General features: G+C 34.8%; 1 protein-coding gene across 1 annotated transcript; it reads left to right on the top strand.

Moving 5' to 3' along the window:
- The first annotated feature begins 85403 nt into the window (after positions 1–85403).
- On the top strand, positions 85404–89336 carry LOC149532589 (serine/threonine-protein kinase SRK2A-like). The gene is made up of 9 exons (XM_089807476.1): positions 85404–85680; positions 86018–86092; positions 86191–86292; positions 86568–86621; positions 86713–86805; positions 87198–87290; positions 87392–87496; positions 87591–87689; positions 88945–89336. The coding sequence occupies exons 1-9, from the start codon at positions 85561–85563 to the stop codon at positions 89233–89235; spliced, it is 1032 nt and encodes a 343-aa protein (XP_089663602.1). The 5' UTR covers positions 85404–85560; the 3' UTR covers positions 89236–89336.
- Positions 89337–144179: the final 54843 nt, after the last annotated feature.

The raw sequence follows: 144179 nt of genomic DNA, 5'->3' as shown, positions 1-144179 counted from the left end.
CTCAGTAGACACTATGAAGTTTAGTGACCACTATCTGCTCGGTAAACACTACTAGACTACACACTCACTTGGTAGCTCAAAGAATGCTTGGTATGAATTGTGAAACTTGGTTAACAATGGATTTCTTGGTAAATACTTGAGATTGAATGATGAGCATGGTAACTATATAGAGTTGAATAAGTGTTGTCACTAATGACAAATATAACATAATGTCAACACTTTAAACATGGAATATCTAGGCTGGAATGTTAGGAAAGGGACATTTCTATTTAGATGCTCCAAGGTTGGAGACTTTGATATTGGAAAAAAGGAAATTAAGGAGACTAATGGCTTTTTAAGAGACTATAAATTATCAACTGCCCAAGGAGGATGTGTTTTCTAACTTTTTAGATGATAATGTGTGCAAAGAAAGAATGATGAAATTAAGAGATATAATAAGTTTTGAATAAGAAATGAAAAAGGTTGACCCATCCTTCAAGAGATTCTATCATGAGGTCAATTATCTATCTAGATTTAATAAATATATAGAAAATTTTGATGAGATCTCATCTCAAGTCCCTGAGGAGATTAGAAGGAGAATAGATCTAGAATCTATTGAGTAGGATATTATTATTGAAGTCAGTGATGATGAGGACGAACCAAAGAGCTCAGAGTGGGCTCATAATAGGACAAAGAAACAAAAGATGATGGACATTTCACAAAAGGCAAAGGAAAAAGCCATACAGATTCTACCAAGGAGCAGTAAATACTTTAATAATGCAAGGAGAAGCTACTTGGTAGATCAAGCAACTTAAGATGAACAAAGAGATAAAAAGTTGGATCTTCAATCTCAGATGATTGATGAAAAAATCATTGAGGCTAATGAACTCATAAATGATGAATTTTTTATCAAAATAGAAGAATTAAAAATCCTCCTATTTAAATTGAAGCATAATGAACTATCACTATAGATGAAGCTAGGCGACTTTGATGAGGTAGTAGCTAAGATGGTACAAAAACTAAAAGAGTATGATCTTGCAAGTGAGACCCTCACTGTAGAAGAGGCTAGAAAGCTGATACAGAGGAGTGGCATGATTATATTCCCAAGATAGGATATAAGTTCCTCATTTTTGTTAGTCAAATGAGAAGGTAGGAAAGAACAATCTCATTTGAAGATGAGAATCAACAGGGGAACTTGAGAGGGCTTGGATACAACATTGATGCCCAAACCATGTCCATATGAAGTTTAGCTCTAGAAAACTAGAAGCCAACCCTCATGGAGGTCAAGGAATCCCCTAAAGCAAATGTGATATTTTGGAATATTCATTCCACATCAAGCAACTAGATATATAGGTTGATGACTTCAGTATCACTATAGGGAAGAACATAATTGATGTCCTAGAAGAGAACTTGGAACAAGCCTATGAGAGGTAGATTTAAACCAGGAGGCATTGTGTGGAGGAGATTGTTAGTGTTTTAAAATGTTATAGGTTTTAAATTACCCTGATGAGAACAAGAGACATCTAGGGGTAGCTAACTCCCATTTTTAACATGTCATTTCAGACACCGGGCCAACTATAAGGCCTGACCCTTCTTTTATTTTAGGCTCTACAAAAACTAGGTGGGTGAACCTTAGATTCAATCAATATGGTACTAGTGCAAAAAGAATATTCCTAAATCTATTAAGTAGATAACAACCCTTATGTCTCCTAATAAATCATGTAATGACATAGATCTTACAGTAGAAAATTACAAATCTAGGATATTCATAAGTTGAGTGAGGGTTAGACTTTTCAACTCTTGAACATAAAATGTAGAGATGATTTGAATTTGATTTGATTTTATGTGGATGGGGAAAGTGGATGAAAACTAGGTATGAACAAAAAACTAATGATCCTATAATAGATCAGTGCCTTATCCATTGGGCAATTCACGAATCTCCCTCATGCATTTTGGATATCTAGAACACATATCTTATGCCAAGACTCTAGATCTATACATTTACCTTGTAAATTGGATATCAATGTTCAATCTAAATCTCACTCTTACTTGATATCCTCCTCAATAAACTTGAAACCTTGTTGATTTCCTTGAAGCATTTACATAATTCCTTGAATTACAAGCAACACATAGCCTTAAGGGATTGCAACTATGATCTAGGCTCTTTGTTCAAAGATCATAAAATATCATAGCTCAATAAGAAATGAGAAAAGATTTCAACTAAATCTCAACATTTTTTGTTTCTTGTATTGATATCCTTGAAATAATACATAAAAATGCATGAAATTAACTCATAAAGAACCTAATAAACCAAACCATACAATGAACAAATGTCATCATACAAGAGAGAAAATGGTGGGAATGAGAAACTGATGGGATGGGAAGGGAGTGTCACAGCCAAAGCAAAAGTGTCATGGTCTAGAACTAGCACATCCCAGATCTTCCATTTAGATTTCATCAATTCTAGGGCCAATTCTACTAAATGTCTTCATTCTAGAGAAACTTTCCTATATTTTCCAACCCTTACAATGAATCAAAGAAGGAAACATATAGAAAGAAGTGAATTATTGGATCTATTATGCCACTGACACGTGTCCACTCAGAACTCTTGCCCAAGAAGTTAAAAAACCTTCTCTCTACCTTCTCTCTATAACTATCAATCAAATCCCCATAATTTAGCCTCAAGAAGTAAGAAATATCCGAGATATTTGGTTGAAAAGATAACTGACTTTGATACCCAATTTGAAACTAAAAGCCAAAGTAAAAATCAGTCAAAATGACCTCGACAGGAAAAATAAACTTTTCAAAATCATTTTTCTCCATGTTTAGGCTTCAACAAGTCTTCAAATCTACCCTCTAACCAATTCTAATACTCAATGGTGAAAACTACTCATTCTATTGAGAATGCCTTGGGAATCAAAAATTGGTTTATAGTGTGAACCAGTGAACACCTATACAAAAACTAACTTCATATTTAGAAAATTTATATCTTCTCGATTCTGATAGTATATTGGAGCACCCATTTTGGATAAAAATAGCCCCAGTTATGCCTCTTTGAAGTTTAGGCCTTTGAACTCCATGGTTTACATTAAAAACCAAAAAAAATGAAAAAACTTAAAAATTTTCTATAGTATAAACTATAGAACATTTAATTTTTAAAACAAAATTCAAATTTTGGTTTCAATGAATGCAAAGTGTACTATTTTACATTTAGAAAACTCCTCTTCCTCCTTAGCCATTTGAATAGTGCCACATGTGGCATTTTGACTAGTTTTGACTATTCAATTAAAGCCACATGCCACATTCTGACTAGCTCTATTTTCTGGTAGGACCCACACATCTTTTCCAACTCTTGCTAGATTTTTGGATTTTCTAACAAGTCACTATGTCACTTGCCAAAAAGCCTTCATTTTTTTGGTGGTGAAATGGAAACCACTAGATTTCGGTGAACTTTTCTAACAAACTCATCCTTTGCTACCACATGTCTTTGCCACCTATGTGCGCATTCACCACCACCTTAGTGCTACCTGGCTCCACGTGTCACTACCAAATTGATGGTCATTATGTCACTTTGTTAACCACCTTGCATCTTCCCTTTAGCGATGTAGCGATGATCGTCAAATTTTCTATGTTGCACCATCTCGCAAGTCTGGATCCACATCAACATCTCTTTGGTAGTGTGTTCATTCAAAATTTTAGCTTTGACAATGTCCATCTGGCTGACCAGGACCCACCTATTCATGCCACAACCTTGCCTTTCAAAAGGCCTTTTCTTAATACATTTTACCTTATGGGTGGAAATGTATTTAAAGTGAAAAATATACACCCACTTATCAATGTGGGATAAACACTTTAGACTTCAAACAAATTCTTTAAAATGTGGGGCCCCTTTTCTTATTCGTTGGCTCCTTTCTTTGCCATGATCATGGGCTTGCTTTGATTGCTTGTGTGTGTTCTTTCCTTTGAAATGCCTCCCCCTTGACCAATGGCATTGGACTTGCCTTTTAATGCATGGGTCATCTTCCTTTTCTTAGAAACCTCTTCTATTGGTGGCATGTCCTTTGGATTTCAGCTGGCCCCCCTTTAAATTGGTGTGAGCTTCTATTTCATGCATGAGTTTTCTCCAATACTATCGTGCGTGGATTTCCTTTTCTTTACTAGTCTGCATGGACCACTAGTTTCTTCTTTTTATGTGCTTCTCTATGTCTGTAGTAGCTTTTTCTTTATCTCTATTTCAAATTTCCTTCAAAAGAAATGGCTTTTCCTTTTAATTCTCTGCATATTGTATGAGGCTCTGCCTTTTCTAGCCATGGCTTAAAGCCTAGCGTAGGATCTTCTCTCTTTGACATTTGATTCTTCTCTTACAATGACCTCCCCTATTTTAGCACATGGCTTGTTTGGGATGACTTCATTGTTGAAGAATTTGGCCTCTGAGAAGTTGATGGAGTTCTATTGAAACCGTCATTCCTTGGAATGTCAACATGAAACAATGCAGAGATCACCTTGTTCACATTTGGTGAAGGTCCATTGACAATGGGTAGCTCATGAATGAATGTCCACAAAGATGATGATGTATTAATCATGATGATATTCCTTCCAAGTTTTCATAGCTTCCCAAAGTGGAGTTCCTTGTCTTTGACCTGAAAAATCTGCCTTCAAATTCATTCATAAGTACAAGTGCATCATGTTTATCAATTAAATCAGCTTTCTCTCACAAATATCCTTCAACTTTCCCATATGAGGGAAGGAATAGCAAGTTTTTATTATTATCACCTCTAGTAGGGCATGCAAATTCTAAATCATGTACACTCTCTAATGGCAATTGAGCCCAATCACTATCCATCATGGATTATGGATGCAGGTAGCAATCGTCTTTCACTTCTAGTGTATATGTAATCTAGTATGCCATTTAATCTTGAGGAAATATATATTCACACCAAAACACATAATGATGACAACCATTATAAGCCCTTCATGGAAATTTTAAAACCCCAATGTCTTTATAAGTCTGATACTAGTCGGGCCCCAAAGAGGGTCCAACTAAAAAGAAATTTGTTTTCAAACAATTGGTATTGCAAACTGATCCATCAAACACCTTAAACTGATTAGAACCAAGTTTGACCACTAATTAATCAACTAAAACCCATTTTACCACTGATCTACAAACTGTCACTTTTGCGTCAGGAGGTCTTTTGACTGGCCTTAAAAATTGACCAAATCACCTGATCAAGCTCTGGAATCTGGCACACTGATTCTGTGTTCCACACACTTGCACCCTGTCAAATCTCATCTCATGAAAAATTTGGGGTCAAAAGATATTTGTTGTCAAAGTTACCTTCTCAGAATTACCTGCAAGTAAATATGTCAAAAAATGTAAATTGCATTTGGATTTGGCTTTGAAAACTAGGTAGACGGACACTTGGGAGGACAAAAATTGGGATATTGGTTTACTGTCATGAGGAGAGTATGGATATGTGATTTGAGCTCATGATGAATAACTAGGTGCAAATAGGAAGCAGTCAAAGTGAGCTACTCAAAATTTGTAGACTGGAAACACTGTAAAAAAGGTGATTTTTGCAAATGGAATTGACCTGGAAAAGTGTGCAGATGGATTTGTCAAGACTTGAAAATTGGCACACTTGAAGTATTTTTGGAGTAAAAAATTGTGATACAATCCATTTGATCTCACCTATCATATATTTTAAGTTATAACATCACAAATAGGGGTATTGATCAATCTGCACCTCTTGACACCAATAAAAAGTTAGAAATTGCATTTGGAATCGTGTTCGAAAACTGATCAAATAGATTTGTCATAAACTCAAACTTGAAACATAGCAAGTCTTTGACCTCTAAAATGCAATGCAATAGAAATTTTAGCATTTTGGTCAACCAAGTCAAAGTTATAACATGTCAAACAGAACTTCCCAAAATTTAGAATAAATTGCATCCGCATGACATTGATAAACAACCAACTTTGAGGGATTCAAAACCTAGTCAAATAGACTCAAAATATAAAAAATAGGCTCTTAGATATGGAAATTAAATACTCCCAAAGTGGTGAGTCATGAAGCGTTATTGGGTGCAAGATATTCAGTTGCAAACACAAGCTCTATCGTTGTTTGACACTTAAGAAAAAATGCAGAATTAACAAATGCTCAAAACAAGACTTCACGAAATATCTTAGAATGTCAATTTAACTTTATGAAACATATAGATGCATTGCATGGAAAGTGTTAGAAACATTGAACACCTCTTGGGGCTCAAAAGTATAGCTGGGTACATATGCATTAAAGAGTGCTTATAGGGCTTAATTTCTCAATGGTACTCAAAATCGGGGCTACAATTTTGAGCGCCAACAAAAATGACTTATGTTTTGGAATGAAAAAATCTCCAACTAGAAAATGAGATAGTGGTATTGAATTTTTTTGTCAGATCTAACACTCAGATTGAAGATAGGGGTGTATAAACATAGGGCTATGCACCTGAAACAAAAGCTATGGTTGTTGATGAAGAGGAATTGGAACCCACCAAAGAGATAGAAATTAGAACCATCAAGAATTTTCTAATTTAGAAGATAAGTTCCTTAAAATTTGTCTCACAAAATGTTCATAGTAATTATCTTATTCTACAAGGGGCAGAGAATCAATGTTCTTAGGAAATTGCCTTGTTATCTCTCGTATTCACCACATGGGGCCCTTACACCCGATTCTTTGAGAGCCTTGTGCCCATGCTTACACAAAAGAAAGATCTACCAAAGGGGTTAATAATTTTTGTTAGGAAGTTAATTCTTAGCATGGAGGAATTAAATGGTTTCTTTGTGAGAAAATTACAATTGATATAGAATAAGATGAAGTTAATTGCCACAGGAACACCAAATTTTATACCTAGCATATTGGATAGTGATTGAGGAGTCAAGGAATGATTAGAATGGTCATCCTCTTTTGATGACATTTTGAATCACTTTAGCCTTATGTCATACTGCAATGGTGAGGTAGATATTGTAGTAGTTTATGATTTGATTGATATGCTATATAAACTAGAGTCAGAAATGGGTAAAATAACTACAAAAGTCAATGCTATAACATATGCCAAATGGAGCAAGTACCTTTAAGAGTTAAATGGAATGAGAGATGCCACATGGCCAGATGTGAAAACTAATATAGCCATTTGGGAAGTTATAGCAGGAATAAAGGCTCTACCATTAGGGGATAGTGATTGAGTAGTTAAAATCACAGTTAGAAGGAAAAAAAGAAAAATAGAGATAAAGGGCAATGAAAGTGATAGGTTGTTAAAGTACAAACAAATTCATGCTAAGAACACCTGAAGAAAGTGTCACCTACCAATTTTGCAACTGTTTCCCCAATTTTGTCTGGATACAAAGAATGTTTTGTAAAGCGACATGTAAAAGTATCTTTGTATTTGATTTCAAATCAAGTTTTGACATGTGTCCTCCCATATAAAGCTTGTTTCAATCCTTGTTTATAAAAGGATTTCCAAGATGTGGAGTGAGGGTTTGAGTCCTATACAATTTTAAGTGTTATACTATTGCATTTGGTCCAATTTTTGTGTCAATTGTATGTTGTTTCAAAATTGCACTCTTAGAAGATTATGGATACTAAATGATAGAATTTGTCATATTTTGAGTTGTATTCTAAGTCCTATATCAGTAATGTATGGTTTTCAAGGAAAATTAATACAAAGAGAATTTTTTGGATATTTGTGTCCCTAATTTTTATCTCCATTTTCATGTGTTTGTTACTTTGAGAATGAATGAGCAAAGTTCTTTCAATTTAATGCAGCTAGGATAAGTTGTATATCATTTCATTATTGATTTTAATTCAAGGAATTAAGTACTTTGTTGAATTGATAGGGTTTCTAGGTATATGGGAGGGATATCATAAGAATGGAGTTTAGGGTTAACAACTAGTAAATTTAATTGCAAGCCAATTAAATAGGTGAAGATTTTGCTAGTATGACTCTATATGGCAATGGATAAGGCATTGGTCATAAATTATTATTGTGAATTAATATAGTCACTTGATTGCACAACACACATTTAAATCTAAATCAATTATCTAATTTTTGTAGTAAAGAACTATATTGTTGATCATACCCTTATTATGACAACTTTCTTTGAATTTATGGTAAGCTATTGTAAATCAACAAGTTGATTACATTTCAAGAATATTTCTGAGCATTTTATACTACAATGAGTAAATTTGTGAAAGGATATCAATGAAAAAAGCCAAATAAATCCTTAGGTGCACTTGCCTTGGCCCTATAGAACCTAAAGTGTATAGAGTCCTTGTGCTCTATCATGTTGGTCCAAGTGTGAGATAAATTTTGTTGAATATGGGAACTAGATAATCCTTAGGCATTTATTTATCTTTTGTATCCTAGTACTAGTTGTTGGAATCTACAGTTTTGAAACACCAATAGAACATATGCCTTAACACTAGAAATTGAAGTGGGAACACTTAACACTAAAATAGAATATATAATAGATAAATTGAAAAGAAAGTGGAAACCCTTAATACTAAATTTGAAGTCCTATAATAAAAAAATAGAAAAGAAAGTGGAAATTATTGCTATTCATATTGGAACTAAAATAAAAATAACTTATTAAGCTCTCAACTCCTTATATTAGAAATACAATAAAAAACAATAAATAATCCAATTGAAACCCTATAACAAATATATTTTAATTAAAGAAACCATTTACACCAAAATTGAAACCCATTAAAAGATAAAATGAAAAGAAAGTGGAAACCATTAATAGTCATAATGAGAACATAAAACATATAACTTTTTAAATACTTAATCTCTATAAGAATTGGCTGAAAGAAAAGAATAAAAATGTCAAGATGTAGAAGCTCAATTGATAGCACAAAATAGATAGAAAAAATGATATGATTAATTGATTGATTCGATAATGGCCAAAATAATAACATATGCAATTGATAACTATAGAGTATATGTGCCTGAATATATAGGCAATGCATGATAACTAGAAATGATGAAAGAGATAACCTATCAATCACAGAAAGTGCTATCACATGTCCACTAAAGATGGATCATCCTCCATCGTACAACAAAGTATGTGCAACAATAAGAGAATGATAATGTAATAAGAGATCTAAAGGTGGATCTCACACATAAAGTAGTATGAGATAACAAATAACTCCACACAAAGTGGACTTTTCCTATACTACATGCTAAAACAAAATACAAACTCATATGTGTCTACATGAAAACTAATATTTAAATGTATTATCTTTTATAAACTTAAGTAAATTATAATTATAATTAGTTAGTTACATGATACCCCCTATGTATAACTTAGAGGAATGCACTAAATCTCATAATGTTAGATGATAATGCATAATGGGTCCTAGGTACTAGGCCATGTTAGATACCCATGTACACTATGCAAGTTCAAAAATAACACAATCTCACATAAAGTAGAGAAAGACAGAAAACCTCATGGGAAAAACTCGCCCTCAAAAAGATAGATAAAAAACAAACAATATGCATGGATGGATGGAGTAATCAATAGCCCTCATTGTAAAATACATAATGTGAATACAATCAAGAATCTCCCCATTGGAAGGAAACATGGAGAAATTATCCCCCCTCATAGTGAACAATGTCCTGCAAGAATGGTGAGTGTTTGAAGGAAAAACATAGTCCAATGCTTGCAAAAAATAGTTCTCCCCTAAGAAAGAAGAGACATAAAATACACGTGCAAGAAGGCTTCTCATTGTAGAAATGATAAAGGAAGGGGAATCCAAATTAAGAATAATGTCTCTAAAGTATGCTCATGTGTCATGATGCTCTTAGTTGATAAAGATTCCATAAACTAATCAAGAACATACCCAATTGAAGGCAAAAAACAAGGAACTAATGATAACTAGTCCATGTTGTTGGAAATATAGAAGGAGTAACTAAGAGGGGGGGTGAATTAGTTACCAATAAAATGAATCTCATATCCCTTAGATGTCATCAATAAAACTTAGACTGAGAAAACTGATTGCTATTGTTATTCGGTAAATATATAGAAAATGTTGTAACTTGATAAGTGTAGAGTGTGATTTACTTTTAGCTGATCTTAAAACATTAACAGTGATTAATTTTCAAGCACAAGAGAAATAACATGAACACATGAGACACCAAGGTTTAATGTGGAAACCCAATATGGGAAAAAACACCAATGTAATTAGTTACTATTTTTCACTCTTTTAAAGTGAGCCCTGTTAGGAGCCAACCTGGTTAAAGGTTACAAAATGTGTGACCTTTTTAGAGGATTTAATCACCCTATTAGGAGTGGCCTTGTAAGAGGTCTTAAAAGATTTCAATGGAAGTATCACCTTGTTAAAGGATTTACAACTGGCTATTAAACCAACTCTGTTAAGAGATTTTAGATCACTGCTACAATGGTTAAAGAATAACAATGAAATGACCTGATTGTGATGCAACTAAATTACTAATAACAGATCTCTATTCTACTTCATACTTGATCCTTCCTGATCAAATAACACTTTTCTGCTCCACAAGGATACCTAGTTATCCTTCAAGTTCACTCTCACTCTTTCCTTCGTAATTCAATCAATACACTTGCACACACACTAGAAATCTCAACTTGACCTTTCATTTATACCATCTAGATTGTCAAGTCAGCTCAAATTCAAATTACGATAACCAATAATCATTACCATAGTTGGCTATAAACAATACTTAAAATAATTAAGCTTCTTATGCCAAAACAACAAAATCTTTCATTGGCTAACCCTGCTCAGTAAACACTGATTTTAGATGATTTCCTGTGTTAACCAATAAAAGGTTGGTTAACACTGTGAACTTGAAAAAATCCTTTGGTAACCAAGTGAACTTAGTGAACACTAACTCTATCTAACTTTTCTTCGCTAACCGTGAGAAATCAGTTAACACTGTTTCCTGCCTGAATTCCTTTGACGCCCAAGTGAGCTCAGTAGACACTGACTGACAACTGATATGCCATTTGTGTAACAACAAAGACAACACACAATTAGACAATTTTATCCAACAATCTCCCTCTTTGGCATTGATGGCAACACAACATGTCATAGCATAATAAAATTTGAGAACAAGACTTTCTCTGATAGAAAGTTTCTCCCTCTTAGATTTTCACCAAAAGCTTCATTTCTTTCATGTAGTAATCTCCCTCTATGAAGGAATTACATAACTTCTATGACACTATACTTCTCCCTCAGAAAGATATAAACAAATTTTAGAAAGATATGACAATAATCTTCTCCCTCTTTAACAACACATGCCAAAGACAACACATACCAAATTAGTATCAATGTACCTTGAGTACTAATTCATATGCAATATTCTTTTTGACTATGTTGCATCAACTAATTGATCTTCAACTTGGTTCCTATTGATGCATCACAAAAACTTTATTTAGTGAGCTTCAGATAGGGGAATGACCCCTAACTTACCTCTAAGATATAGGAATGCATCCTTAGGTAATGGCTTGGTGAATATGTCTACAATTTGTTCTTTTGTGTGAACATATTCCAATCTTATTTCTTTGTCCTATACTAATTCTATGACAAAATGATATTTTATAGAAATGTGGTTAGTTTTGGAATGCATCACTGGGTTCTTTGATATGATAATTGTGCTAGTGTTATCACAATACATGACAATTGATTCTTTGATCTCAACCTTCATGTCTTCCAAAAACTTTTTAAACCAAACAATGTTAGAACAATTCACTACCACTACAACATATTATGCTTCTATTGTAGATTGGGATGTGCAGTTTTGCTTCTTGCTTGTCCAAGATACCAACCTTTTACCAAGAAAGAATGCTTCACCACTTGTGTTTTTTCTGTCATCAAGATTTCTTGCCCAATCAGCATGAGTGAATACCTTTAGGTCTAAGTTTCGTCCAAATTTGTACCATAAACCATAGTCTTCAGTACCTTTCAGATATCTCAAAATTCTTTTGATTTCCATCATATGATTTTCTTTGGGTTTAGCTGAGAATATTGCCACTATTCCAACTACTAAAGCAATATCAGGCCTTGTATGAACTACATACTATAATTTTTTAATCATTGATCTATATAAGGTTTGATCTACCTCTTTTGAATCATCATCTTTGGTAAGCTTTGGTCCAATAAACATGGAGGTTCCAACTAGTTTAGAATCTTCCATTTCAAATTTCTTGAGTATCTCTTTGATATACTTAGATTGAGTAATCTAGATAGCATTATTTCTTTGCTATATTTTAATCCAACAAAGAATTTTATCTCACCAAACATGGACATTTCAAACTCTTTGTTCATTTGTTCTAAAACTTCTTTGCGTGGATCATCATTTCCTGTAATTAGAGTGTCATCCACAAATATTTCTACCAATACAATCTTGTTATCTGGTCCTTCCTTGATATACAAACTACTATTATCATTAGTTCTTTGAAAACCAATCTGTATAAGATAGTTGTGCAACCTTTCATACCATGCTCTAGGAGCTTGTTTCAGACCATATAGTGCTTTGTGCAAGTTGCAGACCATGTCCTTTTTGTCTGGATTAACAAAACCTTTTGTTTGTTCAATGTAGACTTCTTCATCAAGTATACCATTGAGAAATGCAGATTTAACATACATCTGATATACTTTGAATCCTCTGTGAGAAGCATATGCAAGAAGAGTCCTAACACCTTCTAATCTTGCAACACAAGCAAAAGTCTTGAGAATAGCGTTTACATACTGATCTTGCTTTATTTCTTGATACTTGTCCAATCACATTTTTATCTTTAGGCCTAGGAACAAGGGTCCAAGTTGTGTTCCTCTCTATTTTTTCTATTTCTTCATTCATAGCCTCAATCCAACTTTCATTTTCCAATGCATCTTTAACACTTCTAGGTTCAAAATCAGCAAGTAAACATGTACCTTTTAGTTTTCTTCTTGTCATAGTACCTTTTGATTTATCTCCAATAATCTAATCAAGTGCATGATGCCTTCTAACATACTTGAACAATATAAGTTCTTTTCCTTTTGAATGAATTGCACTGTCTTCATTTTGAATTTAAACTTTTGGTTTGGGTTGCTCACACTTAGTAGGCATTAGCTTGATAGCTTCAGAATGTGACTTGATTTGAACTTCTTGCAACATAGTAACTAAGGAAGACTTGGGAGGTGAAGTCTCCTTATTGATAGATGTGTCTGGCAATGTATCAATTTCAAAGCAAACAAATCTCTTATAGTCTTTTGGTTCCTTTTTGCTTTCTTCTTCAGTCTTTTCTTCAAACTCATCAATTCTCACATGTACACTATCTATGATTTTATGAGTAGACAAATTCAAACATCTATATGCCTCACTTCTACAAGAATATACCAAGATTATACCTTCTTAAATTGTGCTTGCTTCAAAGTATGAACTACAGTGTTGATGGCTTCCTTCCAATATTTGATAGTAACATTCTTTTCAATCATTAGAGTCCTTGCACAATCCATGATGGATCTATTTCTTCTTTCAGCTATTCCATTCTACTCGAGAGTACCAGGGGCTGATACCTAACTTTTAATTCCTCTTTCAATGCAAAAGTTATTAAATTCATTGGAGATGAATTCATCATCTCTGTCTGATCTTAAACATTTCAATCTTTTCTATGTTTCCTTCTCTATTCTTGCTAAATACCATTTGAATTTCTCAAATGCTTCTGACTTTTCTCTAAGATACATAATAGTCATCAACAAAAAGAATAATTTTTTTTATCCACTATAGCTTTCTATTCCAATGGGTCCACATAGGTTAGTATGCACAATTTCCAAGACATCTTAAGACTAATAAATTTTCCTCTTAAAACTAGTCTTCCCATTTTGCCAATCTGATAGTTTTGCATAAACCAACATTTGGTTTCTTCAAACTAGGGATACCTCTTACTTTTTTGAATTTTCTTATCTTGACCAAGTTTACATGACATAATCTTCTGTGTCATAACCAAATTTCTTCCATTTGAGCAATAAAACATGAACAATCATCAAGATCAAGATAAAATAGGTTACCTCTTGTTTGTTTGCCTAATCCAATTAGATTCCCTTTGTCATCCAGTAGTCTTTCCTTGCCATGCATGAATTCTACCTTGAATCTAATGTTGATTAGTTATGCCACACTCAGAAAATTATGTTTTAGTCCTTCAACCCAATAGGCATTGTCACATACAAGTTCTTTGGTTAATGAGATTTGACCTTTCCCTTTTATGCAACAAGGTTCATTGTTTCCAAACCTTACACTACCTCCATAGTATTCAAAGTGTTCAAATTTTGTTTTATCTCCAGTCATATGATGTGAACATCTATTGTCTTTGATCCATGTGTCATTTTTATTGACATGAGAGATAAGTGTCATCTTATCTTCTTCTTCATCAAATTCATCTTTCACAGCAATGTATACTATTTCATATTTACTATTATCAAAATCTTTAGCCATAAAACAAGTCTTCTTACCTTTTTCCTTGTATGATTTTTGATTTTTGAAATCCTTCTTGCCATTGTACTTGTGATTCTTGTTCTCATCCTTGCTTTCTTTGTTTGGGAACCTGGCAGCAATATGACCAATTTCTTCACATGAAAAATAGATTAGGGAAACTTTACCTTTGTATTTTCCTCTGCTTCTAGAATATTTCTTTGCAAGTAAAGCTTCAACAACTTCAAGATCACTATCAGAACTTTCCTTTGATTCTTCTTCACATTCTAACTAGATGTCCTTTATTTTATTGCCTTTCTCTTTGAGTGAAAGTTTGGCCTCAAATGCAGATTCAATATTTTTGGAAGCTGGAACATAGTTGCCATAGTTTTCTAGCTCAAAAGCTATCAATCTTCCTACTAAGGTATCAAAACTTATCTTGTGATTTGGCTCACACCTCTTTTCTTGAATAGTAGATACTGTAATTACATAGATGGGAAGCAATTTTCTAAGAACTTTACTTACAATAGTTTCATCTCTGATTTCTCCTCTAGAAGCTCTAATTGCATTGACACTAGCTTTGATCCTTTCCACATATTTGGCAACATTTTCATCTTCTCTCATTCCGATCTAATCAAACTGTCCTCTAAGGCTTTCTTCTTTGGCTCTCCTTACATTTTCACCACCACCACGGATGTCCTTTAGCTTGTTCAATATATCAAAAGTAGTTTTGCAATCTTTGATCTCATCAAATTCATTATAGCTAAGAGCAGATGCAATATCAATCATCATGATGTTATGGTTCTTTTTCTCAACAATATCTACAATAGATAATTTACCAATAGGGGTTGTGTATTCTTCATCAAGGTATTTACAAGCCTAAATCACTAATGGTGGCCAGATGAAGTATCATGAGTCCTTGCCATGCTGAGAAGTTGTCTCTGTTTAGCTTTGGAATCTCTCTCTTGTAAGACATCATGATAGGTCCTTGAAACCTTTCCTGCAAGCACTAAAAACTATGATACCAATTGTTGGAAATATAGAAGTAATTGAGAGGGGGGGTGAATTAGTTACCACTAAAATAAATCTAGATCCCTTAGATGTCATCAATAAAATTTAGACTGAGAAAACAAATTGCGGCTATTATTCGATAAACATACATAAAATGTTGTAACTCGATAAATGCAGAGTGTGATTTACTTTTAGCTAATCTTAAAACATTAATAGTGATTAATTTTCAAGCACAAGAGAAATAACATGAACAAATGAGACACCAGGATTTAATGTGAAAACCCAATATGGGAAAAACCACCAATGTAACTATTTACTATTTTTCACTTTTATGAAATGAGCCCTATTACAAGCCAGCCCGGTTAAAGGTTACAAAACACACTATTAGGTGTGACCTTGTTAGAGAATTTAATCACCCTATTAGGAGAATCCTTGCAAGAGGTCTTAAAATAATTCAATGGAACTATCACCTTGTTAGAGGATTTACAACTAGTTGTTAAACCAACTTTGTTAAGAGATTTTAGATCACTGCTACAATGGTTAAAGAATAACAATGAAATGACCTGATTGTGATACAACTAATTTGCTAACTACATATATCTATTTTGCTTCATACTTGATCCTTCCTAATCAAATAACATTTTTTTGCTCCACAAGGATGCCTACTTATCCTTCAAATTTTCTCTCACTCTTTCCTTCTTAATTCAATCAATACACTTTCACACACACTAGAAATCTCAACTTGACGTTTCATTTATACCATCTAGATTGTCAAGTCGACTCAAATTCAAATTACAATAATCAATAATCATTAACATAGTCGGCTAGAAATAATACTTAAAATAATTAAGCTTCTTATGCCAAAATAATAAAATCCTTCATTGGCCGACCTTGCTCAGTAAACACTAATTCTAAGATGATTTCCTGTATTAATTAACAGAAGCTTGGTTAACACTAAAAACTTGAAAAAATCCTTTGGTAACCAAGTGAACTCAATGAACACTAACTATGTCCACCTTTTCTTTGCTAACCATGAGAACTCAGTTAACGCTATTTCCTGCCTAAATTCCTTCAATGCCTGAGTGAGCTTGGTAGACACTAACTGAAAACTAATATGATATTTGTGTAGCATCAAAGAAAATACACAATTAGACAATTGTATCCAACACATGTAAGAATTTGGATCAAGCTCCAAAGACACAGATGTGTCCTTTAAATAGCAAGTAAGAAGATAGAGAAAAGGCCCCCCCCTTAATGTAGAAGGTAAACTAATGGTAGATTCTCCTAGATCCTTGTAGAAATTTCTCTACGAAAACTAAATGATGTTCCTCCCCTTGGGAAGGAATAATTCGATAGATCTATCAATAGATCCTCCCCAATATATAGGAAGAACCCTTGAAATTTCTAATGTCTCAAGAAACTGAATAGGAATCTCTAACACAAGAGTATGAGAAACCATGCAATGTGACATCTCAAGTGAAGTTTGAGACTCATGAAAAATAATCTCTAAAGACCCAAATGTTGTACCAAAGGATCCAAAATAATGTTAAACTCAAACACAAGAGATAGTGGATAATAAAGATGAGAGTCAATGAGTTCTCTTCTAATTAAAAAAAAGGGGGATTATCCTTATCAAAGATGTCTCCCAAATCCTCAATGTAGGACTCTAGAAACAAACTTGAAATGTATGTCAAAAAGTCATCCCATGGATCTATGTATAGAAGACAATAAATACCTTATTAAATGGAATTAAAACCATCCATGGTTGAAGGAACACAAGCATGGTCCTCAAAAGCAATATTAAAAGTGACCTCGATTGAAGAAGTAGGGGGTGAAACACAATGAACCATCAGATCATAATAACTCTTAAGAAAGCTAGATTTGCAATCTTCTTTATGGTAGGATCATCATAAGGAATTTTATATACATCATCAAGTGGAATGAGGCAATCTACAACTGGATCAACTAGAAATGGAGGAGCATGAGGACCTCCAAAGTGTTCCCAAATAATGATCCAAATTGTGCATAGGCATTCAACATATTTAATCTCAATGACTTGACTCTAGGGAAGGAAGATGTACTAATATTGTATGCAATCCTATGATATCCCAAATCTTTTTCTTCCAAGATAATTTTTTTAACTTGGAATTTTGATGACGAACAAGTCAATAAAAATTATACAAGAATTTTACCATCTATAATATATGATGATGCCCTTTGCCCATGATGCATAATTATCCCTAGTAAAACATACAATAATAAGACGAATTCTATATTCCATAATTTTACCCATTATACACTTCACACATGAAACTAAATGAGATCAAAAATCATTGCACACCCCCACAATGCATAAATCAAAGAATGTCCTTGAAGTAGATGATCGTCGCACTTTATTTATAATGCATGCACAATTCCCACCAACAAAATGACTAAGTAGACTTATGATTTTGATGATTACAAAAAAAGAAGAAGAAGCTATAATGAACACAACCAAATAACACACAAGATACCTCAAGGCTACAAGCAATTACAAGTACCTAAATAGACCAAAAAATACCAATTAGTGAAAGTGGTATTTACATCCTTAATATCAATTATAGGAAGTAGATGATAAATCATGCACTTTAAAAATTATAAAACCTAAAAATTTATTTGTACAATCTTGAATGAAGCCTCTAAAGTTTCAACATCAAGGATTGGACACGTATAGTCACTAAAATCTGCAATTTCTACAAAAATTCATGTACCAAAATTAAAAATTAGTTGCACTAATGGAACTTTTTAAGATGTTTGGTAGCTTTAGTTGGATAAACTCATGAGACTAAACTAAAGTTACACATTATATATATATATATATATATATATATATATATATATATATATATATATATATATATATATATATATATATATATATATATATATATATATATATATATATATATATATATATGTATGTATTTATGTATGTATGTATATGTATATGTATATGTATGTATGCATACATACATATATATGTATGTATGTATATATTATACATGGTATATTCACGTATTCATGAGACTTTAATGCAGAGTGCAGATAAAATGACAACGAATTAAACTAAACCCAAGAAATCATTGCCAAAATGTGAACTCTATCAACATCACATATTTCCATAACTACAACTACTAAGAATTCTCTCAGAATAGCATCTTAGTGACAGTTCTAGAATGGGAGTATGCTTAAAATGGAGATCTACAAGAATAAGATCTATGACTAAAATGTAGATTTTATGCATGTAAAAACTCTAGAATGTTATTAGATGAATATGCAAGGAGCTAAACATGTGCTAAAATGATACTAAATAACATGAAAAGAAAAGCTTAAATGCTATCAAAATGACATAAACTTGCTATAATGACAATGCTAAAGAGATGATAACTCAGAATGTGCCTATAGTGCAAATACCTAAAACTTGGGTCCCTTAGCTCTTGAATTCCCCTCCTATTTATAGGATTTCTAAAGGGGTTGGAGTAAGAATTAGGATTTTACCTTTGACTGGAGGGTGGAGGTGAAACTTGAAAATATCTCACAAGGGACAAGGAGGAAGAGTCCAATAGACTTAGTTTTGAGGATAAATGAGGATTTCCCAATTCTTTTAAATGTAAAAGGAGGCTTTTCACTTTTGTGAGGATAAATGACTTTATTGATTTAAAAAATGTTCTATTTATTCAAACTTTTGTCTTTTTCCTTTTCCCTTTTTGAATTCTATTTTATTATTTTGAATTGTTTTTCTCCTCTTTTTAATATTGATTTAGGTCTTATTGATTTGATAGATGATTTGATCAATTAATGACCTAATGTGATCCTTGATTTGAAAGTCTATTGTGTTCCTCTAGTTTCATCCTTAAATCATGTTGATTGATCAAAATTGTGTAGTTTAGGTCTTTGCCAATTTTTGGGTGTCTACAAATGCCCCTCTTTGAGCTAATATGCAAAGCATATTAGTTCAAAGATGGTTCTAATTTTAGGTCAAATTCTAATGTTTGAATATCTAATCGATGGTGTTTCGATGTTTTGAGGTTGATATGATGTTTGACTATTGATATTTGATGTCATTAATTTTTTTGATTCAAAGTTTGATATGGCAATGTCATGCATGGATGCCCCATTTTTGTTTGATATTTTGGCTAGGGTAGAACATTTTTTTTTTCAAAAAAATTTGATGCCTTGGTTTGGATGCCTCATTTTGATATGGATATACTACCCCCTCATAAATAAAATTAGAAAAATGAATGTGCAAAATAGAGATATTCCAATTTTGTTTCTCAAATGTTGATAATTGATAGATGAAGATGATCAAATTGGTTTAAAACAATACCGAAGTCGAGAGAGTGAGCCAATAAAAGCTCTAATGTTGGGTAAATGTGGTGAAAAGGACATATAAATACCCCTAAGTAGGGTTAAATGGGTCAAAATACCTTTTGCCCTTGTCATTTTCACACTTCCCTTTTTCTTTTGATGATTTGGAGCTCTAAGCTACCCAGGATAGTGGTCTCTTTATGAGAGCATATATTTGAGAGGGGTTGCAAGTATAAGCATCCAACTAACTATAGTACCTTGGTAAGTCATTGAGATCCTCTATTTTTAAGATCTTTGAATTTTTTACTTGATTTTTTTTGAATTTTGCATGAATTTTTTTTGTAAATGTGGTAGGTTAGATGTTTTAGCAATTTTACTCATTCTTTTAGCACATTCATAATCTTTTAGCACATTCACCTAATAGTATGGTGCATTCGAAGGATGAATTAGTGCATATAGTGAAAGAATAGTGCATATACATTTTACAATAGCACATATGAGTCTCTCAACATATTTGAAGGATCTTGTAGTGCATATGAGACATAGATTAGTGCATTTGTCTTTTAGGGTTTTTCAAGTCCATAAAATCATGGTGATGGGTCACGTTGAAGTGCATATGAAGGATAGTTCAGTGCTTTTACATTTGATAGCGCTTATGCTTGTTTAAATAGTGCATATGAATGTTCTAATAGTGCTTTCCCCTTACACAGTGCATCTGAGGTATGTAATAGGGTTTATGATTATTGTAATAGGACATATGTCTTATTTAGTGCATTTGTTTGATCTATTAGCACATATGACCCAAGGAATAGCACGTAGTAATTTTGAAGTGCATGTGCATGTTAGAATGGTGCTAATAGGGACTTGAATAGAAGAAATAGATTGTGAAGCCATGATTTAGTGCGAGATAATACAAAAGGCTAGATTGTGGGTATGTCTGATAGTAGTTTGTCATAACAAGAAAACAATAGTCAAGAAGGTAGTCATAAAGTAATGTCATAGGATCAATATGATGATAGATAAATAGAGAATGATGCCCCAGCTCAGGATACAAAGTAGGGAAATAAACATGTTCGGCTTACGATATAGAGGAGGACAATTAACAGATCCAAGATAGAACCACTAGTGGAGTAGCTAGATCGTGATAGTAGATTGACGTATGATGATCACTTGAGATGAAAATTGACATTGTCATTTGATTATTTGATGAAAATAGGTATATGGGTGAAAGCTTATGGTGTAAGAATTGTATCCATAGCCCTTAGAGGTTGTAGGAAGATTTTTAGTTGAGGAGTGATAAGTGATTGACATACGTGGGTTCACCTATTTGCTACAAATGCCCCATTTCTAAGTGAACAAAGGGCTATTAACAATTGTGGCCGAATAATGGCACTTGGACCACAACACCTTCCACATGCTTATGGGTGAGATGATTGTGACTCCTAAGGATGTATATTGATTATTATGGATCCTAAAAGTAGGAGATCTAGTTTACTATGAGGAAACTATAGATGGGACTACATTTAGATATTTTTTGGGAGATAGTCGCATTGGTGATGATAGTGTATCATGGTTCCAGATGTTGCAGTATAAGCCATTTTTGATGGTGTTGGTTGGACTAGTAGGATGGTTTTTGTTGCCACACAAAAAAGGGTGGGGATGTCTAGTTGGATGGGGCCATTTGATAAAGGACATGATTGATCAGCCGCAGAGATTTTCATGGGGCAACTACATATTGGTCCACTTATATCATGATTTGTATTAGGTTGTATATTTTGGGGCCTCATCACTGTCAGTAGGGGTGATATTTTTATAGTTATGGACATGGAAACATCTACCCATCACTCACTTGATATGTGTATAACAAAATTTATAGGAGATGCATTACATATACACATATTTGGGTGTGATTATGTAGCCCCATCTGGGCAAGATAGAGTATTGTCAGTAGATATTGGATGACATTGATGAGGTTGTGTGGAGACCATATAGGTTTGCTGAGCCATGGGCTAAGGATGATGAGGAGATGGCATATTTCTTTGGCCCAAGATATTTTCTTGGTTAGATTCCCATAGTGATAGAGAGATTTTATTTCAAGTGGGTTGTGAGATAGTTTGGGTGGCGACAGGGCATGCCATAAGGATTAGCACATTATGCTTGGCTTCAAGAAGAGAGGGAAATTAGAGGCTAACCTTGGAGTATGAGGATTGCCTTGAGGCCTTTCTCTAGATGATGGATACTCCACAACCATGGCCATTGAGAGATAGAGAGGAAAATGTAGGAATGGAGTGAGACTATGCATGATGGTTCCATGAGCATCCATTCTTGTGATGCACAGATCATGTAGTAGAGCCTATTCCTAGTATTGATGAGTAGTTGATTGGAGGAGAGGATGGGGATGGGGATGAGGATGGTGGAAAGGGAGAGGTAGAGGGAGGTAGTGAGCTAGAGTGAGAGCTAGAGGTTTAGTTAGAGCACAGGGGAGATATGGGGGTCGAGGCTGAGCAACAGTGGTACTACCACATAGGAGAATTACACAGGGTCCAGTGCAGAGGCCAGTAGATGTGGGTGTAGGGAGGATTGGAGGGATCCATGGCCAATTTGGGACAAGTGTAAGAGGAGGCATGGGTAGTGGCTTAGGATCTAGTCAGTGGGATGGTGGTGTTGGATAGGATAGGATAGAGCATGTCAAGCCAAGAATACCCAATGATGTGTAGTTCATTTGGTGACAAAGGTTGTGAGTATAGGCTTTAATGTTAGGCACATAAGGATTACAGCTACAAGGGTAGTAGTAGATACTACTAGATGTGCAGACAAAACTAGAGAGGCCAAAGGGATCTATGGATACAAAGACCCAGATGAGTGCCATGGAGGCCAAGATGGGTGGGTTGGTGATCACACTACATACTTTTATAGAGACAATGACACCAAGGCCACTGCCACCACAAAGTAGAGATGGAGCTATGACTAGCCAAGTTCCTACAGCCATACCTAGCACACCATTTATATTTGTGATAGAGAAGGCTCTACAAGAGGATAGAAGTGTCCCAGGGAGTAGGGACCTTTAGATTAGCCACATGTAGGTGATGATACATAGGGATGATTGTATATCATTTGTTATTGTAGTACTTATCATATGTTTTTTTATTGATGAAGATCATTGGATATTCATGTTGATATACTTGGTTTAGGATGATGTTCATATTATGTGATCATTTGGACATTTATGTCATTGTAGTCTAGATTATATCCATGTTGATGTGATCCTTTGATATATTGTTTGATATTTTGATGTATGAGATATTTGAGTTTTTTTTATGTTCAGACTTGTGAACTGGTTATATCATGGACTCATGTATGCATGTGATGGTATGATTTGATTGATAGGATAGTAATAGATATCGATATATTTTTGGATGATGGATATAGTATATAGAATAGCATGATATGGGGATAGTGAATGAAGTGGTTGAATGACCTGAATGGGAAAAATGTGTTAATGAAATGTGCGAAGGAAATGTTAAGTAAGAAGATGCATGAATGAAATAGAATGTAATGAATAAAAATGTAATGTAATTGTATGAATGTAATAAAAGAGGTGGAAATGAAATGTAATTAAATGAAATGTGGTATGTGATGAAATGTGATGCAATGAAATAAAATTTGGTATGTAATGAAATGAAATTTGATGAAATGAAATGTGGTATGAAATTTGATGTAATGTGATGTAATGTAGTGAGATGAAATTTAATGTAATATGATGTAATGAATTGTGATAAATGAAATGTAATAAAAGAAATGTGATAAAAAGGAATGAAGTGAAGTGGAATGTAATGAATAGAAGTGTGATAAAATATAATAGAATGAAATGTGATAAAATGGAATGGAAATGTGATAAAATGTAATGGAATGAAATATGATAAAATGTAGTGGAATGAAAAATGATAAAATAAAATAAAGTAATGGGGTGAAGTGAAATGAAAGATACTAAAATGTAATGCAATGAAAAGTGATGTAATAAAATGTAATTAATATAACGAATGAAATGAAATGAAGTGTGAGGAAATGAAATGAAATGTAATGGGGTGTATAATGGAGAGACCTATCCTGTTAAAGACTTTACACTCTGTTAAAAGTGACCTGGTTAAAGGATTTCACTACCCTACTAAAAGTAGGCCTAGTTAAAGGACTTTAGTACATTCATTTGGAATGTCACCCTGTTAAAGGATTTACAAATGGCTACTAGGCCAACCTAAGTCCATAGGATTTCCATATCTAATACAATTGCTAGAGAGTATTAGAAAATCTTTGACTTGATAGCTTTGTAATCTTCAATTGTTGATTCTAGACCCTTGTTTAGCTCTTACTGATTTGATCCTTTCTTGATCTGATATGTCACTTAGCAAGGTTTTGATACTATATTCTTCAACAACTAGATTCTACTATGCTCCTTTGTTCTTCACTAAGTCTTTTGCTCTTCTGCACTTCGCTATATTTCACCCATACATATCCTCTCCTACACACAAATAATGGAGTTTCAATCTCCTTTTAAATATTTTGAAGACTTAGGGTTAGGTATGAATCTATGATCAATATTAAATCTTCATTTCCCACTCATATCTTGCACTTTTCTTATTGGTTATATGCCTTCTACATTTTTCTTATTGGTTGCATGTTGATTACATAGGTAATGCAAGAGATTCGATCTTATCTTCAAGATCCTTTAAGATTCATCCCGTGTCGGCTCCAAAAATGGTTTACATTTGAGTTTGTGAAGGCACAAACTCATATGTTGATTATGTGTTACTCGACACATACTAGTTGCTGATGCTCAACACATATAGGAAAACTGGCTCACTCGGCTCCTATAGCAATTATGTTTCACTCAGCATCTATAGTGACTTAGCATCTATACTTTTCTCGGCACTTGAAATTTGCTCGACACCTAAAGATTGCTCGGCACCTAAAGTTAACTCGGCACCTATTGAATTTTCTAGCTCAGCATACATTGTATCTTAGCTTCTATATTATACTCAACATTGTCTTGAGAATTTTCTTAAGTGTGTTGACACTCAAATGTCAAAACCATTCTAAGACCAACAATCTCCCCCTTTGACATGAGTTGAAAAAACACCTAACTAGACATTATAAATCTGATCTCTATGAGTATACTATAGATTCTATTTGGCATATATACAAGACTACAAAAAACTTATTCAAAATTTTGTATACCTCAAAATCTTGTAGCTCCCCCTGACCTGATGTGCCATTTCCATTCCTATAACCCAAATTCTTGTGTTGAATGTGTCTCATGTTGATATATTTGATACTCTTTGCCTTGTCTATACTCTATATCTATTTGTACCCCATTTCTACTCCCTATACTCTATATCTGTTCCTTGTCACATCTTCTTGCAGTTTTGCATCTTTTTGGCTTTATTACTTTCTCAAAATGTGAATCTGAATATCTCCCCATTTGGATATTCTTTATTTCTTCCATCAAAGAATGTATTGTGTAACCATTCTAATTCATATTTTCCCCAAAACATTATATCTTCCCCTTTTTTTTACACTTATGTCAAAGGGTCCTAAGGATAAATAGAATATTTCACCAAAAATGTTTTATTTACCTCCATAATCATCTTAAGAGAAGCATCCCAATTATCTAAAGCTATCTCCAATGACTTATGTTGGATGGCTATCTCTACTACAAGATATACAAGTCCTTCCAAAGTAGAAAGATTAGGATCTTTCTTTAGAACATTTTCTGCATAGGCTTGTTCCTTATGGAGTACTTCCATATGTGGGGTAATAGAAGATTGAATCTACATCAATTTGGCCTTAATATTGGCCTCTTTAGCTATCAACACAGCTAATTCTTTTTGTGTGTGAAGCATAGCTACAAAATGCTTCTCACTCTGAGCTAGATCTTTTGGTAGCTAAATGTTGGAAATCTTTAGATTTCATTCCAAGCTTAGTATCCTTTGGCTCATTTCCTATGTGAAATATGAGGAATCACACAACTTGTTGTATAATGAGAATACATTCTCAAGTACTTTCTTCACTTTCTCAATCTTCTTTGCCAATTCAACTTGTGAAAGTGCTATTTCACTTGATAGTTTCTCATTTACTTTCATCTAAAATTTCTTATCTGACCATTCTAATAATTTAACATTAGTTTCTAGGTCCTCATTCTATACCTAGTCCACAATGTTGGATAATTGCTCCATTATAGGTTGGGTTTCATCAAGTACTTGTAAGCTGAATGCATCAAGAAATATGTCCCTTATTTCCACTAGTGCTTGCTTCTACCTATACTCATTTCTGAGTATTTCTTGTTTCTTCCTTCTCTCTAGTGCCTCTTGCACTTCATTTATCTGTTGTAGGTTCATATTTCTTGAGTCATAACTAGGTATGACTATCTCTTCATCAAGTGCAGGGTCTCCATAGTGAAGTACCCTTCCAACCTTGGTGAAGCTTGAGCCTCATGCTGAAATTTGCAATGGGACTACATTAGTGCTCGAATTCTTATTAGGAGTCCCCGAGGTAGGAAAGTTCACCAATGTTTGTATTGCCTCCTACTCCTTAGGGATTTTATCTTCTTCTTTGTCCTCTTCTCTACTATTTTTATCAATAATGATGATTTGAGGAGGTTCACCTTGACTTTTTGCAGTAGGAACATCTTGCCTTGTTTGTTCCTTTCCTTGCTCCTCGACAGTTGTTGTTGTTGCAACTATACTATCAACCTTAACAATTTTTTCTTGTTCTTCTTGCTCTTTGGGTTGATCTGTTGTAGTTGTGGTAGGTTGTGAAGATTGTTCTTGTGTGCTTTCTTTCTCCATTATTATTTTTTCTATAGCTTTCTATAACTCATCAACACTCACCAAAACTAGATTTGTACAAAGTATTGCTTGTAATGTAGATTGGTGAAGGGTCTTTTTGAGATCCTCTGCAGTTAAAGGATTGATGTCCTAAGCTGAGGTGTCAGGAACATCCGTAACAATTACCTTATTTGTAGGTGTTATATGTGGAGGAATTGGTGGTGTAAGTTGGGTGTCTTGGACACTCTATTTAGTTTATTGCTCTTCAGTTGTTGCCTCTTCACCATGTGTTTTCTCCACTATCTCTTTTTTTGTCTCTTTCTCTCCGTCATCTTTTTCTTTTTCTCTTTCTTCCTCTTTCTTTTTCTCTTCTTCTTCTTCTTCATTTCTACCCTCAAATGAGTCTTCCTACCCTTCTTTCACAGTTGTCAAACCATATATTAGTTTCCACATTTGTGTGGACTTTTGGACAACATCTTCTATTTGGTTCTACAAAATTTTGAATGCTCTGTATTTGGGTGCAATTTTGCTCCCATGTTTCTTACTAGCCTTTGTTATTTGACATTTAGTAAGGTCTAGCATTACATTAGCCAATGTAGATTCTCTTATTTCTTTCTCCATTTTGAGATTGTAATGCCACTTATTCTCAACTAATGAGCTTAGCTCCTTAGGCATTGAGTTATCTAGTTCAAGTGGGGTGGTCTTGAACTTAGCCATCATAGTGTAGATGGATTCTTCCACTATGTTTTGTTGTTCCTTTGAAAATTTATTGAAATCTATGGTCTTTAGACCAGTTAAATCTACATTATCTCTAATATTATTGCAAATGCCTTCCAATTTAGATGTGGTAGAATGGATTACCAATCTAAATTGATCTTCATCAGACTCTGTCCTTTCCTTGTCTGATTCTAGAGGTGCAACATATTTTCTTCTCTTTTTCTTCTCTGTAGGTCCTCCTTGTTCTGTTGCCTTCTATTTTTCCTATTCTTTTGTGGCTTGTGTTGTAGTCCTAGTGTCAACCCTTGCAGTTGGATTAGTTGGGCTTGGCTTTGTTGGTTTCTTCTTCTTCCCCTTAGGTTGTGCAGATGGCTATTTTTGAGCTTTTCTCTTCTTTGGCTTAGCCTTTGGTGCTTCTTGATTGAGACCTTCCTCTTCATCTATATCTTCTCCCATACCTTGGGTTAAGGCAAGTGGCCCTTGATCTTGCTCTTCTTCATCACCCTCAGCATCTTCATTTTCTTCTTCTACTTCTTCTCCAGTACCTTCCCCAAATTTTTCTTTTAGCTTCTTTACAAGCTTTTCTTTCTTTTTCAAAGTGGAGGTAGTCTTCAACTCCATATCCACTTTTGATCTCACCACATCATAAGCTCCAAAATGTGGTGTATCCTTGTCAATTTATTCTGCCAATAATGCATTTATTTATTTTTATGCTTCATCTATGTTTATTTCATACCCAAGAGGTCTTAACCATCTCACTCTTGGTATGGCAGCTTGTATGTATGTATAGTCTATATCTACAAGAAAACATACATCATTTACATGTTTTTCTATTAAGGAAACTAGAATTCTGAGCCTTTCCTTCATTGTCTTCTTAAAATCCTCAAAATAACTAGTCATCAAGGTCTCAAAATTAGCTCCTATCTGCTCTATGTATTCATTGACTTGAGCTATGATTGACCTATCATTTTTCCATGCAACTTTACCAAAAGAAGGAAATTCATTCTAAACATAAAAGAAAATACATATTATAATGGCACCAAATTTGCATTGGGCCCCCTTTGTTCTCCTGATTGCTATTAGATTTTCATTGATCTACTGTAGTTGGAGCCTTGCAAGATCATATGTATGATCCTTTTTCACCAATTTGTATCCTACATCTACTACAATACAAGGCACACTGTTGAGTCTACTGGAGTAGTAGAATTTGTGTGCAATGAACCAAATAGTAAAGTCAACTAGAGGGTCTTGGATAGTGTCAATTGTCATCCCTCTCTTATTCCATTTTACACCTGTGTTTTTCTGAATTTCCTCCTTGGAATCACTCCTAAGGGTCTTTAGCCAATCTAGGGTTGGGTGCCCTATCATTCTATGTACAATTATCTTTGTGATTTTCATAGGTCTATCCTCCAACCATAAGCTACCATCATGCATTCTACTCAACACTAGCCTAATCCATTTTGTCTTGAACATTGTAGGGAATTCTAGGGCTCACGTTAAACCCTTCCTCTCAACAATTTTTTACTCTACCTTTAACACTCCATTTTCACACAATTTCTCATATGCCTCCCTCATTTCCATGTCACCCATAGCTCCAACTTTGCAATTATAACATTTCCTTACATCTTTAACCATTACAACCTTAGGGGCTATTATGGATAGGGCTCTAGCTAGGTCATTCTTGTATGCAACCTTTGGGATTGGATGAAAATTGTTAGAGTAATTATTTGTTCGCACTTATTAATTAAATCACTTTGATTTAATTAAATAAGTTGCCTATTACTCTAGTTTGCTTAAGCTATCTTATAGGTGCATATAATTAATATTTTATTAATTATATTGTGCAACCTAGCTTTTTTAGGCTTTAGGTTACCCTTTTCGGGTTTCGATCTCCTTTTATAAGGATTGATCTCTTTGTATTTTTCATTATGAAGATCTGTTGAATAATATTTTTTTCGTCTAATTTTTTCAGATCAAACCCTTACCTCTTCTTGTATTTTTCTTCTCCGTGATAGGTTTTTAACATGCAAGTTTTCTTGGGCTTTGTGGATTTGTTGTGCACTTTTGCTCAAATCCTACATGGTATCAAAGTCAGATTTGCTGTAGCTTGTTCAGTGTTTCAAGAAAAAAGGAGAACAAGGTTTTGGTAGATCAGGTCAAGTTTTTTTTAGGTTTTTTCTAAGAAAATAGGGGAGTCACTAATTTTTAGAGCAGTTTGAGGTGAAACAGACATCACGGATGGATTCAGAAGGCATCAAAACCCCTGTTTACATAAAAAATTTGTCTGATTTGGACAACGTTGATCTAGGAGGCAAAAAAAAAATTTCGCACAGGGCCGTATGGCCTCTGCACACACTCTGAGGCATGAAAATTTTTAAAATAATTACAAAATAATTATTTTTGCATGGTTTTTAGTCATGGCAGTTCGAAAACCACGATGAAACTGCTAGCGGTTACCGCTACGATCACCGCTGGCGGTCTGCCAACGACCCGTAGCAGATCTACCGGTGGCTCCCACCACGGCCCCACCATAGCTCCGCTCGAGGTAGCCCTCTGCCCTCCTACCACCCTGGCCACCACTCCACCAGTGGTGCAGGGGTGGCACCTTTTTTTTGTCTTTTTATTATTTAAAAAAAAAATTCTTGCATTTTTAGAGGCCCTGTCAGTTTTTCTTCTGTAACTTGAGCATACAGACATATTTTTTTGATCCGAAAGAAGCACCAAAAAGCTGGTTCTAAGATGGAGAGAGTGGTGTAGGATTTTTTTTGGTTTTGATGCAATTTAGTTTCTTGTTTTTTCAGTTAAAGTTCAAAGTTCTATTTTTGACTCTAGCGAGCGTTTCTTGTGTGTCCCATCTCCATTTTTTGAAAACATGATATTTTTGGAAGCTGGTTCTGTCTACTTTTCAAAAATGATGTAATTTCTTCCAACTTCTACCCCATGCTCTTTCTATCATGTTTTTGGTATTTTTTTCTCTATGATGGATATCTTGGGTGTTTCAAGTCTGTGGATCATTTTCTTGGAATGGGATCTTTTGTTTTGGGCTATACTATCTTTTGTATCAACTTTTTTCACTTTTTGATCATTGTTGATATCATTTTTAAGCATCTTTATGCAAACACACTAAGATAAAGTGTCACTCTTACATTTCGGGTTCATGAATGTTGTTTTGAGATAGTTGTACTCACACTATTTTATAAAGTGCCATATGGGGGGGATAGTTGTTTGCCGCTTATAGGCCCTCTTTCTCTTTTGCCTCATGCAATGTTAATGATACGTGCATTTATTGGGTCTTTACTTCACTCTTGATGTGTTTGGTTCTTGTATTGTAGGAGATTCTTTGGCCCACCTTTTCATCTGCCTGTTACCTCACCTGCATTAAGAGGGGGTTATATTGTTGTTCTATGCTTCTTTGGTTGATGGTTTGTTGGTGTGAGCTATGTATTTAGTACTTGATCCTACATACTAGGCGATTGTAGTGGTTGGCTATCTATGCATTTTGGTGAGATGGATCATCTACCATATAGACACGCTTGGTTTGTGCATTCTATTTCCATGGAGGTTCTACAGATCAACATTTTGACAGAGTTTTGCGGTTCTTCATGCTTCAGTGATTCTCTTCTAATCTCTTTGTTCCTTCTTCTAGAACATTCTTTGCTATCTCTTTTTAGAGTAGGGTTTTTCCCATGTGGTTTTCTCTATTTCTCCTCTTTATAGAGATTTTGTTGTGATTGGGTGCCTGATCAGGCCTTGTTGCTGAGACTTAATTTTCCTTCTTTCATAGCTGTGCTAAGTTAGCTTACCTCCTGAGCTTCACTTAAGGGGGGGTGTTAGAGTAATTATTTGTTTACACTTATTAATTAAATCACTTTGATTTAATTAAATAATTTTCCTATTACTCTAGTTTTCTTAAGCTATCTTGTAGGTGCATATTATTAATATTTTATTAATTATATTGTGCAACCTAGCTTTTTTAGGCTTTAGGTTACCCTTTTTGAGTTTCGATCTCCTTTTATAAGGATTGATCTCTTTTTATTTTTCATTATGAAGATTCGTTGAATAATATTTTCTTCATCTGAGTTTTTCAAATCAAACCCTTGCCTCTTCTTGTCTTGTTCTTCTCTGTGACAGGTTTTCTACATGTAGGTTTTCTTGAGCTTCGTAGATTTGCTGTGCACTTTTGCTCAAATCCTACAAAAATTGTGTTGTCTAACCTCTCTGGACATTAATTGGACTTCAAATGGTTCCTTCTCCTAATTTTTCCTATAGCTAGAAGCCATTCTATACAATCTAGGGTTTTAACACCAAGAAAACATGAAATTATGTAGCTCGGCACAGTCATAAATACCTTGAAATTTGATGGAATCATGTTGGAATGCTATTGAAATATTCTTATAGACTAGGTTCTCTACTTTGGATTTTCTTTACACTCTTTGTCATCTTTTTCTTTGCATTTTAGATGAAGAAAAAATGATTGAAAATACAATAATATACCCTATTTTCATCACATTTAATGCTCAGTGTGGTTACAACTATCCACTCAGCTTCTAAAGGATTCTATGTTACTCAGCTTCCATTACCTTTCCACCACTAAATTTCCACAAGAGTATTACTTACTTAGCCTCAACTAAATTTTCTTCTTCACTCATCTTCCTCTATCAGCTCAGCTCCTACTATTTTGACAATCAACTTGGCTTGTACTAGATTTTTACTCGGTATTTGAGGACAACTCGGCAACACTTGTGAAATCTTTAACTTGTAACTTTGCATCTTTGTTCATGTTGATCTATTCTTTTTTAGTAATTTATTTTCTAGGAACTGATGTATGATAAAACTTTGTAAATCAGTCCCTTATGCCTTCTCTTGCTTAGTTTGATGAAGTGTGACCACTTGATCTATTAGGCAAAGTGATCCCTTCATTCAGTGTGCTAGTCCCATCTTTCTTCTTCCATGTTTTGTTCATTTCTCCTTTGATGTGTTCAACATCTACCTTCTCTTTACCTTTGTCATTCTTTGAGTTAGGTTCCTTTGACTTTTTTGGGAAATTCCTACTAATATGACCAATCTTCAAGCAACTAAAACATGTGGTTTGGCTCAACCATCTACTGTAGTTCCTCTGAAATGTGTCCTTATGCAATTTTCAGGAATGTGTCCATATTCCTGATAGTAATGACACCTATACCCAATTTTGTAGTCCCAATTGCAGTGATGACCATGATTACCTTCCCTTGTTTCTTGATTTGATGTCCACATAGGCTTTGATCTGCACTCAAAAGCTCTATGTCCATACTTCTTGAAATTGTAGCAGTGCCCTTCAAATATTGATGTTCTGATAGTCCTAGTCCTCCAATCATGTGCTTGATGTCCTTTCCTTTTGCACTTATGACAATAACTTGCATTCTTAGGCTTGTCATGCTAATGGGAATTCTTTCTCCTACATACATTAGAGGTATGTCCCTTTTTACCACAGAAGTAACAAGTAGGCTTAGTGTTCTTACCTTTGTTACTTTTTTCTTCTATAGTCTCGGAGGACTCTCCTTGTTCAGTACTGGTGTAACCAAGTCCTAAAGTATCATTGCTTGCCCTTGGTGATTTCAGTAGCTACTCAAAGTACTTGATGGCCTCATTGAGTTTTTTGAAGCCTTCTACAATCTTCTTCTCTCTTTTTAGGTCATTTTGTAGCTATTCATTTTGCATCTTAAGTGTAGAGATCTCAATGTCCTTGACATTCAGTTCATGATGTACATTCATCATCTGACTCAGGGTATCTATCTACATGTTTGAAATTCTTGAAATCTCAATTGACTTTTCTTCCAGTATGTTGGCAAGGTTTCTTTTGTCTTCTTCTAGGATAGCCTTGTCTTCAATAGCTCTCTTCTTCTGTTCAGTCACCTCATAAAGCATCATGGCTTGCGATTTGTGTTCAAGCTTGAGTGTTCTAATTTCTTCTACTTATGCTCTATTCTTTTCCATCAAGTTTGCTATTGCTACATCAAACTCTTTGGAATCTCCATTTGAAATTAGATTTGAGGTGTCAATCTTCTTGTACTATGTGTCATTCTCAGCTATGGCAATCTCTCTTCTTCTTTTTAAGGATTTCTTCAGTTCTCCTCTAGCTTCTTCCAAAGCATGTAAAGCAAGTTGTATGTCAATTGCCTGATTCTCTATGATCTTCCCAAGTTTATAGACTTCCATTTTCATATCTTTTCTCCAAGCTATAAGGCTCCTTCTTGTGAGAACTCTACTCTGATACCAATTGTTGGAGTTAACAAGTGGGAAGATTTACTTCTAATGGGGGGGGGGGGGGGGGGGTTGAATTAGAAGTAACTAACTTTAACCTTTTCAAATCCTTTTAACTAAAACCATTCACATGCGTCTAATTTATCTAATAAACATGAAAGTAAAGACATGCATTAAAATAGATAACACACAAATTTAGTAACCCAGAAACCCTTCAAAATGAGAAGGTAAAACTGGGGTGGGGATGATACCCACAAAATATCACTGCAACAAAGTGTAACTATTCCAGGTTACAATGTTTGACCACTTCTAATGGTTTTCCCTATGAAAGGCTTGTCCTATTAAAGACTTTACACTCTATTAAAAGTGACCTGGTTAAAGGATTTCACTACCCTACTAAAAGTAGGCCTGGTTAAAGGACTTTAGCACATTCACTTGGAATGCCACCCTATTAAAGGATTTATGAATGGCTGTTAGGCCAACCTAAGTGCGTAGGATTTCTATATCTAATACAATTGCTAGAGAGTATTAGAAAGCCTTTGACCTAATAGCTTTGCAATCTTCAATTGTTGATTCTAGATCCTTGTTCTACTCTTACTAATCTAATCCTTACTTGATCTGATATGTCACTCTGTGAGGTTCTGATACTCTATTCTTCAACAACTAGATTCTGCTATGCTCCTCTATTCTTCACTAATTTTTTTTCTCTTTTGCACTTCGCTATATTTCACCTATATATATCCTCTCTTATGCACACATAATGGGGTTTCATTCTCCTTTTAAATATTTTGAAGACTTAGGTATAGATATAAATCTATGATCAATATTAAATCTTCATTTCTCGCTCATATCTTGCACTTTTCTTATTGGTTGCATGTCTTTTGCATTTTTCTTATTGGCTGCATGTTAATTACATAGGTAATGCAAGAGATTCAATCTTATCTTCAAGATCCTTTGAGATTCATCCCATGTTGACTCCAAAAATATTTTACATTTGAGTTTGTGAAGGCACAAACTCATATGTTGATTATGTGTTACTTGGCACATACTAGTTGTTGATGCTTGGCACATATAGGAAAACTGGCTCACTTGACTCCTATAGTAATTCTATTTCACTCAGCATCTATAGTGACTCGGCATCTATACTTTGCTTGGCACTTCAACTTTTCTTAGCACCTAAAGATTGCTCGGCCCTTGAAGTTCACTTGAAACCTATTGAATTTTTTGGCTCAACATACATTGTAGCTCAGCTTCTGTATTACACTTGGCATTGTCTTGAGAATTTGGTTAAATGTGTTGACACTCAAATGTCAAAACCATTCTAAGACCAACAACATGATGTAATAGGTGGGATAGATGATAGGAAAGAATGAAGTGTGATGCAAGGTGGTAGTGTTGTGATGAAACAAAGTCCACAATAGTTGAGTGTTAATCATGCAAAAGTATGTTGGTTTGTGTCTTTTTATTTGATAGCCTTACTCAAATTTTTTAGCCATTTCATCGATCATTATTGTTCAGACTTGTGTGTGTGTTATCTTGATTTATGTTCCAACTGTGTTCTTTAAGGTACCCAAGATGAAAATACAAACTAAATGAATGCAACTAATTATCACTTTTTGTAAAGAGATGCAAATTAACTATCATCATGGAGTGTTTAATAAAAAGGTGACCAAGTACAACCAACACTAGCTTAGCTATGGTGATATGAATACTATATCATGTTGAGAAGTGCCACCCAACACAAAAAATGTACATAAAAAATGAAAACTACTAAAAATAAAAGTTATAGCCACATTAAAAAAAAAGGCACACAAATAGTCACATATCAGATAAAGGACCTCACCTAAGATATCGTACAAAATTGGTCGAGGTATACATGGCCTTTCGAACGAGAGGAGGCAGTTATAAGTGGACACCAATGATGCAAAAAATCAAAGGATCACTAGAGAAAAACAATGAAAAACCAAAGGAAAAATAAAATATCATTACTTTATCCTAATACCTCTAGTCAAGTACATCATCAAAGTACTAGAAGTTCATAATAGTAGAAACCCATTATTTGTGGACCAACTATTGCTAACAATTGTGTGCAATAGTTCAAGTTCATCTAATTCTTTCTAGATGAACCTCTTGTAGGAGTCTAGTAACAAAATTTGGGATGTGTCAATGATGATTCAGTAGCAAATTTTGGCTAGTGATATGCATCGACATGAATTAGGGTGTTTGAGTGATAGAGCTGAGGGGCAAGTGTACCTAGTACTAGTGTGGTAGAGTGCAAAGAGAAAGCATGTGGAAAAGTTAGAAATGTATGAGGCATGGTGAGTGGCATCCATAAATAGGAAGATAGCATGGAGATGGAATGAAGCAAGGCGAAGAGTATAACATGGACATCGGGTATATTGAGAAGTCTAAGGAAGTGTGTAAGTGAAAGTATGTCAGGCTCACCAGATCAATCACAACAGGAGGGTGATGCTAGCTAGGGATGGTGAGTTAGGCAAGGAGTAAAGGAAAAGTGCAGTCAGCAAACCTCTAGAGAACTGGTGTATTAGTCTAAACTACAAGTGTTAGTTTAGGAGCAGGGTGAATCAAGTCATGTGGGACATGCACTAGCACAACTTGAGGTTGTAGGAGTCAAGGCAAAAGAAAGGCCCTTATCAACATTAATGATGCTATCAGGGACTACATCATAGTAGGTGCTGCAAGCGGTGTTGGATAATGAATTGATGATGTAGGTAGAGACTAGTCCACATGGGGTGACTAAGAGTGTGTTAGAAGTGGTAGTGAAGGTGGGGGAGATGAACTCTCCTAAATAGTCCATAGGAAAAGCTTAGTAAAAGGTGGAATATGTTAGCATGGGTGAGGTGATGAGTGGAGAACATCAATTGATTAGTCTTGGGAATCTAGGATAGGGGTCAAAGAAAAGAGAATTTGGCAGTGTGAGTGTAGAGGAGTCATAGCTAGAGGTGGAGGGTGGAGATCAATCATCCAGTGACATGAAAGAACTATGAAGAATGTTGGCCAGAGAGAGAGTCCAAGTAGAGAATGCAGAACAAGAAGAAGCATTTTTGCTAGGGTTGATGGAGAAGGCATAGGAAGATGTAGTGTAAACAAAGGCGAGATGACTCCATGCAATGGTGAATACGAAGCGGGTGTGGGTGAAATCATTAGAAGTAGAACTGCGGGTGGAGCAATCATGAGTGGAGGGAAATGATGTGAGGATGCAAGAAGAGTGGTCATGAGCTTAGAGGTTGTAGGAATCTCTAAAGATGGTACAAGTGGGTTTGGAGAGCACACAAAATGAGTTGGTATTATTGTAGTCACAATTTGAGTTGTTTAGGGAGGCAATTGCAAAATCAAACACCCTATCATTGCAGCTACAAGACCAGTTGGCATTGAGTGAGTCAAAGGTGAAGCAGTTGCAGTAGTAGTTGGGCAAGACAAAGGTATACATGGAGTTTTGGCAAATGGAAATTGATCAAATGTAGTAGGAGTGGGATGTGGCCTAACGAGAAATCATTGTACTAGGAATAAACAAGCTGGTGGAGAATGTGTTCGTGGATATGTAATGGACAACAAAGGTGCATTGGGAAGCTACCTATTATATGGGACTTTATCATTACGGATTCCCTAATGAGAGCCAATAGGAGATGCAATTTGTGGATAGGGAATTTACACAACTATTGAATATGCAATTACATAGTGGTAGATTGATGATTCCCATGGATACAGTGTGGGTACAAAGAGGATTAACACCAGGGGCTTCTTCTTCTAGAACTAGGCCTATGGAAAAGCCCCTAATTGGACATGCTATCCTGCCACCTCCCCTAACAAGGCCAGAATAAATGATCCGCTAGATGCTATTTGAATGTAATGTTTTCATTGCCATCATAATAGAATAAAATTTGTGTTTGTTTTTGTGGCAAGCAAAAGCATAACTAGCGTTGATGTTAATGTGTCAAATAAACATTATCATGTTTGTTTTTTATATTTGTGGAATGTATTTGGATTTTTTTAGCATTTTGAGGAATATGTGGATGTTTTTGGAATTTATGATAGATATTTGAGTGATTTTGGGATTTTTGATAGATATTTGAATACTTTTGGGATTTAAAGGTGTCAATCTTCATAAAAGTGGGAACAATATGATCTATAGAGGAATAAAGACCTTTACTTATGTGTAGGGTAATGAATGTCAGTGTGGATTCTCAATGAAAGATGAATACAAACTTGTGTAACATTTGGAGAGTCATGGTGTTTAAGGTTGAAAAAGTAGAAAGTGTTAAACCATGAATTGTAAGGCATAATTTTGTATATATTGATAACCTTTATAGATAAGCTTAAGACCAAAATCAAGATTTTTATCTAGGCTTGTGCTAAGATGGATGTTCATGAGGCTTGTAAAAAGTTGTTGGGGCCCATGAGAGGTATTGATGGCAAAAAAAGGCCAAGTGAAACCTTGAAAAGGCACTTGATGGTCTAGGAAGGATATTTGGGCCTGGAAAAAGGTGCCTAGGGCCTAAAAAGGCATTTGAGGACCTAAAAAGGCACTTATAGGCCTAAGAAGGCACTACGAGGGCCAAAAAAGGCAAGGAGATCATTGCAATCTCTCAAACTTATGCTTACTTATTTTGTGCCCCTTTTAGGTGATGATGAAAGAATCTGATGGATATCTAGGCCTTTCAGAATAGCATAGATATATTAGTTCAAGGGGTCTAAATCAATCGTGGCCACTACAACATAAATAAGATGAATAATCTAATAGGAATTATTGTTCTTGATGGGAAGAAAGAAGAGGGGACTCTACTGGCGCCTCTTACACTATTTGCATTGTGCCAGATTTTCTAAAGCCTAGCAAGATGTCTTAAGACATAACTACACTACTTCTTAATTCCTTTCAGTCATTGGTTATTATTTTGCTAGAGTTAATAGAGCCATAAAATATTCAAGCATTTTTCAATATAGTAGGCCTCCCCATTGATTTTATATGAAATTGGTCAAGGTACGCAAACCTATCCCAAAGGAGTAGCAATTATAGATAGACACCAGTTTGACATGAAATCAATGGATCATTGGTTTGAAAAATACAACAATAATTGATGTAGAATTAAATAGCCTTTTTGAGTTTAGGTGGACCATGTTTGATTGGAATTTTGGTTTGTTATTAATTGTTTAGGGTTTTTAGTTATTTTTGGCAATTATTACCTAATTTGAATATTTTTGGACAATTTTGAACAATTTTTGAATGTTTTTGATAATTTTTGACAATTTTTTTATTGTTTTTGGCAATTTTTGACAAGTTTTTAATGTTTTTGGCAATTTTTGATAATTTTTTAATGTTTTTGGCAATTTTTGATAATTCTTTACTATTTTTGGCAATTTTTGATAATTTTCAAGAGGGAGGGAGTGAAACAAGGATGTGAGTGAGATTTGTTGGATTATGGAGATAACCAAGACTATGTGGAGGCGCCCAAAGAGTCAAGGAAACCAAAAAGTGGGACAAAAGGTGAAAAGTGGGCTTGGAGAGCTATATGTGAGATGATGGAGGCAAAAAGGAAATTTGGGACTTCAAATGGATTGAATGAAGATGACAATAGATATCAAGAATTATTGGTCATGGTGGATAGCTGGGATATGTACTAATTTTCCTGCAATGCATGTCTATGGTATCTCAATACATAATCCAACTCCATGTTTCTTCTAATTTGTTGTTTTGTCCATTGTTGTTGTTATGTTGACTGTCTTTGTTCCTATGAACTATGTCTAATGCCAAGAAATCACTGAGTTGTAACCCACAAGTATTTCTCAATTGGGTATGTGTGAAATCTAACTCAATGGTGCTAGGTAAGCCACAAACAAGGAAAATTTGTCTCTGAGAAAGTTGCTTGAGTCCTGCCTTGACTATCATTCTGTATTGAAGGACTTGTGTTGTTTAGGGAAGTCCAAAGGTGCTATCTCTTGCTCCTTTTGAAACTAAAGCTAGCATTTCTCATCTCTTTTGTATTAGTTTTTAAAAAAAAAATGTTTTCTAGTGTTTTGTATTTTTTTTGTATTTTCAACAATGAGGTATTTCCTCGAAGCTCTAGACATAAAACCTGTTGAGATGAATGTTGTTGATGGGATTTTTTAGGTCTTCTCCATCATAGTTTGAAAGCCTATAAGTACCAGTCCCAAAAGACTATGTGATAATGTAAGGACCAATCCAATTGGCCTCCCATTTTCCTTTCTTTTCTCTAGTAGCTTGGTTCTTAGGATTTTCTTAGAGGACTAGGTCACCAACCTAAGAAATATGGGGTTTGACCCTTTTGTTGTAATGTCTTGATAGCCTATTATGATACACTTTGAGGTGTTCATGCATTGTTTGTTGATGTTCTTATAATAGTTCTAATTGCTCTAGATGGGACACTTTATAGTCCTCATCTGATAGGATGTCATGAATAGTAACTCTCAAGGATGGGATCTCAACCTCTAAAGGAAGAATGGATTCACAATAATAAACCAAAGAGAAGGGTGTTGTGCCTGTAGGTTTCCTAATGCTCATCTTATAGGCCCAGAGGGCAAGGTTTACCTGTAAATGCCAATCTTTACCAATATCATTGATGATTCTGTTAAGAATGTTGATAATGGTCTTGTTTGTGGCCTCTACTTGGCCATTTCCTTGGGGATAGTAAATTGATGAGGAATGGTGTTTGTGGCCTCTAATTATTAAAGTACAAGGTGTTTTTTGTGAGAATGGCATGAAGTATGCCAAACTAAAAGATAATATGGTTTAGAATGAAGGAATAGATTTGTTTTCCTATAGAGTCAGTGAGTGGCACCCCTTCAACTTACTTAGTGAAGTATTCTCTTGTAGTGATAATCCATTTATGTTTGTTGAAGGAAGATGGGTGGATGGCTCCAATCAAATCAAAGCCCCACTAACAAAAAGGTCATGGTGTGGCCAAAGGGTTGAGCTCTTGGACTGGCACATGAATAAGGCTACCATGGATTTGACACTATTTGCAAGTTTTAACATATTCGATAGAATCCTTTTCCATGGTTGGCCAACAATAACCCATCCTAAGAATCTTCTTTGCTAGTGTAAACCCACTAGAGTGTGGTGCACAGATCCTTGCATGGACTTCTTGTAGAGAAACTCTCAACTCATCCTTTTCAAGACATCTAAACAAAGTACTATCAAGACCCTTCCTATACATTGTATCAGCCACCAAAGTGTAGCACGAGGTCTATTGAATGAAATGAAATATTTGGTTGTGTGAATTAGATTCTTTAGATATTGCATGTTGACTATAGCTTGTACCTTTTTAGGATCAACTTCTATCCCTTTGGCTGAGACAATGTATCCTAGAAGCTTGCTAGATTTGACACTAAAAGCTCATTTTTTAGGGTTTAGCCTAACTTTAAATGCTTCTAGGTGGGTAAATATTTAATCCAAGATGGGGAGATGATCTTCTTTAGTATAAGATTTGGCAAGGATATCATCAACATAATCTTCCATAAAAATATGCATCATGTCATGAAAGATAGTGGTCATGGCCGACTGATAAGTGGTTCCTGCATTCTTTAGCCTAAAAGGAATCACATTCCAACAAAATGTGCCCCATGCACAAGTAAAGGTTGTTTTCTCTTGGTCCTGTGGCACTATCCTGATATGATTATACCCCAAATCCATCCATGAGTGAAAACATGGAATCACCCACTATCAAATCTATAATTGTGTCAATGTTGGGAAGGGACGAAATCAACTTTAGGACATGCTTTTTTTACATCTTGAAAATCAATGTAGATGTGTATGCTACCATCTTTCTTTGATATAGACACAATGTTTGATATCCATGATGCATACTCTAAGGGTTGGATGAAGTTGGTGCTAATCAATTTCTCTAACTCTATTTTGACTAGCAGAGTTATGTGGGGATGTATTTTCCTAAGCTTTTGCTTAACCAACTTGACCTTTGGAGAAATGTTGAGGTGATGGTGGATTAAAATTGGGTCTAATCCTAACATTTCTACATAAGACCATGCAAATTTTATTTGTCTCTCTTTGAAGAAGCAAATGAATGCACTCCTTTCTTCTGTGTTTAAAGACTATGCCAAATAGATGATCCTTGGTTCCTTCTCTATACCAATGTTGACTTTTTCTATTGGTTCAATTAAGATAGATGGTCTTTCCTCTAAGTTCTAGGGTAAGGTATCAATCATCTCATCCATGGGTGCCATAGTTGGGTTTTCACCTTTGGATGCATCATTTCTATTTTTTTCTCAAGATTAGCTACAACTTGGTGGTGGTTGTTAAGGCTTTGAACTGCTTGTCCTATTCTAGTATGACTAAGGTGATTGATATCAAACCCATCCCTGTACATTTCTTTTTTTTTCTGTGGATGCAATGGTTCGACCGCATTGAGATAGATGAAAACATCATGGTTAGTATCAAAATAGGGAATATGGTGAGGGTCAGTTATAGCCCAACTAATGAGTTCGGGATGGACTAAGGAGAGTGGTTCATAATATGGATAGGATTTGGTAGGATTTAAATACATGACCTCATTAGATGGTTCATATGATGTATTAGTTAGGTCTATGACATGTGTTTCCTCTAAAGTATCAGGAAAAGTAGAGCTAGCAAGTGGCTCATAGTAGTCATCTTTGACTTCTATTGGAAAGAAGCTAGGAAATAGGGTTTGAAACTAAAACCCTTCAATAAGTTCATTATCCTCATATGATGTGATGAGATGTTTCTATTATGTATCATCCTCTAAGCTATTATGATGCATGTTGGATCTTGGCAAAGTAAAGTCTAGATGAGAGGTTGATCTTTGTGCAATGAAACCATTGGATATGGGAATGTGCACAACATCACATTATTTTTCATGAATGGACTCTTTAAATAATGTTTCAAATTTACACTTAGTGGAATCATCATCATCTTCATTACTAGAGGTGTCCATGACTGGTCCTCTCATGTCATGTGAATGTGGGAAGGAGAGATTCACATATTTAATGTCATCCTCTTTCTAATTGTGACCATACCTTTCTTTTGGCACCCACATCAAGGTGGGAGAGGAGGAATCACTGGGTTTGGGATAAGACTCGGGGGTGATATGAGTGCACCAAGTTGTAGTGCCAAAAAGATGACACCTTTTTTTTCTTTCTAGTTTTGAAAAGCACACATGCGCTATGGCTTGGGTATCCCAAGCCATAGCACATATGCACTATAGTGTGTATGTGCTTTTCAAAATAATTTTTTTTTATAAAGCATGTACATGCTATTAAGAATTAAATTTAAATAACTTTAAATAGTGTGTGTGTGTGCTATAGGGCGCACGTGCTATTTAAAGCTTTGCATTCTACCAAGCCTAAGGTTTGGTTTTGCCTTGGGGATCCAACCCAAAGGTTTGGAATCTATAAATTGGTCTAAGATGTGTTTTGCTACAAAAAAAAAAAAATGATTGATTTTTCTTGTGTGCTCTCCTTTAGGTTTCCTCGTGGTTGAGCATCCATAAAATCAAGTTACATGACATCGTAGGTCTCTGTATTAGCTATAACACCATATAATTTATTTTTATTTGAACTATTGCAAGCCTTTCATCTATAATTTATTTTGAATGTATGTCCATTTTTTTTCAAAAACCAACATGTACTAATTGGGCTATAGATTTTAGCTCATTCATCAAATTTTGCAACAACTTAGTTTTTTAGAAACTAGACTCTGTTGGTGTTTGAAAATGCTGGAGTGTTTTCAATTATCCCCATGAGAAGATGACACATCTAGGGGTAGCTAACACCCATTATTAACATATCATTTCAGACATAGGGCCAACTATAAGGCATGGCCCTTCTTCTTCTTCAGCCTCTGCAAAACCTAGGCAGGTATACCTATAGATTCAATTGATATCATACCAGTGCAAAACATTACCTTGAATCTATTAAGCAGATGGAAACCCCTTATATCTGCTAGTGGCTTATGAAACAACACAGATTCTACAATAGCTAGGTACAAACCTATATTATTCGTAAATTGAGTGAGGGTTTAAACTTTTATGTCCACTTCAACATGAAGGGAAAAAAGATTGATTTATATTGAGAAAATACAACATGTCCAATATGTAGCAAAAACTTAGTGATCCTATAAATGACCAGTGCCTTGTCCATTAGGGCAATCTTGTACTTCAGAATTATGCATCCTTGAACATTAATCAACATATGGCATATGTTGAGACATTCATTGTTCAGTCTGTTCACTTTATGAATTAGACAACAATATCCAATATAATTCCATATTTTCACACATCCTTTTTAATGAATCTGCAACCTTGTCTAAAACCACAAGCAATTATATGACTCCTTGAGTCAAAGGCAAGAAAACTTCAAACATACAACTGGGAAATTGCATATAGGTTCAAGCTCTTTGTTCTTGAACATATAAAATTGCAAATTCAACAAGAAAGGAGACAGAATTATATTGAAATTCAAAACCTTCTGCACATTGTATTTATCTCCTTGAAATAAGTACATTAGGAATGCATAAAACATTTTTTCAAGATCACACTACTGTATAAAAACTATCTATAAAATTCATATGTTGTTCATACAACATATGCTGGGTGTGTGGCTTTCACAACCTAAGCAGAGCTCCAAGAACTAGAAATTGAAAACCAACCAACAACCTACTTCAGAGAAAAAGAAAGAATATCTATGGAGAAGGAAATTCTCGGATTCAATATATAGATGACATGTGCCCCTTCATAATTCCTTCCCTTGAAGATCAAAAACCTCTTTCTAACTTCTCCTTCCAACTAAAAATCAAATCCATTCATTTTGGCTCATAAAATATCTCAAAATGTAATGATGAAAGGATGTAACTGATTTTGGAGTCAAAATGAATTCACCATAAAAGTGAAAATCAGTTATAATGTGGCCTTCAGAATGCAATGTAACCTTTTATGCTTGTTTTCTCCACAAACAAGCTTTACCAAGCCTTCAAAAATATCTCGTAACTGATTTAGATGCTCAATAATCAAATCTGCTCTTTCTGTTACCAAAACCCCTGATTTCACAAATTGACCTATAGCTCAAACTGGTGAGCACCTGTGTAGAATCTGACTCCAAAAATGAAAAATTCAGCTCTTCTTGATTCCAATGGTATATTGGAGTGCATATCTAGCTTTCTGAAAATGTCCAAAATCTCAATTTGAAAATCACTCTTCCGGCTATAAAAGTTCAGGTCTAAAACTCAATTTGATTTTAAATTTCAAAAAATTTAAAATGCCTTAAAGGTAAAACTTTATAAAGGGCCCATTTTTTATTTTAAAAATTTTAAAGTGCATCCAAAAATAATAATAATATTTTATTATTATTATTTTTTTTTATTTTGCCCTGGCCCTTTAAATCTGGGGTCAACCTTCAGTTGACCAACTGCCACGTGCCATTATTTGATTCCCTGAGCCCTCTGCATCATCCTCCATGTTAGCACCACAGGACTCGCACCACGTGTCACAATTCCAGTTTCTCGCATTTTTTAACTACCTTGCATCTTCATTTTGTGGGAATGCGTACGCCGTTGGATCGTGACACGTGTCACGATATGGCGCATCCTCTCAAGTTGCTCCCGATCTTCACCATCTCATCGCCTACTGGGATCCGTCACCAAGTGGCAACAACCCACTTTCTCGCATTATTTATCTACCTTGCAACTTCATAATGCGGGAATGCGAGCACTGCACATCTCACCACATGGCACCATCTTATTTCATCTCCATTTTCAATGCCACATCATCGCTTTGACATTTTTGTTTAAAATTTTATACACAATACCTACCAACTGACGTCATCCACGTGTATGTAGGTCCCTTCACAATAGCCAGCACATTTATAATAGCCACAACTTCTACGCATTAACTTGTATGTAAAGAATTCTATTTAAAGACTAAAAGAAGTCCACCCATGAGCAATGTGGGATATTGGTTTTGAACTGTATTCTACCCCTGTTCCTCTAGCTTTTATCTTTTCGTGGGCTTCTGCTGAATCTGCTTTGTGGATGCTTCCTTCATGTTGGATGGCTCGGTTAGATGGATTCTTCAATGCAAAAGCTTCCTTCTTATCTGACGTGTCTCCTACTTTCTACAATGACTAATCCCTTTGAAGCAACAGCTTTGTTCCTAGTATGATTGTCGTAAACTTCTTTTACTAGCAATTTTGCTTCTTCCACTGTTAAGACAAGCTGAGGATTTCCTTTCCATGCTAGCTGTGTGTCTTTAATTAATTTATTTTTCTTTGGCTTCTTCTTTGAATTTTTGTATTCACTTTCTCCATCCACTCTTCTCATATTGCTCTGATTTTCCTTGGGGCTGAGCATCACTTTTTACTGGTGCTAACCTCTCTGATGGATTTGATTGCTATGAATTTCTTGTTTTTGGAAGCTTTGATTGCTGTGACGTGGGGGTTTCTCTTTCCTCTTTTATTTATTAGTGTCTTCTATTCTTTTTGCATGAGGCTCCTTTTCTTTGACCTGCGCAATCTGTCTACAAATGCCTCAGCCCCTCCTATTGACTCCCTTGTACATAAACCCCTCTACAATTTCAGCGGTGAATTATTCTTATGAGGTAAGAGAAGCTTTGAAAGGTGCTCATCTACTGTATAGAATGTGTTTGATGATGTGGAGTTTGTAGAAAACTTAAATTCATGCATTTAAATGCTATGAACAAACTATTCTTAAATCTTTTTTATCATTTTAAAAAAAAAACAATTTTGGCAAGGCTATAGCTTGTGCTTATCACTGAAATTTACACCATGGGAGAAAAGGAAGTTTAGTCCATGTGAGCAATATATGGTGAGTATAGAGAGTATTTATTTTAAGAAGCTTTCATGTGTTGCTTTCAAACATATTCCCTCTTAACAAATGGGGACTCCTTCAAACTTGGTGTCTCTGCTGCCGCTTCCCATGAAAAAGTTACTGCCTCCTCTTGCTTTCCAAAAACATTCAAAGCTTTCCTCTTATTGCTGTTTTGAAAAGAATGTTTTCAATTTTTAACAGCAAAGTCTTCATTTTAATTTAATTTTTTGTACTTTCATAACTACAGCTTCCTCCATTTTCAACATGGAGCTTTCTTCTTAATGAGCTATGAAACTTAAAAGCTAATATGTTTCAAACCCATATTTTACAAAGCTCTTGAACTCTCCCAATACATGATTCTTTATTTTATTTTATTCTTTGCACAACTCCTCATTGTGCCTTCCTTAGTAACTTATAACCTTCAATAAAGTTTCCAATTTTTTGCAAATGATACGGCAATCCTCAATATAGAGCATAGGGATTTAATTTTTCATACTAGCTTGTAACCTTTTCCAAGCCATTCATTGATGCTCACCTGCAAACTATGAATTTGTATCTGGAGGCCTGCCAGTTGGGCTTATAAACTAACTCAATCAAGTAACCAGACCATGAAAATTGGCATGAGTGTTCAATCCTACACACTCTATCATACTGCAAATTATTAGCCCCTGATGAATTTCCAATCAACATATTTTAATTTTCGAACATCCACACTTCAAATATCCTACAAACAAACAATGTTAAAAACATAAACTGGGCTCGGGTTTGGCATTATAAAACTGGGTTATTGATCACTTGGGGCTCTAAAAACTAGGGAATAAGTTCTTTGCCATGAAGAGAAAATAATTCTATGGTTTGGGCTTATGATGAATCCCAGGATGCATTTGACGAATTTTCGAAAAATAGGCACTTGGAAATTTTAACTGGGATGTGTCAAAAAGTGATTTTTGGCAAATGTACAGACATATGAAAGTATGCAAATAGATTTGTCATGACTCGGGAACTGGCATACTTCAAGGATTTTTAGGAGACAACACAATGATATAATCCATTTAGGCTCACCAATCAAAGGATTAAAGTTATAACGTGCCGAACAAGGGTATGAATCAACCTGGATACCTTAGTCATAACAAAACAATGTAAACTAGGGTTTTGATCATGCTAGCAAACTGATCAAATGGATTCGTCATGATCTCAAAATTGGAACATATGAATTGTCTGACCCCTGGAACACAATAAAAAAATAATTTCCTCATTTGGATCATCTAGGTCAAAGATATCATTGGTCGAATAGGGCTTCCCAGAATTGTGAACAACTACACAAATGTACAAAATAGTAAATGACCAACTTTGAGGGGTTCAAAACCTAGTCAAACAAATTCAAAATGACTTGAAAACTGAAACATAGATTCTTTGTTATGGACACTAAAAACTCCCAAAGTGGCTAGTCATGACACATTCCTGGGTAAAATATATTCAAATGCAAACTGGGCCTCTAGTCGCTATTTGACACTTGGGCAGAATTGCAAATTTTGACACTAATTCAAAATGGAACTTCACAGAATGATTCGGGATGGAAAAATAACATTGTCAATCACATGCACATGTCAAAGGGAAGTTTTTAAGCCACTTAAACACCATCTAGGCCTCAAACTAACAACTAACCACATATGCATAAAAGGCACTTTAGGGCATGATTTTTTCAACAGTGCTCAAAATTAGGGCTACAATTTTGAGGGCTAACAGTGGCTCTGTCTAGGGATGCATGCCCCTTGTGGGCATGGAAAGGATTCAGATCTTTGGCAGAAGCAAACCATTCCCAAAAACTTCAAAACTTCTCTCTAACAGCTTAATTGAAATTAGGGAAATCTACAATTAGCACTACTATTTACAAGTGATGGCCCCGAGCCATCAAAAAGTTTCAGAACTCCCTACCTCTATCATAAACCTTATTTTCATTTACAATCTCCAGAGGTAAACTAAAATTCTCATTTCCATTTGTTTCACTAATTAGATCAGCATATTGAAACAAATAACTTGGCAAAACAAAACAACTTCCTTCATAGTGTGTATAAAAATTAGACATACTTCCTTCATCTTATCCACTATGAAAAATGGATCAACATGACCATAACAACTGATATCAAACATAAATTGATCATTACTGATTTCAACTAGAAACACAAAGTGCGAATATTCAACTTCATTCAACGAGTTACATGGAGTAGATTGTAACTCACCTTTTACCTCTGTAAATGAAGAGTATGTGAAATTTGATCATTTCCTACTTGCAACCATGTTACTCATCGAATCAGATTTATCCTTTGCTGAAACCTCTTTACATTCAAACAACTGATTAGTCACCAAAATTAAAAACTCATTCTGAAAGTGCTAATCTAAACTATGTTGATCACTATCATCTTCTTCATCAAACTAAAAGTCGGAATACACCTTGAACTTATCTTCACAAGACTTATCAGAATATAAAGAAAATCTATAACCTGATTGGCAATAATCACTATTTTCCTCTTCATCATATGAAACATCAAAATGATGTTCAGCAAGATCAACATAAAAAGAATCTGAAACAATGTTAAAGTTCCCTTGATTAACATGCTCCACATCCAACAAATCGTCATGTGCAAAAACATTTGAGGTACTATCATCTACACCTCCAAAGTCTAACAGAGATTGTTCATATTCTACCTCTTTTTCCACATCTAACTTTGGGGAATTGATTTGACTGAATGAGAAAGTATCAAGAGAGAAAATATGAAGATCCTTAGAAATACTTACATGCTTTTCAAACTCACAAGCCAACAATTATGAGATTCCATCGGAGTTCAAGAAGATTGCCTCACCAATCTTCTCTCGGCTGTGGTTATCATCTGGATAATAGGAAGAACTTACAACAATAGGTTCCTTAGTGTAACAATATGAAAGATCAACATTGTTACAACATTCATTCTTATCATAGCAATTACTACCCTTACTGTTGTTATGACTTTCTTCAACTTCATACTCACTGTAACAAAATTTAATTTCTCTTTTATATCCATCTTTTTCATGCTGATCACTATTACCTAATTCATTAACATTTGAATCCACCTCTTCACAATCGAAAGACAAATTATCTTGCTCTACGGATTCATTATATTCATTGCTACCTTGGCTTTCAGCACACTCATTATCATTAGAAGGCATGTCATGAAATCTATAATCACCACTTTCCATCTCCTCAATGAATTTTTTGATTTGCAAAATTATTTGTAACCTTATAGGTGTTGGCCAATTGACTGAATTGGGTACTAGAACATCAAGGAAAACACTAGGCAGTGAAGATTCCTCAGGTCTACAATGAAAAGGCATCTTACTGATTATTGACTTAAGCCTTAAATAAAATTCTTCAGCACTTAAACCTTGAATACTTCCTACCTCAATTCTTAAAAGATTGACAATCATTTGATAAACCAGTCTATTCAACATAGCAATGTTATTATTCACAATTTCCAAACTCTCAGAATTTGGCAAACTAATCTCAGATCTAAGATCTAACTCCATTATAGAAGGATATTTCTACCTCTTCTTTCTAGTGCTGAAAATCACTTAATAGAGGCAACTTCTGTAAACACTTGATTTCCATGAAAAGGAAGATGAAAATCAAAATACCTCAAGTGCTGATGCTGAAATTTGATCTGCTGATTTGGCATAGGTGTAAGATTGAAATTCCTTCACACCACTGATCAAACTTTGTAGAGCCACCACCTCTTTACAAGAGGAATAAAATAATCACTGTTGTGATCTACTTTTACACTTCAATTCTTTATAACAACAGATTGCAAACAACACTATAAAACTTATCAAGAATTTAAAACTTTCTTTCCAAGATCTACCAAAAACTTCAAATCTGCCCATTAAACTGAAAGTCCTTAAAAAATTTGCAATGAAATCAACTAGTAACAAACTGGTATAGAGATTTGAGAGTCGCCACTCACACTTTGTGAGAAATAAAATAGAATTAGTCACTTGACAAATCTGAACTAGACCTTCAATGTAGGAAATACTTGCAGATCAATATTATTTTGGAAAGAAAATATACTTTATAAATCAATTCTTGACTCTGGACTTTCTCAACAACACTTGCAAACTAAACTGATTGAAGATACACCTATAACAGTCATAGCACACAATTTGCATCCAGTTTTACAACATACTATTGTCCATGAATAAAGCTCAACTGGGGTGCATGATATTTGAGTAAGAGACCTAGAAAACACATCAGATAACCTACTACTGCAACTTTTTTATGCACTTCTTTTGCTGTATTGAATCTCTTCTTTTAAATTCTCAAGGTTTGTCTTACATCTGATTCAATACAGTCCCCAGTAGAGTCACCATTTTGTTGGTGTTTGAAAATGCTGGAGGGTTTTCAATTATCCCCATGAGAAGATGACACGTCTAGGGGCAGCTAACTCCCATTATTAACATATCATTTCAGACACAAGGCCAACTATAAGGCATGACCCTTCTTCTTCTTCAGGCTCTGCAAAACCTAGGCGGGTATACCCTTAGATTCAATTGATATCATACCAGTGCAAAACATATCTTTGAATCTATTAAGAAGATGAAAACCCCTTATATCTGCTAGTGGCTTATGAAACAACACAGATTCTACAATAGCTAGGTGCAAACCTATATTATTCATAAACTGAGTGAGGGTTTAAACTTTTATGTCCACTTCAACATGAAGGGAAAAAAGATTGATTTATATTGAGAAAAGACAACATGTCCAATATGCAACAAAAACTTAGTGATCCTATAAATGACCAGTGCCTTATCCATTAGAGCAATCTTGTACTTTAGAATTACACATCCTTGGAACATTAATTAACATATGGCATATGTTGAGACATTCATTGTTCAGTCCATTCACTTTATGAATTAGACAACAATATCCAATATAATTCCATATTTTCACACATCCTTTTTAATGAATCTGCAACCTTGTCTGAAACCACAAGCAATTATATGACTCCGTGAGTCAAAGGCAAGAAAACTTCAAATATACAACCGGGCAATTGCAAATAGGTTCAAGCTCTTTGTTCTTGAACATATAAAATTACAAATTCAATAAGAAAGGAGATAGAATTATATTGAAATTCGAAACCTTCTAAACATTGTATTTATCTGCTTGAAATAAGTACATTAGGAATGCATAAAACATTTTTGCAAGATCACACTACTATATAAGAACTATCTATAAAATTCATATACTGTTCATACAAGATATGTTGGGTGTGTGGCTTTCACAACCTGAGTAGAGCTCCAAGAACTAGAAATTGAAAACCAACCAACAACCTGCTTCAGAGAAAAAGAAAGAATATCTATGGAGAAGGCAATTCTCGGATTCAATATATAGCTGACATGTGGCCCTTCAGAATTCCTTCCCTTGAAGATCAAAAATATCTTTCTAACTTCTCCTTCTAACTGAAAATCAAATCCATTCATTTTGGCTCATAAAATATCTCAAAATGTAATGATGAAAGGATGTAACTGATTTTGGAGTTAAAATGAATTCACCATAAAAGTGAAAATCAGTTATAATGTGGCCTTCAGAATGCAATGTAACCTTTTATGCTTGTTTTCTCCATAAACAAGCTTTACCAAGCCTTCAAAAATGCCCCGTAACTAATTTAGATGCTCAATAATCAAATCTGCTCTTTCTGTTACCAATACCCTTGATTTCACAAATTGACCTATAGCTCAAACTAGTAAGCACCTGTGTAGAATCTGACTCCAAAAATAAAAAATTTAGCTCTTCCTGGTTTCGACGTATATTGGAGCGCATATCTAGCTTTTCGAAAATGCCCAGAATCTCAATTTGAAAAATGCTCTTCTAGCTATAAAAGTTTAGGTTTGAAACTCAATTTGATTTTAAATTTCGAAAAATTTAAAATGCTTTAAAGGTAAAACTTATAAAAGGCCCATTTTTTATTTTAAAAATTGTGATGTGCATCCAAAAATAATAATAATATTTTATTTTTTATTTTTCCCTGGCCCTTTAAATTTGGGGTCAACCTTCAGTTGACCAACTTTCACGTGGCATTATTTGATTCCCTGAGCCCTCTACATCATCTTCCATGTTAGCGCCACGGGACTCACACCACGTGTCGTAATTCTACTTTCCTGCATTTTTTAACCACCTTGCATCTTCATTTTGCGAGAATGTGTATATTGTTGGATCGTGACACATGTCACGATCTGGTGCATCCTCTCAATTTTCTCCCGATCTTCACCATCTCATTGCCTACTGGGATTCGTCACTAGGTGGCAACAACGCACTTTCTTGCATTATTTATCTACCCTGCAACTTCATAATGCAGGTACTGCACATCTCACCACATGGCACCATCTTATTCCATCTCCATTTTCAATGCCACATCATTGCTTTGACATTTTTGTTTAAAAGTTTATACACACTACCTACCAACTGATGTCATCCACATGCATGCAGGTCCCTTCACAATAGCCAGTGCATTTATAATAGCCACAACTTCTATACATTAACTTGTATGTAAAGAATTGTATTTAAAGACTAAAAGAAGTCCACCCACGAGCAATGTGGGATATTGGTTTTGAACTGTATTCTACTCTTGTTCCTCTAGCTTTTATCTTTTCGTGGGCTTTTGCCGCCTCTACTTTGTGGATGCTTCCTTCATATGGGATGGCTCGGTTAGACGGATTCTTCAATGCAAAAGCTTCCTTCTTATATGGCGTGTCTCCTCCTTTCTACAATGACTAATCCCTTTGAAGCAATGGCTTTGTTCCTGGTATGATTGCCGTAAACTTCTTTTACTGGCAATTTTGCTTCTTCCATTTTTAAGACAAGCTGAGGATTGCCTTTCCATGCTAGCCGTGTGTCTTCAATTAATTTATTTTTCTTTGGCTTCTTCTCTAAATTTTTGTATTCACTTTCTCGATCCACTCTTCTCATATTGCTCTGATTTTCCTTGGGGCTGAGCATCCCTTTTTACTGGTGCTAACCTCTCTGATGGATTTGATTGCTACAAATTTCTTGTTTTTGGAAGCTTTGATTGCTATGACGTGGGGGTTGCTCTTTCCTCTTTTATTTATTAGTGTCTTCTATTCTTTTTGCATGAGGCTCCTTTTCTTTGACTTGCGCAATCTGCCTACAAATGCCTCAGCCCCTCCTATTGACTCCCTTGTACATAAACCCCTCTACAATTTCAGCTGTGAATTATTCTTATGAGGTAAGAGAAGCTTTGAAAGGTGCTCATCTACTGTATAGAATGTGTTTGATGATGTGGAGTTTGTAGAAAACTTAAATTCATGCATTTAAATGCTATGAACAAACTATTCTTAAATCTTTTTTACCATTTAAAAAAAAAAAACAATTTTGGCAAGGCTACAGCTTGTGCTTGTCGCTGAAATTTACACCATGGGAGAAAAGGAAGTTTAGTCCATGTGAGCAATATATGGTGAGTATAGAGAGTATTTATTTTAAGAAGCTTTCATGCGTTGCTTTCAAACATATTCCCTCTTAACAAATGGGGACTCCTTCAAACTTGGTGTCTCTGCTGCCACTTCCCATGAAAAAGTTGTTGCCTCCTCTTGCTTTCCACAAACATTCAAAGCTTTCCTCTTATTGCTATTTTGAAAAGAATTTTTTCAATTTTTAACAGCAAAGTCTTCATTTTAATTTAGTTTTTTGTACTTTCATAGCTGCGGCCTACTCCATTTTCAACATGGAGCTTTCTTCTTAATGAGCTATGAAACTTAAAATCTAATATGTTTCAAACCCATATTTTACAAAGCTCTTGGACTCTCCCAATACATGATTCTTTATTTTATTCTATTCTTTGCACAACTCCTCATTGTGCCTTCCTTAGTAACTTATAACCTTCAATAAAGTTTCCAATTTTTTGCAAATGATATGGCAATCCTCAATATAGAGCATAGGGATTTAATATTTCATACTAGCTTGTAACCTTTTCCAAGCCATTCATTGATGCTCACCTGCAAACTATGAATTTCTATTTGGAGGCCTGCTAGCTAGGCTTAAAAACTGACTCAATCAAGTAACTAGACCATGAAAATTTGCATGAGTGTTCAATCCTACACACTCTATCATACTGCAAATTCTTAGTCCCTGATGAATTTCCAATCAAAATATTTTAATTGCTGAACATCCACACTTCAAATATCCTATAAACAAACACTGTTAAAAACATAAACTAGGCTCGGGTTTGGCATTATAAAATTGGGTTATTGATCACTTGGGGCTTCAAAAACTAGGGTATAAGTTCTTTGCCATGAAGAGAAAACAATTCTATGGTTTGGGCTTATGACGAATCCCAGGATGCATTTGACGAATTTTCGAAAATAGGCACTTGGAAATTTTAACTGGCAAATGTGTCAAAAAGTGGTTTTTGGAAAATGTACAGACATATGAAATTATGCAAATGGATTTTTCATGACTCGGGAACTATTAGCGCGCAAAATTGTAGCCCTAATTTTGAGCACCGTTGAAAAAACCATGCCCTAAAGTGCCTTTTATGCATATGTGGTTAGTTGTTAGTTTGAGGCCTAGATGGTGTTTAACTGGCTTAACACCTTCCATTTGAAATTTGCATGTGATCCACAATTTTATTTTCCCAACCCGAATCATTCTGTGAATTTCCATTTTGAGCTAGTGTTAAAATTTGCAATTCTGCGTTAGTGTCAAATAGCAACCAGAGGCCCAGTTTGCATTTGAATATATTTTACCTAGGAATGTGTCATGACTAGCCACTTTGGGAGTTTTTAGTGTCCATAACAAAGAATCTATGTTTCAGTTTTCAAGTCATTTCGAATTTGTTTGACTAGGTTTTGAACCCCTCAAAGTTCGCCATTTACTGTTTTGTACATTTGTGTAGTTCACAATTTTGGGAAGCCCTGTTCGACCAATGATATCTTTGACCCAGTTGATCCAAATGAGGAAATTATTTTTGCATTGTGTTCCAGGGGTCAGAAACTTCATATGTTCCAATTTTGAGATCATGACGAATCCATTTGATCAGTTTGCTAGCATGATCAAAAACCTAGTTTACATTGTTTTATTATGACTAAGGTATCCAGGTTGATTCGTACCCCTATTCAGCATGTTATAACTTTGATCTTGTGATTGGTGAGCTTAAATGGATTATATCATTGTGTTTTCTCCTAAAAATCCTTGAAGTATGCCAATTCCCGAGTCATGACAAATCCATTTGTATACTTTCATATGTCTGTACATTTGCCAAAAACCACTTTTTGACACATTTCCCAGTTAAAATTTTCAAGTGCCTATTTTTAGAAATTCGTCGAATGCATCCTGGGATTCATCATAAGCCCAAACCATAGAATTATTTTCTCTTCATGGCAAAGAACTTATACCCTAGTTTTTAGAGCCCCAAGTGATCAATAACCCAGTTTTATAATGCCAAACCCGAGCCCAGTTTATGTTTTTAACACTTTGTTTGCAGGATATTTGAAGTGTGGATGTTTGGCAATTAAAATATTTTGATTGGAAATTCATCAGGGGCTAAGAATTTTCAGTATGATAGAGTGTGTAGGATTGAACACTCATGCCAATTTTCATGGTCTGGTTACTTGATTGAGTTAGTTTTTAAGCCCAGTTGGTAGGCCTCCAGATACAAATTCATAGTTTGCAGGTGAGCATCAATGAATGGCTTGGAAAAGGTTACAAGCTAGTATGAAAAATTAAATCCCTATGCTCTATATTGAGGATTGCCGTATCATTTGCAAAAAATTGGAAACTTTATTGAAGGTTATAAGTTACTAAGGAAGGCACAATGACTCCAGAGTTGTGCAAAGAATAAAATAAAATAAAGAATCATGTATTGGGAGAGTCCAAGAGCTTTGTAAAATATGGGTTTGAAACATATTAGCTTTTAAGTTTCATAGCTCATTAAGAAGAAGCTCCATGTTGAAAATGGAGGAAGCCACAGCTATGAAAGTACAAAAAACTAAATTAAAATGAAGACTTTGTTGTTAAAAATTGAAAACATTCTTTTCAAAACAGCAATAAGAGGAAAGCTTTGAATGTTCGTGGAAAGCAAGAGGAGGAAACAACTTTTTCATGGGAAGCAGCAACAGAGACACCAAGTTTGAAGGAGTCCCCATTTGTTAAAAGGGAATATGTTTGAAAGCAATGCATGAAAGCTTCTTAAAATAAATACTCTCTATACTCACCATATATTGCTCACATGGACTAAACTTCCTTTTCTCCCATGGTGTAAATTTTAGTGACAAGCACAAGCTGTAGCCTTGCCAAATTTTTTTTTTTTTTAAATGATAAAAAAGATTTAAGAATAGTTTGTTCATAGCATTTAAATGCATGAATTTTACTTTTCTCCATACTCCACATCGTCAAACACATTCTGTATAGTAGATGAGCACCTTTGAAAGCTTCTCTTACCTCATAAGAATAATTCACCACTGAAATTGTAGAGGGGTTTATGTATAGGGGAGTCAATAGGAGGGGCTGAGGCATTTGTAGGCAGATTGCGCAAGTCAAAGAAAAGGAGCCTCATGCAAAAAGAATAGAAAACACTAATAAATAAAAAAGGAAAGAGCAACCCCCACGTCATAGCAATCAAAGCTTCCAAAAATAAGAAATTCACAGCAATCAAATCCATCAGAGAGGTTAGCACCAGTAAAAAGGGATGCTCAGCCCCAAGGAAAATCAGAGCAATATGAGAAGAGTGGATCGAGAAAGTGAATACAAAAATTCAGAGAAGAAGCCAAAGAAAAATAAATTAATTGAAGACGCATGGCTAGCATGGAAAGGCAATCCTCAGCTTGTCTTAAAAATGGAAGAAGCAAAATTGCCAGTAAAAGAAGTTTACGACAATCATACTAGGAACAAAGCCATTGCTTCAAAGGGATTAGTCATTGTAGAAAGGAGGAGACATGTCAGATAAGAAGGAAGCTTTTGCATTGAAGAATCTGTCTAACCAAGCCATCCCACGTGAAGGAAGCATCCACAGAGCAGAGGCCGCAGAAACCCACAAAAAGATAAAAGCTAGAGGAACAAGGGCAGCATACAGTTCAAAACCAATATCCCACATTGCTTGTGGGTGGACTTCTTTTAGTCTTTAAATACAATTCTTTACATACAAGTTAATGTGTAGAAGTTGTGGCTGTTATAAATGTGTTGGCTATTGTGAAGGGACCCGCATGCACGTGGATGACATCAATTGGTAGGTAGTGTGTATAAAATTTTAAACAAAAATGTCAAAGCGATGATGTGGCATTGAAAATGGAGATGGAATAAGATGGCACCACGTGGTGAGATGTGTAGTGCCTGCATTCCCGCATTATGAAGTTGCAGGGTAGATAAATAATGCGAGAAAGCGAGCTGTTTCCACTTGGCGATGGATCTCAGTAGGCGATGAGATGGCAAAGATCGGAAGCAACTTGAGAGGATGTGCTATATTGTGACACATCATCGCATTGAAAATGGAGATGGAATAAGATGGCGCCACATGGTGAGATGTGCGGTGCCCATATTCTCGCATTATGAAGTTGTAGGGTAGATAAATAATGCAGGAAAGTGGGTTGTCACCACCTAGCGATGGATCCCAGTAGGCAATGAGATGGCAAAGATCGGGAGCAACTTGAGAGGGTGCGCCAGATCATGACACGTGTCACGATCCAATGACGTATGCATTCCTGCAAAATGAAGATGCAAGGTGGTTAAAAAATGCGAGAAAGCAGAAATGCAACACGTGGTGCGAGTCCCGTGGCGCTGATGTAGCAGATGATGCAAAGGGCACAGGGAATCAAATAATGCCATGTGGCAGTTGGTCAACTGAAGGTTGACCCCAAATTTAAAGGGCCAGGGAAAAATAAAAAAATAAAATAATAATAAAATATTATTATTATTTTTGGATGCACGTCACAATTTTTAAAATAAAAAATGGGCCTTTTATAAAGTTTTACCTTTAAAGCATTTTAAATTTTTTGAAATTTAAAATCAAATTGAGTGCCAGACCTAAACTTTTATAGCTGGAAGAGCGATTTTCAAATTGAGATTCTGGACATTTTTAGAAAGCTAGATATGCGCTCCAATATACTGTCGAAACCTAGAAGAGCTGAATTTTCTGTTTTTGGAGTCAGATTCTACACAGGTGCTCACCAGTTTGAGCTACAGGTCAATTTTTGAAATCAGGGGTATTGGTTACAAAAAGAGCAGATTTGATTATTGAGCATCTAAATCAGGTACGGTGCATTTTTGAAGGCTTGGTAAAGCTTGTTTGTGGAGAAAAAAAGCATACAAGGTTACATTTCATTTTGAAGGCCACATTATAATTGATTTTCACTTTCATGGTGAATTTATTTTAACTCCAAAATCAGTTACATCCTTTCATCATTACATTTTGAGATATTTTATGAGCCAAAATGAATGGATTTGATTTTCAGTTAGAAGGAGAAGTTAGAAAGAGGTTTTTGATCTTCAAGGGAAGGAATTTTGAAGGGACACATGTCAGCTATATATTGAATTTGAGAATTGCCTTCTCCATAGATATTCTTTCTTTTTCTCTGAAGCAGGTTGTTGGTTGGTTTTCAATTTCTAGTTCTTGGAGCTCTGCTCAAGTTGTGAAAGCCACACACCTAGCATATCTTGTATGATCAGCATATGAATTTTATAGATAGTTCTTATACAGTAGTGTGATCTTGCAAAAATGTTTTATGCATTCCTAATGTACTTATTTCAAGGAGATAAATACAATGTGCAGAAGGTTTTGAATTTTAATATAATTCTGTCTCATTTCTTGTTGAATTTGTAATTTTATATGTTCAAGAACAAAGAGCTTGAACCTATTTGCAATTGCCTAGTTGTATGTTTGAAGTTTGCTTTCCTTTGACTCAAGGAGTCATATAATTGCTTGTGGTTTCAGACAAGGTTGCAGATTCATTAAAAAGGATGTGTGAAAATATGGAATTATATTGGATATTGTTGTCTAATTCATAAATTGAACGGACTGAACAATGAATGTCTCAACATATGCCATATGTTGATTAATGTTCAAGGATGCGTAATTCTGAAGTACAAGATTTCCCTAATGGATAAGGCACTGGTCATTTATAGGATCACTAAGTTTTTGCTGCATATTGGACATGTTGTCTTTTCTCAATATAAATCAATCTTTTTTCCCTTCATGTTGAAGTGGACATAAAAGTTTAAACCCTCACTCAGTTTATGAATAATATAGGTTTGCACCTAGCTATTGTAGAATCTGTGTTGTTTCATAAGCCACTAGGAGATATAAGGGGTTTTCATCTGCTTAATAGATTCAAGGATATGTTTTGCACTGGTACAATATCAATTGAATCTATAGGTATACCCGCCTAGGTTTTGCAGAGGTTGAAGAAGAAGAAGGGTCATGCCTTATAGTTGGCCTTGTGTCTGAAATGATATGTTAATAATGGGAGTTAGCTGCCCCTAGATGTGTCATCTTCTCATGGGGATAATTGAAAACCCTCCAGCATTTTTAAACACCAAAAAACTCCATTCTACACACTTTGAAAAAAAGAAGTTTTAATTTTAGATTAGTTTTCAATCATTTCTAGGGAGAGCATATAAATATTTCATGCTTTTGGGATGTGTCTAATTAAAAAATTCATTAAAAAAAATCCACATTATAAAATTACTTGAAAAATTTGGGATAAACTACATAGTGTTAGGTAACTTTTGACTAGAGTGATTAAAGAATTTTAGAAAAAAAAAGTTAAAATTTTTGGGTGGGCACACTTTGTTCTATGTTATTTTTTTTTGTAATAAATAGTACCACTTTTTGTGGCCCCCTTTTATGAGGACCTAAAAATAAACCATTTTGAAAAAAAAATAGTAGTTTAGAAACTAGATTCAAAAGACTACTATTGTTTTTGTCATATCTTAAAATTTTGAGCATAACTATCTTCAAATTTTTGTTGAAGTTCAAAAATTGTTGATTTCAGAAAAAAGGCATCCACTTATACCCCCCTTTTGGCACCACAACTTGGTACATGTGCATTGTCTTATTTATTGTACCCCACCCATGTTTTGGATCTATTAGACTTGAATTGTGCTACTAGGTGTTCGGCAATGCCTTTCCCTTTCCCTAAGGGTTCGTCTCTCATATATCTCCTTTTTTTCATTAAATCAAAACCTTTTCCATAAAGGTGGTGGGAGATATCAATATTTGGCTCACTAATTTCTCTTATAGAGCTTGAAGGTATACCACTTGCTTTGACAAAATGTGCATGGTAAGGGCTATTGGTGGATGATGGTTTGCTGTGAGATCTTAAAGAAAGTGGGGGATCAAATAATGAAACCAAGTACTCTCCTACCTCATTGCATTGTAGTTTGAACTTCCTATCAAACTCTTTCATTAGCCTATTCATTTCTTCACAATGTGATTGTTTGGGGTCCTTTTATGATGATGGTGAAGGAAGGGAAGAACTTGAACAATCAACTTTCTCTTTACCCTTAGTCTATGTAGATAAGTAGGTATTATTTTGATTGGTAGAACATGAAGTGTCTATTGATGTGGACCAGATGATATCATCTATTGGGGTGTTGGTTTCTTCCCTATTATGAGGAACAAGGGAGTTACAATATTGGGCAAGGTTTTGATCCCTAGGTATGGTCACCTCTTGACCCATGTATGAAAATTTGAGACATTGATGGTAAGTGGAAGGAATGGTTTACATTTCATGAATCCATGGCCTTCCTAACAAGATATTGTAAGTTAATTGTAAGTCCAAGACTCGACAAATAGTTTCTTTTATAACTGGGCCTACCTTGATCAACAGAATATCCATGCCCTTGGAGGATCTCTCCTCGTCATCATAAGCCTTAATGGTGATTTTCTTTTTGGGGTTGACAACATCTTCTATATACCCTAAGGATTTTACCAAATTTAGTGTGAAATTTTTTAGTCTTGCTCCACCATCAACCAAGGCTCTTTTAACTTTGTTTCTATGAATGAACACTTCAATGTGCAATGAGGAGTTTTGGGGATGGATGGCTAACATGTCATCTTGAGTGAAAAAGGATACACAGTGAGGGGCAACAAGGTTGCTAACCATATTTTGAAATATACTAACATCAAGGTTGTTTGGAACTAAGGCTTTGGTGAGGATTTCTTTATGCTTAGGGGAAATTTGCAACAACTTGAAAATAGAGATATGGGCGGGAATCTTGAGTAACTAGTTGACCAAGTTGTATTTGGGTAAGGAGGAACTTGTAGTTTCATGATCAAAATTGGTCATGGACCTTAGTAAAATGACTTTAGAGGCTTGACCTTGAGTAACAGTATTTGATGATTGTTTCTTTTTTTTTATCATTAATTATGATGACATTTATGACATCACCAAATGTGGAGATCATGTTGATGGTGTTATCATAGTGATGAGCATAATTAACCTTATCATGAGGAGATGAATTCTGATTAGCTCTAGAGGATTTACCCTTTTCATGGCTCATGAAAGGGTTCTTGAAGGCCATATGGTCTTCAATGTTGTTAAGGTTATTCACTTCAATAGTTTCATCATTGATTAATCTCTATATGGCCCCCTTAAGGGCAAAACAATTGTTTGATAAGTGCCCCCTATTTTAGTGGTAAGCACAAATATGCTTGTCATTCCACCACTTTAGTTTAACTTGAAGTTCATAGGGTTTGGCCTTAGGGAGTAAAATGAGTTCATCAGCCAAGAGAGTTTGTAAAGGACTCTCATAAGACACCCCAATAGGTGTATACTCCTTGGGTATGTCAGAAGACTGATATATTCTTCGAGGAGGAGCTTGATTATAAGAAACTTGTTGATTAGACATTAAGGGAGTTGTCATGTTACATTAGTAATATGGATGGGCATTATCTTGTCGAGGTGTGTTTGGATTGGTGTTATAAATGATAGGTTATTGTTGACTTGGATGGGGTTGAGTTTGAGGTTTAACATGGTTAGCTTCAACCACCCCATCAATGACGGTGTTTTTGTTGTTGTTTCTCCACCATGAATTTTTTTTATCAGTGGATTGATCAAAGGAATTGTGAGTCTGTGCAATTTTTTTTGAGAAACCTTTACCATCTTTTGATAACTTAATAATGTTATTATTTATCAAGGTCTCTTCTTCCCTAGCAACATTCTCTAAGATATTCTTAAAGTCTTTAGGCCCTTGGAGTTGGAGCCAGTAATTCATGGGTTTTGAGAGACTATTGATGAAGATTTTAGTCTTCTCTTTGTCTGGGATGTCTCTATGATACTTGGAAAATGTGTGTCTCCACTGTTGTAGGAAGACCTTGAATGATTCTCCAGGAAATTGTTTCGTGTTACACAAATCAATCATCATTAATTTCCTTTTGATATTATAAGAGTATTAGGTGATGAAAATAGAAGCCAATTGATCAAATGACTTAATGTTAGAGGGTAGCTTGCAGAACCACTCCATGGCTTGCCTCGAAGGCTCCTAGGAAACAAATGAATTAGATAAGTTGTGTCATGAACAAACTCCATATTCAGAGTATAAAATTGTCTAGATGATCTTGGGGATCTAATGTACCAAAATATTTGTCATATTTTGGTATCTATACATTTTGAGGAAAAGGGGTGAAGGTAATGCCTTTATCAAATGGAAGAGGACACACCTTTTCAAGGTTAAATTATGGAGATTATATTTTTCCTTGCTTCATTCTTTTCATTTCCAATTGTAGATCTTGTAGTTTTTGTGTGACAATATCTAAAGGTGACTTTTCTTCATCTCATTTATGGTTGGTCATGTAAAAGTCAAATGGTAGTTTTGCACCTTGTTATGCTAATGCTAGTATGTAATGTACTTTGTGTTTTTCAAGTATCTTGTCCATGATATCGACAAGCTCGAGATTTTGTTGAGAGTCTTCAATTTTAGTTTTAATGCTCTTTTCATCCCATGTGTTGGATGAACCCATTTTTGCAAAAGGTTTTAAATTTTGGTTCAACAAGTGTAACTCATGAGAAACCATATTTAATAAACAACCTATTGGTGTGATAGTTTCAACAAGATCCATTTATTTCATGCATTTGATGGTTCTACTAGCTATTCTCGCACTCACCCATATAGGCGATCATTTTGGTTCATGGCTATATTGGTTTTACATGGTGGCATTAGATGTGAATAGGATTCCTCTAACTCTTATGCATTTTTGTAATATGTGGGTTTCTATTGATCATGATTTGTTTGTAGTAACAAGCTAAGTTGGACAAGGTGTTTTGCAATGTTGATAAGATAAGTTCACTTTCACGAAGTCAGGTAGGGAACGGATGTGTGTCTCTGGACATTTCTAGCTTAATATGTGAAGTGAAGCAATAACAACTATTGGATTAAGAATCTCTAAAGGGAACCTATAACTTTTCTTGTTTCAAAAATAATTACAATCAATTTTGAGATCTCTTAGTCTTGGAAAATATCAATGAGGAAAGAGGGTATTTGAATCCATTATTTGTTTGCAAGGGTAATGTACATAGATAGCCTCTGTTTTAGTTTTTTTTCTCAAATGTGCCATAGGATTTCTCAAATGCACTATTATAATTGATATATGTGTCATTTGGTTATTCATCGGGTGCTATTCTATAGAGAAAATATGATATGTTAATGTTCAAATGCATTATTTTGTGAATCAAACATGTTGTAATGAGGAGCAAAAGTGTTATTTAAATGTTTAGATGCATTGTTTTAAAGTCAAATGTGTTAGAATAGAATTCAAGTGTGTAAAAAAATGGGTGAAATGCATTGTTTCAAGTAGTAAATATGTTATTTTAGGGTCTTCAACAACATTCTTGTCTTGAACTTGGTTTCTCATATCGATTTATAGTTACATCTTTTTGAAGGAATATGATTCGAACTGGAGTTTATTATTAAGTTTTAAAACACATCCATGCACAGTAGTAGTAGAAGTGACAATAAAATATAAAATTGCATGCACCTAGAAAATGGAAGAAAATGGCTTCCTAATAAGGTTGTCTAGAGTTGGTGAGTAGTGGGTTTTAGTTTTTAACCAACAATGTTCAAATTTATCTCTCTTGTGACAGAGAGCTTTGCACCAATGCTAAGGAGGTTTGGCACAATCCCTTACAAGACTACTAGAGGAATGCTATATTCTTAACATGGGTGGCTTGCATTCGATTGGGAATGCAAGATTGGAAGGTGTTCCCTCTCACCAGCCCTACTAAGGCAACTTGGGAGTTAGTCTTTCTATGGCTAACTAATCCTACCTAGTAGAAAGTAGGAAAATGGAAATCAAAAATAGGTTTGGGAATTTGATCACCCTAGGACAGTGAGAGCATATCCCTACTATCCTAAACTCCCCAAACACAACAGACATAATTGTTCAATTACAAGCCCTTATACTACAAAAGACAAGGGGCTCCAAGTTAAGCTATGTGTGGGTTCTTTCCTCATTCATTTGTAACTAATCTTTATAGAAGGTCAAGCATTCTGATCAACTCAAAAGAGTTGAGGGCATAGGTTTACCCCATTTAGGTCAATGAGATCAAAGATTTTTATTAAACTAGTTTTTGAACTTAGAAATGTTGCACTTTGAATTGAAAATGGTCAAGGTCCACTTACCTGATTCAATGCTAGCAAAGGCTAGGCATATTTCTGAGGGTCTTCATTCCTATCGCTCACTGTCAGTAGTCTAGGAGTTCCTATTAGCTTTGAAGTGACATGTAGGCAACCAATAATTAGATCTAGAAGTCATATTCAACAATTTATGACTTTTATCTGATGTGCTGCAAAAATAAGCATTTGCATTACATAATTTATCATATGTGCTAATTAAACTAGCAGATGTGCTTCAGGAAGTTGCAAATGCACTATAGGAAACTTTAAATGCACTACATAAATGTTTAAATGTGCTACAAAAAGCTTCAAATGCACTATAGTAAGATCTAAATACATTAAAAGATTGCTCAAAAGTATTAAAACAGAGTTCTGAAGTGTTGTAGCATCAAAAAATTGTAGATCTGACCTTCGTGCATTCGAGAAAGTCTTTGAGAGTTTGTTGTTAATGTTATGAAGCTTCTTGAATGTTGTAGAACCTACAACCTATTGGCCTAGTTTTTCACCTTTTTGTCATATGTTGTACCTCATAGTGAAAAACCCTATGGTTATAGTCCAAAATTGGTGTAATTCTATTGAAACCCTAGTTAAATTTTCCTAAAGGTCTTTCAACCCTCATTGTGTGTCATGGTTTACAAAAGCAATGATTAAATTTAATTTCCAAATTCAAATTGTGCGGGATGTTCTTACCCTAAGTTTTATTTTCCAAAGATTACTTTATTTTCATTTTTCACAAATTAAACCATTTAATTTTAATAGCTTTCCCTAACCATGGTTGTATCTCCTAAGCATTGTATGAAACACCTAAACTTAGATGGTTAGTTTTGGTCAATCGTCGATCTCTCTGAGATTGACAATTGGCACTTACCCACAATAAAAATGTTGCAAACATTTTAAACAAAGCAAGGGAGCACCCATGTGCCATGTAGCACTTGCCGATGATAGGTCTTGATTGCTCCACAAAAAAATTGAAGTTCATCAAATCCTTTTCAAACATTGTCAGTACCTGTTAGGGCACGTTCCAATTTCCTACAATCCCATTGGGGGGCTCTTTTTAGTGGGGTTGTTTTGATCTTAATTTTGATGCATCATTGATCTTTTCATGATCAACGGATGACACTTACCTGCTTGATGGAGTTGCTCAAGTATTAACCAAAGTAGGCAAGTACCTTGATGACATTTGTCCCTCATGACACTATGACTAGTTTTTCATGTTGTTCAAATGATGTAGATTGTTCCACCATTGATCTTGGTAGGATCAATGATTGGTGCTTTACCACTATGAGAAAGTGCTTGACATTTACAAAAAGCAGGGAAGCACCAACAAGACGTGTGGCACATGGTGACATCATGGACCCACTTTTTTTTAATACAACAACAAAGTTTGTACTCTGGTGATTGTCAGACATGTTGGCAAAAAGGAAATAATTTTATTGGTTAGTCTAGCTAACTAGGCATTATAACAAGCACAACTTCATAGCACCATTGATCTTCATCAAATCAATGATTGGCGATTACCCACAATGTAAAGTTGCATGAACTTTAAACAAAGTGGGGAAGCATCATTCTTCCATGTGGCAAGGTGGGACCAATGGTAATTAAGAGATGTTGACTTATGCCAGGCTGGAAAAAGCACTGAGATGGAGTGAATTAATTGGCCAGATAAATTATTGTTGGCCAGGTTGGAGATGAGTATGCAAATGGGGCTTCTTTTCAAGTTTTTTTATTGATAAGATATTGTTTTTTCTTGTGATCATCGATCTTGGTAAGATCAATGATTGGTGCTTCACCACTTTTTGAAGATGCATGAACTTTAAGCAAAGTGGGGACATGCCTGCTTGACATGTGGCATGGATCTAAAAACTTTTAAAATGATTTTCCCTTTCAAGAAAATTTGTTTGATACTGTGAGATCAATGGATGAAATTCAAACTTGAATTGCAACATCAAAATTAATGGTTAGGAACATTAATGTTGCTTAGAATTCCTTCATGTGACCTTAACACTATAGTATAACTTGCAAATTTACCATTACTAAGCCACATAATCACAATTTTTTTAGAGCGCAAGGGTTAACAATGTTGGAAATGATTGAAAAGATCTTTGAATGAAGAATGATGGAATTGGTAAAGAATGCTTTCAATCATTGTTTAGTCATTGATGTCAAACTTGCTAACTACATGAATGACAATTGCTTAAGTGATCCAAATAATATCACTTAGTTGATTGACAAGGAGGAGTTAATCAACAAGATGTAACTAGAACACCTAGAGAAAGGTTGAAGTTATGATGTTGTAATGAAATATAAGGGTCAGCTAAGACAATGATGAAATCATGTTTTAATGACATACTTTAAGAAATAGGGAATGGACACTACAAAATGAAAGGATTGACTAAACCATTTGCAAAGACTGGCTAAGTTCATCTGTGAGTGTCGAGCAATCCTTCAGGTGTCGAGCATCAGAAAAAGGTAGTGGATGCTGAGCAAATTTTTTCAGATGCCGAGCAATCCTTCAAGTGCCGCATATCAGAAAAAGGTAGTGGATGTCGAGAAAATTTCTTCAGATGTTGAGAAAATCTCTTAGGGTGCCAAGCATCAATAAATAGTAGTAGAAGTCGAGTAACCCAGTTAATGTCAAGCATTAGTAAACCAATGATGCCGAGTTGCTGCATTATTTGTTAAGTCAAAAGAATTGCCAGATTAGTAATGATAAGTTTGTTACATTGAATTTTTTGAATCAGTTGGATAATAAGGATGATGAGTAGATGTCACAAAATTTTATGTAAACCATGCAAACCAATTCAAGGCGAATACTAATGGATTTTCTAGAAGAAACAGTTTGGAGGGAAAAAAAAATTCAAAAATCAATTCAAATTGATAGGCAAGAAGACTTGAGCGGAAAATGAAGAACAAAACTTCTTTATAAGGAGTTACAGGTCAGAGATCAAGAGAGAGAGTGAGTTGGCCATAAGTGTGGTCGTGTGAAGAAGCCAAGAGAAGGCTTGTGTGAAGTGTCAAGAAGAGGACACCGTGAGGAGTGAGTATAGAGCATCAAGACTCTTAGTTGATCAAGTGACCATAGAGTGCATTGGCATAACGAGTGGAAGAACTCAAGGAGATAGATCTTGAAGGGTGGACAAGTTGTCAGCATTGCAAGGAAGAAAAGCCAAGCACAGAAAAGAACTAAAGAGTGATCTGAAATTTGCAAGGTTAGAGTTGCAATCTTTATCAGGTCAAAAATTTTCTAATACTTTCTTACCATTGTATTAGACATTGAAATCCTACATTGCTAGGTTAGCTTAACAGCTAGGTGGATAAACCTCAAGAAAAGGATAGAAGATCCCCAGGAGAAGGATAAGAGATCCTCAGGAGAAGGATAGGAGATCCTTAGAGAGGGATAAAAGATTCTTTTGAGAAGGTGACTGTAAATCCCATGGACTTGGGTGGGCCTAACAGCTCTATGTAAATCCTTTAACAAGGTGGCATTCTAATTTGAATGTTCTTAAGTCCTCTAGCAAGGCACACTCCTAATAGGGTGTAGAAATCCTTTAACAAGGTCACATCTGACAGTGTGTAAAGCCTTTAACAAGGCATGCCTTTAATAGGGAAAATCATCAAAAGTGGTTGAAATCAATTGCCTAGTAATTTTGTGGGTGTCTTCCCCACCTCAGTTTTACCTTCTTATTCCTAGAGGGTTTTTTGGGTCACCAAAATCCTTTGTCTTATGTGGTGATGCATGTTTACTTTTCATGATTGTTTAATGTTTAATTACATGCATGATAATTTCAATTATATGCCATTAAGGATTTGACAAGAAATTAAAAAGGCTAGTACTTCTAATTCACCCTTATTTTATTAAAAAAATTGTATTGGACATTATTGGACCTTGAATAACTGATTCACCCCCCCCCCCCCCTCTCAGTTATTCTAAAAGAATTCTAACAATTGGTATCAGAGCCCACTACTGATTTGTTTCAAGGTACTAGCAACAGGAAGATCAAGATGTCCAAGAGAGAAGTTCCCAAGCTAAACAAAGACAACTTTGTTGCATGGCAAAGTCTGATGAAGTTGCACCTTGGATCAATAGGTGAATATGCACAGACCTCAATCACAGTTGATCATGTAGACCTTGCAGGAGCCCTCACTGCAAAAGACATGAACAAGAAGAAGGAGCACAATCAAGCAATGTGAGAGATTGCTTCAGCACTAAGCTATGCAAAGTATGATGACATCAAAGAATGTGATACTGCACATCAGATGTGGACAACATTATCAAACATCTATGGAGGAGATGATAATGTCAAGAGAGCCAAAAGAGAGAGCCTAAGAGGAAATTTTGATGACATGAAAATGGAAGAATGAGAGAATGTTGCTCAATATAGTGTAAGGATAAAAGAAATGGTAAGTGCCATAAGAAGCCTAGGAGGAAAGTTATCAAAAGAAATAGTATGTAGCAAATACTTGAGAACTTTGCTTCCTATCTATGCTATAAGAGTATAATCCATCCAAGAGCTAAGGTGTGTACCAAGAAACACATTGTCATGTGAAGGAATAATTGGAAGACTCGCTGCCTTTGAGCTATCCAAATTTGACAACTACAAGCTAGAAAATTTTGAATCTACATTCAAAGCCAAGATGACAATAAAAGACAACGAGGAGGTGCAAACAAAGAAAAAGAGTGGAAAAGGAAAGTATGTGTCTAGTGATAGCAGCACTAGTGAAGATGATGTAGACCAATTGGAGGCATTACTAGCAAGAAGATTTCACAGAGGAAGAGGCAAATTCAAAGGTAAGCTACCAATCATTTGTTTCAATTGTAATGGAGTTGGTCACATTGTAGCCAAATGCACACAAAAGAAAAATTACAAGGATCGAAGCAACCTCAAGAACAAGAAAGAGGACAACAAGGACTACAAAGGTAAAGACAAAAGATGCTACATTATTGAAGAAGACTTTGATGAGAATGATGATGAAGTAGTCTATGTGGCTATAAAAGATGAATTAGATGAACATGAAGCAACTGCCCTGGTAACCTGCATGAACAAGAATAACAAATGGATCATATATAGTGGATGCTCTCATCACATGACTGGAGATAAAAGTAAGTTCATTACCTTTATTCAATATTAAGGAAAGTGTTAGATTTGGTAACAATGCAACATGTCAGATCAAAGGGAAAGGTAGTATCAAGCTTACTGAAAAGATATCATGTGATAATGCATACTATGTTGAAGGCCTAAATTATAACTTGTTAAGTGTCTCATAGTTAGGCAACATAGGATGCAAGGTTGAATTTGAAAATGGAGCTGCCAAGATCTATGATTCTCAAGGAAGTCTAATAGGAAAAGGTGACCAAATTAGGAGTAATTTGTTCTACCTAGACATGGAAGATGCTTCTTGTCTCATTTTTCAAACTGATGATGTATGGTTATGGCACAAGATGCTATGTCATGTAAATTTTGACAATCTGATAAGCATAAGCAAAATGAAGAAAGTCAGAGGTCTACCAAAGTTGAAGAAGCCCGATAACACCATGTGCAAACAATGCCAACTAGGAAAGATGACCAAGTCAACTATCAAAAGAAAGGCTTATACTTCTAATAAAGTATTAGAGCTAGTTCATACTGACTTGTATGGTCCTATTGAAGTGCAAAGCTACAAAGGTGACAGATACATAATGCTATTTGTAGATGGCTATTCAAAGATGATGACAGTCATGTTCCTAAAACAAAAATCAGATGTGTTCCAAATGTTCAAATGGTACTTGGCCAGAGTTGAGAAAGAGACTGGGAAGAGCCTAAAATGTCTCAGATCTGATAGAGGAGGTGAATTCACATCAAGAGAATTTGAAGAATTCTACAATGAAAGAATAATCATAAGGCAGACATCAACACCTAGGACTCCACCTTAGAATGCTATATCAGAAAGAAGGAATAGATTAGTTATTAACTGTGATAGGACCTTAATGATGGAGAAAAATGTTGCACTCAAGTACTGGAGAGAACCTGTAAGTACTGTAGTCTACACAATCAACAAAGTTCAAGTCAAGAAAGGTACAAATGCAACACCTTTTGAATTATGGTATGGGCATTCTCCTAATGTAAAACATTTCAAAATATTTGGATGCAAATGCTATATATATAAAGAGTCTATAAATGGAAAGTTTGATGCAAAGAGTGAGGAAAGCACATTTCTTGGTTATTCTACTAGAAGCAAAGCTTATTTAAGTGCTTGAATGTTAACACTAACAAAGTAGTAGAAAGCACAAATGTGAAATTTGATGAGCTTGCAGAAGTTCAAAGTGTTGAGAACACCAAGAAAGTAGAAGAATACAAGACTTTTGTATACTTTTATGAAGGTATACCTAATAATGGTGAAGTTGCAACTCAGAATGACAATCAACAACAAAATCCAGTATCTACCAAGTCATAGACAGTGAATGCCGAGCAATAGACACATTCAAAAGTCGAGCTCTAGAATACAGAGAATATTCATTCAGATTTTGAGAACCGTCAACATGAAGGAAATGAAGAAATATCTGATGAAAATACACATGAAGATTTAGATTCTAAAAAAGACAACATGCAAACAAGGAAAGAACCAATATTGGCAAAGTATGTAAGAAGACATCATCCTACTGATCAAATTATTGGAAAGAAAGAGGTAGGGCCAATGACAAGGAATAGACTCAGAAGTGAGACACATCTGGTCAGCAAAACGGAACCAAAAACAGTAAGTGAAGCCATAAAAGATGATGATTGGTACAATGCTATGAAAGAAGAAATAGAACAAATTGAAAAGAACAAGATATGGACCTTAGTCTCAAGACCAGCTGACAAGAATGTAATTGGAACCAAGTGGGTGTTTAGAAATAGGTTAAATGAGAATGGTGAAATCACAAGGAACAAGGCAAGACTAGTCTGTAAAGGGTATGCACAAGAAGAAGGACTAGACTATGGAGAAACTTTTGCTCCAGTTGCCAGAATGGAAGGAGTAAGGACCTTATTGGCATATGCAGCCTTCAAAGGATTAAAGTCTATCAAATGGATGTTAAATCTGCATTTCTGAATGGTATACTTGAAGAGGAAGTCTACATAGAGCAACCAAAAGGATTTGTTGATGAAAATAACAAAATCAAGGTATGCAAATTGCATAAGGCTCTATATGGATTAAAGCAAGCCCCTAGAGCTTGGTATGAGAGACTTCACAAGTATCTAGTGCAAATAGGATTTGAAAGAACTGATGATAACAACAACATGTATATCAAATCAAAAGAAAGTAAGGATATCCTTGTATCTAAAATCTTTGTGGATGACATAATTTTTAGAGGAAAGGAAGCACTTTGCAAAAGTTTTGTTGACAAAATGAAACATTTGAGATGTCTATGTTTGGAGAAATCAAGTTCTTTATTGAATTGCAAGTACATCAACTAAAACATGGTATATTCATGACACAATCAAAGTACATCAAAGAGATACTCAAGACGTTTGGATTGGAAGACTCCAAATCTATCAACACACCAATGGTAATAGGACATAAGCTATCCAAAAATGATGAATCAGCTGAAGTCAATCAAACAATGTATAGATCCATGATTGGAAAACTACAAAATGTTGTACATAGTAGACCAGACATAGCATTAGCAGTTGGAATAATGGCTAGATTCTCTGCTAATCTTAGAGAAAATCATCTCATGGCAGTAAAAAGGATAATGAGGCATCTCAAAGGAACTGATGATTTTGGCCTATACTACAAAAAGAATGAGAAGTTTGAGCTCAATGCATACACAGATGCAGATTGGGGAGGCAACATTGATGATAGGAAAAGCACAAGTGGAGAAGCATTATTCTTAGGTAAAATGCTAGTTACTTGGACTCGCAAGAAACAAACATGCTCATCTTAGTCCACTACAGAAGCAAGATATGTGGCAGAAGCAATCAATTGCACAAACATTGTGTGGCTCAAACATCTATTGAAAGGAATGAAAAAAGAGGTAACCAAACCTGTGATACTGTATTGTGATAATAGAAGTGCTATAAACATATCCAAGAATCTAGTAATGCATGCAAAAACCAAGCATATTGCAATCAAGTATCACTATGTCAGAGAATTGGTGGAAGACAAACAAGTGAAGATGGAGTACATTCACACAAAGGAACAAATTGCAAACATCTTCACCAAACCATTTCCCAAGGATACTTATGAATATCTTAGAGGGAAGTTGGGGGTAAAGCTCTAAGTCAAGCAGTCTAAAGCAACAAAGAAGTTGACTTGCATCAACAGGAGTAGATCATTGAAATATCAGAAGAATGATGCAGAGGATGACAATAGGAATAGAAATTCCAGATCAGTCACAAGCATGGTGACAGAGGAAAATAACATAAGATGCAAAGCTTACACCAAGCATGGTGAAGAGGCTACACCTTTGGCATTTATGTCAAAGAGGGAGATTTATGAGAAACTGATCAATAAAAGGTAAGAGGGAGATGTATGAGAATGTATGAGATCAGCAGTAGACCAAGAAAGAGAGATGAAAGAGGGAGATTCAGAAGAGATAAGAAATTGATTAGTAAGCAGCTATGAAGGATTAGGAATATAGAGCAAGGATGCAGTAGTCAAGAGGGAGAAGTAGAACAAAGGGTTCAGTTTGTATCAGCAAAAGAGGGAGACATGATACAAAAAGGAAGATATGTAATGACAACAACTTTTTTGTTTGGTATATAATTTTGGTGGTAACTAAGTTGATCAATTGATCAGTTTGGTTTGCCATCAATGCCAAAAAGGGAGATTGTTGGAAATGATTGAAAAGATCTTTGAATGAAGAAAGATGGAATTGGTAAAGAATGCTTTCAATCATTGTTTTGTCATTGATGTCAAACTTGCTAAATATAGGGATGACAATTGCTTAAGTGATCCAAATACTATCACTTAGTTGATTGACAAGGAGGAGTTAATCAACAAGATGTAACTAGAACACCTAGAGAAAGGTTGAAGTTATGATGTTGTAATGAAGTATAAGGATAGGTTAGACAATGATGAAATCATGTATTAATGACATACTTTAAGACACAGGGAATGGACACTACAAAATGCAAGGATTGACTAAACCATTTGCAAAGATTGACTAAGTTCATCTGTGAGTGCCGAGCAATCCTTTAGGTGTCGAGCATCAGAAAAAAATAGTGGATGCTGAGCAAATTTCTTTAGATGCCAAGAAATTCTTAAGGTGTCGAGCATCAGAAAAAGGTAGGGGATGCCGACAAAATTTCTTCAGATGCCAAGTAAATCTCTTAGGGTGCCAAGCATCAGTAAATAGCAGTAGAAGCCGAGTAACCCAGTTAATGTTGAGCATCGGTAAACCAATGATGCCGAGTTGCTGCATTATTTGTTAAGTCAAAAGAATTTCTAGATTAGTAATGATAAGTTTGTTACATTGAATTTTGTAAATTAGTTGGATGATAAGGATGATGAGTAAATGTCACAAAATTTTATGTAAACCATGCAAACCAATTCAAGGTGAATACTGATGGATTTTCTAGAAGAAATAGTTTTGGAGGGAAAACAATTTCAAAAATCAATTCAAATTGATAAGCGGGAAGACTTGAGGAGAAAATGAAGAACAAAACTTCTAAAAGAATTCTAACAAATAGAGCTAGGGTATGAAATTATGCAAGGTTTTTAGTGAATTACAAGGTAATTGATAGAGAAAAGGAAGCATAATTCAATGTGATCTATGACTTTTGAAAACTAAGGGATTATAAATGTGTAAAGTTGAAATTTCAAAATGCCTCTACGAAAGGAATTCTCTAGTTTTACTAATTATCTTAAAAGGTTTGTTCATGATGATTTTCTTGAACAATTCCCTCTATCTATAAATGATTTAACAAAAGGCATAGAACTTATTCCAAAAAACCCTAGGTTGGTTGTAGATGAGGGTTTTTATGATAGAGCTAATTGGGTGAGAGATGCTCAAGTTTCAGTAGGGGGTTTAGAATTGTTTAAGAAATGGTTTGTAGAATGCAACCTAAATACCCCATAGAGTAATGTTTGGGAATTTGATATTGGTAAGTTGGTTGTTCTTGGGGTATTTTTTGACAGTGACCTATTGTTTGATATAGCCAAGAAATATGACCACATCACTAGAATTGTAAAGAATCATGCTGGAGATAACCTCTTTAGGGTTTCACCTGCCTTGGTTGGGGAAGTGTTTAAGCTCAACCCTAACCATGCAATCCATGAGAGAATTGATATGGATCAATTTCAGGCAAGATACGATGCACAAAGGGTATATTTGAGAGCAGGCTATTGCAACAACATATTGTTAAGATTGAGTCACTACCTTTGGTTACACCAAGCACCCCAGAGCCATTGCTGAAAAATATTTTAATCCTAGAGCCCAAGCCCTATATTTTACTCTTTGCAAAATATTTGGGATGGATGAGCAAGATTATATCCAAGGCTCTATTGTTCTCATTATGTCTTAGACTTTGCAGTTTGGAATGAGCACAATTCTTGATTCTGCTACTTTCCTATCTGAGGAAAGTCATAATGGTTTAGTTGGAATATCTCAAGGTAAAGTGAACAAGCCTTTTTGTTGGTATTCCTTGTTAATGCACATATTTCTTTACAAGGGAGTCTCATTCTTCTCTAAGGAAATGAAGTTGAAATTAGAAAGAAATGGAGAGAAGCTCCCAGTTTAGTTATGGAGTGCTGACATGACTTGGGAAGCCACAGATGCTAGCTATGTCAGATTTCACAGATACTTTGCTTCAAGGCTCAAATTGCTTTTGAAAGGGGATAGTCCAAGGATTCCACAACCTCCATTAGAACTAATTAGACCCAAGGACCATGCTAAAGGACTTTTAGTTAGTCATAATTGGGGGGACATAATCTCATATAATGTTTCCACTATGATTAGGGTCTATGGTTTTTTGGGAATACCTCACATTTTTCCTTTTCATGTGCCTCTGAAGATAGGAATTGCAGAGTTACTATGATAGATTGGAACAATTGATGAAAGGGATATAATTGGCAAAGGGAAAGGCACATTCTCATGATTTTTTTTTGTTAAGAAAAGATTGGGTAATCTAAGTTGATTTTTGGATAGATGTCACATGGCCCAATCCAATGCAAGATACATTGATCCAGAGGGATTCTATGATCTCTTAAGGGAAAGAACCAAAGCTAAGGCTATTACATAAAAGGTGAACTTTCGAGAAGATGTTATTAGAAATATTTTCTCTTTATAGGAGCAAGAAGTTAGAAAAGAAAAGTAGATAGTTTTTAGTAAAATTTTAGAATTCATTAATGCTTTTGAGCCTAATTATAACCCCTTGAAAGATAAGAAGTATTGGGGGGCCAAAATGAATGCATTGATGAATAATTTTGCTATGATAATGAAAATTATGAATGAAAAGAAAAACATCTTAGTCAAAGCACATCCTAATAAAGCAGTAGAGGTGGAGAGAAGGATAAATAGTAGAATGGTGGTTACTCCAGGCTAGTATACACTACAGAGGAGGGTTGGGTATATTGTAGCTCAAAATATACAACATATTCCCCCCTACAAAAGGCCAAGACCAAAGAGTCCACCTGACACCAGTACGTATATTGTAGCTCAAAATATACAACATATTCCCCCCTACAAAAGGCCAAGACCAAAGAGTCCACCTGACACCAGTGCACCCAAGAGAAAAAAATTAGAATAGGGATCCTCTTCTCATGCAGGAGAGTATTCACCATCTCAAACCCCACTCAGGATAGAAGATGAAGCATCTCTGAGAGAACAACTGAGACAAATGGGTGGGGAAGGAGATATCATTGTTACCATTGCTGATATAGAAAGAGGAGTGCCTAACGAGCCTCTTATGCCATCCTTTGACCTCATTTTTGTTGATTACAAAGGTAAGGAGATAGATCCCATCATTGCTCAAGCCTCTCAAGAATTCATAGATGATGAGAATTTTGTTAGATTTAGGACCTTTGCATAGCTTTTGTGGAGGAAAAATATAGGAATTTTTGAGGAAAAATGTAAAACAATAAAGGTAGAGCAACCAAGCAAATCAAACTCTAAAATTGAGGAAGAGGTGAAGGTCAAATTTTTGGAGGACTTTATCCAGCTAACACTTGAGGCTGAAAGATAGTTAGTTAGAGAGTCATGAGTCTTGGTTTTGTCTGAGTGGGGCATAGCTAATGTTGTGATTTTTGACTCCATTAGGAAGGAGAAAGATGTGTAGTATAAGATAGAAGAAGAAATATTACAAGCATGTAGGGGAATGAAATTCAATAATGGTCACCAAGCCTTGGTCATATGGTCTATTAAAAAAAGAAATAAGACTAGGATGCAAGAAATTCAACTGCTAAACATACTGGTGCTCTTACAGTATATAGAGCTGATGAAGTAGATAGTTAGCAGATCACAAAATGGCTCGAGAAATATTAAATTTTGGGGATGTGGTAGCTAGGAGAGAAAAGAGTAGATTCTTAGAACTCAATGCCAAGTTTGAAGAAATACTTAAGGCATATGAGGAAAGAGGAAAGAGGATACAATTGTTGGAAAATCAAGTATCCCAAATGGACAAATGGCTTGGAAAAAGAAAAATGGGAGAATCTAGCAGGCCAAGAATTGCATATCCTTGCCCCCTAGTTGAACCATTTAAATCCACCCCCATTGTTGAGTTACTAGATACCCCACAGAGGCCTGAGTTCTACACCATGGAGGAATTTGAAGAGGAAAAGAATAAATTGTGGGAAATGCATGTTGAGCTAAATAATCAATATGAAGAAAAGCTCAAGCAAACAATTTTGTACTTAGTAGATAAAATTGATTGACCAACATTTTATGACTAGCTGGCAGGAATCCTAGAGATGTGGAATGAAATAAAAAGAGATGAAGATATATTAAAACACATTGTTCAGAAGTGGAATGAAAGAGATAATGATGTCACTTCTATGTGTATCTCCATCATTGAATTTTCATGTGATCAGATAGAAAAAAACTTTTGATATAGTTAACAATCTAAAAGAATTTGGTGAAGAAAGAGTTTTTGTTCAGAAGAGGATAAGAATTTGTTTTTCCAAGTACAACAGAGAATTTTGATATCTTCCCTAGTGCACTCAGAAATATTGACAAAAATAAAAGAAAAAGATGAATGAGGAAAGGAATTAGATGAATTGTTATGCCACAGAATGAATAATGTTGTAAATGAAAAGGGGCATGTACTATGGGCAATGACCAAAGAAGAACTTGTTAAAGTACCATTTTTCTACAATATTATTACAAAAGATTTTTCTAAAATTTAAAAGATTGCAAATTTTGTGATAAAAAAGCAGAGGGAGATCCTAAATTTTGATTGGCTTGATGATACTATTTTTAACAAATGGAAAGAGGAACTTTTGTCTTCGAAACAAGTGGCCAATGAGAACTCAGAAATAACTATTACCCTAATAGTTCATGATGAAGACAATGGAGATCCTCAAGTTGAGGTTAACTTGCAAGCATCAAAACATGACACATCATTAGCAAGTTTGATTGCTACATATTCCGAGGAATCAAAATAAGCTAAAAGCCATAATGGAATTCATAGCCTTTAAAGATTGAATAGAAAGTGGGCCCACCAAAAGAATACTCTAATGTAATGTTTCTCTGTTACACAAATTTTGTCTTTTTTTGAAAACTTTAAAGTGTAAATATATTTTGTTAAAAGGACAACTGTTAGTTCTCTATGCCTGAAGCTTATTGCATCTCATAGTATATAAGTGAGCTTCCAGGCTAGAGAAAGGCCTGAATAGTTGTATCACTTTTAGCTTTTATCAATTCTGTCTGTTTGGTCCCATCTCTTGATGTGAACATTATGATGTATTCCTTTGCAATTATTTTGAGAATACATTTTGTTTTGTAGGATATTGTTGTTTCATCTTAAGTCATTCTAAGTTTCATGTTAATTGTACACAATTTTCAAAACAAATTAATACAAAGATGGACTATCCTCACCAATGTTTTTGTTGAATCTTGTCTCCATTTTGTTACCTTATTATTTTGAAGTTGTATAAGCAAAGCTTGTCCACTTGAATGCAATTAAATCAAATTGTATGTCAATTCACTATTGCTAATAATTCAATGAATTAAATAAATGCTTCAATGATGTTGATAGGGTTTCCATGGTAATAGGAAGGCTTTCTGTAAGCATGATTTTCAGTAAGAATTGTTAGTAGTATTGGTTGTAATGCAATCAATAAGATTTAGGAATTGAATGGACTCTAAATCCCAATGGACGAGGCACTGATCTATAAAATTTAGTCTATATATGAAGAAATCATAGGTAAGTATCAAGCTCAAATTTAAAATCAATTTTACTTTATTGTTTGAAAGATGTCAATGTTGGTTAGCACTTGTTTGCATTTGATCTCTAAGTCTTAGTTAGCTACTATTGCTAGAAATATTTGTAAACCTAAGAAGAATTGTGACCAAATCTGATTTTAAGGGATGTGTGTTATTGTAAAGTGTCATGGAATGAACAAACTATGTATGTGATATTATATTGAAAAATCTTCCATCCCTCAAGTATACTCACCTTGGTTCTGTAGAGCCTAAAGAGTAGGAAATCATTCTTGATTTCATTGAAGTTGGGTCTAGATTAGAAACATATTCAATTGGTTATAGGAAGTAGCGGATCCTTAAATTTTTTGTGCTTTTATTATCTTGGTATTGAGTATTTTGTTACTTGATAGTTGGATAAACACTAACACAACCAATCAGATCTACACAAGAAACCAACAAAAAATATAGATCTACAATAAAAATTTAGAAAGATGATTGAAAAATAGAGAAGCTTTAAGTTCAAGCCCCATAGTGGGTGCCAATTTGTACATGGTCTATTTGTGTATTCATGAGACTTTAATGCAGAGTGCAGATAAAATGATAATGAACTAAACTAAACCCAAGAAATCATTGTCAAAATGTAAACTCTGTGAATGTCCCATGTTTCCCTAACTGCAACCGCTAAGAATACTTTTACACCAGCATCTTAGTGATAGTTCTAGAATGGGAGTATGCTTAAAATGCATATCTATAGGAATGCATGCAAGATCTATGACTAAAATGCAGATTATATGTGTGTAACAACTATAGAATTCTATTCAGTGAATATGCAATGAGCTAAACATGTGCTAAAATGACACTAAATAACATGAAAAGAAAATTTAAAATGCTATCAAAATGACATGAACTTGCTATAATGACAATGGTAAAAAGATGATAACTCAAGATGTGCCTATAGTGTAGATGCCTAAAACTTGGGTCCCTTAGCTCTTGAATTTCCCTTCTATTTATAGGATTTCAGAAAGGGTTGGGGTAAGAGTCAAGATTTTACCTTTGACTAGAGGGTGGAGGTGAAACTTGAAAATATCTCATAAGGGACCAAGAAGAAGAGTCCAATAGACTTAGTTTTGAGGATAAATGAGGATTTTTCCAATTCTTTTAAATGTAAAAGGAGGATTTTCACTTTTGTGAGGATAAATGACTTTATCGATTTAATAAATGTTTTGTTTATTTTCAAAGTTTTGTCTTTTTTGTTTTCCCTTTTTGAATTTCATTTTATGATTTTGAATTGTTTTTCTCCTCTCTTTAAAGTTGATTTAGGTCTTATTGATTTGATAGATAATTTGATCAATTAATGACCTAATGTGATCCTTAATTTGAAAGTTTTTTGTGTTACTCTAATTTCATCCTTAATTCGCATTGATTGATCAAAATTACGTAGTTTAGGTCTTTGCCAATGTTTGGGTGTCTACATATATACACACGTACACACACATACATATATACAAGTATATACATGTGTATATATACATGTATATACATGTGTATATATACATGTATATACATGTGTGTGTGTGTGTGTGTGTGTGTGTGTGTGTGTGTGTGTGTGTGTGTGTGTATGTAGTTAATTGAGTAATAAAATATATATGAGATATTATATATATAATTATGATGTTATCATTTTAATGAATAGGCATGTCCCTTCATGTCACATGAAGGAACATGTCTTCTCTTAATATAATCTCAATAAATAAGAGGTCATTGTCATTTGGAAAAGACATACAAAACATCATGGTAGTGCTATTACATTTGTAACGATCCTTAGAAAAAAATCCCCAAAAAAATACCCCCAAAAATGCAATGAAAAATAGCCCATATGACCAAGTTATGACTTCTTAAAGTTCAACTACCAAATTAAAATTGCATGTGGTGAGGGGTCCAAATTTTCAAACCCTTGATGATGTCAATAGAATTAGGGGCATAAATTTGATGATCAAATGGTCATCGTAGTGAAACAAAAATACCCAATTATATCAGCTAAACAATTATCAAATCTAACATAATAAATTGTTGATACAAATGAGAGCTTAAAAGTGATGGTCATACTACCATCAAAATGAAGAAGAAGAAAAAAGCCCAAGACACAGGGGTTAAATTAAATCATGCTTGAAATGATGTCAAATCAATTGCCCCCGGCCATGTTTCCTACATGTCATGTGGACGACTATCTATGTGTATTGGATGAATGATTATACATAGTTTCCACTTGTCACATGAGGTGGCAGTTGACTAGGCTTTATTACATGGAAGATGTGCTCGGGAGAAATGTTTGATGTTGTGTAATGCAATGTGACATCAGATCAATTCTTTCCTTATGGCTCTTGGAAATTTGACCGACAATGTTCCTACTATCATGGATTTGATGTCAATGTTAGATTTGAATGTTTTCAAGTTGAATGTCTTCTTGGCAGTGCTTGAATGACTATGACACCATCTCAGTGAGCATTGAACTCTCCAAGTGTGGATCAGAGCGATGGGGTCAAGTAGGAATAGTCCCACATGCACTAGGCTATGGACATAATATTTCTTTATAGTAATCATACCTAACAAATTGAGCAATGATGGGATTTTGGCTGTTGTTTGTAGGAAAACAATGCGACATTTTGTAAACCATTTTGACAATCTCAAACATCTAATTGACCAACTTGTTTTTGTAGACAAATTGGAACAAAATAAAAATATAGATAAAAAATAGACAAAATTAATTCGAGATCTAAAAAATTAATTGAAAATGTCTAAAAAAAATCATATCAAGTTGTAAGTGCCAAGTTCGTGTGGAAAAATTGCAAAAGTTAATGTAGAAAAATTAGAACAAAAATATAGATGAAAAATACATAAAATTATTTCAAGATCTAAAAAAATAATTGGATAATTCTAAAAAACTCATATCAAATTGTGAGGTGAATTGTCCAAGTTCGATTTCTAATATTTTTTTGTCTTAAATATGACTTTTACCTAGCAATATAGGAGAATCATTCATATTCAAAATTTATCAGAATAACCACATAAACACAATGGTGACGTCAGATCTTGCTCTAGACGCTCCCAATAACCACTGTGCCTTTGAATCAAAATTGCGACCCTCAAAAAATTGAAGTGAATAACTCTCCAGTGGCTATACAATAACACTTCTACAACTTTGGTACCATGATAGAATTTTCCTAAATAAAAGAATAAAAATGCCAAGATCTAGAAGCTCATTTGAGTGTGTGTGTGTGTGTGTGTGTGTGTGTGTGTGTGTGAGAGAGAGAGAGAGAGAGAGAGAGAGAGAGAGAGAGAGAGAGAGAGAGAGAGAGAGAGAGAGAGAGATTGTCAATTGATTGTTTCAATAATAAAAATAATAATAATAAATACAAAGTAGATGCACTTGAATATATAGGCGATGCATGCCAACTAGGAGTGATGCAAGAGATAACCCATCAATCACAAAAGGTGACATCACATGTCCACCAAATGTGGACCATCCTCCATTGTACAACACAATATGTGCAAGAATGAGAGGATGCTAATGTGATAAGAGCACCAATGGTGGATCTCATGCACAAAGAGGTATGAGATAATAATCGATTCCACCTAAAGTGGAATTCTCCCACACCACATGCTAAAATGAAATGCCAACTCCTATGACTAATATGTAAATGCATTATCCTAAGGAATTTAAGTAAAGTATAATTATCAATAATTAATTATACCAATAATCCATAATATTGGAAATAAAAACTGATAATTTCTTTTAAATGTGAACCATCAAGAATATTTAAGTTCATATCGACAGGTAGAATACAAATAGAGATGATTGACAAGATTAAAACATCAAATTCCCTTCACCACCACCAAGTCATTGATGCTAAAACAAAGGAGTGTGATTCCCTTCTAAAATTAAAATTTTTAATGAACACAATAATTTGTGTTCACAAATGCAAAGTGACAAACAAAACACAACAAGTGCCAAATATAGTTAGAAAATAATAGGGGAGGTTATGTTAAGAAAAAAAATTTTAAAAAAGAATGAAAAATACAACTTTTATTGCCCCAAAAGGTGAAAGGTAGCCTTAGGGTGAAGATATAATCCTCACATCCATTTAAGACAACATGGTAAAATTGCTCTCATAAATCCTCTCAATAGTCAAGATCCTATCCCAAAACATGCTCAAAACCTTGACCATCTTGGATGCAAACATAATAAATATCTACAAAATAACAGTGCGAGGAATTAAACACAATAATGCCAAAAGAAACAACTACTCAAATGGAAAGAATACCAAAACAATGACATGTTACATACAAAGTGAATCAATAACTGGTCCAAAACATAACACATTGTGGAAGCATGGTGAAGTTGTAGAATCCCCTCCCAAACACGTTTTGGCTCCAAATCAATTGAACTATCTAGATTGGGTGGGACCTAAAGGAATATTAAGTTCATTAATCTACGACAAGGCAAGTGTATTTGATGGAGTTATAATGAGAATAAACACCACCTTATTAGAATGTAAGATGAGTTGTCATGTAGTAAATGTAGCTTCATGTTGCATCATAAGGTGGTCACAGGAAGTAATGGTGGTAAAAATGGTGGATTTGATGACCATGTGGTAGAATTCAACACACATCTAATTGATTTGCATGACGAACAAGCTTTTTTGAGTGGTAGGCCTTGCACACATCCTAGTTAGGCCACCCAATTGCCACAATGCAAACACCTTGAATAAATTAGACCCAAACATGTGGAAAATAATTTTGAAATGGGCATTAAAAAAAAGGGGTCTAGGGTCGAGGCCTCCTACCTGTCGACAATGAAATAGAGGACCACCCACTCCGAGCTACTAAGGGGGAGGGTCAGAGGGGGTACTCGGGCACTTCTAGTCCCACACGTTAGGTTGCACATATATATCACACAATATAATATAAAAACTCTCTTTCAATTAACTCTATGAATGGTAGAAACTTATTCGTACAATAAAACCTTTCTTTTCTTGAACAACGCCATCTAGAATATAATTTGACAATTGTCATAAGCACCCTTGATTTCATACTAGACAAATAGAATTAAAGTTCATCACTCCAAACTACTAACATTTTCAACTTTTTCTATTAATTGTAAAAACTCATAACTATTTTTTTTTCCTTTCTTTTTTCAAAATAAAATGTATCATGTAAGAAACAATGACTAGTGTAAAAGATATGTGGTTGTAAGCCCCAAATTTCATATCATCTAGAAAATAAAAGGTGTGAAAAATAAGTGGTCACTAGTACTCCAATCTCATATTCCAAAACAACAAATAAGTCATCTAATCCAAAGATCACTTACCATTAAAAAAAAATTCTTGTTAAAACAAAAAAATATAATATCTTAATATAAAGTAGAATTGGAGTACCTACATATTTTCCGTATACTCCCAAAACAAAAATTCGAACCTGTAAATACTCGTACCTTCTATAATGCTCTTCTTTGTCCGTGAAAATAACTTTACAAAAAACACCTCAGATCTCATAAAAGACAAGAAGAATTCCTATTAACTCATCATCATGCCAGTTTGCATGGCCACAAGTGCTTTCAAAGTTTCAGATTGCAAATTGCCATGAAAGCGAAAATGCTTCGAAGCATTAGATTTCATGGCCACAGGTGTTTTCAAAGACAAATTTGGAAAGAAAACGCCGAGTTTATTGGCTGAAACGAGGAATTTGGTGACAAGATCTGAGATAGAGATGAAAAAAATGCGGGCCATGTTGCTTTGACGTTTGTGCGTCCGCCATTAATTCTTGACTTACGCCAACGAAAATGACTGTAGAATGTGTTCCCATAATCAAAAGTTATCGATGGTGCCCGCACATCTGTCCATTTTCGCCGACAAAAGAAATGATCTTTCTGTGGAGGAGCGCTTGCCATGAGTGATGGAATTCTTAATTTGTGGGAAAATTGGACGTACACTTTACACTGTATATTATGTTTAATTATTCCTTTTCTCGCTCGTGCGGAGATGGTGTGCAATCCGTACCAAACGAAACTTTCAAGGATTCAATTGAGTATAGCCTTCTTAAAGCATCGACTGGATAAATCTTTTATATATAGACAGAATATACGCCTTTGTGTATTAAATTTGCTGCTGAGGAGCTGGTGGATTCTGCAATGGAGAGGTACGAGATGGTTAAGGAAATTGGGGCAGGAAATTTTGGAGTTGCAAAGCTTATGCGGGATAAGAAGAGTGGAGAACTCGTTGCAGTCAAGTTCATTGAACGAGGCGAAAAGGCAGGGCTGATTTAAAACCTTTAGGAATTTATGCTTCTGAGAATTTCCCACTCTCTGCAAAAATTTATGGCAATTAACATTAGGAATTTGAACAGATTTAAATAAAAAATAGAAGAGCTCAGAAGTAGTCTCAAGATTTACGCTCTTTACAGTTGCGGATTTTGATTAATGCCTCACTTTAGATTTGTCATTTGAAATTAATGATAAATAAACTGGGATAAACATTTTTCCAAACTTGTTTTTGGGTGGAACTTACGATATTGATGATCTTAGTTCAATTGTAATTTATTTTCATTTTGTGAAAATCAGGGGTTTGAATTGTTGACTTTGTCTACAGATTGACGAAAATGTGATGAGGGAAATTATCAATCACAGGTCTCTGCGCCATCCCAATATAGTTCGCTTCAAGGAGGTCAGTGATCAGTTGGACAATTAATGATTGTCTGAGTTTTTCATTATTGAATTTTTCTTGTGTTTATGTGGTTGGATTTCAATGCATTGGGGTTTCAGGTAGTGCTCACTCCGACCCATCTGGCAATACTCATGGAGTATGCTGCTGGCGGGGAGCTTTTCGAACGGATTTGCAATGCAGGTCGTTTCAGCGAGGACGAGGTTTGTATTTAGAAGCTTCCACTCGATCATTATGCATATATATCTTCATTTCTTTAGATCACTTAGGGTAATCATAGACATCGATGTAAAAACCTCTCTAAATATCTTTTCCAGTAACATTTTCTTTAATTTTATATAGTCTCCACGTATCTTTGAAATTTTAATGATTTTGGGTACAGAAGCTTTGTTTAGACACACCTACGGTTTGGTGACTGTGATTATCAAATTGTGAATTCTTTTTGTTACCAGACATGAGAACTAAATATTGGTTGCAGGCCAGATACTTCTTCCAACAGCTCATATCTGGTGTCAGCTATTGTCATGCCATGGTAGTCTTCTTCATAAAATTATTCCTCTCTTTCATACGGTATTGATTTTCTGGCAGGGTTTGATTGGGTTTTCGTTGCACCATGTATACAGCAAGTTTGCCACAGGGATCTCAAGTTGGAGAATACTTTATTAGATGGAAACTCTTCTCCCCGGCTGAAAATCTGTGACTTCGGCTATTCCAAGGTATAAATTAGGGCAGAGCCTACCGGCAAATCATGTTCAAAACCTATTTATCTATTAAACAAAAACATGCACGAAAGTTAAAACACTTAAATTCTCAGATGTAAATTACCACTTGGTATTTATTAGCACAAAGGAATCTGACCTTAATTTTCTGAATATCCTTCTTGTTTTGGTATTTGCTCTCTTATCCTGGTCCTGTGTCATATTCGTTGTTACAAATACTTGTATCTATTTTAGTGAGCATCAACTCTTGTTTGTACTAATTCCTGTAATTGAAAAAGAACTTTTGGTATTGGTCGAATGGTAGCTAATATAAATTGCATTTGTAATTCAATCTTTCTCAATGGGCACAGCCATGTTTGTCTTATCTCTCTCTATCCTATTTTTTTCAGTCTTCTTTGCTGCATTCCCAACCCAAATCAACGGTAGGAACCCCTGCTTACATTGCTCCAGAAGTTCTATCCAAAAAGGAATACGATGGCAAGGTAGGCTAATTCTAGAATACTAGAATTCATAATGTTGTAGGCCTTGGCATCGCAATATTGAAAGAATCATGACACAGAGACTTGGGTGTGAATCTATGTAGATAGCAGATGTATGGTCATGTGGAGTGACTCTCTATGTGATGTTGGTAGGAGCTTATCCATTTGAAGATCCGGAGGACCCCAGGAACTTTAGAAAAACTATCGGAGTAAGCTCTTCTTATTCTTATTTATTATTATACCAATCAGCTTTCAAAGGGATTAATTGTGTTGTGATTGAAAACAATTAATGGTGTTTTGCAGAGGATATTGAGTGTGCAATATTCAATACCAGACTATGTATATGTAACAGAAGAATGTAGACATCTGCTGTCTAGAATTTTTGTGGCTAATCCTGCCAAGGTAAATAGTCATCTCTACTCTCATAGCTAAAGAAGATATTAATTGCATGTTCAATGCATGTTGGCTAAAATACCATATGAATATTATCAATTTTAATATACCCCTTTAGGGATCAAGTTTTAAGAAAATAAAGGCCTGTCACCGACCAATTCATACTAGTTTCACAACAGTAGCAGATAAAACTAAAGAAAAATATTTTTTTACATCAATTCTATTGGCATCTTGGGAGATAGGTTTATTATAACTTTGGCACTGTATGTATAGATTGGGCCAATCATATTTAGTTCAACAGTAATTCATGGCCTCACTGCATCACTATTTACATTCTATAGTTTTAAACTAGTATGTAACATGATTGGTCCTCTACTAAGGAGAGGGTTCAATCTAATTGCCCTCCTACTAAGGATTACAACTGACAAGACACAAGCACACTTGGCAGAAGCTTCCATATGCAGGTTACCTGTTAAGCATCTCTCACTTCATCTTCAATGTTTGTGGATTGTGCCAAGATGAATGGTCAAGGCGTGATTTATCATGAATTTGGACAAAGGTTTCAAATCTTCTAGAAGTACAAATTTGAACAATCTATAAGGCATATTATTTATCCCCACAGAAAGTTTCATACATCCATTATCTTATGTCGGTTGCCGAGACTAGAATGCCATGATCAGTGGAAAACATGACTATCAGGGAAAGGATAGTTTCCTGTTTCACGGCTACCAATTAACTTAAATTTGTATAGCTGATTAGCCAACGTTCTTTAGGGTTTTCTCTGTAAATTATATCTTTCCAATTTCTAGGTACATATCCCAAAAAATGGCTCATAGGATGTTGACTAGTTCTTGTTATAATTGACTTTATTTCGGTTTCAATTGCAAATAAACTAATTGAAGAAAAAGATAGAGGGAGGACAAGCCAACAAAATTTAATTTTTAAGAACCACTCATTCCTTGGAATAGTTTATTGCGTAAAATCTTACAAAGATTTTATAATGCATTTCCAAAGTTTGCTCCAAATTGAACATGTATAATAATAGTGATCACAGATTCATAACCATTATGCAGTTCTGACACATTCTAAATTCCGCTTCAAATTAAACATTTGTAACAATAGTGACCTAGATTCATAACCGTTGCAGTTTTGACCCATCTGCCTAGGCAAGATCAATTTGACCTCAAGCACTTAAGATTTATCTCAATCTCATTATTGATATTTTGGATTTCTAATGATGTTTCTTTTGATTTTTCCTATACAGAGAATAACTCTTCCTGAGATCTGGAATCATCCATGGTTCTTGAAGAACTTGCCTAGAGAATTATTAGAAGGAGCGGAGGCAGGGTACCAGTATGATGATCCATTGCACCCACTTCAGAGTGAGGAAGAACTCATGAAGATTTTGGCGGAGGCGAGAAGCCTACCTGGAGGAGTCAAGAAAAGTGTGGAGCAGTCTCTTGTTGGTGGCCTTCCAAACTCAGATGACATGGAGGCCGAAGTAGATGCTGAAGATGATGTTGAGAGCAGTGGAGATTTCGTGTGTGCACTTTAAACATATATTGAAAATTCCATTTAACATCTTTTTCTTCCGAATGTATATGTGCACCTCTTATCTCTGCCTTCATGATTATAAATCATTAAGCTTTGCAAACATTTACTTTTTACAAATGCATCTTATAAACATATTGGGGACAAACTAGGTTTTGAGCTCTCTTATAGGTGCAATTAAAACCTTGCAAGGCTAAGGAATTTTATATGAGAAATTATCGTAACTATATGTTGATAAACTTATAATTAAACAAAGCGTCATGCATTCTATTACACAAGCATGGAAGCCCTTAATTTGGTGGAGGAACTTTCTGCCCTCATCTTCAACACCAACTTAAAGTTTACACCTACTCATGAGGCTCCCTTCCTGTATTTTTCAATTCAAAATACAAATAAGTCGCCCCCATGGGACCTCATCATAAAAGCTCCTAAGTTTCTTAGAATGATTTGGCTTTACTTGGGATCTAGTTAGAATGTCTTGATAGATAGATAAGATTTTAAGTATTAGTAGCATACTTAGAGGATGAAACTACGTGAATAGGGAAGTTGTGTTCCTTTTTAGTGACAGGTTAACCTGATTGTGCTTGGAAAGGGATGCACGCACCCTACACTGCAACATTCAACAATCTTCATCTATGCAATCTGACATGTGCAGAAACACAAGAAGCCAGAAAAAAGGAAGGAGACAACAAAAGTTCTAAAGAGTTAAAGTAAGAAATATATCCCATGGCATGAGTATGTGACAACATGATTGAACAATAATGCTAGTTCTTGTAAGGAAGTTAAATTTATATTTCGTTCTGCACTATGTTCAAGACACAGAAATATCTTTAGTCATTAGATGCATAGCTCTCCAAATACATTATTCATGTAGATTCATATAACGGAGCATGTAAATGGATCAACAAAAGGGGGATTTTACTACCAAAAGCTTCATAAATCTAGAGATTTGATAGCATGGCATCAATTGCGGCTCCCTTGGTAGAAAAAGACAATAAAAAGCCTTTCACGGAGATCCCACCACATCTCCACCTGGGGCTTTTTCTCTGCTGCTAACATCTACAGTAATCTGCCTATTAAATATGTAACCTATTACCTGATTTTTTAATGAGAGACCAAACATAAAGTCCCTTCAAGGATGTAATGACTAATGTTCTATGCATTCACAGTAGTTTAATAGCCTTGCTCAAGTTTGTTTAAAGCTCTGTAGTCACTTGAAGACATGGGAATATTGAGCACTAGGGACCTAATGGAGGTGTGTACAGGAGTACAGGGAAATAATGTAATTTAAATATACTAACAAGAAGATTGGAAACGGGTAAACTGGTCCCATCCTTGAATCTAAAGTTTCTGGATGATTATAGTTGAAATCCAAGGCAAGGTACGGCTAACTATGTAGCCTGACCAGATATGCTTTAGAACTATGGAAATGCTGTCTGACCAAGTGCAAGGAAGCTTTTTAGCATTTTTTTTGAATCTGAGGGGAAGATCCAAGTGTTGGACTAACTGCCAATATTCTTTTTTGGAATTCATGTCATGGTTTAACTGCCTCCTGTGTCCTAGTGGTTGTATCAGACATTGATAGGTTGATCTTTTGGTGGAACAACAAACCTAGCTTGTAACAAGTGGTATCAAAACTTGGTCACAGGTTCTAATCTCTTTGGGTAACATTGAGGGAGGGATTATTAGACTAACCGCCAACATTCCCCATTCGGGTTTGTGACATGGTTTAACTACCTCCTATGTACTATAAGTCTAGTGGTTGTATCAGGCATTGACAGGTTGATCTTTTGGTTGAACGCAACCCTAGCTTGTTATGTGTGGTAATCAGCGAAGGAGATATAAATCTTTTTCCACATTACAATATCCGTCAATAATGTTAATCTCTGAGCAGAGAGGAATGGAAAGGTTAGTTGATTGAAGTATGAAAGAGTTCCCAGACAAGGTCCATAATGGGTTTACACTTGCATATCTTTTCTATCTATTATAGCATTTTCATATTATTTTCATGTTCTAGGCCTATGAGATATTTCAGATTTCATTGCCATATCATTTCTATATGTATACATACATATATTACATATATTGCAGATGTATAGTAAGTCTATGGTGATGCAGATTAATATCTGAACTTGCAAAGTAAACCTTGAAGGAAATATTCTGCTCTGATCTGACTCCTGAGAAATATAATTAGGGAAACAAACATTCTCCATGTATAAAATACACAACAAAATACTATATATATCATTACTTATTATCAGAAAATACTTTAAAAAAACAGAGTGATGGAACATCTTATTTAACTCCACCAATTGTATATCCCATGTTTTCTATTCTCGTCTCTTTCTATTGCCATTTTCAAATCCTTTTATTTATTGCATTATACTTTTCCCTTAATCCTACAAACTGCCTCCTGAACCAAACTTGTATATCCCCTGTTTTCTGTTCCCGTCTCTTTCTATTGCTAACTTCAAATCCTTTTATTTATTGCATTATACTTTTCCCTTAATTCTACGAACTGCCTTCTGAACCAAACTAAAAGCCAGCTAAGAACTGAAGATAAGTAAAAAGGTAATCATAAAACAGACATCTAAAAATAGTATGTTAAAGAGTTCTATAAAGGCGGAACTGCCTCTCAACTAAACTAAATGTGGCAAGGGTCTATAAATAATCTGCATCATCATTCCCTTTTCAAATGAAGTACAATCTCTTTGTTCTTTTGGTTCTGATAAATATGGTAGGGCATATCAAGAGTTGTAAGAATCCGGTAAGCCTTTCCATTTATCAGAATATGGCTTGTAAGAACTAGATCTGGTAGCTGCCAATTTGGTATCTAATGCTCCTTCAATCTTCTCTATGTCCTTGGGTAAATTTCTAGTCTGGCAGTCATTCCCCTTCTCATTTTACTTATCTACCATCTAATCACTAATTCCAGCTGATTGCAAATTAAGATTGGCCACTTCATAGATAGGACTAATGTCCAAGTCCTCTAGAAAGTTAATTTAGTAGGCATTGTCATTTATCTTCTTCATGAATCAGTAAGGTCTGATTTTACTTGGCTTTAAGTTGTTGTACTCACCTGGGGGATACCTTTCTTTTTGCAGATATGACATGACCTCTTCTAAGACTTTTCTCCTACGATGCTTTCAACTCTCTTTTTGTATTGTTATTCATGGATTGAAACTTGAGCCTAACCTGTTGATGCACCTCTTGAATATTCTCTAAAAATCTTGTAGCCTCTGTCATGTCCCCAATTTTCTAGTGACAGTTCGATTTAATTAAATTAATTAATGGTTGTCCAAGGACGACTAATTAGTTATTTTAATTAAATAAATAAATATTAAAAGATGACTTTGTATTTAATAAAGTGACTTGGAAAATATTTAATAAAGTCACTTGAGGGATAAGATCAAAATTGTTCTAGAAGTCTCTGGAGAGGATGGAGAAAAAAGAATAAATAGGCACCCCGGGGCTCCATTCGAATCAAGCGGTTGTTTATCTCTTTTGTTTTCAGATTGTGATTCAATCACAGGTGCATTGTGGAACCTAGGGTTTTCGCAATTGTCACAGTTGGCCATTGAGAACGATAACTCTCAATTGGTACGCAATTTTGAGGGTGTGAAATATCATCCGAATTATTGCAGATTGGAGGTGACATTCAGTCATTTCATCGAGGCAGAATTGGTGGCTTAACGCCAAATTTTGGAGGGATTATTCTGGGAATTCAGTTTGAAGATATAAGTCATTCACAAGGGTTCACAAGATCAGTTGTAGTATTGGACAGAACAGGAAAGAAGGAAAGTTTACTAGACAATCCTCCCAGCCAGCGTTTTCGTACATTGAGGATGAAGCCTGAACCGAGGGGATCGACTCGGATTTAATTAGGAGCTGTTGGATAGAAGTCGGAAATAATTTGCACAAGGCTAAGTCGAAGGAGTTAGCAGAAACAGTGTTTGATAAGGGTCGGAATATATAAATTCAAAGTCAATATTACAGCAGGTGGAGGACGCAGTTCATAACGGAATAAGCACTGTTCAAAGATTGCGGGCAGCCAATCTATACTGGAGAGGGCAAGACAGCGAGGGTTCTCTGAAGTCATTACCTTTTTACATCACCGGTTTCCCATATGGGCTGTCGTGCTTCTCCATTGACACCAAGACATAGGTGGATCTGATGTAAAAGGGACACTGCCGACTGAAGGATAGATTTGGGTAAAATTCATCATAAGAAGATTGACAGACTGCTGGCGGAAAATCGCTCACACCAAATCAAAAACGGCAGAGTTACTTCTGGTCATTGGATGCGTTCATGAGCATAGATTCATTGTGTTGCATTATACCTGGGGAGGTAGGCGGGACACATCAACCAAATCAGTGACTGAAAAGAACAGATGCACCCTGTTAGAAGCCTGCGAATTATGTGAACCGCAAGCCTGGAAAATACTAGTTAATTGGCACGAAATTGTATCCTTTCGGGTTTGATGTTCTTCCAGAGACTGCGGTCAAATCCGTATTCCACACTGTAGAAATATTGGATACGACCAAGCACAATAGCTCCAGGCTAACTCCAGGCGGATACGGGGTGGATTGTTGTTGACAAATAAAGAGGGAATGGACGACTGGCTGAGTAAACAGTATATAATGAATTTGGACGGCACTAGGAGATAAAAATCAGAATCGAACACCATTTGGATAGTTTCATTGGTGGCCGCGGTTATCCAGGTTCTATGTATATTATCATTCCATTTTAATTAGAACATTGTTCTGTCACAGATGTATTCTTTAAATAAATGTCCTTGAAAATTTGGTTGACATCACTTGCATTTGTAATCAACTAGCCCTTTGCGAATCATTTGAGATATCACTCGTTGCATTTCTTAGTACTTTGTCTTTCGTAAGAACAGCTCAATCTATTAGGCAAGAATTGTTCATTGTTCCTTAGTGACCTTTATAGTCAGGGTTATTTCAGTGGTATCAAAGCTCGACTGCTAATTGTTTGACGAAATGTCGAACCTTTGAAGTTTTAAGTTTTGGGTGTAAAAAGGAAGCAATAACCTGTCAGGGTTATTTCAGCCTCTTAGTTGCTAAGTGGATTAATTGGCAAATAAACAATGTCCATAACTCATTTAGAGTTTACACCATATACTATCTAAAATGAAGGCTTACCTATAGATCTGTTTATGCTGGAATTATATTCAAATTCAGCACGACGTATCACTGGATCCCACCATGAAGGGTTGTTACCAACTAAACACTTAATAGAATGCAAAGGCTTATATTTACCACTTTTGTTGGACCATCCATTTAATTCTTATATGCTGAAAATTCTTGCAACTTCCATTTAATTTTTTCCCTCAAGACTATCCAAAAGTGACGTCATAATTTGGTGTTTCTGCTACTCTATTATAGTTTTTGGAACATCATACAATCTCACAAGTTATCTAAAACAAATGTGCCACGTGACTCGTACATTGGTCTTCTTATAAGGTATGAAATAAGCAATTTTAGAAAAATGGTCCTCTTGAGCATGAGCCAATGTCAGGTGAATGAGGATATGGTCCCTCTCATGCAGAAGTGAAATTAACCACTTCCAAGGTTTCAGGTGGCAAGGTCACAGCCGTCTTGGATAGGTCAATGGAAGACAATGTTAAGGCTCTCAAGGTAATGCTCTGCCAAGTCTAAAAGACCGACAGCTGGACTCAACAGTCCGAGGTTTCTACTTGCTGTTTTGATCTGTTTTTTTGGCCTTTTTCAAAGATAAAATACCAGCAAGTTAGGAGATATGAATATAACAATTGGTTTCAAACTAAATTAATTACCAATCTAACAATAGAGCACAATAGATTGCAAGGTTGAAAGCACAATAGATAGCAAGGTTGTAAGAAAATTAAACTACTGCAGAAAATGATCATTCAAACATGAATTTGTTGCAAATAGAAGGTTAGACAAATGAACGAAAACTATGAATTTATAAATTTGAAAACAATTTATAATAACACAATGCAATGCTCAATGGAAATGTAACAAAATATGATTTCTTAAATCTCATCAAAATTCTGAAGCCATATCCATACACATGTAAGATGAATTTTTCTTAGTTTTTTCCTAAAATGATTCAAACATGCTATCTAGTACAACACACAAGCATTTGATAATTAACACCAAACAATTTCAATGATTGAGCAATACTAGGAGCACTACAAATAGTTTTTGAATGAAACTTTTATTCAAATTTGCAAAGATTGACAATTATGCACATTGAGATTGCAACACCAATCCTGTTTAGTATTCAAACTAACAATGTACAACCTTATTTTTCTACAAGTTCTAGGAAGGTGACATTGAAGGTATTTATGGGTGTGTTGAGTTCATAGATTTTCGGGGTCTTCATGTATTTCAGCATCACCCATTAACACTTCTTGAAAGCTTTTAACTTCTTGTTGGCTTCCTTGATCTGATGTATCTCTTTCCTCATTTCCCAATTCACTTTGAATACCCATCATCCAATGAATGACCTCCTTTACATACTCCATGTGCAAAATACTTTTAAACTCTTGTATCATCTCTACTATATTTCACATCTTTGCATACCCAAATTGCTAAAATGTGCAATTCAGTATATTCACAAATTCGTCTACATTTTGCACCAACACTTTTATAGTTTTACCCTGGGGAAAATGATGTTTCCCTTCTTCTAATAGTCCTTAACAATTAATTTTATGGAGTTTGACCATTTTGCAAACATTTTTGCATCCTGAAGCTAAAAATTGGATGCTCTGAACAACTTATCCACACTTGTTTTCTTCATTACATTAAAAAGTGGGATGTTATCTTCCCACAACAACATGGTTTCTTCAAAATAGGTACTATCTACATTAGAAACCATGTCTTTCATTAAAAACATTCTTGGTCCTAGACCAGTATTGAGTCAAGAAAACTTTGATCACTCTTTGGTAGTCTCTTTAATATCCTTTCTCTATCCTATGCATGCTAATAAAATGTATATGTCTTGGAAAATTGAGCCTTTGCCTCAAGAGCTACTTGGAGACTAGAAGAGGGTTATGAATGATCTATAAAACCTACTAGTTGATGGATCTAGCCCTTGAGCTCTACAACTTGTCTTTATAGGTTCTCTTAAGTATCCCTCCCATTATGCATCATTGTAAAAATGGTCACAATCGCTTGAAGCAATCAATTTTCTCACCCTCCCTTGTTGGGACAATCAAATCTATTTGATATATCTAGTAATCTTTTTGTGTCATTTTCTCTTCTTGTTTTTCTACAAAAGGAACCACCACATGTGCCTTCTAGTGCCCTCAAGCATCATAAGATATTATCTAGGCCTTTCTCTTACGATCTTCCTCAACAAAAGATCACTTCTTAAAACATGGGTCAATAAGTTTGAGTCAAAATCACACAGTTAAATCTTGGTAGCAATATCACAAGATAAGTTTCTCTTATGTACTAAACTTGATTAGCCACACAGGTGTGATTCTACATATTAGTGGCCTATATGTTTCTATATTAAAAAATTTCCTTATGCCTTACTACTTCCCCTCCCCCTCTTCCTCTTGGTGTCATATCATGTTGGCCAGGATGAATATCTACACATTTGGAGGATGAATGAGTATCTTGTTATTACTCTTGTTGAGGAGTAGCCTTTGTTTCTTGTTCTTCACCTATTTCCCCATTTCTCTGATACCTCTTTTATTGGCACTTGTTTTGGAGTGGCTTGTTTCTCAAGTTCATAAGGAGACAAAATTTATACTCAATTTAATCTATGGGGTCTTCACTGAAGGGGCAATACGATATCATGTGCATTTATATTTATATTGGGGGATAACGAGGGCAATATATTTTCCTAAGTAGGGGGAGGGGTGTTTCTTTTAGTAGTGGGTGGGAGTTTTTATAGAAATAGGGGCATAGGTGTATTGGGTGGGTATTAGATGGGTGTGGCAAAAAAGGAGTTTAGAGAAATATATTTTTTGAAAATAGGGTGATTCTTTAATATACCAAGAATGCACATTCTTTGATTTGGGTTCACTAGGTGAAGCCCTTATGGTTCAATCCTTCCCCTATTGATCCATTTTTCCATTTCTCCATTTTTTTCTTATTCCTACATAGATGACTACTACTTCATGTTAATGACTACTTCTTCCTATGCATGATCCATGGAAGGCTATGCCTTGAAAGATGTCTTGTGGTGCCTCATCACTTGTTTCATCTAGATTATCTTTAGAAGAGCTCATATGTCCTTTTTGGATCTTCTTTCTCCTTTTCAACATCATCCTTGTGAGGCCTCACCCGGAACGTCATGGCATAGATGACACATTTGTATTGTGATACTCCTAGTTCAACATTTTGGTACACTTTTGAGACTATAAGGTTTATCATTCTAATATATGCATTTTGATGACCCGCACATTAGGACCTAATTGATTAGATTAATGATTTCCATTACATGTTCTAAATCATTTCAATTAGAAAATTTGAATTTAGAAGAAATGGTAAGGCTACTTGCTTTGTAGATACTTGGGATTTGGATATTAAAGACTTAGAAGGAAAATGTCTTATTTCAGTAGTGTTTGTAATTATAAAATGTACTAAGGACCTAAATTTATGTGTATGTAATGATCAAACATATTTTAAAACTATATCCTCCACTTAGGTTTATGTGTGTCTTATGAATATTTATCCTAATTGATTTATCTCCGAATAAATGTTCTGGGGAATGGCAATTGAACCCATGCTAAGATGATGAGATGCCATTAGATTTTAGGTACTCTATAGTCATTATTGAATACATATGAGTTCATGAGGGAGTTTCCTTAGAAAGGTGTTGATTTATACCATTATGGAAGCTATGAATTAATAATATAAAGATGGTAACCAAATGATAAAATTTTCCTAGATAATGTTTACTTGTATGAATATGTGTACGGTTACATGAGCAAAAAAAAAAAGAAGAATCATTACAAATTGTATATGGAAATTCCATTAGATGAAGAAGTGTTTGCAAGGTAAGAATATTGGATGGTAATAAATGCTAGTGTTTATTATGCAAAGTGTATTGGAAACATAGGATGTAGTTCTTTCACTTAATGATTGAATTCGAACATATGTTGACATCATTATGTTACATCCTAACTAGTTAAATGTTTCTATGAGTTATACTCCTAACTCTATTATGCTTACCTCTCTATGATGAGTGACTATTTAAAGTATTTTGTGAGGGATAATTGATCTAAAAGGATAACATGTGGTGCAAGGCCCCACCTTGATCCCATAATAGCACTTGACACACTTTTATATCAGGCTCAATTTGTTGATAAATCATATTGATGACTAATGAATTTGACTACCATGATAGGAATGGATATTGTAGGATGTAATATTTTTACATGTTGATTTATGATTTAGATGCAGATAAATGATAATTTGTTAATTATGACTTAATGTAATATGAAGATAAATGTTAATTTGATCATGATGATTTAATGTGATATGCAAATAGATGTTGACTTGATCTGGATGACTTGTAATATGAAGATCCTGATATTCTTACATTTTGAATAGTTTATTTGAATTTAAGATTACGTAACAAAATTTTATGCAATTATGATATTTATTTATGTAACCTCCTTGGACTACTGATGCTCGAGTTGAATGTACAGGAAGTGGAACCATGGAAATTCTTGGGGGGAAACAAGTTCCAAACCTTTGTGAACATAATTTAACCAAGGCGAATCTTTGGAAGATTCAAAAGCCTCGTTGTGAAAGTATTTTCCTTCATAAATGTGGAGTTGCTTGCATGTGGGAATGTTAAATCGTAGAGATGCATTAGGGGGGATGTCATGGTGATGTAAAATGTATTTTTTTTATGTGTCACTTGACACTTGTGAATTTTGTGGACAAAAACATGTCATCTAGGGTTTTGATTATGATGGAGTTTAACCCTAAAATTAATTAACTTGTTAATGAATTAGCAAACCCACTTGACAAGGGGTAGGATGGGTCACCATCATAGGAAATTCGAATTTGGACTTGCCTAGGGTTCTAAGGGGTCATTAGGTGGTCCCAAAGTGTCTTTTAGATGAAAATAAGTTACCCATATGATAGTACATCATGTCAGGGACCTAATTTTGATCATGTGAGTGCCTAGATAGACTAGGGAGCCCCTTTACCCATGCATTCTTCCATCAATTCGAATTTGGAGTTCTCATATGTGTTTTTCCTATGTTCCCACTTAGTCAAAAATAGAAAAGTTAGAGGAGACAAAATTGTAAGAGGAAGTGGCTTAGTGTTTTTGCTAAAAATAGTTAGTGTGAAGGCCTTATTAGAGGGTCTGGGACAAACTAGTGGGGTGTTCACCCACTCTCTAATTTTAGAGACAACTAAGTTTTTGGAGGGAGATTAAGGGAGCTCTACTACAACTATCCTTACCCTAGCTTGGACCAAGGTTGGTGACTTAAACATGTTCTTTTATTTCTTTTCTTTAGTATGGATAAGATAATCTTCAAGTGTGAAAAGTTATCAATGGAGTATGCATTGCATTTTCAATCTTGTGTTATGAGCTTGTCATTGTGTTGGGAAGAAGTGAATGTTTTTTTTTGTGCTTTTGGAGATCCCTTCTTGGTTTTGTTTTGTTGTTCTTCATTTATTTGGTTGTTGTTTCTAGTTTGAATGTGAGTGCTAATTGTGATTATGGGTGTGAAAGCTTCACTCACCCTTGGGAGGGCAGAGAAGCCTTGGGTGAAGGACACAAGTTGGGCTTGACATTGCAGGTGAGAAAGAAATCTTTTTCTTTTACCTCATGATGAGGTTTGTTATTATCATGGAGCATGGGCTCCATCATGGCCATGAATTTTGTTGTTTGGGAGGTATAAGGAGGTTTGGTGGATGAGGAGGAGATGGTTGTTTTGAAGGCCTTGAGAGGCAATGCAGTGGCAATATGTTGTTTATGTTGTGGTGGCCTTGAGAGGCAAAATGCATTGGCAATATGATATTTATGTGTTCGAATTTCTCCTTCTTGAAGAGCCCACCTTCACCCAACGTTTAATGATTCCAATGGTGAATCATTGTGCAAGCCATGGGAGGGTGTTGATTATGTTTGTGTTGTGTTTTCATGCAAAGTTTTGATGAAGTATGTGTGTAACCTATTTGGTTCTTGTTTCCCCTACTGGGTGGGTGGCTTCATAGAAGCCTAGGTTGGGAGGCGAGCCTCCATGGTTCCTTGTGTGGATGTGTTATGTGTAGGTCTTGAGAAGATGCAGCCTTTGGAAAGTATTAGGGCCTCACCTTTGATAAAGTGGAGAGGATTCATTTGTGTGATGAAAGGTCATTGTTCATGTCATCCTTCTTGGAATGTGATTTTGTAAAGCTATTATTGTGATGTAAGGGGATTGTATCATTATTACTGAAAATCCATTGGAGGAAAGATTAGCAAGTTGTATGTGTGTGTGTGTGTGTGTGTGTGTGTGTGTGTGTATATCACTTGTAAAGACATTCTTGTTGTATTCAAGTTGAGGTTGTGGGAGAACTCCATCTTGTTGGGGGCATTTAAACATATTGCATGGGTAGTGTTATTGCTTCTCATTGACAAAGAGATTTGTGAAACATCTATGTTTATTGAATAGAATTTCCATTGTGTTGTCATACTATGAAGACTTCACCACCTTTTTGTGCATTGTAAGAATTATTGGAGGAAGCATGTAGTATGTGTAGAAAGATAAGTTATCTTGGTTCTTAAAGTTATTGAGCTCCTTTACTTCGGTGTAGATTTCAAGATTGAATTTAATTATCATGAAAGAATAATCATATTAGGAGAATTAGTTCCATGGAATGATATTATCTCTCCAACTCTCTTGAAAAATAATTGTATAGGAATCATTGAATTTGATCTTTGCATGTGAATACAATGTTGGATCTTGAGCAAATGGTTTACTAAATTTCATTACTCATAGATTAGAATTATTCATCTTGTTTCATTTAAGAATTCTGTCATGCTTTCTATATGTGCTTCTGTATTGAGTTATTGTCCAAATGAAACAATTAGTTCATTAATTTAGACTCTCATAACATATCAAGTAACCCCTATTTTATCTTTGCAATAACCTATTAGGAGTAACCTAAACTATAGAAGAAGAAAATCAAATAGAAGGTATTGAATGTATAGAGCACAAGAAATAACTTGTTGTAGGTGTTCATTAACTCTCTGGAATTTGTATGAAGGTAGTGAAAATAATACACAGACAATACAGACTAATGAAATATTCAGGAGAATATACCATAGAATCTTTAGAGGGGAAATTAATAAAATACCTAGCTAAGAAAGTATGATATAGGTATCCAATCCCCAAGGTAATCATCTTTAAGTACAAACCATTATCCTTAAAACAAATAGTCAAATAATAATAATAATTAATTAATTAAGGGTCAATCCCTAAGCGTGGGTCAGCCTGACATTATGAAGGGACATAAACATTTAAATAAAATTAAAACATTCTCAAACTTGTGGAGGGAATCCGCCCTTAGTGCCATTTGATTAAGGAAGCATGGTATTGGTCAAATATCCACATGGCGTAGTGGTCCCCACATGGAACCTTTCCACTTGGAAGCCTTTCCTAGGTGCCAATTTCTAACAATCATGACTAGCAAAATAAACCCAACAAGTTAAGGAAAAAGGTGCCTAAAGACTTTTCATCCCCCTCTGCCATGTCAGTACATCACATCCTAGGCGCGTGCTCATAAAAAGGGCCTGTACTTGGGTGCATGTAATATGGAAAAGACAAATCAAAGTACCCTCATTTAATGCCTTCTTCCTTGGTTTAAGGAAGTGCACCACCCTAGGTGTTTTGGCACTTTGGGAAGGGGGAGAGTAGTATTAGGATAAAAGGGGGTAAGTACTAGGTGGTTAGAAGATGTTAGAAAATCTTGGGAAATAATTTTGTTAAAAGTAATAATAATAATAAATATAGGAAGTAGGAAGGATGGTAGGTAAATAGGAATCATTGCACATAGTAATTGTGTGTCTACTTTTGTGTTAGAAGCTTTATAAATGTGATTGGGTTGAAACATGTGTATTACTTGTTAAAGATAAAGTAGGATAGTAGGGTAGTGTAGAGATAGTTAAGAAAACTAAATATTAGTAATTTGATTTTTATCCTTGTTTGGACTTTTATAATCCTTGTATTTCATTCATTAGTAATGGTATGACCCTTTAATTATGATATAAACTTAACAAATTTATTTTTTGTATAGAAATGATCTAATACAGATGTTAATCAACACTAGAAGTTGATAACCAATAATAAGATTTCAGAGAAATAAAAATAAAAATAAATAGTATGGGTATATGCTTCAACAATAAATAGAAGAATAGTATGGGTTTAAGTTATTAAGTAAGAAGTTTAATGAATTGACAATGCAAAAGAGCTCATTAAAATTTGTATACCTAAATAAAAGAAAATAAAAATAATAAAATAAAATAGAGTAGAATTGGACATAGGACAGAATGAGTTAAGGTCACATATATATAAGTTAAGTCATTTTGTAATTGGAACATCCAAGACAACTGTAGTCATATTCGCAAAACTATTGAATTATTGCAGCTTCATTGAAAAATGAAAAAAAAAAAAAATTGTTGGTAGTGTTTTGCCATGTAAAAATTGGGCATGACAATCCTCTTGTGTAATAGGCCCAACATCCATGTTGGATTCTATATTATGATTATATAGGATGTCAAGTGCATGGGGATTTGAGTGAATTTCCTCTTGAGTGGAACTTAGAGGAGGCATGGAGAGATTTTCTTTTTACCTAGGTTCTTCTTATATGGTATCTAGTGAAGTAGATGACCAAGAAATTTTTCTCTACAAAGTAGGCCCTTCATCATGTTCTTCCTCTTCCTTTCATATTTTAACTACTAGTGGCATTGATGCCTTATTTTTCAGGCTCCCCTTAGGGGACCCTTTGGTGGCTTATCCCTCTTCAATTCAATCTTTATTGGAGAAATGGTGTAGGTGCACGTAAGAAGACAACTTGGAGCATGAGGTCACTAGAGGAACATGTAGGGAGATGTGATTACACTCAAAATCAATTGGAGTTTATTAAAGTCAATCATGACATTTGGTAACAATAAATATGATGTAAGGATTCAAAAGTCCTAAGGGTCCTAATAAGGACCCTAAGACCCAAAATGATGTAATATGGACCAATGGTGCCTCAAGAGTCAAGTTTGGTGTGTAAGGTCATAAATAATGTAATTGATCCTCAAAGAGATCAAGTCCAAGGAATTTGGAGTTTGGGAGTCATTAGAAGTCATTTACAATAAAGTTGTAGATTCAAATTTTTGAATTACAATAGTTGTATGCATTTAGATGAAAATCTTAATTTTGAGTTTTTTTAGGAGTTTTCTAACCACAAATTGACTGAAATTGGTTAAGTTGTCTTAGATGTTATTAAAGCCTAATCAAGGCCTCAAATGGATAGATAAGTTGATTGGCATTATGGTGTGTATGGACATATTTAAAAAAGTAATCAGAAATTTATTTTTTCCTTACAAATTTGGTGTTTCTATGAGTTCATTCATTGATCTAATTGTGTAGATGATTTAAACTTCTCATTTTCCATATCTATTAAGTTTGTGCATGGTTGTTTAATCTTTTGAAGTAGTTTTCTACTTTGTGGTAGCAAAACATAAGGGTTTTTAGTTCTTTTCTATCACAATTAGATATAATAAATGGAAAAGAGGTCCATTCTATGAATGTAACCTTGATCCTAATAAAATGGGCACTCCCTAACATATATTATATGTTACTAACTACAAAAAATTCATAAGTGAATATTGAAGGGATATTCCATGGTTTGTTGGAGTAAGGTACATGGATTTGGAGCCTAACCTATAGTAGTAAGAGAACTGCCTTAACAAGATGATGTTTTTACATTTTATATTTCTTTATATAGTCAAGGACATGGTGTTTGGTCCTTGAATGAGTTTCAAAAGATTTGGGAAAACCATTAAATAGAAAGCCCTAGGTTGTGGTGTAATTTGGTGAGGGTTTTGAGGCTTTTATATTAAATAATGTCACAAGACCAAATTGTTTTGAGATTGGGGTTTGTTGGTCATGTTTTCACTTCATGCCTATATAAATATATTTAAGTGATTGTTCCAAGTTCCTTTTGTGAAAATTAGGGTTTGGTCTCTCTAATTTTGTTAACCCTAGAAAAGCCCTAAATTTTATTTCACTAAAATATTGCCCTAGAAAAGCTTTTGGGTTATGTGCCTTTTCAAGTTAATTTGAGTAGGATATATCATTTTAAAGTACCCCTTTATATTTCTAGGAATCTTGTAAAAGGTTGTTTGTGTTTATTTCCTAAAGCTCCCAAAATAACCCACACTGTCAGATTTTCCCATGATCAACAGTGGTCACATTATCTCTATGGAAAACCACAAGGTTTTAATCCTTGGCGACATAGAGACAACCCGTAAAAAGAAACATTGCAGGACCAAACCTAAAGGCAACACCATAAAAGTTACATGTCATTAATAGCCTTGTTAGCATGTCAAGATGGTATGATGTTAGATGTCACCGAGGATTCACACTAAGGAAATGTACCTATTGATCTGCACCATCAGATGTCTTCAAGATCAATGGTGGCCTCATTGTTTCTATGAGAAGTTGCATGAACTTTACCACTAGTGACATAGTGACCAAAGTGAAATACCACGGGCCCACCCTATTCATAAGAAGATTTATCGCATGAGTTCTACCATCTGATGTAAGGGATATCAATGATGGTCGCTATGTCGCCAAGGAAAGTTGCTCGATTTTTACCCTTGGTGACATAGAGCATGACACATGTTTAGAGGCATGAGTGGGATCAATCTGATGGTGTCATGTGGTGCCTGGGTAGTGTAAGACATGGCAGACACCGACCAATGGTGTATTACCTTGCCACATGGCACAAGAAAGTCAAAGCTTGTTGACCTAGATGAAATTTTGGAGGGATAAAACCAAATTCATAAAAATCAATATGTTATTATTTCTTCCAAAAAAAATCACATATAGGGCCTTTAAAATCAAAAGGATTATAAGCTAAAGTTTTAACTTTAAAAGATTTTAAATTTTTGAGAAATAAAATGCAAACTAGAGAGCCAGTATTGGAGCTAGATTTTCAAAATGGGATTCTGGGCATTTTTGATAAATGAGTATAGCACTACTATATATCACCAGAATCAAAGAGAATGAACTTTCCATTTTTGGAGTTTTTATTTTTGCACAGGAATCCATTGGTTCAAGTTATGCAAGGATTTGTTTTAGGTATCCATTTTTCAGTTTCATTCAGTTAGGGCAGTTCAAATTTGATTTTTGATGAAATGGTGAACTAAATGAACATAAGAGGTAGTATGAATGTAGTTAGGGACAAATTTTGTCACATCCAAGTCAATTAAATGGAGGTTTTATTAACATTTTAGATATTTTGGCAACATAAGGGTTTTCATGATTGAAGAAGAGATATTGCGGGTTTGTTACAAAATAATGATGAAAATCATATTAGATTTCAGTTTTAGAAAGAGGAGAGATGTTTTACAACAACAAGGAATGAAGATTCATGTGGACACATGCCACTTCCAACTTCGATCTGAGATTTCATTCCTTTCCTATATCATTCTTTTTTTGATTCATTGTAGGTGGTGGACAATTTTCACTATAAGACCAAGGGTTCCAATTTGTGATATGTTTTCATGACTGTGATACTATTCTTCATCATTTTTTCCTCTTGTATGAACAATAGTAGTTAAGCTAATATAACTAGTTCTGATCTATTTAGTGGTTTTATGAATTGTTTTACGTGCATCTGAATGTATAGTTTCAAATAAATGAATACAAATGAGAAAGAATCTCTTAGTTTCATTTTGATTATCATATCCTATCTTTGTAATTTGCAATGTTTTATGGTTTAGGAACAAAGAACTTAGACCCTTTTGCATCCCTTTAAGGTTGTATGTCTAATATATTTTTCTGTTGGAACAAAGGGCCAAGTAAATGTTTGATGTATTTGACAGAGTTGCCAGTTATTTGAGAAGGATATTTCATGAGAATGAGGTCTTTATGAACACTGATGTATGATTCACAAAGTGATAGTATAGATCCGATATCTTAATATATGGCTTATGTAAGTGGTATCATAGATGTATGGGTGTGATTCGTAGAATTGCCCAATAGATAAGGCATTGATCAACTACAAGATCAACTTGTTCTTACTGTTTCATATTTGGGGTTTTGCTGAAATCAAATTTAATCAATCATCCATTTCCTTTTCCATTTAAGAGCTAAAAGGATGCTCTCACTCAGCTTATCAATTTCTTAGGCCATGTTATTAGCTATTTCATGTCTGGGATCTTTGCATAAGTGTTAGAAGATTAAGGGTTTTATCTACTTTTTAAGATTCAAGTGCATGTTTTAGCACTGGTACCATATAAATGAATCTGAGGTCCACTTGCCTAGGTTTTGCAGAGCCTAAAGTAGAAGAAGGGTCTAGCCTTATAGTTGGCCTGGTGTCTAAAAAGATATGTTGAGGACAAGAAGTAATTACCTCTAGATGTATTTTTTTCTCATTAGGGTAATTTGAAACCATGATGTTTCAGAACACCAACAAAATGGCGACTTTGCTGAGAGATAAGATGGCAATAAGCCTTGTTAAAAGGATAAGAATCTCTGGTGTAAATTAAATATCTTAGTCCTAGATTTCAATATGGTTTTTCCCATCCAAGTCACCAACAAAATGGCAATTCTACTAGCAAGTCTATGAATAAATTCATTCTTAAAAGTACTAGAATCTCTGGTATAAATAGCATTTTCAAAATCTATATGATAGACAAACCTTGAGAATTTGAAAATGATTCAATACAATAGGAATAATTAGCTACAACAACAAGGTTATGAAGTTTTTTTCATCTCTTTGCTGAATATTCATGTCTCCCAGTGAAGTTTTATCCATTTATAGCAGTAGCTTTAAGGTTGATTATAAATTGTATTATTAAGAGAGTTCATCTTGAATCAATTCAGCCAGATTTTGTTTTCAAAGTGTTGTTGTAAGATCAGAGTCAAGAATGAACAAAAGGTTATGTTCTCTTATTCAATATTGTAAATCGACAAGAGTGGTTTGATGATTTGTTTTTCTCCTACATCTGAAGGTTTGGTTCAGATTTATCAAGTGATAAATTATGTTTTATTTCTCATATGTGTGAGTGGTGACTCTAAATCTCTGCTCTAGTTTGTTCCTAGTTGATTTCATTGTAATAATTTGAAGGACTTTCAAGTTGTATGGGAAGATCTAAATATTTTGATAGTTTCTTGAAAAGGATGTTTAAGTTCTTGATAAATTTTAAAGTGTTGTTGCATATGATGTTATAAGAAATAGAAGTGTTAAAAGTAAATTACAACAATGATTTCTTTATCCTCTTTCAAGGAGGTTGTGGATCTACCAGATTTTGATTAGTGGTGTGAAAGAATTTCAGTCTTGCACATGTGCCAAATCAATAGATTGAAGTTTAGCATCAACACTTGAGGTATTTTGATTTTAATGTTTCTCTTTCATGGAAGTCAAGTGTTAAAATGGTTGCTTCATTTTAGTGATTTTTAGCACTAGGATAAAGAGGTAGAAAGTTTGTTTCAAGATGGAATCAGATTTTAGATCTGCAATTAGTTTACCAAGTCATGAAGATATTGTAGAGACAAGAAAAGAACTTTGTTATCAGATTATCAATTTCATAAGAAACATAGCAGGAAGTGTTCAAGGTCTAGGAGATTATCAAATATATGTAAAGTTCAAATCAGCACTCATGCAGTTGTATTTTGATTTAAGACCTAAGGAATATTTCTAGCCTATTGTTTTCCTAGATGTCTTTATTCCTAGTTCAGTTGACTGGCCAACACATTTGAGGTTACAAAAGCTTTTGAAAATTGAAGAATACGTCAAGAAGATGGAAAGTGTTTTGTATGACAATATAATTCATGTTGAGTCTTCTAATGATGATGGTAAATGTGTTGAATATAAGAATGAATGTAATGAATTTGTAGAGAAAGATAATTTGTCTTCCGATTATAAAGAGAAAGATTCGAATGTTAATGAATCAAATGATTGCAGTCAACATGATGAAGATGGATATGAAAGTGGAAATGAACCTTGTTACAGTGAATATGAAGTTGAGGAATTATATAAAAATAGTGGAGGAAGTTCTTACCATGATGATAATGAATGTTGTAATATTTCTAATGTTCCAAATTGTTATACTAATGATTTTTCTATTGTAAGTTCTTCATGTCATCTAGATGATAATCACAACTAGGAGAAGATTTGTGAGGCAATCTTCTTGAACCTTGATGAAATTTCATCTTTGTTGGTTTGTGATTTTGAAAAGCATGTAAGTGTTTCTAAGGATATTCATATTTTCTTTCATAACATTTTTTCATTTAGTCAAGTTACTTCCCCAAAGTTTGATGTGGAAAGAGATATAGAATCCGAACAATCTTTGTTTGATTTTGGAAGTGTATATGATAGTACCTCAAATGTCTTTGCACATGACAACTTGTTAGATGCAGGGGATGTTAGTGAAGGGAAATTTCACACTATTTCAGATTCTTCTCATGTTGGTATTGCTGCAATATGTTTTGATGTTTCATGTGATGAAGAGGAAAATAGTGAATGTTGTCAATCCAATTATGGACTGTCTTTATGTACTAATAAGTCTTGTAGTGATAAGTTCAAGGTTCATTCTAATAGTTTGTTAGATGAAGAAAATAGTTGTGATTAGCAAGTTTGTGTAAGCACCTCAATGATAAGTTTTCATACTTGGTGACTAATCTGTTGTTTGAGTGTGAAGAGGTTTTAACAAAAGATAAATCTGATTTGATGAGTGACATGACTTTAAGTAGGCAACAATTAGATTTCACATACTCTTCACATCTGGTTACACAAGGTGAGTTGCAAAATTTTGACACATGCAACTTTTTGAACAAAGTATAATATGAATCCTTTGTGTTTTCGGTTGATAGCATGCATCAATCATATGTAGATATGGTTTTCAAATTGATTCTAGTTTACATGAGCATGCTGATTTGTATTTTCATAGTGAGCATGATGTAGAAGTTAATGTTGATTTGTACATGCACTATGAGAATGAAGACATAGGTTTTTTTTTTTTCCATGTGATTTGTTTCAAGATGTTAATCTGATTGGTGAAATTGAAGGAATATTTTTTTCTAGCTTACCTCATGAAAATTTAGATGAAAATCAAATATATGATAGAGGTAAAAGTTTCTGTTGAAGTTTCTGTGGCCTGGGACCATCGTTTGTATAGTTTAGGAGTAGTTATTTTTGCTTTCAATAAAGTTGTTTGAGAGAAGGTTTGTTGTCAAGTGTGTGGTCTACTTCTTCTAGAGATCTGAATCCTTTCCATGTCCACAAGGGACATGCATCCCCAGATAGAGCCACTATTGGTCATATTTTCACTTCATGCCTATCTGAATATATTTAAGCAATTGTTCCAAGTTCCTTTTGTGAAAATTAGGGCTTGTTCTCTCTAATTTTGTTAACCCTAGAAAAACCCTAAATGTTATTTTGCTAAAATATTGCACTAGAATTTTTTTTGGGTTATGTGCCTTTTCAAATTAATTTGAGTAGGAGAAAACATTTTAAAGTACCCCTTTATATTTCTAGGAACCTTTTGAAAGATTGTTTTCATTTTTCCTAAAGCTCTTGAAATAACCCACACTGTTAGATCTTCTCGTGATCAATAGTGGTTGCATTGTCACTATGGAAAACCACAAGGTTTTTATTATTGGCAACATAGTGATCACTCGTAAAAAGAAACACTGCGAGACCAAACCTAAAGGCAACATTGTAAAAGTTACATGTCATTAATAGCCTTGTCAGCATGTTAGGATGGTATGATGTGAGATGCCACTAAGGATTTGCATTGAAGGAAATGTACTTATTGATCCGCACCATTAGATGTCTTCAAGATCAATAGTGGTCGTGTTGTTGCTATGAGAAGTTGCATGAACTTTAACGCTAGTGACATAACAACCAAAGGGAAATACCATGAGCCCACCACAATGATAAGTTCCACATTTTCATGGTTAGCCTCTTGATCAACAATAGTTACCAAAGCTATCTCTTCTAATACTTCCTTTTCCTTAACCAATTCAAGCTCATTATCTTTATCACAATCATTCAAGAATCTGTCCATACTTTCTTTAAATTCTTCATCTTCATTAAAAAATAAACTCTTTCTAGATTTCCTTATTCTCTTAGAACATCTGGATGAAAAATGACCGAATTCTTTACATGTCCAACAAGCGAAAATTTTCATACCTTCAAGATCTCTTTTTGGAAGAAGATCAATACCTTCTTTTATCTTTATGTCATTTTCTATTTTGGATCTATATTTTCTTGTGCTACTGTTCCCTTGATTACAATAGAAGGATTCTAGGTCTATAAACTCAATACTCTACTCTTTACACAAATTTGACAACTTTCCAATAATTGCCATAACACATTTGTCAAAATTTCCTCTGTTAGATGTAGGACTATCTTCTCTGAATATGTTTTCCATGGATCTCCCAAAGCTGTTAAACTTTTTCTTCAAGGACCTAATGCTCTGATACCAATTGTTATAAATAATAGTCCACCAAGATAACGAGGGTGAGGGGGAGGGATGGTGGTGTGAATCAAATATCCAACAATTAAAACACTTATCTTCTTTAAACAAACTTAACCATTCAACCAAATTAAACAACAACCATACAAAGATGCACATAAACAATTACACTAGATATGTTGACTAGGGAAACCCTTGATTAGAGGGAAAACCCTAGTGGGTGATGCCCACAAGATGATGGACTAATATAAATGTTCCTTGTTAGAGGATGGACCCTATTAGGAGTCTATTACAACATTTAGTAGAATGAGTCTATGTTACGAAACTTTCAATTATTGTTAGGAGATTTCAACCCTATTAGGAGTTGTGGCAACCCTATTAGGAGTTGTGGTATAATATATGCAATAAGAGCCCACTGCCCAAACATGCAACTTCAACTACAAGAAGAGCTCACTGCTCAAACAAGTAATTTACTAGTATCTTCTTCTTTCGTCTATTCTTTCCTCTGTCATCTCAACTAGACCAATCATTGTCAGACCTTATAGAATAGGTCACAAATGTTAGATCCAAATACCAAACCTTGGATCACTTAGCAAAACTTCGACAATGAAGTTTCATTCACTTCCACACTATTGTACTTAACTTTGCATTCCACACTCTCTACTACTTATTGAATATTCACAATTCACATATTTTTGTACCATGATAAAGGAAAATGTCATTCCTTTATACTGAGTCCATAAAACAATTCCTTGAGTCAGCTATTAGTCCTTCTCAATTAATTATTATAGGACCACATTAAGAACATGTTACACTTAGCGATAACACAAATCTTCTACCTTGCAACTTGAATAACTTTCTATACATGCAATATTATGACAAACGATCTTAGCCACATTATCCTCAACATGTCTTCTCCATGTCTTCAACCTTGATCCTCAAGATATCAACTCTACTAAGAGATATAAAAAGTTTACTAGAACATGCCTCTATAAACTCTATCTCAAAATAGATATCACCAAAACTTACATAACTTCTTCTAGACTTATCCTCTCTACTTTTAATGTTAACTGCATATGCCAAATACTTAGAAGTATCTCCGATAACCTTAGGTGGTTATCATGCTTAACTAGCTATCTATACCAACTTAATATTTCCATTGTTCTTCTGTCAGATACCATAGAAGACATCCAACATTCTATGTTGACATCAATGACAAACTCAATCATGAATGTAACATACCATCAGCAAACCAATATCTCCAATCTTCCAACAACACATTTGTAGTTAGAGATATGCCTAAGATAATAAAACCTACTAATGTTGTTGTATCATCAAAAAATGGAAGCACTTCCATTTAGGACTATTTTATCCTTCTGAGTAGGTGGTCTAAGTCATGTCAAGCACCTTGAGTGTGTATTTGACTAGATCTAGCTTTCCCCCCTTTTCTGTTGCACTCTCCCCTATTTCTAGCTCTTTTTTGGTAGCCTTTCCTAAAGGTCTATGATCTTTGACTTTCTAGGTCAAGAATGACCTTCTAGCTCAAGGTTAGCCTTGAACTTGACCTATGTCAAGGACAAACTCAACCCTAACCTAGGTTAGAGTTGACCTCAACCTTGACCCTAGGTCCAAATTTTAGATTCTAGAGGTTTCAAAATGTTGGGCCTTAACCATTGGATTGATGCACTCTCTACATCAACTATTCAAAAGTAGGCAAGGACATAACTCCAAGCATATCTCTCAAGTACTTGAATGTATCTTTAGGAAAAGGCCTCATAAATATATCTACAATTTAATCTTTACTACTTACATACTCCAATTTGATCTCCTTTTTTGCTTCTTTTTCTCTTTGCATATTGTACTTACTAGATATATGCTTTGTCTTAGAATGCAATACAAGAATCTTAGACATACTCACTGTACTTGTGTTATCACAATAAATTATAATAGGTTCTTCAATTTTAATTCTGGTATCCTTTAACATTTACTTCATCCACATAACCTGATTATAGTTATTTATTGTTGCAACATACCCTACATCAATAGTTCTCTATGAAATGAAATCTTTCTTCTTGCTCAACCAAGAAACCAATCTTCCTCCAAGAAAGAATGCTCCACCACTGGTTCTCCTTCTATCATCCATACTGTGTTCCCAATCAACATTAGTATATGTGCAAAGTGTGAAACCACTTGATCTGTCATACCAAATTCCATAATTCAATGTCCTTGTTAGATATTTGAATATTCTCTTTACTACTACAAAATAATATTCTGTAGGATCATCTTGAAATCTAGTTACAATCCTAGTTGCATTTTCTATATTTGGTCTAGTGTGATTCAGATACTGCAAACCTTTAATCATTGATCTATATTTCTTATGCTCCACTATAGGTGTCTCATCTTTACTAGATAATTTGTGACTAGTTATCATGGGTGTGAAAAAAAGTTTACAACTTTCCAAACTAAACCTTTTCAATAAATCTTTTAGGTACTTAGTTTGTGAAATGAATATACCATCGTTATTCTGCACAATCTGAAAACTTAAGAAAAACTTCATTTCTCCTATCATGCTCCTTTTAAATTCATTCTTCATCTCCTCAAAAAAATTATCACTACCTTCATCATTATCTCCAAAAATGATGTCATCAACAAATATTACACTAATGAACAAGCCATCTTCAATTTCTTTTAGATACAAGTTACTTTCTGGTGTACCTTTAGCAAATTGAAGCTTTGCCAAGTAACTGTCCAACCTTGCATACCAGGTTCTTGATGCTTGCTTTAGACCATAAAGATATTTCTTCAATATACATACCATGTCTTTGTCTTTTAATAAAGGAAAACCTTCAGGTTGCTCAATATAAACCTCTTCTTCTACCTCTCCATTCAGAAAGGCAAATTTAACATCCATATGAAAAACCTTGAATTTTTTGTTTGTTGCATAAGCCAAGAACATCCTCATTGCTTCCATTCTTGCTACAACTGAATGTTTCCTCATAATCAATGTTCTCTTGCTATGAACAACCTTTACAAACTATCTGATCCAACTTTTCCTTCATTTCTTGGATCCAATGATTATCTTTGATAGATTTATCTACACACTTGGGTTCAACTTGAGATATTAGGCACATGTACTCATTTACTCTATTCCTTGTCATAACACCTTTGTCTTTACTTCCAATTATCTACTCAGGAGAGTGATTCCTTGATAGATTTCTATTAGGGATAGAAGTTGACATCTCAACTCTTATCTCTTCTCTAGGTTCAAAACTCTGTTCTCCTCTATGTTCAAAAGTTAGCACAACATTCTACAAGTCATTGTTAGTCTTAAAAAAACTTCAACATTTTGTCTAATAATTCTAGGGTTACTCTCTTCTTCATCTCAATTATAATTTATCATCTTTTCTTTTGTTCCAAATTTCTCATAAATCCTTACCTTTATGCATTCAACTATTGTCTTAGTTCTATAGTTGAAATATCTATAGGCCTTAGTTTTCAGTGAGTAGCCAAGAAACATATCTTCATCACTTCTTGGATCAAACATACAATGTCATCATCTCTCTTAATATAACATTTTCTCCTAAATATCATGAAATATTTGACTAATGGTAAATGTTCAAACCATAGTTCATAAGGTTTCTTTTTCCATACTTTTTGTGATCTATAAGTATATACTATTGTATTAACTACTTCTCTCCATAATGTCTTAGAAACATCATTCTCAAATAACATTTCTCTAGATGCTTCTTCTATAGACTTATTTCTTCTCTTAACAATCCCATTTTTTTTAGGTGTTCTAGGTGCAAACAACTATCTTTTGATTCCATTTTCTTGAAAAAATATTTTAAATTCTCTAGAGGTGAATTCTCCTCCTCTACCAGATCTCAAACATTTAATCTTAACACTAGATTCATTCTCAACTCTATTCTTAGATATCTTAAAGTTCTCAAAAGCTTTAGATTTCTCTTTAAGAAATGTTGCCCACATCATTTTAGTGAAATCATCAACAAAGATCATAAAATACCTTTCACCATAGAATCCTCTTGTTCTAGAAGGACCACTCAAATCTATTTGAATGATCTCCAGCTTATCTGTGGTAGTGAACTTCATGCTAGGGAATGATACTTTCTTTTGCTTAGCCAAAATACATTCATTACACACAAAATTAGTAGGCTTGACATTATGAGGCAAGTCTGACTGCAAAAGTGCTACTAACCTTCACAATATTATCAAAGTTTATGTGATAGAAACTGCTATGCCACAACTAACTATTATCCACTTTAGCTACCAAACATTTCAACTTAGTAGGATTCAACTAAAATATATTACCTCTAGATCTAGTGCCAATTCCAATAATCCTACCATCTCTATATTTTATAGTGTGGGTCTTCTTAGTGAACTATAATAAATAAACCTTGTCCATCAACTATCCAACACTTAACAAGTTATGCCTAAATCCATCATCAGTGTTAGTTTTACCATCAAGAGTAATGGATCCAATTCCTTTTATATGATAGGATGCATTGTTAAAAACTCTAATAATACCTCCATCATTATTCTTAAACTTGAAAAACTTATTCATATCACCAATCATGTGATGTGAACAACCACTATCAACTTTCCATTCAAACTTCTTTTCCACTTGGGTAACTAGGGCTCTTTCTTCTCTAATTTCTCTATCAATATCATCTTCCTTGATAGCCACAAATGCTGATTCATCATCACTTTTTATGGTGTAGGGGATCCCCAATAAAATGCAATGTTAGGATTCTGTTGGGACTCAAAACCACCTTCCCGATTTGAGTACCATTGAAAGCTTTTAAACCCTAGAAGCACATTAAATACATGATTACTCGACTATCATTTTTTGGCCTAAGAGGTGTTTAATATTTCTAACACTTTGAATTCATTATACCCATGTGTCCCATGAAGATAAATTGTGATTTTGATCCATTTTGCGAAGTTCCATTTTGAGCAATGTTCAAATCTACATTTTTGCCAAAGTGTCAAATAACAACAAGAGGTCTAGTTTGCATTTGAATATCTTGCACCTAGAAATGTTTCATGACTCACCACTTTGGAAATGTTTAGTATGCATATTTGAGAACCTATTTTTCAGATTTCAAGTTGTTTTGGCATGTTTTGACTAGGTTTTGAATCTCTCAAAGTCGGTTGTTTATTGTTTTCATGGTGATGTAAATTGTTCAGAATTTTGTGAGGCTATGTTTGACCGATTATAACTTTGACCCAGTTGACAAAAATGAGAAAAATCATTTTGCATTCCATTTTGGAGGTCAGATATTTGTTATGTTTCTAATTTGAGCTTATGAAAAATTTGTTTGATCAATTTTCAAATGCAATTCCATATGCAAGTTGTAAAGTTTTACTGGTGTCAAGAAGTGCAGATTGATCGATACCCCTATTTGATATGTCATAACTTTGAATCTATGATAGATGAATTTAAATGGATTTTATCACTGTGTTCTACTCTAAAATTCTTTATGTATGTTAGTTTGCAAGTCTTGACAAATTAGTCTGGACACTTTCCTAGGCCCATTTTGTTTGAGAAAATCCCTTTTCTGGCAATGTTTCTAGTCCTAAAAATCCAAGTACCCGACTTTGACTGCTCGTCAAATGCACCCAATTATTCTTCATGAGCTCAAATCCAAAATTTATACTCTCCTCATGATGACAAACCAACACCCTAGTTTTCATTCCCCCAAGTGTCAGTTTGACCTATTTCCAAAGCCAAAATTGAACACATTTTATTATTTCTTGCATGTAGTTTTAAGAAGACGACTTTGATGATCAATATCTTTTGACCCCAAAGCTGTCATGAGATAAGATCTGATAAGGTAAGAGAATGTGGGTAAAGAATCAACATATCTAATTTTAGAGCTCAGTCAGGTATTTCAGTCAGTTTTTAAGGCTAGTCAAAGGACCTTTTGGCATGAAATTGATAGTTTGCAAAAAAAGTTGAAAATTGAGTTAAACTTTAATTCTTCAGTAGTTAGATCTGAATTTGTTCAGTGTTATATGACTAATGGATCTGTTTTAAAGCATCATGTGTTTGAGTTCAATTTTTTTTTCTTTTTAGTCAGACCCACTATAGGGCCTGACTAATTTCATCAGATTGAAAACATACTATGGAAGTTGAAGATTTTTAGAAAGGATTTCAATCTTGTTATTCATTCTGAAATACATGAAAAAAAGGAAACCTTGATAGTGATTACTTGCAAAACTCAAATGTTTAAGTCAAATAAAGAGAGAGTTGTTTTCAATGATTTTTTAAAAAGGAAAAGTGTATGGACATGTTGCAAGGAGAATGCTCATAAGTTTTATCTTGTGCAAAATGAGAGCCCCTTTTTGTGTGTGAAAAGCATAATTCAAGGTTGAATTCAAGTAAATCTTGAATAAAGTGGGCATCCTTCCCTCTACATCAAATGCCATAAACAAGTATGAACACTCTTCGGACATCAGGAACATACATGCTAAGGACAAATATTAAATTCAACAATTTCTTATCAAGGGGGATTTGTAAACACAATTTATATACTACCATTGGTTGGAGTAGATATTTCTAACTTACCTTGAAGTGTCACCATCACATTGCTTCGATCATACCTATTCAAAAGTAAGTGCACATTGATTCCACTTTGTGACTATCTCCCTATTATAATTGAAAGGATATTTTGTTAAGTAGGACTTTGATATAGCTATTAGAAACACCATTAGAAAGGAGGAGGATGTTTGAAGGGCTCACAAGATGCATACGCATTTGAAGAGTTTGATGAAATTCTCTTCCCTTGAAATGTGCTTAGAATGTCTTTACATTCCTCAAATATGTCCCTATGGAAAGAGAACTATGGAGGTACCCAAAAAAGCTTGGGATGGAACCCAAAATTTTCGTTCAAAGCTTTTGAGGTCTTCTAAGGATGTTTGTCACTGTAAGGAAAATTAGATAAATCTTTTTCTCAAAAACTATGTCGCTAATGAATCACCTATCCTTTGTAAATAGTTGTTAATCACAAAGGGAGTTCGGGATGTTTACGGGTGGTATTAGTCTTAATGAATAAGGGCAGGGATATGCCAAGTGCATAGACTAGATGGAGCTTGCAAGCACTTGTATAGAAGTGACACTGTCACCATCTCCTATGTCTCCACCATTCTCTCGATGTTTCTTTTCATTCTGCTTGAATTTAAGTTTCTACTTCTTTATTTTGATGCCTTTCAATGGAACCCAACTCCATGGTATTTGCATCTAAGGTGCAAGCTTTTGACCACACAAAATAATTTGGAAGAAACAAAGATTCTGGTAGTAGCCCCATGCAATAAGAAGTAGGATGTGAGAGAGAGAAGGGAAGGGTCTCCCAACAAATATAGTTATGATATTTTGACATAAGTGGTAAGGGTATTAGGAGCACTACTAACTTTCTCTGGAGGGGTATAGGACATGAAGTATACCTACCTCTCTAGGTGGCTTACCTCCCTTTGGAATGGCTAGGTATGCATGTGTAGCTCAGTGAACAAAGGCACAAGTCAATGGATTCAACTCCCGAAAACCCTTGCACAAGACAAATTTTGTAGACACCTAAATTTGTCCAAAACCCATTCCTAGCTAATTAAATAAATATTCATTATTTATTTAATTCCCCTACCTTAATTAAATAAATTTTACATTTATTTAATTATGTTTGCCTTTCCTTGATTTAAATAAACTAAGGTTTATTTAAATCCTAGCCTTCCCACTTGCATCCTAACCCATTCCTCTTAATTAAGTACTTTGTTTACTTAATTAGTCCTTTCCTAATCCCACTAGGAATTAAATATTACATTTAATCCTATTTGAGCACATGGCTCCTACTTTTAAGCCTCACCTAACCTTACTAGCCTACCTAACCCATCTTGCTAAACCTACCCACTTCCTTAATCATGCTTGCTTTGCATAATCATCCTAGCTAATCACCTTTTAATCCTAAGTGTGTGCTCACACATGTGTGATGAATCCTCACACATGTGTGAGAGATGTTCACACTTTCCTCATCCCTCATATCTTGCATGTCTCTTGCACAATCTAATGTGTTTTTGAGCGTTTTGTGAGTGTTCAAGCTTGTATGTTGAAGACTTGCATTTGGAGGTCAAGTTTCATGAGGAGCATCTAATCAAGCCATAAAGCCCATCATTGCATTTGGAGGACCTAAGGGAATTTTTTTGACATAAAACACTTTATATTTTGCTTATGGCTTTATTTTCAAGTTCTAGGGTACATATGCATTAAACATTTGTTATTAAAATTAAAAAAAGGGGGGGGGGGGGGGGGGTTGCTTTATTTTATTAATACTTTTCTTTTATATAGATTGTTTTTCTAAAAAAAAAAAAAAAAGGAGGTTAGTTTAATTAAAAATCAAAAATCAAATTAAAAAAAAAAAAAAAGAAAGGTGGGGGGGGGGTTTGGTACCATTTTATATATATTTAAAAATCAAGATTTAAAAAAAAAAAATTCAAAAAATTTCAAAAAAATAAAAAATAAAAATTTAAAACTATTTTTATTAGTGCAGGTTCGACACCCATAGGTGCCACTAGTGGCGGCGCCCGTGAGCGTTGCCCCTGCTCCTTGCTAGAACAAACCTCCTCTGCGTTCATGGCCCTATGCCCGTCCACCACCACTGGCTCCACTGCATCCACAACCTGTGCCCACCGCGGCCTGCAACCACTCCACCTGCGACCGCAACCCCACTCCTCCCACTGCGTCCGCCACTCCTTGCGGCCGCTACTTCCACCACTTCTACGGCTGCCCTGTGTCACTCTTGCCACTCGCCATCTCCACTCACCTTCTCCTGCTCAGCCTTGCAACCTCCACCCACCACTTCCTGCAACCCCCGTCTGCGGCCTTGCTCCTCCCTCGGTCTGCCTCCACTTCAACCTATCGTCACCACCTCCAAAAACCCTTTCTCCATCCCCTCCTACGCTACTAACTCAACCCCCACACCTGTAAATCTCCTATGCTGCCCACAACCAATCTTTTTGAAACTACTACCATCACTCATTTTCGCTGCCTCCTCTCATCCTGCCACTTTGCTGCCACCTGTGGTGCCTTGCCTCTTAACACCACCTACGGCTCCTTCCACCACTAACCCTTTCTCCATCCCTTGCTATGCTGCTTACCCAACCCCCATGCCTGCAAATCTCCTCCACTACCCGTGGCCAATCTTTCTGAAACTGTCGCTGCCACTCATTTCCGTTGCCTCCTCTCATCCTGCCGCTTTGCCGCCACCTGCAGTGCCTTGCCGCTTAACACCACCCATGGCTCCTTCTGCCGCTGACCCTCTGTCGATTGCTGCTAACCCTCCGCCTCCCATGGCTTCTTCCTCCTCTCTCTCGTGCAGGCCATGGCTCTTCCCCCCAACCCTTACGCTGTCGCTCTCGCAAGAAAACCCAGGCTCCTCTACTTTCGCTTCCACAGCTCCTCCTCACACCCTGAAAATCCCTGTTTGGCCCCTCTACCGTGTCCTTAGCCTTCGGCCCCTTTTCTATGGCCTCAGCCTGCGCCCCATGTGCAGCGGCCAAAAAAAAAAAAACTCACCACCCACCTAAAACCCTCAACACACCTTGCCACCACACTCCGCTCATGCCAAACCATGGCCTGCAACTTCTTGTGCTCGTCCACAAACCCTCCGCCCCCTTGCAATTTTTTGTTTGTTTTCCTTTCATCCTATTCCATGATCCTATTCCATCTCATGATCCATCCATTCTGCCACATGATCCTATTTCAAGTCAAGATCAAAGCACCTCTCCATTTTTTTTTCATGATCCCACTCCATCTCACGATCCTATTAGCCCTCATAATCCTAATCCTCCACATGACCCTATCATACCTATCCAATCCACTCATGTATCCCATCTACCTAGACTCACATCTTGTATTGAAAATGCTAAGTATACCATTGAAGAAATAACATCTCAAGATGTTGGTACACCTTCCACAATTCCTCCTTCCAAACCTAAAGCTTCCCATCATTCACCTTCCAAATCTATTTTAGGACCTTATATCCATATCCCTATTCCTTCCTCACTTCCATCCATTCTAGGTCCCTATATTCCACATCTCAATCCTTCATCCCTTCCTTCCATTTTGGGTCCTTACATACACCCATCCGCCATACCCATGTTTTCCCACTCATCCACTCATGCTCCTACTAAAGATCAACAAAGGCACACATCCTTGACTTCCTTCCAATGTTCACCATCCATACACTCTCCATCCCAATTATCTTCATGCACCCTTACCATGGCCAATGGAAGCACATTGGATGCTAAAGAAAAAGAGAATAAAGCCAAAAATCCACAAAAATCTAAGGATCAACATGTCCCTTCTAAACGACATGTTCAAGAAAAGAAAAATCTGATCCAAAGAAAAATCAAAAGGCCACAAAGGCTAAAAATAAAAAATGCAAAAATTTTGTGGATACCAAAGCTACTTAATGTAGCAATGAATCTCAAATAAAGATTCCAAATAACATCCAATTTTGCTAATCCAAAGGCTTCCCTCATTCATAAATCACCCCAGCTTCCATTTTCTAAATCCATTTTGGGTCCTTATGCCCCAAAATACACCATCCTAAATCCATCATCTCCTTCATCTATTTTGGGTCCCTATGTCCCAAAATTCAAATCCAAACTTACATATCCTCCACAATTTCCTCCTTTCCATCACCCTTCAAGGTGTGTGCCAATGACGATCTTTCCACTTTCTTCACAAGTCTTCCAACCTAGCATCCATCAAACATGTCTTCCTCCCACCCACTCCACCACCTTACTCCAAACCCTTTCATAAGTCATTACCCTCCATTCACTATCCTACCAACATCTATGAGAAAATAGCCAAAATTCCTTGAAAATAAAAAAAGAAAAAGAAAAAAAAGAACAATATCAAGGGATACCATCCATGAAAATAGATTCTTGAGTCCTCCCTTCATTCTCCTATCATGTATCCATTGCCTTCCCTTTCCATTTATCCATCCCTTCACTTTTCCTCTTCCACTTGCACTCTACACTGGGGGCAAGCTCCATCCCTACCAAACTTCCATACATATCTTCCATACTTCCATCTATTGTTCATCATCCTTTTCCATCTTTGATCTTGACTTTCACTTTCCTTTCATCCATCCTCATGCTTACTTTCCATATCCCTTGCACATTATCCATACATTATCCTATATACTTCCATAATCCTTCCATACATTTGATCTTGACATACTATCAATCTCTTGCATTCCATACTCATTCTCATGTTCATTTCATCCATTTTCCATCCATACTCCTATGTATTTCCATCCCCCTTTCATATGTCCTTGATCTTGGTTATCTCGTACCTTTCCTCCACTTCATATCACACTTTTTATCCATATCATTATCCCTTTTTCATACCCTCCCTCCCATATCCCTTATTCATTCCACTTTCATCCCATGCTCGTGATCACTACTAGAGGCACAATAACAAAATTTTTATACATGCTTTGGAAGAGCACATGCCTTCTCTTCCTCCATCCACTAGCCTTTACACTATCCTTCCATTTTCATGCATCCTTTCCCACCACATTTTCTTCCATTTTCCTATCCTTGGTATGGGGCATTTGGACTCCTTCGAAACATGATCCTTGGCCCCACATTTTTTTAGACACCATATCATTTGGCCCCTCATATCCTTTCATTATTCCTTGCATCCACCAACATCACTTTGCTTTTCCTCCATTTACCATACCTCGACCCTCCCTTCTCATTGGTTCCATTCTATTCATTCTCTCTCAAATTCATTCAATCCATTCTCTCACACATTCATCTATTCAATTCATTTCTATCCATTCTATTCATTCATATCACATTCAATCTAGTTCTTCCACTCAATTCCATCAAATTCATACTTCAATCAAATTTCCCTTCTTCTAATCCTTTCACATCAAATCAATTTCAATTCTACTCTCATCATTCTTCATCCTATCACTATCTATTCTTCCAATCTCATCCATGTTCATTCTTCTATTTGCCATAAAATCAAAAAATCAAAAAACATATCAACTGTGCAATCAATACTAATTCAATCAATCTAATCTTGTAATCTTGTACATCAATCCTTAATCAATTCATCAATTTGACCCAATCAGCTGATAATCCATTAACCATATTCAATCATTATCATGGGATGAATCCTTCCCAATCCTTGGATGTGCATTACGCTTAGCATTAGCTTTTCCATCCTTAATCAATCATCATCAATCAATCCATTAATGGGTTTTCAGCTTGACTAGGGGCAAAATGGTGGTTTTCTTTTGGTCTTTTGTGCATGGTTGCTTGATTACTTGTATGCATTAGCATTTTTTGCATGTATCATGGTCTTTGCATCCTATTGTCCCAAGAATCATGATCTTCCATATCATGGTTTCATAAGGCATATGGTTGTATTAGACCCCTTTTTATCACGTACTTGACACATTGTCATATTGATTCCTCATACCTTGGCGCATAGTGTTAAATACAATATTAAACTTAGGTTGTTCACACCATTGCAGCATAACCCCCCTTCCATGCTCTCATCCATTTCGATAGAACATCCATGTTCTCCTAACCCGCATGTCCTCTCGAGGGGGCATACCCTTTCCACCCTCGTCATCCTTCCTCATCCTTCCATGACTAGGGCATCATGCTACTACTCTTATCCTTTCATCCATTATGTTTTATTCTTCTTTGATATAACATTATTAATGCTATATCAAAGAGGGGGAAAATGTAGACACCTAAACTTGTCCAAAACCCATTCCTAGCTAATTAAATAAATATTCATTATTTATTTAATTCCCCTACCTTAATTAAATAAATTTTACATTTATTTAAGTATGTTTGCCTTTCCTTGATTTAAATAAACTAAGATTTATTTAAATCCTAGCCTTCCCACTTGCATCCTAACCCATTCCTCTTAATTAAGTAGTTTTTTTACTTAATTAGTCCTTTCCTAATCCCACTAAGAATTAAATATTACATTTAATCCTATTTGAGCACATGGCTCCTACTTTTAACCCTCACCTAACCTCACTAGCCTACCTAACCCATCTTGCTAAACCTACCCACTTCCTTAATCATGCTTGCTTTGCATAATCATCCTAGCTAATCACCTTTTAATCCTAAGTGTGTGCTCACACATGTGTGAGCAATCCTCACACATGTGTGGGAGATGTTCACACTTTCCTCATCCCTCATATCTTGCATGTCTCTTACACACTTGTCCTCTTGCATGAGAGTCAAGGTGTCTCACACATGTGTGAGAAGCCATATCTTCTCACACCTCTTGCACACTTGTCCTCTTGCATGAGAATCAAGTTGTCTCACACATGTTTTAGAAGCCATGCTTTCTCACACCCCTTGCACACTTTTCCTCTCGCATGAGAATCAAAGTGTCTCACACAGCTTCTCACACCTCATTGATCATGTCACCATCAAAGGTTGCTCACACATGTGTGAGCATATTGCCCCCTTTGAATGGTCAAAACCCTAATCCATGTGGAGTCTACTTGGTCTCCACCTCATCGATCCTGAGAGATCCTAGCCCTCCATCTTGCATTCAATCTTAGCTATCCATTGCATCCATTTTCCTATAAAAGGAGAGCCCTCTCCTCATTTCCACAAGACCATCTACCTCATTGTTATGCTGCTGGACTTGTGAGCAACCACATCCCATGAGCAATGAAATCATCTAGACTTGATGGTTTTATGAGGTTTTCATATGTGTTATTTTGATTTCATTAATACTCTTGTTTGTTTCATGTTGTTCATTTACATGTCTTCTTTCATATCTTGAGGTTTTACATGATAATTTAGGAATGTGCATTAGTTGCTTAGTGTTATTTCCTTTATTAAATTTTTATGCAAAACAGATTTCAAGCAAGCATTTTATCTATTTTACTGATGGAGTCTCTTTTGATTTGTAATTTTTCTATTTTAACTCTAGAGTAATAACATCATTAGCCCATTGGTAGCAATGAAAAGAGGCAAAAAATTCAAGGAAAAGGGATTGGAAGAAGTATTGGCATTAAAAGAAAGAGACCAAAGTTTTGTCCCATATCAGTTGTGGGATGACATTTTGTTGAGTTTAAATGAAGAAATGCTCAAATATAAAGTGTCATAAGCTCTTGGCTTAAGGACAAGTAGTGCTCATGTGTGGTGGGGCCCATTGACCCAGTTGGCAATTGAAATCAAATTTTGAACAAGCTTGATGATGTAGATGACTAACATTGATAGTGATGTCAGTAGTGATGAGGTATCCAAGGATGAGCTAAATGATAACAAGTGGTGCCAAATGGACAAATCTGATGGTAACACATGGTAGATGCTTCCAAACTTGACACACTTTTTGAAGTTTTGACATGACAATGTAGGATAGGTGTCACAAAGGCACATTCCTGCAAGTGATGTGGAAGTTACTAACTATGCATGTAGGAAAAAACCTAGCTGACATGTGGTAGCGGGATCCAATCAGAAATGACATGGTAGGGGTAGACTTCCAACCAATGACAAGGTGTCACATGGTAGTGATGTGGTAGGTGCAAGGTGCTCAATCCAATGAAATGATGACACATGTCAGATTACTAATGGACCAATCAGAGGGTGCCACATGGAACTTGGGTGGAAGGTAATGTGGTAGACCTCAACCAATGGCGTTCTACCACATGGCATATATGGTCAAACCCATGTTTGACTTAAATGGATAGACAGAGGGAAATTTCAAAATATAGAAAAATATATTTTAATTATTTTCTTCTAAAAAGATCACACATTCATTTTAAATCAAACAAGGGTTATATTATATAGTTTTAAGTTTAGGTTTGATTACATTTTGAATAAAGTTTTAAAAGCAAGTGAAGACCTGTGAACTAGTCCAGGAGCCTATTTTTCAAATTGATCCCCTAGGCATTCCTGATAAGCAAATATAACACTAGTATATATTGTCAAAACCAAGAGAGAGAAAATTTTCCATTTTTGTGGTTTGTTTCTGCATAGGGAGCCACCTATTGGAGTTATTCAAGGTTTTGTATGAGATACTTAGTTTTCAACCTCGTTCAGGTATAATAGTTTAGATTTGATTTTTGATAAAATGGTGAAATGGGTTAATGCCAAAGGTAGTAGGGATCCAGTTGGGAAAGGATTTTATCACCTCTAAGTTAGTTAAATGAAGATATTATCAGCATTTCAGATGCCTATCTAATATTATGGTAGAACAAGGGTTTCTCATTAGTTAGAGGATATATTTTCAATTTGTTACAGAATAATGATGAGATTTAGTTCTAATTTTGGTTGTAGAAACATGAGAGATTCCTTAAAACATTAGGCAATGAAGATTCAAGTGGACACATGTCACTTCCACATCACATCCAATATTTCATTCTTTCCCTATATCTTGCTCTTTCTCATTCATTCTAAGGGTTCTAGTTTTTATTGTGAAACCTGTGGGTTCTATTTTTTGATGTGTTTCATTACCATGATACCATGTTGGTTGGTTCTAGTTTGTCCGTGAGACCACATTATTGGATCCAGAGCTATGATTCCACCACATTCTTCAACAATTCTCATTGTAATGAACAAGTAATAAAATATATATAGTTCAAATTTGTTAGGCAGTTTTATGTTTCAATTTCATGCATCCTTTATGTATTTGTCTCAAGTAAATGAATAAAAATGCAGCAACAAGTTAATCATCTATTTGAATTTTGTCTCATGTTCATACTATTTGTGATCTTTTGTGATATATGTACAAGGTGCATATTGTCTAGTTACAATCTATTTTAGGTTGTATGTGTTGATATTATTTTCTTTTGATTCAAAGAGTCATGTAAATGCCTAGTTTATCATCATAGGGTTGCAGATCTCATGAAGGGATAGGTTGAGTATGAGATTTAGAAAGATGCAGATGTTTGATTCACAAGGTTCAAATAGATTAAACAAGTCTTGATGTATGGGATATGTCAATGACTTTCAAGGATGTTTGTTAAGGGTTTGTGGGATTGCCCAATAGATAAGGCACTAATCAACTACACAATCAGAGTGTTTTGTTGTTCATATCATGGTTTTTCTAAAAAATAACATCATTAATCAAATATATTTTCCCTTTAATGTTGAAGAAACTAAAAAGTGATGCCCTCACTTAGCTTATCAATTTCTTAGATCATGTTATTAGCTATTTCATGTCTATGATCTTTTCATAAGTAAAAGATATATAAAGGTTGTATCTGCTTTGTCTTAGGTTTAGTGTATGCTTTGAGTATTGGTACCATATGAAGAATCTATCGGTATACTTGCCTAGATTTTGTAGAGCATGAAGTAGAAGAAGGGTCTAGCCTTATAGTTGGCCTGGTGTTTGAAAGGATACATTATAGATGGGAAGTAGCTACCCCTAGATCTATTTTTTTCTTATTGGGGTAATTTGAAGCATACTGTTTCAAAATACAAATAGAATCTTTTGAAGTCTTTTAATGATTATATTTTGATTAGGAATTCATGTTGACCCACTTGTGAGACCTCTTTCCATGATTGACATTTGATAAGCCTTTGGTCAACCATGGTCAAAGGTGTCACATAGCCTAGAATCTTAGGATAGATTATTGTTTCATGTTTTGGTCCATGTTGGACCAATTAAATTGACTTTAGTTACCTTAGGTGAAGTTGCACTAAAAGTTGCAAAGTTGCTAAAAAGTTGTCAAGCAACTTTTAGCAACTTTTTGTAAAAGTTGTAATTTCAAATCCCAATGACCATATTTGGTTTGAATATTTGTTATAACTATTTGGAAACGTTAAATATCCCTTTTAGGTAGGTGGTAGGCATAAATGTGTAATTTTACTCTCAAATCAATAAAATTCCAATTTTTTCAGGTAAATATGATGCTACAATACATTATATGGACTCATTCTAACACATACGTATAGATTGGTGACATTTTTTGATATCTTAGTGAATAAACATTATAATGCACTTGGAATGAGGTTCTAATTCATTGTCTAATCCTAGATATTCATGTTTTACTGACTACTATCAAATTCTTATACATACGTAGGGTTTTTGACATTTTCCCTCATATCTTGAGATTTTACCATGGGAATTTAATGGCCCTAGGTGGAACACAAGTAGGAAAAAAATATTTTAATATTATTTTGGTCTCATGTTAAAAGATGTAGAAAGAAAGGAGAAACTTGATGTCCTAGGCATGCAAGATCTATGTGCATGCTAGAATTGTGCAAAAACAACTCCTAGAACTTGCTACAAAAAAGGCTTCAAGGCTTGGGATCTTGTTCATAAATTTTTTATGTGATCCCTCTCTTGTTCCAATTTTTGTATTTGAGTTTTGATCAGAGGTTAGGATACTTCCTTTGTAAATGGAGGCCTAATTGGCTAATCCTTCTAGGTGATATTATAAGTTTTAATTGCTGCATTCTCATCTTTGGATCCTAGTGCTATAGTATATTGTGAAAACCCCAAAAGGTGTCTTCATTAGTGATTCATTCCTTGGGTTGTGTGGAGTTTTTTGAAACTAAATCAAGTTTTCAGATTTCAAGGGCTACAAGCCTTTTCTTGGGTTTGTGAAGAAACTATTGAATAAATGTTGCATAGTTTGATTCCAATGGTTGATTCATGTTATTTAGGACCTAAATAGACCATGAATATGTCTTAGAGTTATTCTTTGTCCTTAGGTGATTTTTGGGAGTAATGTGTCAAAAATGCCTTGTAATTCCCTCTATGAGCAACAAGAGATTAGTTGTCTTTGTGATAGGTTTTCCTTGTGATTGAGATTTCCTAGGAGTTGTTTCAGGTTGAGATAACCATAATTATCTTGTTGAACACTTTGATAGGTTTTTTGGGGGTAGTTTGGCTTCATAAGGACACTTATTGTATGCATTCCTTTAGTGAAGAGGATCTATGAACCTTGTATTAACCCACTATTGGTTGCATTGCATAATTCCCACTATTGGTTGCATTGCATAATTCACTTTGACCTTTTTTCATCAAATTCTTCATCTTCATTTTCATACAAACACTTTCTATCTCTATCTCTTCTAGTAAATAAACTTCCCTTTATACTTTTTCTCTCTTTTAGGACATTTAGATGCATAATGACCAAATTCATTACAAGTCCAACATTTAAAGATTTTATGATCATCTTTTTCTCTTCTCATTAGAAAGGCTATTCCTTCCTCAATCTTCTTATCTTCATTAGCTTTGCTACTGCCAAAAAAATCTCCATAGTTACTTGCATTCCTTGTCAAATTGGGTTGAATGCTTAAGGAAATAAAGGTTGTTTCAACTCTTGCAAGTTTGCCAAACTATCTCAAATTTTCTTCAACTAATTCTAATATTCCAAGTAATGTATCCTTAGTGAAATCCTTAGTGCAAGGAATCACTAGTGAATTATCTGTGCTATTGACTTGAATAGTGGTGTCAAAATTTTCAAGATCTTCCATATAACTTCATTATCTTCTTTGGTTCCACCATGAGACCGAATACCTCTAACTATGTCAAAAATTCTACCAATATAACTTCTTATAGTTTCATCTTCCATCATTCTAGAATCTTGAAATGTGCATTTCTAATTCTATAATCTGATTCTTTTTTCATGATCATCATCTTCAAAAGTAGATTCTAAAGCTTTCCAAATTTCATGAGATGTTACAAGTGACTTTACCTGATTGTACTCATTCTTTGGAAGTGTTGTTAGTAGGGTTTCTCTTTCTCTTATGCTACACATGAATAGATCTCTTTCTTCTTCACTGCATCTTTCAAGCTTTTTTTCTTCAACAATTGTCTTGTGATTTTTTGTCAAGATCCAATCTTCTAGACCCATACACAATAGATGAGTCTTCACCTTTTACTTTCAGCTATCATAGTTGGCCCCATCAAATCTTTTACTATTGTTCCTAAACATATTCACCATTGATCTCCCAAAATTGTTAAGCTTTTTCTTCAAGGACTTGAGGCTCTAATACTAATTGTTAGAATATATAGTCTACTAAAATAACTGAGGGGAGGATAGGGGTGAATTAGTTATCCAACTAATATCATAATTAACAATCCTAAACAAGCTTAACCATATGAGTAATGTAAACTGAAACCATAACAAGATACTCATACACAATAACACCAAATATGTTAACTAGGGAAACCCTTGATCAGAGGGAAAACCTCAGTGGGGATGGTAGCCACAAGATGATGTACTAATATAAATATTCCTTGTGAGAGGATAGAGCCTATTAGGAGTTTTTTGCAACATTCAATACATATGAGTCCTTGTTAGGATACTTTGAATCTGTATTAGGATATTCCAACCCTGTTAGGAGTTGTGGAAGATACCCAGACCCACTACTCAAAAAAATTCAAGGAAAAGACCAATGAACCCATAATCCAAATGATCTCTATGTTATTCCTTGTAGAATAATAGAACTAAAATGTACTTCCTTCCTCTATCTCTATCTTATCAACTTGACTTCTACTCCTTCAAATCTTGTAAATAGATCTCAAATCTTGCATCCAATAATCCCTTGTATCACTTACATGCATTTAGTAAACACTCCACTGCTTTTCTCAATTTACACTTGAACATATACTTCATGCTTTTTACAATCAAGGAAGAAATATTTCCTTTTATCATATCTTCATAATAATTCCTCGATTTGGCCTTGGGGTTTTTCGGCCAATTAATTAAAATAAGATAATCAATTAAATTACAATTATAATAGCACTATCATCTCATAGTCTATACAAAAATCCACAAATGTGATACTAAGGCTTGCACACTAGCTGATGTTATCATCAAAATCTCCTCTATCACTTCTTGACTCTTCATGACTTCATTACATCTAGGATGTAAGATAGAAAAAAAAATCAGGAACAATCATCTAGAATGCTCTCTATAATTTAGGTACAACTTCCATATGCCATTGACCTAGAATCTAAGCACTTATCCTCATCATCAAGACCCTATGTTGTACATGTCCATAACTATGCATGACCATAAAATTAAACCATTCTCCATACCATCAAAGTCTTTGTCTACTACTTTTCTAGTCTTTATAGAAATAATTCTATATTGACATCAATGACAAACATAGTCAGGAATGCAACATACCAATACTTTCCAATGCTCGGGATACTCCCCCAATGTAGTATCATCAACATAATAACACTAGATATGGTAGCTAGGGAAATCATTGATTAGAGGGAAAATCTTAGTGGAGATGGTACACACAAGATGATGTACTAATATAAATATCCCTTTTTAGAGGATGAATCCTATTAGGAGTCTATGAATACATTCAATGCATATGAGTCCCCATTAGGAGACTTTGAATCCCTATTATGAGATCCCAACACTATTAGGAGTTGTGGAAGACATCTGGACCCACTGCCCAAACAACTTCAAGGTTAAGACTAATGAACCCACTATCCAAATGATCTTTTTATTATTTCTTACAGAATAATAGAAATGAAATGTACTTCCTTCATCTATCTCTATCATGTCAACTAGAGCTCTTCTCCTTTTGGTCTTATAACTAGATCACAAATATCATGTCTAATAATCTATTGGATCGTTTACACACATTTTCCAAACATTGCTCCTTTTCACACTTCACACTTCATACAAAAATGGATACACTTTAAAAACAAGGAAAAAACCTTTCCTTTATACCATGTCTTCAAAATAATTCCTTGAGTTAGCCTTGAGGCTTTCTCAATTAATGATAATAAGATAATTGATTAATTAAAATTACAATAGCACTATTGGTTCACAGTCTATACAAAACTTCACATGTGTGATAATAGGGCTTGGGCACTCACTGACATTACCAAAAGAATGTCCTCTGTCATAGCTTGACTGCACATCTTCTCATTACATCTTAGATGTAAGATAGTGAAAAACCATCAGGAATTACTTTCTTAATGCTTTGTCTCTAAACTTCTCTCCATAAATGAACTACAACTTCTGTACATCTTCAAATTAGACTCTATAAACTAAACCACATCATTAGGACATATTACATAATACATCCATGTTTGCGCATCACTAGACAATCAAGCCATTGTTTGTATAACTAAGATCTATGCTTGTTACTCAATTAGTCTTTACAAAAACTATACTATTTTGAAATCAATGAAAAACACAATCATGAATACAAAATTTCAATACTCTCCAATGCTTAGGATACACCCCTAAGGTAGTATCATCAAGATTCATGCTAATAATCTCCTCCTTTGGTATTGATGAAAACATAGAAGAAAAACATCTAAGTTCCAAGAATACCAAAAAAATACTCTACTGCTGTTGCTCTCATCTTCACAAATCCTCTTCATTATCCAAATTTGAAATCCTCTAGGTTCTAGGATTAGCATCAATTTTTCACACACTAAACAATTACCATAACATTAGCTAGTAAATCTCCCTAAAGAGATATCTCTCCCCCATTGCTTAGGAGTTCTTCTCCCCCATTACTTAGGAGATGGTTTTTCATGCATATTCTCCCCCATTGACATCAACATCAAAGTCATCAATATTAAAAAATACCAATTGTTAATACATTGCTCCAATTCTTCAACCAACTTAAGTATCCAAAGATACTATTCAAAACCAAATACCAAGAGTCCTCAATAACTCAACTCATCACAGATACTCCCCCGTATGGGAAGCATCAACATTCAATCTAGTCTAACAATAGTTATCTATACCATTGGATTGATGGACTTACTACATCATCTACTTAGATGTAGGCAAGGGCATAACCCCAAGCATAGCTCTTAAGTACTCAAATGTATCATTAGGAAAAAGCTTTGTAAATATATCTGCAATCTGATCTTTAGTACTCACAAACTTTAATCTAATCTCCTTATTTGTTGCATTCTCTCTTACCACATAATACTTAATAGATATATTCTTAATCTTAGAATGCAATACATGATTCTTAGACATACTTACTATAATTGTATTATCATAGTAAATGACAATAGGTTCTGCAAACCCAATTCTAATATCCTTCAACAATTGCTTCATCCACATAAATTGGTTGTAGTTGTTTGCTGCTACAACATACTCTTCCTCAGTTGTACTCTATAAATTATAATATTTCTTTTTGGTTAGCCAAGAAACCAATCTTCCTCCAACAAAGAATGCTCCACAACTGGTGGTCTTTCTATCATCTATACTACCTACCCAATCTACATTAGTATATGTAGATAGAGTAAAATCACTTGAAATTGAGCTACAATCCCAACTAGATTTTTTATATTTGATCTTTTGTGAGCCATATATTGTAAACCTCCAATAATGGTTCTATACTTCTTCTACTCTGTTATAGGTGTCTCATATTTGCTAGATAACTTGTGACTAGTTATTATAGGTGTACCAATAGGTTTGCAACTTTCTAATCCAAAGATTTTCAACAAGTCTTTCAGGTACTTATCTTTTGAAATGAAAATGCCATCACTATTTTGCACAATTTGTAATCCTAGGAAAAACTTCATTTCTCCTATCATGCTCATTTCAAACTTATTCTTCTTTTCTTTAGAAAACTTATCAATTGCTTCATAATTACCTCTAAAAAAATGATTTCATCAACAAATATTACTATTTTTAGAAAACCATTATCAATTTCTCTCATATACAAGTTACTATCTACCGTACCTTTAGTAAATCCAAGTATTACCAAATAGCTATCCAACCTTGCATACTAGGTTCTAGGTGCTTTCTTCATACCATATAGAGATTTCTTTAGTTTTCATACCATATCTTTGTCTTCTATTAGAGGAAAACCTTTAGGATACTCATTATTTACCTCTTCCTCAAGTTATTCATTCAAGAAATTTGATTTAACACCCATCTGATATACTCTGAGATTCTTATTCACTGCATTAGCCAAGAACATTCTTACTACTTCCATTTTGGCTATAGGGTCATATGTCTTCTCATAGTCTATGCCTTATTTATGTGAATATCCTTTTCTTCCAGTTATCTTCTCTGGAGGGTGATTATTTGATATACTTCTACTAGGAGTTGTCAATTCAACTCTTTCTTCTACTCTAGGCTTAGATTTTTTCTCTTTAACCTAATTCCCATTCTCCAAATCATTGTTAGTCTCAATGATAACTTCCAAATTTTCATGGTTAGCCTTTGGATCAACAATAGTTCCCAAAGCTATCTCTTCTACTACTTCCTCTTCCTTAACCAATTCAAGGTTATTATCTTTATCATCACTATCATTCGAGAATATTTCCATACTTTCTTTTAATTCTTCATCTTCATTAGAAAGAGAATTCTTTCTAGATCTTCTTACTCTCTTAGGACATCTAGTTGAAAAATTACTAAAACCTTTACATGTTCAACAATCAAAAATTTCCATACCTTTAGGCTCTCTTTTCATAAGTAGATGAATACCTTATTTGATCTTCATATCTTCTTCAAATTAGGATCTATCTTTACTTGTACTTCTATTCTTTTGTATGCAACAAAAGGATTCTAGATCAAGGAAGTCAATGCTCAGTTCTTTATACAAATATGATAACTCACCAAAAAGATTCTTCCTTTGGGTGTCAAAATTTCCTCCATCAGACTTAGGACTATCCTTTCTGAAATGGCTTGCCATTGATCTCCCAAAGTTGTTAAGCTTTCTCTTCAAGGACTTGATGTGCTGATACCAATTGTTAGAATATATAATTCACCAATATAATTGGAGGGGCTGGGGGTAATCAGTTATCCAACTAATATCACAATTATCAACCTCACTAAACTTTAACCATATGCACAATATAATTAGAAACCATAATAAGATACTCATACAGAATAACACCAAATATGTTAACTAGGGAAACCCTTGATCAGAGGGAAAACTTTGGTGGAGATGGTACCCACAAGATGATGTACTAATATAAATATTCCTTGTTAGAGGATGGACCCTATTAGGATTCTATGAATACATTCATGATATATGAGTCCTTGTTAGGAGACTTTAAATCCCTATTAAGAGATTCCAACCTTGTTAGGAGTTGTATAAACCTTGTTAGGAGTTGTTGAAGATGCCTAGACCCATTTCCCAAATAGCTTCAAGGTTAAGACCAATGATTGGACTATCCAAATGATCTTTGTATTATTCCTTGAAAAATAATAGAAATGAAATGTACTTCCTTCTTCTATCTATGTCTTGTCAACCAAACCTCTACTTCTTCTAATCTTGTAACCATATTGCATCCAATAATCCCTTGGATCACTTATGAATTTTCCAAATAATCTTCTCCTTTTCACACTTCACACTTCATATAAAAATGGATACACTTTATAAACAAGGAAAATATCATTCCTTTATACCATATCTTTGAAATAACTCCTTGAGTTGGCCTTGAGGCTTTCCCAATTAATTATAATAAGATAATTCATTTATTACAATTAATATAATGCTGTTGGCTCACACTCTATAAAAAAATTCACATGTGCAGTACTCGGTCTTGCACACTTGTTGATGTCACCAATATACTATCCTTTGTCATTGTCTCTCTACACATCTTCTCATTACATCTCAAATGTAAGACAACAAACAACCATTAGGAACTACTTTCCTAATGCACTATCTTTGAAATTCTCTCTATAAATTAGGTACAACTTCCATATGTCTTCAACTTAGGCTCTACACACTAAACCATATCATTAGGACATATTATAGATCATGTCCATGTCTGTACATCACTAGACAGTCAAAGTATTTTCTATACGACTAAGATTTCTGCTACTCAACCAGTATTTATAGAAGCCATACTATGTTGACATCAATGAAAAACATAATCATGAATGCAACATGTCAATACTCTCCAATGCTTTGGATACTCCCCCAAAGTAGTATCATCAACATTCATGCTAACACCCTTTTTGGTAAACTTTTAAGATGTGTGAATAGAATTTTTGTCAGAGTAGCATAGATCAAGGTTGGAAAGAAAGGGGTAAGATCTTACCCTCTCTTTGGGTCAAGGTTGACTTTCTTCAGAAAGACAAAAGGTTTTTGGGTCTTCTTTATTTTTGCATTTCCAGTCCAAATCTGGTTGTTAATTTTCTTGAATTTGTATACAAACATCATAAAATAGAATTTTCCATATTTACCCTACTTTAAGGTTAGTATTTGTTTGAAATTCAATTAGGATTTCAATATGTACTTTATATAACTACATATAAGGTTTTCTTCTCTATTCATATTCTCCATAGATTGATTCTTTTATGTAGTTAACCTTTTTGGTTGATAAATTTGGATCACTCCTTTGGGAATTTATATTTAGAGGTAGATCTTATATTTATTTCATCCTTCTATAGTTTGTTACACACTTCTTGTTCATCATACACTTTGGTGAGTAGTCATTGTAGATCTTACATTTGGTGAACCCGAAAATCTTACCCCCTCTCTTTTGTGGAATTAGATGCCCTATTGTGCTTTTGGTGTTAAATTTACCTTCATATTATCTTGTGTGTTCACCTTCATCTTACATTTTGGTGAACCCACAATAGACAACTCTTTCTTTTATGGTGTTAGATCTTGTATCTATTATATTTATTTTATGTGTTTGCATTGCTTATAAAGTAAAAATAAAAAAAATCATTTCTTCATGCTTTGTATTTGCTTAGTTTAGTTCATTCACATTGCATTGGTATACAAGCTTTACTACCTTTAGTGATATTTATAATATTCTAGTTCAAAGAAGTCATAGAATTATGGGTGCCTTTGATCCCATGTCTTCCTCTCCTTTCCTTAGTATCCTAGATGATAATTTGGTTATTCATGATTCCAATCCCATTATGGAGAAAAAATCTTCTCACTCATCTCATGATGAAAATGTCACTTTAAGAGTTCCTCTTGAACAAGTCCAAAAACTTTCTACTGAACTTGATAAAATGGGTAATTGGCTTATTCAAGAAAACCATAATAAATATTATATTCAAGCTATGGAGTCTCTTAAGAAAATCCTTCATGATAATGATCAAGGTGTTCATCTCTTGTTGATATCACTCAGATGCATTTAAATTTTAAACCTTTAGTTCAAGAAGTTCAAGATTTAGGTTTTATTCCTCTGGTTGCTAGCATTGAACCTTCTTCAATTCTTTTACCTAGTCTTCCTACTTTACCCTTCCATTGTTGACTATAATGGCTCTCTCTATTTTTATGAGTGTTCCTCCTATATCCCTCCCTTCATCACAACCTTCTTACCATAATGTTCCTTTTACTTATTCCAATCCTCTTCCAACTATGATTCCAAGTGTTCTTCCAGTTGTGTCTATTGGAAATATTTAAGACTAAGCTATGTTACTCAAAGGGGAGGGGTGAATCAGTAACTTATAAAACTTTAAAAATTTGAACCTTTAATCCAACCATTCAATTAGCATTTATCCATAATATAAATTTTGATCTAATTGCATGCATTAAAACTAAAAGCATAACACTGAGACACAAAGATTTGGTGACCCAAAAACCTTCCAAATAGAAAGTAAAACTGTGGTGGGGATGATACCCACAACTTTAGTACTGTAGTATAAAGTTATCCTATTTAAACTTACATTGACCACTTCTAATGATCTACCCTATTAGGAGCAATAAGGACTGCTATGTCCACCTTGTGAAAGGATTTACAAACATACAATTAAGTATGCACTCGGTAAAGAGATTTACAAAAGACTGTTAGGTCTACCTTGTGAAAGGATTTGAGTAATCTACCTATTAGGATGAAGCAATAGTAGATCTCTAATTTGCAACTTAGTTTGCTAAATGAGATTCCTTTGTGTACTGATCACCTTTTTGTGATAGATATGTTTCTGCTACTCCTTATGCTGTTATGGCCTTTATAATTCACTCCTTCTACTTTTCTTTGACATAATTCACATTCATATTTCCACACATTACATACATCCATGCATACATTGGATATGATACAATGCATTACATATATATCAATTCAATTATACAAATTACAAAGTTGACCATCATACAAGTTACCACAAATGTTACAAAGTTGACCCACATGAAGACATTTAGGTTCTAAAGATTGACTTGGTGAGGTTCTGATACTCAACATCCACTATTAATACTCAACATCATCATGCACTCAGTAGATGTAGAAGCTCAGTCCATACTGACCACTTCTAAGTAGTCCTAAACTTGGTCTGCATTGGTGACTTGGTAGACATTGTGAAACTTGTCATATAAATTGAGTCTCTTGATTTACATTATATGACTTGGTAAACATTCCCACCTTGAGCTTGGTATAAACTGAGTATCTTGGTTAACACTAGAAAGCTCAGTTAACACTAGACTCTCATCACATATACTATGAACTTAGTGAACATTGTACTGCTCAATAACCACTGCTAAACTTGACATCATAGTTTACACTACTGGTCTTCACATTAGCTGAATCTACTTGGTAACCACTGGGATGTGTCCAAAGGACTCAGTAGCAACTATGAAACTTAGTGACAACTGAAATACATGGAAAAAACTATAAACTGTACAAAGAGTTTGGTAGCCATATACAATCTGAATAAGTGTGTGTCACTAACAAAAAACTTGACTGATATGTCAACAATCTCCCCCTTTCGCATTAGTGACAAAAACACTTATTAGCCAAAATTGAATACCTTATATCCATCACCATGTGATATTGGCTTAGTAGAGTATACTATTTTTGGGATTTTTCAAAATTGATTTTGTAAGGTATATACAATATACTATACATCTTCCTCCTATATACAACGTGACTTACTTATTGTAAGTTCTCCCCATAGCATATTTATCCTCATACTATGTGTCTCTCTATGTACATGTCTTATTCCCCCATAACATATGGCTTTCTCTAATATAACTTTTCTCCCCCTTTTTGACAGTAATGCCAAATCTTTATTCTATTTTATTTACATAGAAATACCAAAATGAGACAAAAATTTAGAATGTACCTTAAGAATGATTGCCAAAGTTTTGTCCCAATTTTCCTATAGGACCTTGAATGTATGAAGTGCAATTTGTACTTCTGCTGATAATTCTATCATGTGGTTTACAATAGAGAATTTATTGTCATGGATTAGAGTTCTTGAATATGCAATATGTTTTTGCAATGCATCCATGTTGGGAAGGATCATGTTCTGCATGTCAATCAATGTAGATCTAATCCTTGCTTCTTCCCTTAGCAATTTTTCTTGCATTTTTGACAAGAAACTTATTTTCTTGAAGTATGCAAAGCTTGAACTAGGGTCAAGTTGCAGTTGCTGAGTAGTAGCCTTTAGATCTTCATCTATTTTGGAAAATTTTTCCTTCATTTTTTTTGTAAAACTAGAACCATCACATAGCTTCCCAAAAAATGATGACACATTTGAACATGATGTTTCTAAATTGCCCAAAATTGTAGAGATCTCTTCTTGATGAATGGAAATCTACTGAGCAATGTGCTCCAACACTTTATTGTTAAACTTCATTTCAGCCTTTTCCACTATCTTATCTTCTCCATCAGTGTCTTTATCAAATTTTTGGACTACTTCTACTAGCTGATACAAAATAGGTTGAGAAGAATCAATTTCTTAAGTGATAATTTCTTAAGTGATCCAAATACTATCAATTGGCTGATTAACAAGGAGAAGGCAATCAATAAGATGTAACTAGAGCACCTAGAGAAAGGTTCAAGTTATGATGTTGTAATGAAGTATAAGGATCAGCTAAGCCATTGATGAAATAGTGTATTGATATACTCTAAGAGGATGGACACACTGAGACACATCAAAGATGTAAGGTTTAACTAAGTTCATTAGAGAGAGCGGAGAAAGCTAGTTAGAGCCTAGAAAATTCATATTTGAAGCTGACCAAGATCAACTTTAGTGTGTGTCGAGAAAATTGTTCAGGAGCCAAGTAATTGTTCAAGTGCCAAGTAACTCAGGAAAAGACTTCAGTTGTTGAGCATCAGTAAACCAATGATGCCGAGTTGCTGCATTATTTGTTAAGACAAAAGATTTTCTAGATTAGTAATGATAAGTTTGTTACATTGAATTTTGTGAATTAGTTGGATGATAAGGATGATGAGTAGATGTCACAAAATTTTATGTAAACCATACAAACCAATTCAAGGTGAATGCTGATGGATCTATCATGAAGTTTCTAGAAGAAACAATTTGGAGGGAAAATAATACCATTTTCTCAAGATTAAATGAAATTGATAAGTAGGAAGATTAGAGCGAGAAATGGAGAACATAACTTCTTTATAAGGAGTTATAGGTTAGAGATCAAGTGCGCATGTGTAAGAGGGAGTTGGTCATAAGAGTGGTCATGTGAAGAAGCCAAAAGGAGGCTAGTGTGAAGTGTCAAGAAGAGGACATAGTGAGGAGTAAGCACAGAGCATCAAGACTCTGAGTTGATCAAGTGACCATATAGTGCATTGGCATAACAAGAGAAAGAACTCAAGAAGAAAGATCTTGAAGGGTGAACAAGCTGTTAGCATTGTAAGGGAGAAAAGCCAAGCAAAGAAAAGAACTGAAGAGTGATTTGAAATCTGCAAGGTTAAAGTTGCAATCTTTATCAAGTCAAAACTTTTCTAATACTCTCTTACCATTGTATTAGACATTGAAATACTACATTTCTAGGTTAGGTTAATAGCTAGGTGGATAAGCTTCAGGAAAAGGATAGAAGATCCCTAGGAGAAGGATAAGAGATCCTTAGGAGAAGGATAGGAGATCCTTAGAGTGGGATAAAAGATTCTTTTGAGAAGGTAACTTTAAATCCCATGGACTTGGGTGAGCCTAACAACTCTATGTAAATCCTTTAACATGGTGGCATTCTAAGTTGAACATTCTTAAGTCCTCTAACATGGAACACTCCTAACAAGATGTAGAAATCCTTTAACAGGATCACATTTAATAGTGTGTAAAGCCTTTAACAGGGCAAACCATCAGAAGTGGTTGAAAATAATTGTGCAGTTATTTTGTGGGTGTCATCCCCACCCCAGTTTTACCTTCTTATTACTGGAGGCTTTCTGGGTCACCAAAATCCTTTGTGTTATGTGGTGATGCATGTTTACTTTTCATGATTGTTTAATGTTTAATTGCATGCATGATAAGAAAGTAAAAAGGATAGTACTTCTGATTCACCTCCATTTTATTAGAAAGTTTTGATTGGACATTATTGGACCTTGAATAACTGATTCACCCCCCCTCTTAGTTATTCTAAAAGAATTCTAACAAGTGTTATCATAGCTCACTGTTGATTCGTTTCAAGGTACTAGTAGTAGGAAGATCAAGATGTCCAAGAGACAAGTTCCCAAGCTAAACAAAGACAACTTTTCTGCACAAATTTTTTTGATGAGGCTGCACCTTGGATCAATAAGTGACTATGCATAGACCTCAATCATAGTTGATCATGTAGAATCTACAAGACACCTCATTGTAGATGACATGAGCAAGAAGAAGGAGCACAATCAGGTGATGTTAGATATTGGTTCAGCACTAAGCTATGCTGAGTATGATGACATCAAAGAATGTGGTACTACACGTCAAATGTGGGAAACATTATCAAGAATCTATGGAGGAGATGATAATGTCAAGAGAGCCAGAAGAGAAAGCCTAAGAGGAAAGTTTGATGACATGGAAATGGAAGAATGAGAGAATGCTGCTCAATATAGTGCAAGGATGAAAGAAGTGGTAAGTACCATAAGAAGCTTAGGAGGATAGTTATAAGAAGAAACAATATGTAGCAAATACTTGAGAAATTTTCTTCCTATCTATGCTATAAGAGTATCATCCATCCAAGACCTAAGATGTGTACTAGGAAACACATTGTCATTTGAAGGAATAATTGGAAGACTCACTACCTTTGAGCTATCCAACTTTGACAACTACAAGCCAGAAAACTTTGAATCTGCATTCAAAGCCAAGAAAACAATAAAAGACAACAAGGAGGTGAAAACAAAGAAAAAGAGTGGAAAAGGAAAGTATGTATCTAGTGACAACAACACTGATGAAGATGATGTAGACCAATTGGAGGCATTACTAGCAAGAAGATTTCATAGAGGAAGAGGAAAATTCAAAGGTAAGATACCAACCATTTGTTTCAATTGTAATGAAGTTGGTCACATTGTAGCAAGATGCACACAAAAAAAAAATTAAAAGGATGGAGGAAACTTCAAGAAAAAAAAAGAGGATAACAAGGACTACAAAGGTAAAGGAAAAAGATGCTACATTATTGAAGAAGACTATGATGAGAATGATGATGAAGTAGTCTATGTGGACATGAAAGATGAATCAGATGAAGATGATACACCTGCCTTGGTAACCTGCATGAATAAGAATAAAAAATAGATCATAGACAGTGGATGCTCTCATCACATGACTGGAGATAAAAGTAAGTTCATTTCCTTTACTCAATATGAAGGAAATAGTGTTAGATTTGGTAACAATGCACCATGTCAGATCAAAGGGAAAGGTAGTATCAAGCTTACTAAAAAGATATCATGTGATAATGCATACTATGTTGAAGGCCTAAATTATAACTTGTTAAGTGTCTCACAGTTAGGCAACATAGGATGTAAGGTTGAATTTTGAAATAGAGTTGCCAAGATTTATGATTCTCAAGGAAGTCTAATAGGAAAAAGTGACTAGACTAGGAGTAATTTTTTCTACCTATACATGGAAGATGCTTCTTGTCTCATTGTTCAAAATGATGATGTATGGTTATGGCACAAGAGGCTATGTCATGTAAATTTTGAAAATTTGATAAGGATCAGCAAAATGAAGAAAGTCAGAGGTCTACCAAAGTTGAAGAAGCTTGATAACACCATGTACAAATAATGCCAACTAGGGAAGATGACCAAGTCAACTTTCAAAAGCAAGGCTTATACTTCTAATGAAGTATTAGAGCTATTTCATACTGACTTGTGTGGTCCTATTGAAGTACAAAGCTACAAAGGTGATAGATACATAATGCTATTTGTAGATGACTATTCAAGGATGATGATAGTCATGTTTTTGAAACAAAAATTAGATGTGTTCCAAATGTTCAAATGGTACTTGGCCAGAGTTGAGAAAGAGACTAGGAAGAGCCTAAAATGTCTCATATTTGATAGAGGAGGTGAATTCAAATCAAGAGAATTTGAAGAATTCTGCAATGAAAGAGGAATCAAAAGGCAGACATCAACACCTAGGACTCCACCTAAGAATGGTATAGTAGAAAGAAGGAATATATCAGTTATTGACTATTCTAGGACCTTAATGATGGAGAAAAATGTTGCACTCAAGTACTGGAGAGAATTTGTAAGTACTAAAGTCTACACACTCAACAGAGTTCATGTCTAGAAAGGTACAAATACAACACCTTTTGAATTATGGTATGGGCATTCTCCTAATGTAAAACGTTTCAAAATATTTGGATGCAAATACTATATATATAAAGAGTCTAGAAATGGAAATTTTGATGCAAAGAGTGAGGAAGGCACATTTCTTGGTTATTCTACTAGAAGCAAAGCTTATAAGTGCTTGAACGTTAACCCTAACAAAGTAGTAGAAAGCACAAATGTGAAATTTGATGAGCTTGCAGAAGATCAAAATGCTATGTACACCAAGAAAGTAGAAGAATACAAGAATTTTGTATACTTTTATTAAGGTATACCTAATAATGGTGAAGTTGCAACCTAGAATGATAATCAAGAACAAAATCTAGTATCTGCTGAGCCACAAACAGTGAATGCTAAGCAGCCAACACATTCAAAAGTCAAGCTCTAGAATATAGAGAATGTTCATTCAGATTCTAAAAAATATCAACATGAAGGAAATGAAGAAATATCCAATGAAAATACACATGAAAATTCAGATTTTGAAAGAGACAACATGCAAGCAAGGAAAGAACCAGTATTGGCAAAGTATGTAAGAAGACATAATCCTGCACATCAAATTATTCAAAACAAAGAGGTAGGACTAATGACAAGGAATAGACTCAGAAGTGAGACATGTCTTCTGAACAAAATGGAACAAAAAATAGTAAGTGAAGCCATAAAAGATGATGACTGGTACAATGCTATGAAAGAAGAAATATAACAAATTGAAAAGAACAAGACATGGACCTTAGTCTCAAGACCAACTGACAAGAATGTAATTGGAACCAAGTGGGTGTTTAGAAACAAGTTAGATGAGAATGGTGAAATCACAAGGAACAAGGAAACACTAGTCTATAAAAGGTATGCACAAGAAGAAGGACTAGACTATGGAG

This window comes from Cupressus sempervirens, chromosome 10, assembly GCF_028749045.1.
Source record: "Cupressus sempervirens isolate cs-2001-9-10 chromosome 10, ASM2874904v1, whole genome shotgun sequence".
In the NCBI taxonomy this organism is placed as follows: Eukaryota; Viridiplantae; Streptophyta; class Pinopsida; order Cupressales; family Cupressaceae; genus Cupressus; species Cupressus sempervirens.
The sequence above is the reverse complement of the archived record's forward strand: the minus strand, read 5'-3'. Positions and strand labels throughout refer to the sequence as shown.

Coding starts and splice junctions, on each gene's coding strand:
- LOC149532589 (XM_089807476.1), top strand. CDS start 85,561: ATGGAGAGGTACGAGATGGTTAAGGAAATTGGGGCAGGAAATTTTGGA. Junction 85,681..86,017: donor TCATTGAACGAGGCGAAAAG/GCAGGGCTGATT, acceptor CTTTGTCTACAG/ATTGACGAAAATGTGATGAG. Junction 86,806..87,197: donor GTGACTTCGGCTATTCCAAG/GTATAAATTAGG, acceptor TATTTTTTTCAG/TCTTCTTTGCTGCATTCCCA.